The sequence below is a fragment of the Mixophyes fleayi genome, chromosome 4, assembly GCF_038048845.1.
Source record: "Mixophyes fleayi isolate aMixFle1 chromosome 4, aMixFle1.hap1, whole genome shotgun sequence".
Classification (NCBI taxonomy): Eukaryota; Metazoa; Chordata; class Amphibia; order Anura; family Limnodynastidae; genus Mixophyes; species Mixophyes fleayi.
Genome location: NC_134405.1, coordinates 314,275,111 through 314,419,289, shown reverse-complemented (window position 1 = coordinate 314,419,289; position 144,179 = coordinate 314,275,111). Strand labels below are relative to the sequence as shown.

Genomic DNA, 144,179 nt, shown 5'->3' with positions numbered 1-144,179 from the left:
GTGCCGGTTGGTTGCAGGGAATTTCGGGATTTGTCCTGGCTGCTATATAGAGTACAGTGGAAAAGTATTTTATCTTAACTTTACCCCACCACTTACACTACTACATTACACTGATAGACTGAAATCTAAAACCTGTGTATTGCCTTTTAAATGCAAGAAAAAAGATTTTCCATTGTACATATCTATCATCATAAGCTGTACTCATTCATTCATTCAAACACTTCTTACGGTCCGTATAAAGCAAATTCTCACAGGGGAGATTCCACCTGTGCACTTTTCTAAAATATTCATATTCTATGTCCACATGTGGGGTTTCTTATCAGTAAACCAAAAAGTTCTAAAAACCAGAAAGGAAAAAAGGTAAATATTTGCTTCTACTCAGAGAAAATGCCACACAGACAGACATGGCCACCAATAGTCTCCTTTTAGAGTCACTGTGAGGAGCCCTGCTACGTAACTTACTGTGGAAGGGAATCCATGCGGCAATGTGGGAAAAAAATGCGGGTTCATTTTTAAATGACATTTAGTATATTTTAAACAAATTATGGGAAAAAAAGTTGCAAGCATTCTGGACAATAGGAGGAAATTATTTGTATACACTCAGTAGCCACTTTATTAGGTACAACATTCTAGAACTGGGGCAGACCACGCTTTGCCACCAGAATTCTTCCTGTGTGTGTGTGGATTCAACAAGGTGATGGAAAAATTCCTGAAAGATTCTGGGTCCATGTAGACATGATAGCATCACGTAGCTATAGATTTATTGGCTGCACATTCATGCTGCAAATCTCCTGTTCCACCACATCCCTAAAGTGCTCTATTGGATGGAGATCTGGGGGTAAATGTATCATACTCCGATTTGTACAAGTCGCCGGAAATCGGCGAGTTGGCAGCTAAAATTTAAAGCGGCGCTGCCTTGTAAAGGGAAGTTTCCCTTTACAAGGCAGCGCCGCTTTAAATTTTAGCTGTCAACTCGCCGATTTCCGTCCACTTGTACAAATCGGAGTATGATACATTTACCCCCTGGTGACTGAACCATTGGAGGACACTGAACTCATTGTCATGTTTGTGGAACCAGCTTGGGATGACGTGGGCTTTGTGACCTGGCAAGTTATCCTGCTGGAAGTAACCATTAGAAGATGGGTAGACTGTGGTCATAAAGCCCATGGTCAGCGGTAATACTCTTTAAGGGTCCTGATGTGTGCCAAAAAAAACATAATTACCACTAGCCTGTACCATTGGCGCAAGGCAGATTGATCAATGGATTCATGTTGATTACATCAAATTCTGACCCTACCATCTACATGTCACAACAGAAATCGAGATTCGTCAGACCAGGCAAAGTTTTTCCACTCTCAACTGTCCAGTTTTGGTGAGCCTGTGACCGCTTTAGCCTCAGTTCCTCAGTTTAGTGGACTTATATGATACCAGTGAAGTACCCAGGCTTCTTGTATTGATGAGCACGTTTTCAAGTTTATATTTGGTACGCATACGCACACACCTTGGTTTTTGGGATCATACTCCCTAAGATACTACACCATAGGCGACTCTCCCTTCTGTTTTGTTTTGTAGACACATATATATATATATATATATATATATATATATATATATATATATATATAGAAAGATAATAAGCAAAAGGCGCTTAGTGCAATATTAGAAAAACACCAAATTGTGTGACAATGATTTACATATATATGTGTTTACCTCATACACCACATAAATATAAAAAACATACAAATTTACGTAGCAGGCAGCTCCTCAAAAACAAGCACTCATTTGCAAGTGCTCAAATAATTCTAAAAGACAAAAAAAGAGAAGCGCCACGCATAGTGTGTTAAATGACCAACAATTAGTCTTCTCAATGTGGCAAACAAGTGAATTGGCCTCGTACCAAAAAGACAAATAATAAACAGCTTATCTGTAATTAGATTCCCGACATCCTATATAGACTCCTTGATGTCCAGTCCTTATGGTTCCAGAAGTTCAGATCAATCATATAAAACAAATATAGGCTTATCTGCAGTCTTTCCTGATGGTAATCACGGATCTCTCAAAACCACCTGGCCGGGGTAGATGTGGTGATCCACGGAAAACAACACACAGAAAACGCCTTATCCCCCTCAACGCGTTTCGTCACTCGACTTTTTCAAGAGGATTCTGGGTATGTAGTATGGTATGTTAGTCCAAATGTCCAGTTTATATGGTCCCACAAAGCACAAACACGATCAGGATTTCCACAGAGTCATGATCTTTTCAGCCAACGGTTATGACAGTTGAAGAAAAAAGGGAACACCCCTAGACCTGTATCTATAATTCCCCTAGATACAGGTCTAGGGGTGTTCCCTTTTCTCTTCAACTGTCATAACCGTTGGCTGAAAAGATCATGACTTTGTGGAAATCCTGATCGTGTTTGTGCTTTGTGGGACCATATAAACTGGACATTTGGACTAACATACCATACTACATACCCAGAATCCTCTTGAAAAAGTCGAGTGACGAAACGCGTTGAGGGGGATAAGGCGTTTTCTGTGTGTTGTTTTCCGTGGATCACCACATCTACCCCGGCCAGGTGGTTTTGAGAGATCCGTGATTACCATCAGGAAAGACTGCAGATAAGCCTATATTTGTTTTATATGATTGATCTGAACTTCTGGAACCATAAGGACTGGACATCAAGGAGTCTATATAGGATGTCGGGAATCTAATTACAGATAAGCTGTTTATTATTTGTCTTTTTGGTACGAGGCCAATTCACTTGTTTGCCACATTGAGAAGACTAATTGTTGGTCATTTAACACACTATGCGTGGCGCTTCTCTTTTTTTGTTTTTTATATATATATATATGTTATTTATTTATTCTGCCCTACAATTAAAAGGATGTTTCTTCATATTTTCATCATTTGAAGAGTATTTAGGGTCTAGAGCATTGATTCTGGGCATTTGTACATTTATAAGTTTTTGTTTTTCCAGTTGTTAGGGAAATTTACCTTCAATGGAACATAAAACAGAAAAGGGAAAAACAAAAAGGAAAACTAATAGGTTGTCAGTACCATCCATTCCTCAAGGGTGTTTTTAAGTATTACATAGCAATTTCACCCCAGGGCTCCCAGACTACATAGAACTTAGGTAGGGTGTCATCAATCAAGCTTAGGAGATATTCATTGTTTTTAACTACTGTGATCTTAGCTATAGCTTTATTCAAGGATGATGTAGAGGGGGCTACAGTATGATGCTATAGCTGCTAAGAAAATATGCAGAACTAGTTTTGTGTGACAGTAGTCCATATTCACCAACAGGCCAGGGCACAAGAGAATAGCACAGATACTTCTATCAGTTTTGAGTATATATGAAAAAAACAGAAAGACTGTAGCAAAGAAAAACAAAACAATAAAATACAAATGTAATCATTTATCACATATATAATAGAAAAATGGGAGAATGCAGAGTTAAAAAAAAATCTTCATTAAATTGATGACTGGATCATAAATTTTGGTTGTTATAGAAAGGGTATGGGGGTTCAGTGTATTTGTCAGGAAGATATTGCACAAAGCTTACTTGCATGGTAGAAGCCTCAGGGGAAATCTTATTGCAGTGCACATGGGAGAAAACGCTCGATGTCAGTCTGAAAGCAATGTTATTGATATTCTTTGAAAACAACAAAATGAACATTCTGTTCTTTCTGGGGCAGAAGTTATTAAAAAATAGAAAGTTTATGAAAGTGTGAGTCCCAATCAATCAGCTCTTTGAATCTTTCTTCAGTTGTGTACCAATATGCTGAAAAAATACGTTTGTGATATGAAATAACCCATTGTAGCGGTGGTGTAAATATTGCTGTCGCAGAGAGTGTAACCGAAACAGTTTCTCATGTCCGAAGGAGGCATCGTGCCACGTTGATGGCCACACTAACACACGCAGCCCAGTAGCGGAACTAGGGAATAGCCCACCCAGATGCAAAAATATATTGCAAATTGATTCCGCACAGGTTCTTGTCTTGTCTTTAACATTCTAAAATATTTTACAATATTAAAAACTTCTAACTGGTAACCTGTGTAGCTTCCTAAAATCAAGGTAAGAGAGGAGGTGAAGGGAAAATATGTGTGTGTGTTGGAGGGAGGCAGAATCTTCGCTTAAGGGTTTATTTATCAAAGGGAGAAAAGTTCTAGGGCTTCTCATCTATTTAGTAAAGCCCACTTTCCAGTGATAACTATAGGTGAGTATTGATGGCAATGGGTTGCACACTGAGGAGTGAACATGAGTACTGGGACAACACTTACCCCGACATCTTGACAGCAAATCTCGGAACCCCGACATGCTGTTAATATTGATTGTTGAATAAAATGACTTGCGCCTGCATATCATTGAAGTTTTCTTAACAACATTATACAGGCGTTGCCTCCTTCTATTGTACTCATAAGACCAATACTAATACTGCTGGCATTCAAAGTCACGTGATTCTGTGCTGCTGCCTTGTTAAATAGTCGCAATGATTGCAAGTAATTTTTTTTCAACAATCGATATTACCAGCATGTCGGGTGTGAAGATACCGGCATAGGTGCCTTCCTATGCCAGGGAAGTCTACCCAGTACCTTCTAGGATTTGTATAGTCACTCAGGCAAATGCAGTTAGAAAAATACAACAGTATATTTATTGTCATACAAACAACACTAGAATATTATGTACACACAGTAAATAAATGCCAGGCAGGTTTACCACATCATCTGTCCCTTACCGCCAATAGCTTAAGGAGTTATAGTCACCTGGCTGTCCAGACTTCACGACCCATGGATCTCTCTCAGCTGCATATATAGACTCTAGTAGAGAACGACAACTCAAAACCAGATCTTGCACTCTTCATGAATGAAATCCCAGCATGAACACCCCCTCCCCCCTGAAGTGGCTCCTTATATCTCGGGTCTAATTTCCACAGTCTTTCCCCTCCATGGGAAAACCCATGGGTCTATTCTTCTTAACCATTGGTCAGTGCTGGACTAGGGGGGTTTGGAGAGGGGAGTAAGGATGAGCTGTCCTTCCACAGAACCTCCCCTGTTAGATGGCCTGTCTGGACTAGCCTGGTGAGAACAATGGACACTAATTAGTTTTCCCACTCCAGCATCTTGCAACCTGATCCCTACCCATAATCCCCTGGCTTCACTTTAAGGACAATGAATAACCTTACTGCAAGTCATCAATATACAATACACAATATACATATTTACACTGAGCTACAATGTCTTCTTAGCTACATGTAATTAGACAATGCAGTTGTAGTCTGGTGAGCTGGGGAACAAAAGCAAGGGCTATAAAAAGTATTTGCTATAATCCACATTATGTGAGAAACGAGAAACAGAATGGTTAGTGTTATCACACTCGTTTCATCACATCGGGATTCCGAGATTCACTGTCAAGATGTCGGGGTAAGTGTTGTCGCGGTAGTCATATTCAGCAACATGGCTACAACCGCCGGCAATAGCCTTCACCGGGCCCTCCAGCACAGTTGCCTGTTTACCATCTTTCCAGTTCCACTATGCATGTGTGAGCCAGCAATGTCTGGTCACATATGTGCAGAGTGACCCTACAATGGTGGGCAAAGTGGTTCACTTTTTTTCACTTACCCGGTGAGGCAGGGGGGGTGAGCCACGTGCGGGCTTTCGCTTCTGGCTCCAAGCTGGCGGTGCCCTCCCCAGGCGTTTCCAACAGCGACCCGCTCCGAGAACAGTGGTAGGTGGGGAGTTTGTCTGGGGTGGTGCACTGTCACACCGTAACGCAGGTGTCCTAAGGTGAGCACAGGGAGGACAGACACCTCATGTGGAGCAGAAGGGCATCTCTCATATGCCCCATGTCTTTTTATTCTGTATACCTTTTATTTTATATTATTATTATTATTATTATTATTATTATTATTATTATGTATTTTTTTTTTATTGGCCAATAGAAGATTTTACAATCTTGATAAATAGACCCCTTAGTCTCTGTCCAGGGCCCCAGTTATAAGCCACTGTGTATTATGCTTGTATAGTGTTACTCTCCAGCTCACACCATGATCTGTTAGATGTTTAACTACAGAACACATTGGGTGTTGTAGTTCGGTAACAGCTACACAGTGGTTAATCCAGCCCCAGGGCAGTGTCCTGCTGTGATTGCCTCACTGTTGCATGTATGGAAGCAAAGAGCATTTGCAGTCAAATGAAGCCATACTCACAGGCATAGTGTTTGAGAAATCTGTTTTATGCGACATCTGTCTCTTTCCCTTATATGCTGTGATCACACCAGAGAATGAAGATTTTGAAGATGAAAAGATTCTAGATCTCAGGGCCTGCCTGGGGAATCAAGTACTTACTGTTTAATAATGAATAATGATTCCAAAATCCATAAAGACACATTTTTAAAACTAATATTATACATTTAAACCACATTTTGAGTATAAGTTTCGACTATTTTTTTGGAGCTTATTTTTTTTAATCTTGTATGTTGCTTAAAGGCATTGTAGCCTAATAAATGGTTTCCTTAATTGTGTCTAGTGCAGGGGAAAGTACATGATAGACATACACTAGTTTCATCAGTGCAAACTTATAGGTGTGTGATTGTCCCCTCTGTGTCTTCTCCCTATCACTAGGCCACACCCCCAGCTGTTTTGTGAGAGGATTATATTACACATGAATAAGGCTGGGTACACACTACAGGGTTTTTAGCTGATTATAGGGCCAATCACACGATAAACGACCATTCGGTCTGATATCACATTTGTGTGTACGGTCCAACGATGAATAACTATCATTCCCAGGGGCGACACTACCTTTGGTGCACCAGGGCCCATGGAGATAATGGGGCCCACTGCGTAGCAGATGCAGAGGGTCGGGTGCACGGTTCCAGACTCCCCACACCAGGGCCCACAGCTTGCTAGTTCCGCCTCTGATCGTTCCAAAGCACATGGTATAGTTTCATTTGATTTTTAAACTGAACTAAAAATGTCGTTCAACTATAGAACATGTCGTGCCGATTCTGCAGTGTGTATGCACTCAGCACCGGCAGTGTCCATAGATGTCTATGGAGTGAGCAGAGTCATGATCTTTTCAGCAGTTGGTTATGACAGATGAAGAGCACAGATCTGAAGGTAAATCGTGTTTAGTGTGTACACATGAATTAGCATGCTGATCGGGATTTTTTTTTTTTTTCATTGTTGGTAAAATCGTTAAGGATATCGCATTGGAAGAAATTTTGGATAGTGTGTACCCAACCTTATGCTAACAGGAGGGTGTGGAGAGCAGATAAGAGTATTGTGGGACGAAGGCAAGAACAATAGATTTGTAAGCAAGCTTAAGCTGGGTACACACTACACAGTTTTCATCCAATAATCGGCTAAATCAGCCGACATACGACCGCTCGTTCAAAAGTCGGGTCAGTGTGTGCAGTGACACGAGGGTCGAAAGTCTGCCCAAATGGACGATTGTAGCCTCACTTGGTTGGTCGCACCGTTTAATATTTTCGTTCCAGTCTCGTTTCCGTTGTGTAGTGTGTATAAGTTTCCAACCGATCCACAACAGTGAGTACGAAATTACAGTCATTGCTCACGACAACATGGCTGTAAAAAGTCGCTAAAGGGACGTCCGCTCTTTCCTTTATCGTCCTAAACAAGGCCAGTGTGTATGCAGTCCATGGACCGAGTGATCGGACCATCGATCGCATGTAAAATCGCTCGGCATAAAAAGTTTGAAATTTCTATAGTGTGTACCCAGCTTAAGATCTTCAAGTTGTAAGAAGTGGAATATAAGGTAGATGTTTATGCAACATGAATATTATTATACTGTACATCCATCTCAATAATTACAAAAGGGAGAATAAAAAATAAGGGTTGTGTGTCTTTAAAGTGTACCTGTCATGTAGCTTTGAAAATGGTAACATTAATAATTTACTCTGAGTAAAAGTTTTATATACAAACAGAGAGATAGAGATGTGATATAATATGTTATATATAGGTATTTTTTGCCTTTAACGTATATTTGTATGCAAAAAACACAAATTCCATTCTCGTCTCCCGAGTCCTCTTTTAAGATAGAGTTTATTATTGAAAAAAAATCATTCCTTGTCCACATCTTGATCCAGCATACTTGCTCATGCTTCAAAATAAGAATCCCTTGATCTTTAACTTCATGTCTTATTCTGCTATAATCCAATAAACTAAAGTAAAAAAAAAAGTTAAAAAAACTGCTAGTACTAAAATCAAAATCAAATTTAATATAAATGTACAGCATCACACCATGCTAGCATATAAATGGGGAAATGAATGTACCCCTCGCAGTGCCGGAACAAAAGATTAAAGATCTTGTTTACTAAATAATTTTTCTTAATGCAATTTTGTTAAAACAAAAAAAAGGTGGATTAATTGGCTTTATCACTCATAATTATAAGACAGGGTTACTACATAATTAATATTTCATTGTTCGTAGAACTTTGTGATAACAACATGGTATTAAATGTTTTTGTTTGAGAAGTAAAAAGAGTTATTGAAAGTTAAAATACATTATGCTTTCCCTTATTCCTTTAGTATACATTTTAGGAGTTTGTGTTAGGCTGAGTAGTGTGTGCGTATTGTCAGGGCCGCCAAGAGGAATTTGGGGCCCCGGCACAGCAACTTTCTGGGGCCCCCTCCACACACAGTAGGCGAAGGTATGCATGCCGCCACCACCGAAAGGGACATGACCACATAGTGATGGAGACGTAGCCAACATGGGCTGTGGCTGCGTCTCTTTATATATGACATTATTGCGGGAATTCAATTAGCCACGAAGTGTCTCCGGAACGTCTGTGAGACACTTCACGGTGAAGATTTTGACAAAAATTTCTACCGTAGTTGAAGGCAATGGGCCTGAGTCTTTAAGGAGAGTAAAGCATAAAAAAGGAGTAACTTTGCACCTGGGCAAAACCATCTTGCATTGGAGGGGGAGGTAAATTTAAAATGTGGGGACAGATTTATAGTTTGGGTAGGTCATGTCCTAGATTAACTTTAAATTTCAGTGTAAAAATAAAGCTACCCATTATTTCTGTGCTACATGAAAAAGCAGTCAGTATTTAACTTATATGCAAAATAATAAACTCATATGCACCCCTTGAATTGTAACATGGTTTGTCCCAGAGAACGTTTACTCCTTTTTTTTGCCTTACTTTCCTCAATGACTCAGGCCCAATGTGTGCGGTGCGATGTCCACACGCCACATCACCAGCAATTGAATTCTCCCCATTATGTATTAAAAATTGTTCTCACCTACCTGTCATTGCAGCTTTCACAACCTGGTACTAGATTCTTGTCTGGATCCTGGAATGTTGGGACCTGTTTGGAAAATGTACATGAAATATGGAAAATAATTAGTGAACACAGTACACATGATGGGGGCATTCTGTCTACATTGTCAGTATACAAGCAAAAAGTGCAATTTGTTGTAAGCAGTATAATAACTTGTATATTTTAAATTTCAATTTTATTGATCTGATATAAAGCCACAATAAATCTGTAAAGTAATAAATATTCTCTGCAAAGTGCTGCATAATATGGTAGCGCTATATAAGGATAAAAGGTCATAAAATAAATAAATGTGAACTTGTCAGCGTACAAGGTGCATAAAAAAATGACACTTCAAGGCATTAAAATAAAGAGGTGTTAGTGAGTGTTGCAGGAACAGAGTAATTATCTAATAATGCGTTGTGATAATGAATAGCGTCTTTCTAAATTGACCCTGTGGTTTATTTATTTAAACAGTTTTTGTTACAACCAGAAAGGGCATTGAAAACTGTCTCTTGGTGCTGTGTCCTGTTTGGTCTATAACAAGGCCAAGTCCTGTGCTGATTTCAGCTAGTTTTTTTATATTCCATGACTACACTTTAAAAATGAAGGATGACACATGGTATAATGACATATAACCTCTCGCATGGTTCCTCTTTTGTCCTTTAATCAAAGGACACCTTGCGGGCAGACAGCTGTATGCAGACCCATTAAAGCCTCATCTCAGCATCTCCGATAAACGACTTTGGTCATTTTCAGTCATTTTGTGTATGGTGAGGCATAGAGATAGAAATTGTATTTTTAGAAAAAGATCATTTAAATATTAACGTTTCCAGCCGTCCCATAAATCATCCACTGCTTGGAGAGATGGCAAACATGAGAGATTAAACCCTGATATGCCTTAGCTCCTTGTCCACTGATGTCCTTACCAGCTAAAAATAAAGACGAGCAGACAAACTAATGAGACTAGGACACAGGCTGGACATTTCGGGATGTAGGAAAGTGATAATTCAACTGTTCTCTGTCAGTAATGTCTGCAGAAAAGGAACAGTCTGACGGTGATTGCTATCTTTTACTTATATGGCATAAACATAGTGAGCAGCTCTGTACAACTAGAGTTTTATTCGGAGACATCAGTCCTGTCCCTGTGGAGCTTGCAATCTAATTTTCCCTACCAGCTACACATACAACAGGGGGGGTTTAGTCACAAATCAATTAACCCTCTAGTAGACCTGTGAACTGTGGGGGGGTAAACAGAAAAGCTGGTAACACCCCATATGAATTTTATGAACAGGAGCGAGAATATACAAACTCCATGAAAATAGCGACCGTACTGAAATCGAACCAGAGGCCCAAATTACTCCAAGGCAGCAATGCAAACCGTAGGCCACCACAAAACACTGTACAAATATACATTGTTCATCGTGGGCAGCGATCCCGGCCTTTTTCTTGGTGACAGAGTTGATTGAATAATACAAATGTTTGTGTTACATTAAAGGTGGAGATCCCAGGGAGGGACGCCAGTCATAACACTAATCAAGGCATATTAGGACACGTCCAAAATAACCACACTGATCCTAAGCAGTCAAAATTGCAATAGCCCCACTATAAACCAGTGAGTGGTCATACATAACCCATACATTTTATTTGGACACTGGCTTGAAGATCATTTCTGTACTTGTCTGGTGGGATGAATCACTGAATAATACCTGTATGTGGACTCTGAACAATGTTTTCAAGTGCAAATGTTGTAATATTGGTATAGTACGAAGAGTGACAAGTGGGTACCAGACCATCGCTCTCTGGTGGAATAAATCTCCTTTATTATATCTTTACTCTCCAGCACAGTTTTTGGTAACATGAATCACATTTGAGGTATAATTGATCCCCAGAGCTAACACTCTCACCCTTCCTGCCGTAACACCACTCCAGGGTATCTCTCTCCGTTATGTTCCCGAGTTCCCAGTAATTTCGGGTGGACAGATTCAGCTTGGACACCTAACTTCTGGATGTCTCTCCATGCCAACATCCACGCTCATGACACATGACCTCTAGCAAAGTCAGTCCGCCAGCCCCTGGCTCGGCTGCACCTAGCTCGAGCTCTCATCGCAGCTCACAGCAGATTCTCTGATTCCTCTCGCCATGACTGGATTACAGAGCCCTCCCCTCATAACTTGGTTCATGCTCCACCTTTTGTCAGAAGGGAACTGAAAGAGATGGGTGCTGGGGGTTACCCTCCCTGAAGGATGGGTTTTCCTCCTCTCCTAGGAAGATTTTTCCTAGGTCTCACCATTAAGTCACATCTGGAGGTGGAACACTAATTCGTTATTACTCAGGAGCATCACTCATACACGTGCATACAAGGGAACGTAACACAAGTTATAGATCAAGGGGGGCGGGGCCATAGATGTAACTTATCTAGACTTTAGCAAGGTTGTCCCACATCTCATATTGTTAAATTCCAAAGCTTGGGACTGGATTCTAAGATGGTTGAATGGATAAGATCTTGGATGCAGGATAGACAACAGAGAGTTATAATAAATGTAGTGCAGTCACAGGAGGGAAAGGTTACCAGTGAAGTACCCCAAGGATCTGTACTTGGACCAGTGCTTTTTAATATCTTTATTGGTGATATTGCAAATGGTATTGAAAGGACAGTATGTGCAGATGACACAAACATATAGTAGACACAAGAGGAGGGGTAAAACATATGACTGATGATCTAGGTAGACTAGAGGAAACATCAAGAGTGTGGCAGCTACAGTTAATGTAAAATAAATACAAAATTATGCACTGGGGTCTCAAAAACCCAAAGGCTAAATATATTATTAATGGCACTATAATGGAAACTACTGAGGAGGACAGGGATCTATGAGTCACTATTTCAGGTGGCTTAAAGACAGGTAAGCAATGTAACAAAGCAATGAGAAAGGCAAGTCAGATGCTTGGTTGCACAGAGGGAGAAATCAGCAACAGAAAGAAAGAAGTAATAATGCCACTGAATAGGTCATTAGTACGGCCTCATCTAGAATACTGTGTTCAGTTCTGGAGGCCATATTTCCAGAATGATATAAATACATTAGAGACTGTACAAAGAAGGGCAACTAAAATGCACGGCCTACAGCACAAAACTTACCCGGAAAGTATAAAAGATCTTAATATGTATAGTTTGGAGCAGAGAAGGGAAAGGGGGACATGATAGAAACTTTCAAATATATCAAGGGTTATAACAAGGTACAGAAGGGAAACATTCATCAAAGGAAGAGAAGTACTAGAACACGAGGACATGTACTGACACTGGGGGGAAGTAGGTTCAGAGGGAATCTGAGGGAAAATTACTTCACAGAAAGGGTAGTGGATAAGTGGAATAGTCTCCCATCAGAGGTGGTAGAGACTAATACAGTAGAGCAAATCAAAAATGGTAGTGATCAAACAGGGTTAGGTTATATTATGTTATATATGTTATATTTCATTTAGCTACCCCCTTTCCTATATGTAGATTGTTCCCCCCATTATATCAGTGATATTTGACATTTTCCTAGTTGTAGCGCTAGTGGGGGTTTTTTGTTTTGATCAAAATCTGATAGTTGTACAGTATAATTACCGTGCCCCTATAAGGGGGAATGGTGTCTTGATTCTGAGGGAATAATCAGGACCATCGGTGGCTGAACAAAATCTGGAACTTGAGGTAAAATGAACAAGTGGGCCCCTCAAACTATCTTTCTCCAACCCATATAGCTGAACTCCAAACACGTGTTTTATAATGTTAATAAAAGAAGGTTCTATTTATTAACAAATAATGAAAAAAATGTTCTCATCTAAAATTAACAAAAATTGTAAAAATGATCTGATTGCAAATGTATAAAGTACCTGTCACGGGCACTAGTAGTCTTGCCCAGGATTTCACCAGATAACTGGGCTTACCAGAGTAGTGAAGCTCACACAACGGTCCTCTGGTAGCGGGGTGACTAGCGGAACAAATATCACAGCAGATGGAGAGAGAATGCCAATGAATAATAGGAAAGTCAGTGACTTGCAGCAATCTTTGGTCAATGAATCAGCGACTAGCTGATATAGTGGAAAGGCAGATTTGAACACGGAGATCAGGATGGACGTGAGTAGATGCAGGGAGGTAGCAGGGAAGTCAGTGGTCTGCGTATAGCAAGTTGTACCACTGCTTATGGTGAGAAGACTTGTCCAGGTGCAGGTAGGTAGCGGGGAAGTCAGTGGTCTGCGTATAGCAAGTTGTACCACTGCTTATGGTGAGAAGACTTGTCCAGGTGCAGGTAGGTAGCGGGGAAGTCAGTGGTCTGCGTACAGCAAGTTGTACCACTGCTTATGGTGAGAAGACTTGTCCAGGTGCAGGTAGGTAGTGGGGAAGTCAGTGGTCTGCGTATAGCAAGTTGTACCACTGCTTATGGTGAGAAGACTTGTCTAGGTGCAGGTAGGTAGCGGGGAAGTCAGTGGTCTGCGTATAGCAAGTTGTACCACTGCTTATGGTGAGAAGACTTGTCCAGATGCAGGTAGGTAGCGGGGAAGTCAGTGGTCTGCGTATAGCAAGTTGTACCACTGCTTATGGTGAGAAGACTTGTCCAGGTGCAGGTAGGTAGCGGGGAAGTCAGTGGTCTGCGTATAGCAAGTTGTACTACTGCTTAATAGGTGAGGATGTGTACAAGTGTAGATGAGTGGAAGCATACAAAGATAATAGGATGCAGACACTGAGAGCACAGAGGAACTTGATCCCAATAGGTATGCAGCGTATCCAATAAAGTCTATATAACGGTATGTGTGGCGCTGCTTGGTAGAGACTTGCTCAGCACAGATATGCAGGCCAATAATGAATAGTCAATCACAGTTATGCATATAACGACTGAGTAGTACGGTTAATTCCAAACAGGTATGCAGCGTAATAATAACAGTCTATAGCAGGTATGGATACCGCTGCTGAGCGTGGAAACTTGTCCTAGCGGATATGCAGAGTAAACGGAGAAAGTCAATAACAGATAGGCATACCGCTATTCAGTAGAACAGTCTGTCCACAGGGAGATGCAGGAACTGCAGAGACGCTGGACGGCAGAGACGAGTGTAGGAACCACAGGTGAGTAGATCCGGTAATCAGAGTCCAGCTGAGGACACAGGCAGGAAACAGGAGACTGTAGCAGGTATGGAAACCAGCGATGAGAAGCACAGGGAATCCACAGGAACTGAAGACACTAGTAGTACACAGGAGATAGTAGAGGGTATGGAAACCAGCGATGAGAAACACGAGGAATCAGCAGGAAACTGAAGACACTAGTAGAACACAGGGAACACCTTCAGAGACTCACAGGGAATGAGACTCCAAGATCAGGCAATGAGGTAATGCACACAGGTGCCTTAAATAGGGAGTTGCCTGATCAACCAATTTGGATTAAAAGCAACAGTCACAAGAGTTCTTGGGAGCTGCGCATGCGCAGACCATCAGGATGGCGGATGGCCGCGGTTCAGGATAGGTGGCGGCAGGAAGGCTAGGGAGCCACGCACCAGCGCAGAGGCACTCACGGTCCGGTGAGTGACAGTACCCCCCCTTTTAAAGGTGGGCACAGAACACAAGGAGCCGGGTTTGCCCGGATTCTGGGAATAGAATTTTTTCAGGAGAGCTGGGGCGTTGAGATCATCAGCCCGGATCCAGGAACGCTCCTCTGGACCAAAGCCCTTCCAGTGCACAAGGAAACGAAGAACTTCTCGCGAAATTTTTGAGTCTAATATATGAGTGATCTCAAACTCCTCCTCTTGATGAACTTGAACTGGCCGAGGTGCTGAAGGAGGAACAGAGAAACGGTTGATGATAAGAGGCTTGAGTAATGACACATGGAAGGCGTTGGAGATACGAAGGTTCTTGGGTAGTAGAAGTTTGAAACAGACTGGATTTATCACTTGAATGATCCTATATGGACCAATGAAACGAGGAGCAAACTTCATAGATGGAACCTTCAAGCGAATATTTTTAGTAGAAAGCCATACATGATCTCTAATCTTTAGTGGTGGAATAGCCCGCCTCTTTTTATCCGCAAAAGGACTTGTATCTGGCAGATGTCTTTTTTAAACAGGTGAGTGACAGTACCTCTGGGCATGAAGTGGTTAAAGATCCTTTGAGTAGAGCACTGTAAAACTTACAGAACTTTTGTATCAAGAATGCATGGTACTTATTCTAGCTTCCACTTGTTAATAGACTGAGTGGGAACAAGCTGTAAATAATTCAGAAGGTGCTGCTTTCACATTTAGCACATTGGGGCCTAAGGCAATTGCCTCCACTGTCTTGTCCTTGAGTCGACCCTGCTCATAGTTGTCATGTGTAATAGGTATTCCTGTTTAAGCTATCAATAGATCACACAGCAAGACCCCTTCTCCAAGGGCTTGAGTCATTAAGGAGAGCAAAGCAAAAATAAAAAGGAGTAAGTATGTTCCTGGACAAACCATGTTACAATACAAGGGGTGAAAATGTGTTTATTATTTTGCACATAAGTTAAATACTGTCTGTTTTTTCATGTAACACACAAATACTGATAACTTTATTTGTACACTGAAATTTAAAGTTGATCTAGGACATGCCGTACCCCAACTATAAATCTGTCCCCACATTTTAAATTTACCTCCCCCTCTTCAATGCAACATGGTTTTGCCCAGGTGCCACATTGCTCCTTTTTTATGCTTTGCTCTCCTTAATGACTCAGACCCCAAGTGTTTATGAATATCGCTCTATCTGAAAAAGGTTTGGAATTTAGAACTAAATTGTCTTTCACAATAATAAATTTGAAACAATAGTTTTATGTAGAAACATCAAAAATACATTGAATGAAGGTACATTATGAATGACTTTGTACGGTAAAACATATTGATATAAAACTATTTTTGTTAGAACCATTAATTAAAGATTTATGAATCGATGCAATGAAAATAGAACAAATGGGCAAATATTGTGAAGTGTCCTGAAAGCCAAACTGCAGGAGATTTATTTAGTTTTAGTTTTAATATGCACAGCGTCAGTATCATCAAGAACATCTCCACAGAACCTCTGGACTTTAGAGTAAGTTCATCTCACTTATTAAAATCATACATGAACCATTCATTTTGAATTGGGGGGGTCTGCAGCCCGGGCAACCTCCCTAAATGCCCATATTATAATCCATTACTGTGTGACCTTTCCATATGAATTCATCTTGAGCACTGTGAGCGATTTGTCTTTCTACCATGCATGAAAACGGCAGCCTGGAAAACAGCTATCTCTCATAAGGATATCATTTCAAGTGCAAGGCAATTTTAAGGTCTATAACATTCATAACAAACTCTTGTAGTGTCAGCTTTTAATTATATATTTGCATGAGCAAAGATACATAAGTCATAACTAAATGAGACATTGATGGATAGAACCATCTATATTGAAGGAACATTGAAGGTCATATATCAACAGCAATGCAGTTATGTTGTTCCTGCATCAATGTTATATTGTCTATGATCATGAAACTCTTATTTATTCTTTTATCCTATATGCATTTGTCTTTGTAATTAGAGCATGCAGAACACACAGGTGTTACATACCTTAAAAACATTGTACTTCACCTATATGCCATGCTGACAGCCTGCCAGCAGTAAGTGGAAGCTGCTGCCCTGGAGTGGTATTTATTTGGATGGGATGGGACCTGCAGCAGCACAGGGGAAATTAGATCCTGAAGGCAAGGTCAAACAATCCAAAGTCAGGAATCAGATCAGACAGCAAATCCTAAATCAGCAGGTATAGGCAATGTCAGAAGAAGCATGAGATCAGGGTTGGCTGAGATCAATCAAAGGTGAGGGTATACAGAAAAAATATATATATATGAGCACCCAGATAACAGCAACTTACATCTATAATGTGCAAAAAGTAACTGCAAGAGTGCCTATTAGGCGCCATGCGTCTGACAAGAGCACAAACAGGTCAGGTTACCGAATGTTGAGATAGAGGCACCTACCTGGTAGATGCAACGCTCAAGGAGGCACCTAAGTAATTGCAAAACAGGCTTGCTCATGCCTAAATGATCATACAATAGTACCCCCTCCTCCAGATGAGCAGTAACCTTGTTTATGAAAGTGTTTCTTGAGTCTATCTGTATGTACATCAATGGCTGGGACCCAAGATCTTTCTTCAGGACCATGTCCTCCCCAATTTCCTAGGTAATGAAAACTTTCCCTAAAGTGTAGGATTTTATCAGTTTCCTGCTTAGGTTCATCTTCTATAATAATTGGGGGAGGATGAGAAAGAGAAGTTTATGGTCTAAGAGAATGAGTTGATTTCAATAACGAAACATGGAAAACATTACTAATCTTGAACGATGATGATATAAATATTTTAAATGATATTGGGTTTATAAGTTTGGTAATCTCATGGGGTTCAATGTATTTGAAACTCAGCTTACCTGAAGATAGACAGAGTTTGATGTTTGATGTTCATAGTTGATAACCAGACTTTATCACTTACTTTCAAATCGGGAGTTCTGCTGCAATGTTTATCTGCAAAGCATTTATCCTTGGAAATAGCATGTTGTAATGAAGACCACACTTCTTCCCAGATTTGTTTCATATAAGAAACTGTAGACCATGTTTCTAAAACGTCTATGGAATGAAGTAATGTGAATGAAATGTGTAACTTCCATAAACAGAAAATGTTGATAAGTGTGGAGAGTTATGAGCAAACTCTGCCCAAGACAAATAGTTGGACCAATCCAGTTGATGATCAGACACATTCCATCTTAAATATTGTTCCAGGGACTGATTGGTTTGTTCTCTGACCATTACCTTACTGATAGTAATCCTTTGATGAATTGCCAGCAGTAGTTGGCATCTCCTAAGAACCTGTTTATAGATTTTAGATTCACAGTCCAGTCTATAATTGCTTGAGCCTTAACTGGATCCATACGAAACCCAGGATGGGCACTTTAGAGACGTCAAAGACACATTTTTATAACTTGGCAAGTTATATATTTTCTCTCCATTTTTGAAAGACTGATTACAGTGTTCAGAAAAATTAGGTAAAAAAACTCATATTATCATCGAGATGTATTAACATAAATTTACCTAAAGCTTCTCAGACAAAAATGTTTACAACATTCTGGGTAACTGCCACAACATAACAAAAGTATAACCAAACATTTATAGTGCTTCCCTCTGATGCCACCTTCCACCAGTTCATTGTGTTCAAGATTGTAATAACCTCTAAGAGCAAGATGGAGAAGATAGTGGACCCTTTTGTTTAGTCGAATCCCTCTGATATTAAGGAAAGAGGGAACTTATTTTGGACAGTTATATTATAAGAACCCAGATAAACAAAGCAGACTCCCTGAGAAGAACAGCAAGTTAACAATGCAGACTCTCAGAGAAGAAGAGCAAGTTAACAATGCAGACTCTCAGAGAAGAAGAGCGAGTTAACAATGCAGACTCTCAGAGAAGAAGAGCAAGTTAACAATGCAGAATCCCCACCTTTCTTGGTCATAAAAAAGAATAGGCAGGTGGATGATCTGAATAGTCAACTTTCCCTTCAGGGGGGCATGGGATTAGTAAATACATCATTAGGGTAATCATACAATCTCTGAGGTGGCAATATCTCTGCAGATCTTTCTGTAAAACATCAGTGTATTGGTAATCCTTCTACAGATATGGAGGCAATATGTAATATTTATGACAATTGAAACTCCATTTAATAATATTCCAATCTACAACCAGGTTATGATTCAAAGAGCCAGAGAAAACCAATCCTGCACCAAAAAAAGAAATAATGAAATAAAACAATATTTTTTAACATGAATTCCATGAATAATAAGAATCAATATGGGCTTCTAAAACCCACTAGGTAGAGGTACAGGTGAGTTAATGTGCTAGACTATTATAGGAAACTATGTCTGTGCGCTAGAATCATGAGATACTCCACCTAGTGGACTTAACAAAAAAGTGATAATTAGCTGTCTGTAGCCAGGTAGGTGATGGATCTTGATGGCCGGGGTAGAGTTGTACAGGAGCTGATGTCCGTAGAGGAGAAGTGAGTAAGCAGATTAGAGGTATGGTAATAAAAGGTGTAGACTATGTGACTATGGTGGTTTGGTGTATAGGAGTAGTCCTAAACATATATGTGGCTTCCTCACTTAATTCTTTTGCAAGAATTTAAAAAAATGAATCATATATAAGCAATTTCCCAGGGCTATGGATAGCTAGGTAGCCATCACCAGACAAAAGTCTTCCAATTACAGCATATGTTTGGAAAATGGAATCTAGAGGAATCAAATGGTATCTTTAAACTATCAGCAAAAAAAGAAATCAAGAAAATCAGCAAATCTGCTTGCCGAGATGAGCTTCCCTAGACCCATCTAGACACCAAAGTGTCCCTGTTTCTTTGATCAATGAAAATGTGGCCCTTTTCTGGACAATATAGACAAAGTCTGATGGTAGCAGCATTGTGTTTCCTTAGGTTTTAATCTCCGGATCCTGATCTGAATGGGCTCAAGGTTTTGTGCAGATTTGAACCTAGTAGGAGAAAAAGAACTATCACAGAGGAGTATAATAAGCCATGCTCCTGTCTCCTTTCCCTTAATCTTCTGTACATCTTGAAAGATAGTTTCATGGCTGACTCCAAAGATTCAGGAGAAGATAATGATCCAAACAGTCCTTGATAGGTTGGAATCACTTAAGTGATACTGTCTGTCAAGGACCAGATCATCCTGGTTATAAACCGTGACCTAACGACAATATTCCGCACTGTATTCTTTTGCATTCTCACTGGCTTGTTTAAGTGAAATGAAAGGCGTATCACTTCAAAAACGTAATCTATGGATGAGAAGGTTGGACTGCTAGGATCATTGTAGGAGTGATCATACAACTCCCACTCTTCGTTACTCTGTATCAGATAATCTGTACTTTAATTAAAGGAGAGTTTACAACAATCACGGAAAGTCTTGAATGACCATTCAATAATATGGTGACTGCTCCCTCTCGCAATCTAACAAGTTCCGAAGCGGGCGTACATTATCATAAATGAAAAATCTCAGTACTGTCAGCTCTGTTCCGAAGAGCAGAGCTGAACAGCGCATGTGTGGAGAGATCACATGATCCCTCCCTGTCAATCACCGCTCGCTCTCTGCAACTATAGTTGCAGAGACAGAGCGAGATGTTTGTGCGCATGTGCAGTTCTTCGAACTGCACATGCGCAATTGCTGAAAGAAGAGAAGTGAAGAGGACGAGGAGGAGATCCGGAGACAGCGAGTTCCGAAGAGGCGGGGTAAGTATGGGTTTTTTTTTATCACAGAAACAGCAGTTTTTCGGAACTGCTGTTTCTGTGCTGGGTTGTACATAAATTTGAGAAATAGTTCAATCCTTATCATTGCGATAAGGATTGAAAACTATTTTTCACTTTATGTGAAAATTGATAAATGTGCTCCAAGGTAACAGAAAATTAATCCTACAATGGGCAATGAGTTACTGTAAAAAAAACCTATAAAATACAGTCGGTCAGATCATGTTACAGAACGTCAAGACAACTTGTGTGTGCCCATAACGATGAAACTCCCGACAGGGTGCATCAGTTGCGGTCAAATGGACATGCACGCACCTTAAAAATTGTACAGGTAGGAATCTCACATGTATACTTGAAGGAAGTAAAGAGTGAACTGGATAATATGGCTTTAAACAGGGTGGTTTCATTTAATTTTTCTAATGTAAATGGCATGCTAAGTGGGATGGATTTTACAAAAATATGGAACAATGCAATATATTTTCTAACAGAGTTCTGAAATGTAGAGGAAGGTAACATAGTACTTTTACCCTACAGTAGAAAATAGTAAAACATGTTTGATTTTTCTTTGAAGGGGAAATGCGAATTCTTTGTAAACAATCCTATATGCAAATTTGTTTTGTTTCACTCCTCTTGAATATGAGACCAGATAAGTTCAGGTCTGCACATTGGACGCAATTGGACCTACACAGCAGATGTATTGATGTATATAAAGAGCAATGAACAATTAACAAGGCAGAATTCTGTTAAGGTGGAACTCTCCAAGCATTGACAGTCCTAGCGTGAAATGGTTGATGCTTTCCGTTTAAACCTTGTCTACAATGTAGGCTCACAAATAAACACTCTTAGATCACATGTACTGAAAGTAACACTGAAGTAAAAGGTTTTAGGTTAGTTAATTTGATTAACGTTAGTCTCTTCTGCATTGATGGATCGCACCTCTATTTACAGAGTATTGAACCTAATCCTAATGAGAATGAAAAACTGAATAATCAAATTAACCTAATGCACCTTTGTAGCAATAATAGACTGATGTGTCAGCGTTTTTACTCAGCGTTGAAGGAAGGTGACTCCAGGAATTAGTAGGATGTATTCTCATATAGAAAAATCCACATTAAATCTGCCACCTGTCTGAGATATTTCAAAACGTCTGTCTTTCTGCTCTGTAATCATGTTTGTAACTGTAATGCTTAAAGCTGTACTACCACACATTTCAGCTTGCCACGTTAAAATTGCCGTGGAATGGAGTGATTGCTCCGACCTCGCACTTACCCCTTACACAACGTCACACACGCCCACTGCGTTGAATTGTAAATAACGACTTTTAAAGCTATCTCTACTTTCTGTGCTGCTTCTCAAAATTTACTGATATCCCCGTACCCTTAAGTCCTGCCAAATTATCCAAAAATATACATTTTCAAGGCACCACCCCCATCAGCTTTGCACCCTGGGCTTTCACCACGTCTGCACAGGTCTAGTTGTGGCCCTAGTAGGAATTATTTTTTATTTCTTATAATCTCTTGTGATAACAAAGATTGCTGCTTATCATGTTCACTTGTTCACTGAGAGAACCATGCATTGACCTTGAAAATTTGTAAGTAATTAATCACATTGTCCCACAGGCACTGCATCTGCCCTTGTATGGTCATGTTGATGGGTTAATTTTATACAGTTTCAACCGTAAGCAACACATTTCTGACATGAATGAGTCATAGGTGTAATCACAAGCACATTGCTCTAGAAAGCTGTTTAATATTGTATAGTTAACAGTATACTATACAACCTTTAAATCAAAATTGGGGTGTTATAAGGTTGTGATCAAATGTTACAAATAAGAAGAAATTGACCTCTCTATTAAACATTGACAAAATTTTAAAGAACACTAAGGAGCTGATTTATGAAAGCGGACTATCACCAATGGGGATTATTGCCTTTGCATGGCAAAACTTATTTAATAAGAATTGCGGCAGTTTTTGTCCCATATATGATAAGACATGGTAAATCTGCACTACTACGTAGGTAGGGTGCAGATTATTTTAGCTCAAACCCCAGCCGGAAACCCAGGTGGCAGCTCCATGCAGTTGGTTTCCCCGGGCTCCCTGGAGGCTGGTTTGAGCATGAGGACCAATCACTAGCTTCATGTATATTTCTGCTTCTCATTGGTCTTCCTGCTCACACCCCTGTTCTGTATGTATTTTAAAGTATTGAATAAGAATGTTCACCACTTTAGGTGGTCATGCTTCACAGTGATGTTACAGTGTAGTTTGTTGAACATTTTTGTTTTTTATTATAATTTTATTTTAGGATTATAGATTGAACATTTTCCTCCGTCAACAATGGAATGACCCTCGCTTGGCTTACAGCGAATTCCCAGACGACTCCTTGGATTTGGACCCCTCTATGTTGGACTCCATTTGGAAGCCTGATCTGTTCTTTGCCAACGAGAAAGGAGCAAATTTCCATGAAATTACGACGGACAATAAGCTGCTAAGGATCTTTAAAAATGGCAATGTTCTTTATAGCATTCGGTGAGTCAAAAGACTACTCAGAGTGTAACACAGTCAAAAATATTTTTTTTATCCTGTGAAATTCCATAACTCTATTAAAGTGGGTGGAGGCTCATATTTTGTGTACATTGAGACTGACAGACAAATTATTTAAGATAAATAGAGCTCTACTGCTCATCGGGTCTTCATAACAGTAGCCTAACAACATGTAGTCCCTTACATTCCTGCAAAGGCAAAACAGCAGATAAAATCAGTGAATGTTTTTGTTACAGATTGACTCTGACTTTGGCTTGTCCCATGGATCTGAAAAACTTTCCGATGGATGTTCAAACTTGTATCATGCAACTGGAGAGCTGTAAGTTGGAAGGGACTGAAGTATGTGTTGAAACAAAAATCTGGAAATAGCCCACGTAACACGGATGTTAGAAACACTCTAGTTAAGCTGGTCAAACACACTGCAATCTAGTCATTTGGTTCAATTGTTTAATGACTGGATATGTGGCCAATTTGGTCTCGCAAGTAGATAGTCAACTTGGATAGATTTGGTTGTTCAGTGGGCAGGCCAAAAGATTGAATCGTAAGAGGCAAAATGTTGCCTGTTGCCCGATTAAAGCACACAGGATGATGGGCAACAGGATTTCTTGCACAAACTGATCAAATTACCTGTTGATCCAATTTCTAATTGAAAGGTTACTATTTTTGGGCCTACGCACATTGATTGACCTTTGGGCCTAAACACATTAAGGGTTATTTTTTGGGCCTACACATTTAGATTCTTTAAAATTTTGTTTAAAATTACCACATTTGCCAATGTATTACTAAGTATGTGGGCAATGTTATATTCTGGAAGAGGTATCTATGGTCCACAGAACTAAATCTAATTATAAGGAATTACTTTAGAGCTGAGAATAATATATTTCATGCAGTGCACACTTTTTTTTTACCATAACGGGATTATCTGCAAAATATACATATTTGGTTGACGGTTTTATTGGATCATAAGAACATAAAGTCATCTTTTCCCCTTGCCAGACATGCTATATAGGCCAGCTGGTTCGTGACAAACTACTTTGCAAATTGGCCATTTGGCCCAATCAATAATGACTGGACCTGCAACATGTGGAGGATGAAATAGATGTGCCAAGAAAGTTGACCTACACTCCCCACCACTTCTGGACTGGACAATGCCAACTCGGTTGTCCACCAGTCTAGTCTTGAGTTTTGCTAGATCAAATCTGATGTTTAGATTTTGATCAATTAGTATAGAGCTGTATACTGAGCAATGGTCAACTCTACATGCGGACAAATTTGGATACATGAGATCCGCAATAAGATAATAATATTAATTACAGCTATGTAGTATTGTCAGAGATGGCGACACCACTTGGTTTTTTTTCATTATTGCTGAATAGAACAAGTGTAGATCAATGTCTGTTCCAAAGTTATTGCTTTGTGAAACTGAAGAAGTATTGTACTATTTACCAGTATAGTTTAGCCACTAGTGGTAGACTTACTTGAACAATGACAAGACTTAGAGAGACAATACACTGTGGGAGAAATCTGTAAAGGCTGTTCTCAAATAACCAGAAGTCTCTTTGACTTTGAAGAGGATTACTGGCCACTCGGGCCATTAATTTATAACGGTCTATGACCGATACCTACTAGCTCCATGAGGCAAACCATGCTGCATTTCTTAACCATGTTAATGCTCTCTGCATAGAATAGCTAATATTTAATATTTAAGAAAAATATAACTCCTATTGAGCATTTGTGTTACCAAATGTAAATATACAAAAGCAATATACTGTATGATCTGTTCTAAAGGACCTGACAGCTGGTTTCCTCCATACAGTTGGTTACACAATGAATGATCTGATATTCGAGTGGGAGGAGGTGGGTGCCGTGCAGGTGGCAGAAGGTCTCACCTTGCCACAGTTTATCTTGAAGGAAGAGAAGGATTTGAGGTACTGCACCAAGCACTACAACACTGGTAAGTAGTTACTGTAATCACCTTCCTCTGATTGTATTGGCCGGGACTGTTCAGTAGACCCCCATGGGATTGTTTAAATCGATGGGACAAAATACTGTGTACCCCAACTGGTTCACCCTGTTTCCCAAATTACATCTAAGCGGTAGATTTTTTTTTATATTTTCTTAAAAGGGAAAATGGAGGTACTGCCAAGAAGGACCAATCAGATTCTAGCTATCATTTTCTGTTATGTGCTAGATACAGCTGGAATCTGATTGGTTGCCATGACAACATCTCTACATTTCCTTTGTTGATAAATCTACCCCTAAGTCATGTGGTGTACCATTGAAAGGGCTGTAGCTTAGTTAGGCTTTATAGAACCTTAACTGTATCTGCTCATCTCAGATTATTGCTCTCTCTGCAATATTTTATTATGCAGAATAACGACTAACGGTATCAAAGTGAAACAAAAGGCACTCATTACACCGAGCAGAACATGGGTTCAAAATATGATAGAGCATACAATATCCTGTTTGCGTTAACAGACACATAAGTCTTTTTGGGGCCAAAGGCTCTGATGAACAGAAAGTTAATTAACCTTACACCCTTTTCCTAGGAAAATTTACTTGTATTGAAGCTCGTTTCCACTTGGAGAGACAGATGGGTTATTACCTGATTCAGATGTACATTCCCAGCTTACTTATTGTCATCCTTTCCTGGGTGTCTTTCTGGATCAACATGGATGCAGCGCCTGCCAGAGTTGGCCTTGGCATCACTACTGTGCTGACCATGACCACCCAGAGCTCTGGATCTCGAGCGTCTCTACCAAAGGTTTGTTGCATGGAAACTACTTTAAGATTCTAACACTGAATGTGTAGAACACTATTTGGTTTGCATTTTAGGATTTACAGTATTGTCTAATTACCCAATTCATGCTTAATATATAACCAATGAATACAGCCTTATGGCCAGTGAATACAGCTTAATCTAGGGACTATAGCTCCATGTATACTGATTACAGCCCCATGCTTAGTAAATACAGGCACATGTTCAGTGAAATTTAGCTCTAGTGAATTTAGCTCTATGTCTGTCAGAACTCACCTCCCAGTGAATTGGTTCACTTCCTCCTTTATGCTCCTAGATTGAGTCATGTTTTCATCACAGGCTCAGAGCAGTTGTGCTGCCATTGGTTTCCCTCTGGTTGCTTTTTATTGACTCAAATCTAGCAGCCAATCAGATCACTGAAAGAAAAACAACTAGCGCAGCACAAACATTGACAGTGCTGACTGCTTGTAATTAATTGCTAATTCTGTAATTGTACCTAATCAATGGGCTGTCGAGGCTGGCCACATCACAACATCCCCCTTACCGGTTCTGGCATAAGGTAGATGTGGCTAACAGCACAGTATAGGAGCCCATAAAAAGTAGATATTTAAAATAAATAAAAGTACTGCCTATGCAACCCTTCCCTTACCTCCTATAATGGTCCATCCATATCTGGAAGCTATGCACAACAACTGTACAGTTACTTTATGGAGTGACTGGAATCTATGATTTTAGTGCAATATATATATATATAATCTTGTAAATGTAAATATGTGCACATTTTTCTAGACTTATTGTTTTACTTTCATGTGGAGGTTCATGGTGACAATGTCCTCACCTTCCAAAAATGTCTCCTTTCAATCTTTCTAGATAATTATCTCTTTCGCTTTCCGCTATAACAAATTTCAGGGTCATTTCACTCTTCAAAATCATTCTAATTCTTCTTTCTCATGTCATTCTTCTTATTTCAGTCGTCATCATTCATTGCATCCTTTCACATGTTGTGGGCACTGATGGTTTATACCTTCTCTCAGTAAGGAAGCAAAGGTACAGGAGGATCTGTTGTCTTCCAAGCTTTCTCTAAGGCAAGTCTAGTGACAAATAGGATGCTATAGTTTAGGCAGTAATAAGGTTTAGGTATCAAAAAAAAGCCCAGTAGTGTTGAGATTATGATAAAGATTGGGAAATTCTGTAACCAAAAAGTAAGAAATGTTTAGGGCAAAGCCACAAGTGAAAAAATAAATTAGTCTAGTTGTCCACAATCTCCAATGGGGGGTTGATGAAGGATCTTATGCAGCTGTTACAACTCCAAATATTGGTTATAGAGAATATTTTTTTTGGTTTTCAACATGATTAGAGAATGTGGTGAACTCACAAAGTAATGTAACAAACTTCTCTCATTGAGCAAGGTTAAGGGAGGCCTACAGATCACTCGTTCACTTGTGGGTTGGACCAGATTGGCGAATGAAGTATAACACTATGATATATTGTCCTGGGCAGGGGCAGGCTGAACTCAGGGGGGGGCGGGGCATCTGCCCCCTTGGCTGGTCCCATAGTGCGCTACCTTGGGCTGTATCACTGGGCCACCAGCATTTTTTTTCTTTAAAATGTTCCTCATAGGCTGCTGGGTCGATTCCTGCCCCCCGGGCTAAAATTTGCCAGCCATCCCCTGGTCTTGGGAAGTCATATATGACAAGAAATGTAAGTGATGTTCTTGGCTAAGGTTAAGGGTATTGTACTTAATGTATAAACTCCCTACAAAGGAAACCATTATAGAATTTATAAGGTGAAGATAATCTATATGGATATCTGCCGTATCCACTGTATAAAGGTCAGTATAGGAATCAATGATCCTTAATTTAAGCACCATTCTCCCCATGATCATGCAGCACTATAAACACCTATGTATACTTACATTTACTGATCCCTCTGTAATTCATTTATAATGCACTAGATGTGTGGTGTAACATAGAGAAACTCTGCGGATACTATAACAATAGGACCAATAGGAAGACTCTTTAATAGCGGTATCTTTACGACTACACATTTTCATACCATATCCTATTAAAAAGGCAATTTAGGATGTAAAATTGCTGTCTCTTGTATATTTTTATCCCTTAGGCACATAGATACGCTGTTTCAGGAAAAGAGATGATTTATAGTCGTTCTTTGGCCTCTTTAGACAGGACCATTTCCTATTTTTAAATAAAGGACTTAATTACGTACAAGTGACTACATTGCATGTATTCTGTAATAGAGATGGTTTAAAGTGTGTTAAATAAACCACACCCACTTTTTGCTCATTAGCATAAGAAGGCAGAAGTGGCGGAAAATGCGATTTAACATTATACAATATAAACTACAAAGAAGAACAGTCCTCAATACAATATAAAGCAGAATGTCCATTCCTCTTTTATAGAATATGCATTTCTGGAGACTGTGGTTCAAATCTCAATGTTTCGTACCTTGGACAAGTAATTTGTAAGATCAATTGGTCAGGAAAACTGTATCTGAATAATTCTGTGTACACTGCTATGTAAATTTATATACACTATATACACATTTGTCTACGATAACAGTACACCTGCATGAAAGAGCACTTATACTAGATTTCTTGCATGGATCTATCTATATCTCCAGGTATCCTATGTTAAAGCTATTGATATCTGGATGGCAGTCTGCTTGCTTTTCGTCTTCTCCGCTCTGCTGGAATATGCCGCCGTCAACTTTGTATCACGTCAGCACAAGGAACTTTTGCGTTTCAGGAGGAGGAGACGACACCACAAGGTAACCTCCTCTATGCCCCCTTTAGGTTTGGGAGACCTTTCGTATGGAATGACATGATAATATATTATATATTTAGGGGGAGATCCAATTCAGCGGGATGTGTTTCCGGGACTGTCCGTGGAGACAAAGCGACGCAAAGTTGAGGCCGGAAGCTCCGCTCATTTTTCCTCGTGTCCCATAGATGTGCACGGGAAAATAAGCGGAGATTAATTAGCGTAATGGTCGCAGGCAAATATCAGTGGCTGGAAGATAACGCCGGGAATAACAGATCAGCAATTGGTGCACAGACGCAAGTTACCCTAGTCTAAGAAATCTGAGTTTTTAGAGTATTCAGAGCAGTGATAGGCAATCTGATAAATAATCTATCTAGCACGCTGATGCAATTACCTAAGACAGTAAGCTTTAAGAGTCCGTAAAAGTTCAAATAGAAACTCTACAATCCTGTATTAACATGGCCTTTTACTAAAGTATATCTCTTGTCTATGCACGGTTATCCTGGTGAATGAATAGGCTGAAGTCTCATGAGTAGTGGTTAACCCCACAAAGTGGCCTTATTTATGAAGCACTAAATCTTCTTTGGGTTAAGGTGCACCTAGACTTCCGTCAGTGAGCATGAGTTTGTGTTGCAAAATGGCTGCCTTTGCAGTGCAGTGGACTGTGCGCCAGCGGATGGAAGGAGATGAGCGGAATGAGAACATTCCTTGCACAGTAGTAGTGGCATACTTGGCAGCTTGTGAGACCTACCATCCAGGAGATCCCGGAGCAGAGATCCAAGGGGCATGGTGATGTATTGCGCTTCTCTGGTAGCAGGGCCCCACATGGTGCAAAACGTGACATTGCACAGTGGGGGATGAAGCTGTGATGACGCAAGTCATCTACTTCACAAGAGGATCTGCACGCGCAATAGGCGTTCTGGTGTGCCTAATTTTGTGGAGCAGTACAAAAGAAAGATTCACTTTTTCATAACGAGACTGCACAGTGAGGTAGAAAGAAGTATATATATATATATCTTGCTGTGCAGAAGGACGAGAGGCCATTTTCTATCTGCAAAAGTATGTGTTTCCAAAATGTTTGTCATATTTTTAATCCTTCAGACCCTTAAAGGTGAGCTTTTTGTAACACCTGCATGTAAAATATTTAAAGTTCTATAAAAATCATACTATTGTGTATTCATATCTAAACATTTTGTTCAGATAAACACTATGGTTCTGAGTCATTAAGGAAAGTAAGGCAAAAAATGGAGTACATGTTCTTTGGGACAAACCACGTTACAATGCAAGCAGGGCCGGTGCTAGGGTCCATGGCGCCCTAGGCAAAATCGGCGCCCTCTCCCCCCCCCCGCAAAAATCGGCGCCCTCCTCCCTCCTCCCCCCTCACCCCGTCTTTTCTTACCTTGTCTCACCACCGCCGCCTCTCTGCTCCATCTCCTCCCCTCCACTCACTGACACTAGTGAGTGGAGGGGAGGAGACGGAGCAGAGAGGCGGCGGTGGTGAGCAATAGCCTCTTCCCCCCCTCCCCATGCATCTGCATGCTGTGCGGCGGCCGTGACAGGTATGGTCAGCGGTCGCCGCACAGTTTTAAAATTAATTTACAGTTCTGTGGCGCCCTCCAGAGCCTGGCGCCCTAGGCAAGTGCCTAACCTTACCTAATGGGAGCGCCGGGTCTGAATGCAAGGGGGTGCAAATTAGTTTATTATTTTGCAGAAAAGTTAAATACTGGATGTTTTTTCATGTAGCACACAAATACCTTATAGCTTTATTTTTACACTGAAATTTAAAATTAATCTAGGATATGCCCTACCCCAACTATAAATCTGTCCCCGCATTTTAAATTTACCTCCCCCTCCAATGCAACATGGTTTTCCCAGGTGCAAAGTTACTCCTTTTTATGCTGTGCTCTCCTTAATGACTCAGGCCCACTGAGCGCAATATGTGTTTGTTTAAAAATGCAGGTAAATTGACACTCCTGAATTCAGCGAGCAACGGATCTGAATTACGTGAATTCGTGTGTAGCTCTTCTCTGCGCTACTACACAAGACACTGTAGGATACGTTCAATGTCTATGTGGATTATACATTCGCAAAAGGACGCAGAGAAAAAAAATATACTGAATTAATGTTACCTGTTAATAATAGAGGCATAATGACAAACAGTTAAAAACAAAAAAATATTCTTTTAATATATTTTGTTTCCCCTTAAAATAATGATATAGCGTGCATACGAGACTGTCATCACTAGTACTTAGGACTTAGACTACCCCTTTAGCTGTAGCAAGACATATAGCAGAATAAAAAGTAACTTTGAGATGGCCAAAGTTTGCTTTGGACTACGCATGAACTCCCCTTCCCTGCCCCGTTTCCTCCCAGAATTTGCAGCCTGTAGTAAGTGCTGTTTGCGTACATAGATGCAGTGAAGGTTTCTGCGTTTAGTTGCGTACGCCCCGGTTCTGGGCATGCGTAGAGTGATTTTACATGTAATACGCACAAAATTGGCAGATACGGGACGTGATGAATTAGGCCCATTTTGTTTAGCGGACCTTTAAACTGATACAGTTCCACTGAACCTGAACCTGTCCCCTCCCTCTCATTTGCATACAGTACCACTAGCATTAGGTTGGTGTCACATAGAAAAGGGAAAGATTATATCATGGGGAAAAATAAAAATAATTATGTGAGTCCCAGGTAGCTTTTAATACACTAATAATTAATAAAATGGCAACAAGCCCATTTTAATATAGAATGATCATCGACAAGACTAGATGCCTATTCCTGTTCATATCATTTTACAATGAGATAAGAGAGACGTTTCCTGACAGGTATTGTGCTGTTGACTAGACTCTTCTATAATGCTTTAGAAATCTGATCTTCTGTATACAATCAGTGTGTGTAAGCCCTGCGGCCCTCTCCGGTATAAAGTAGCTAATGTTATACTAAATAGATTTCTCTCAGAGAACAGAATAATTGATGTTATTCATTACTGTAGCACTGCAGAGTGCTGATCCCACTAATCACAGACTGAAAGTACTATTGCAGCCTTTGGTTTTACTTCTGGAAAAAAAAACAATTGCTCTGCAGAGGTAATTCTGTACGAAGGGACAACATGATCTATCTGCTCCCATAACTTAGTCGGTAGGTCAGCAATGATTACAATCTCTATGGCAGTGACGCAACTAAAACAAAATAGCTACACAGCAGCGATGTCCAGTCATTTCTTGGCCAACCGCAGTGTGAAATTTGTTTACTTCTCTGCTTATCCAATAGGAAATGGTACATACACGTTTCAAATGGCATAACTGCAACAAATTACAGGATGCCCTACACCCCTAGGGGCCAAAAACAGCTCTGCTGTATAATGCCATGTCTAATATATTTGTTTTGTGACCATCCATCTGATATTCACCCCACGGCTCTAAGGTCCCAAACTCCACCACACTCCATTATTGTAAAAAATGCATATTTTCTACCTGTCATTTAAAGTTAGTGTTTATTGGCAGGCGTACATAAAATGTCTGTGCTACGACGGAATAAGAGGCAGCGTTCTGCAGCTCCAATTTTGCCATCTTAGGACTGTGCCTATTTGCCATTTTTCCAGAGCCAAGCCAGAATTTTGGGATGTTCTACACCCAAGTTGAGAGGAGAAAATGTTGTACAGGGGTCCAAATGTTATAGCTTCATGTTTGCATTTGCAGTTCCCGATATTGGATTAGAAAATTCTTGCAGTAACAATGCCGTAAATTCTGCTTCTTGCTTATTTAGTCTTTGTAGAATGGAGGTCATTTAGAGAGTGCAAAACTGGAAGTCAACAGAGCAAATTCAGGTTTGAACCCACTTTGCACCTACATTTGCGGATTGGCATCTAAATTTCTGGTGCATAATATTTGATGAGCGATATGGTGACGTTTGTGGAGGAGCAGGAGTGTGCACAGGCAGGGGGGAGGCTGGGAGTTGGGCAGAGTAAATCACACCTCCCAACTGATTTGAGCGGACTTCATGCCAATCTGAGGATCAGAACTTTTGTCCCATTTGCAGGACAGTTGAAAAATGTGCTTTGAAGGAGTGTTTATAGAAGAAGGGAAGTGCTGGCCAGTCCCCCATGTTGCATGACCAAGCTCCTTCTCATGCACACAATAATCACTGTCCCGATTATGGGCAACTAACAATTGCTAAGTATTATAAAAGCAGTCCTGGTGCAGTATGGAGCAGACACAGCAGTGTGCCTTCCAGAGAAGTGCAGAAACAACATATCATGTTGCAGGGCAAGAACATTATAATGAGACAAAGGGGTGGAGATTTTCAGGGATGTTCCTTGCCATTCCAAGTCCACAAAATGACTTTCATTCTGCACAAGCTCAGAGCTGGCTGAGATCAGATCTCATCGAAAAATTTTAGTGAGACAAAATAGATCCCATCGCAGTGCCCTACATCTAATAGTACTGATGACTCTATGGTGCTGGCGGTCACATTAAACAGTGTGCATTGCTCCCAGACGCTACCAGCCCTGCTCTTAAAGGTACTAGAGCTTTTCCCAACCCTCCTGGGCTGTGGGAGCTCGGGTAAACAAGATTGAGGGCCCTCTTATGACCACTTTGCCAAGCTGGTGACCCTAGTATAATTGCCATGTGTTGTAGTAATAAATGCATGTATTTTGATACCAGTGGGTATGAAGTCAAGGGGCACCTTTACGTTGCTGAGGCTGCTTCTGAGAGCGGGCAGGAGGGGTGCGCCTCGATGTGTCCATCAAGACACTTCGGTACAAAACAAAGGTATTTTGCATTGAAACTCTTATGCACTTCCTAAATGACCTCCAATGCATTTTCCAAGCTTGCTGTTTTATTGGAACACAACGTTAATGCATCCAGCTAGTTATCACTGTATCATACAAGAGTTTGTCACGTCTGAGCAGTTCCAGCTCCTTTGCTCCTCTTTTCTTGTACAGTTACAAAACAAACCTAAACTACATTGAATAAATCCATATACAACTGAAAACAGCATGAAAATACAATCAAAACTGCACAGAAAACAAAGCCAGCAAAATATCTTGTCATTAACGTTTTGTTCAGGAAAGCAGCCCTGCATTTTAATTGCATGCACTACAGAAATTGTGAAAGGACCATAATTCATTTTAATTGTGGTCAATGACTAAGGAAACAATTTTTATGCAATGGAATAATTAATTCAAAATCTGGAGTAACTTGAAAAAACATACAAAGAACTCTTGCTTTTGACACTTGCTCTGATTACTCAAATTAATTAAAGCAAATATCGGATTGGTTGCTATTGGTTGTTAAACATGCAGCTATTTCTTAATTACTTAAATTATTTTTTTCCCCTTAGGGTGACTTTAATTGAATTGGTTTGTATGTGCACCCCTGCAACTTTGACTACATATATTACTTTATTTTACTTGCTTGCTTTTGTGGGGGGGGTAAGGGGGGGGTTGTCACCAAAGCGTATATGTGATCTAGGCAGTTTAGCTTACTTTTGTTGCCTTTAGATATAAAACAAGACTGTTCGGCTCATAGAATTGTATTCAGTGCACAAAGTAGAGCTGAGTATAACACATATAAACATTTCTGATGATAGATGAGCGTTAGTGAAATACACAGTAGGACTCATATCCAAACACTGCATTTAGGTGCAAGACGTACACTGAATCACAGCAACCAATTACCAATTAGATTTTCTCTGTCTAGTGCAAGTCAGGCGATGAAAGCAAGTGTCTGGTTCATGGTTTGATGCAATTTTACACCTAAAGGTAATAATAATAAATGAGCCCTAATGCATTTAGTAAAAGTTGCAGAAGGGTTCAAATGACCAATGAATTAAAGATATCTGAAGGTGGGAAAACCTTCCACATTGGTATATCACATCTATAGTGAATGGGTCACTATTAGTAACTATATAAGTCTGGAGAATGTAATTTGTATTGTATTAAGCTCCCATAGTACGTTACCGTCAACTCATCATCTTTTAAAGTTCTGACCAGGTGAGACAGTTTGAGGAAGTATTTTTGCAGTGCAAATAATGGATGGGGGTTAAGGGAGGGTGGGAGGCAGAGGCAAACCAGGGGATATATGTATATAAAATACTGATAAATAGAATTTATCAGGACAATCATGCAATAATATTTCATAGGCAGAACGTTTTTGTTTGTACTCAATAAAATATGAAATTCAAAATATCTAGCGTATTCAGTGACAATAGTGGCCTTATGGAACAGCCAAAGGGAATTCCCCATTTTGCTTGTGGGATCAGGAATAAGGATCCCCTGTTTTGCACCTGCATAAGACATAGCACCCCTCAACAAGGCTCCTCTAGAAGTTACATGAAAGTTAGACAAGGAAAGAGCCATTTGTGCATCCACATTAATCAGTTATCTTAGAATCAATGGCCAGCTCTGCTATTTACACATTTGTTTTTAATATGCATAGATTGGTTCTATTGTTTAGTAGGACTGAATTAAGCGTTGGCTACTGCGCCTTGAGGCGGCAGAGATAGTTTAGTTATAGTCATAGTTAGGCATTGATAGTTGTCTACTCTCCCAGAATTTCCCGGAGACTTCAGAATTAGGGGGAGCTCTCCCGGTCTACTGAGAGAATAGGCAATTCTTCTGGAGAGCACTTACCTACCGCAGTAGGACAGGAACATGATGCGAATCGCGCCCACCTCAGCAAATATGTAGAGGCATGGGTGTGATGGCATAAATTGTGTCACCATTCTGCTGATACTTTGTTTACTGAAGTGGGTGGAGCTTAATGACACAGCAAGCCCCACCCATCTAATCTTTTCCTACCTCCCCTTTCCATCTCCTGGGAGCGAGGCAGTGAAAGTAGGCAAATATGTTCCAAAATGATCTTATTTTCAATAGGTGAATACAATAAAACAAATTGAATGTACACAGTCTTTAACTTTCTTTGATTTTGAGAAGAGGAGATTTTCTGGAAGGGTTAAGTAAGTGCATGTGGTTTATAAGGAAAATGCAATTTGGAAACTTATCCCCACTATTAGATTTGCAATCTCTTTTCTGACATATGCTCTTTAATTCCTCCAGCTGCTGCCTTCACTATGGCAACCCAAGACGGCTCTCCAAGTGCCGGCATTAAATCCACTTTAGAGAACTGTGTATCAAAGGTATTAGCAGGTGTATCAACAAAAATATAATTTAAAAGCACCAAGATTTGTTCTGAAGACAACAAGTACAGTTTGTTAGTCAGTTTAGAAAGGAAAGTTTAGAAAAGATAAAAAAAAAGTTTCTGGAAACCAGCTGAGAATCTCCCTTTGCTCCCTCTCGCCTACTACACAGTTAATCCTTTTATTGAATCATGGAATTAATAGATTAACATATGTTACATGCCTGTCTAACACTTATAGGCAAACATAATCGGATAAAACGTGATATTGGATTTATTGCTATGGGTTACAGTATTGGTAATCTTTGCACCATGTTAGTAAACTTTGTCTTTAGAATGCCAATCATGAGCACTGGCATTAACAATTCTCTAGCTATGATGTTGTGTGATTGGCAGATATTTTAGAAAGATATCCGTGATAATATGGAAACTACTAAAGTCTTCTACAGTTCTCACTATTGGGCCTATTTAGGAAGCCCCTAATCCCCAGAAAACTGCCTTTTACGTGGGATCACCATAAATTTAAGTATCCCCTCTATTTATAACTAGGGGATTGCAGCATATATCTCCAATATCTGCCGCGGTCCTACTGTTATTGTAAGCAATAGCAGTCTCCATAGGTTTCTATGGTGACTGCTATTTTTCATGTATTTAACAAGTTGAAAGATTTTCTGAACTTGATGCTCCTACAAGATCAAAGATTTTCAGAATTTGTGCCCAGTGGCATTATCCAGTGAAGCCTATGGGGAGAGCATTGCTGTAGAGGGATCTTCAGATTCCTAACCGCATCCTACTGCTCTCCCATCCAATGAAGGTCACCTTGCGATAGTGACCATAGAAGATAGGTGTTCACCGGGACAGCCGTTTATCGTGACGGCTGTCCCGGTAGAACACTTTTAATAAATGGTCACGATCTTTCATTCTTTATCTTTGTGATCAAAAATGAAAATAACCGTGCCAAAAAAACACTTATTGTTAAATATGTCCATATATGTAAAATATAATATGGAGAATATTAAAAAAAAAACTTGAACCCTCCCTTTTTGTGGAGAACTCATAAGAAGCCGACCACCTCCTTAAACTTCATTTAGCATTAATATTGAGAAAAGCGGGAGCAAAACCATTTCAGGCTTTTATCGTTGTTACACAATGTAGGCAGATGATGTTTGGACCTCATGCAACCGGAGGATCTCATAGATGCCCCAAATCACAACACAGAGATCCCTTATCAAATATTGTTTGGGATTAGTACTGTTTCCAGTCTTATTCACTTTGTGGCCAGTAAGTTCTATAATGACATCATTGGCTTATAGATTCACAAGAGTTGTTGGCACTTTTAGTCAAGCACAAACCTTGCTTTGCCTATTTCAGACTGGGGGAGCATTGGAAGAGACGTCCCCTAACTTCACTTGTGTGGATGCCCAAATGGTAGGAGAACATTGAGAATTAGAGAGTGAAGATGAGAGCCTGTTGGAGAGGGTGCAATGTTCCTGTCTTATTTTGAGTAGAGCCCTATGCTCAATCTTTTGCAGGAGGATGACACTGGTGAAGGGCGTTTCAGCTTTGCCGCCTATGGAATGGGCCCCGCGTGTCTCCAGGCCAAAGATGGGATCTCTGTGAAGGGAAACAACAACAACAACCCAACCAGCTCTGCACCTCCTGCATCAAAATCTTCGGACGAGATGCGCAAGCTATTCATCGCCCGGGCCAAGAAGATCGACAAGGTGTCAAGGATTGGATTCCCTTTGGTCTTTCTTATATTCAACACATTCTATTGGATCATATACAAGATTGTGCGTAGTGAGGATGTTCACAAGCAGTGAGCTGGAAGTAGGTTGGGGGGGGGGGGGAGTGGGAGTATGGACAAAATAAAAAAAATAATAAAAAATGACTTTGAGTTGAAGGTGAAAGGAAGAATGAAGTGGGGTTATCATATTAGGGAATATGGGATGGAGGATAGTGGAACTTGATCATTTGCAATGAAATATGTAAGAGTGGAACTATTACTATGTGTACCATTAGTGTAACCCACGCATTTCGCTGCTTTATATCGGGGACACCAATGTCACTTAGTTGTTTTAAATTAGCATAATTTTAGGAAGAAAAATGAAATATTGTGTGGAGATAGATTGAGGAGTTTATTAGAAAGTAAATATGGGGGGTTATTAATAGGTCAGAAAAAAATTAAATGCATGGGGATAGGATCGGTAAGTTCAAGAGGAAAGTCATAGGAAACTAAACTGAAAGGCATTTTCTTTAAAAAAACAAAAAAACAAAAAAAACAATATTAAGTCTGTGCAATAGCAATGCAGAAATGCATGATTTTAAGAATGTGGCAATATATATATAAAAAAAAATAATCCAAGGATTTGGGGGCTTTTAAATCCATGAAAGTGGGAACAATGGTGTGTATAGGCCTTAAGAGGAGGGACTGGGATTTTGTTGGAGCGGGGATGAATCCAGTGACCTGTTTGTAAAATATAGAAAAGTGCCAGGGTAATATATGTAAAATATGCAACATATAGTCATGCCTACTTGTATTCTAAAATGCACACAAAACAATATTGTTATTTTAAAAACGTTGTTTGCTCTTAGCTTATGAACTGGGCTCTGTGAGCCGTGGTATATGGAGATGTGTAGACTTCTGGGAAAAAGTGGGATTTATTTTTTTCCACCAGAATAGGTGCAATAAAGGAGTGACTTAGTTAAGATGAATATATGTAGATTGGGTTTCTTTATCGGTCTCCTGCCGATAGCTTAGTATAATTAAACATGAGAAACCATTTACCCCCCCAAAACAAAATGGCGGATTCTTTCTTTTTCTGCAATGGAGTGACTTAAGACACTAAGATGAATAAATAAAAACATTTTGAATTAACATGAGATCCACTTGGGTAATGTACAGTGATAGTGTAAGGTACTGTTTTGTATCTTATGTTGATTAAAATATATGAGAAATAGGGCTTATTATTCAGCTTGAGGAATACAGTTTTTCCCCCAGTCTTCCAGGTTTTCATAAACTTGTTATGTCTTTAATGCAGAGGGATGATATAAGATTGTGTTATACTTGAAATTGCAGAGAAAATTGAGTTAATGTGATTTCAATGGTGATATTTTGTTATTTAATGCACCTTACTGTTTTGGTACTTAAAGCAAGTCTTCAGGATCCACCATGTTAACAAGCTCTTGTCATTGGTCTCTGAAGCTGTGTCCATAAGTCTTCTGGCAACAGCCAATCAATACTAATGAATGTAGCCAGCACCACACAAAATGGCTTCCTCTACTGCAAAGAAGTAAAATGGCTGCTGCTCTTCATCACTGGCCATCACATGTTAAAGTAACTGTTTGCTTCACTTTGTTTGGGTCGTGAAACCTGGCTGACACACTTGGAATGACCTGTTAGACAATGGAGGTAGTATTTTTTGGGCTAAACCAATTTTCAAGAGAATGCAGCTTATATGTTCTGTATGAAATAGGAGCATCACTGAGGTATGAGGAGAATACAGTCTTTAGGAGCCAGTAAAATTTGTGTCACTACTTCCTAGGAAATTGACAGGCCAAATTCTCATGAGTATTGATTCAGCACACAAAATGGCCGCCTCCAGTGTTAAATAAGTCCACTTTACGACATGTCCAAAATGCTGGGTATCTACGTCTAGACACTACAATAGTTGCTTTCTAAAGACCTGAAGAGTAACTTGTATAGAGAAGCAAAAAACTTTTCCCTTGTGTGATTTGTGGCCTGCATTTCCTCCTAGTAAAATTGCAATCCACTCCTGAGCATGCTCCCTGGAGTTATCCAGTTAAGTCCTAATCTTTGGAGAAGACTACAGAAGCAATATGAAGCTGTTGAACGGTGGCAGGCACAATAATCTGTCTTCTGGCGAAGTCTGATACACAGGAATTATTGGAGTATTTCTAAGTGTTTGCAGTATAGTTATGCTAACGTGTTTTTCTGTGACAGGGCTGGCCAAAAATATATGGCCTTGTGAGGTGCTATCTCTTCTGCTTTCATAGGCACTGAAATTGTTACATATAGGTTTATAATGACATATCTTTTGTGGAAATAGGAGATTGATGAAGGTTTCATGGATGATATATTACATTTCGCTAGGGTATTTTGGCACTTCTTCAGTTTACGTCTCGTTTATACGCACAATTATGTGTTTTTTTTTCTGTTAATTATATTGTCATAATTAGTCTATTTAAACCTGTTGAGAATCCCAGTTTGAAGTCAATAGATGAAGCTGGATAGCGGAGACAGAGCACATGTTACCATAGTTGCCAATTGTCCCTAATTTCCAGTGACGCTGTCCCACAAAATGTCCCTACTTTTATATTTATCCCCTATTTCATCATGACAATACATTTCTTTTCTTATTCTGCTGTTAGATTATATTCTTACATACAAAACCTAGGGAAAGAAAGAATGTATGTGAATATTTATAGAGGTCCAGTATTCAAAATGCAAAACAAAGTATGATGTAATTACATTCAGTAGACACAATGGGGATTGAGGGGCTCCAAGGTCCGCCAGGAAAGTATTGCACATTACGTGCTTGAAAGCGCCAGCTCAGCAGCTGTGTCCCTAGAAATTATTTTCAAATGTTGGCAGCTATGCGTTATATATGTGAGGTGATTATGCTAATCCTCAAACAGCAACATTACGTGGAATGATAAGTTATGTTGTTGCAGAAAGATGTCTTGTTTTTCAACATTAATAAAAGAGAAAATAAGATATGGCTATAACATGGTATCAGAAGATTTTCACCAAAGGACGAATAAATAATAGTATGTTTTTCACTAGGTTCTCCTTAATTAACCTAGCAAGTAATTAAATCAGATTACCTTTAATAAACATGGAACCAACCCCTTCACAGCCTGGACGTCAGCCATTTTGTGCGCTGTACCAGTACACAGGTAACCTATCACTTCACTAGGGACTAGTGACATCACTGAGCCTTTTGATCCAGTAGGCGATGGTTCCACTTTAAAGAACACAGCACTTACAATTTTTTTGTATTTATGTTTTTAGAATAGTTGTGGTACATGCTCTCAGTCACACCCAGTGCCGAAAAGTGTACTTTCAGGACCTATTCCTAAGAAGAGCCTCTTTATCCAGAATCCATAAGGGTCTACAGCACACGACAACTGGGTGAGAAGGCATGTGACATGGGGCAGGAGGAGGGTGTGGTGCCATTTTCGCGTCACCATAGCCCGCCCCCACCATAAAAAGCCGAAATTCGCGGCATTGGACACGATAGTGAATTGGCTTAATGACACAATTACGCCCCGCCCCCTCCATTCACTGCCGTGAATTTCGGCAAATGCGGGAGCTTTGCCTACTCACGGACTTCCGAAATTCGGGAGCTTCCCAGGAATTCCGGGAGAGTAGGCAAGTATGGTCTACAGCACCCTGCAAATGCATGAGGAAAAAAACAAACTATATAAATAATTGCTGGCGACAAAAACAAATGTGTTGGTTTATGGTCCCAGCCTTCAGCTGGATTATATTATTTTGTCTGCACAGCCAGAACACCCCGGCAAATGAAAGTAGTGCAGTAAAGAAAGTGAGATATGTATTAAAATGCCATAAAAATCAATGTAACCTTCCCATACATGACGTTTAGGCACCCCAGGGCTGGGGGCACATAATATCATAGGCTTTCCGGTTTCCTTGCCTCCTAGTCAGAAGACCAAGGTAGCCTGACCAGGATAAGAGGGGATTCCAAGACCTCCTTGACAGGACTATACTTGAGCTTAGCAACAATGACACTGAATTAAAATATTTATATCCCCTGAGAATATTCACACATTACATATATTTCTCTCTCTGTACAGAATAGGGCTCTCTGTCTCCACTAGGAGACAAACTTTAAAGTAGATAAAAGCATGTTAGTACTATTCAATTGTTTAGATCTAAACCTTCGGGAAATCAGGATTACTGTTATCATTGTTTTAGTATTTGCTAATGTAGGTAATGGTTTTCTTTATATTTATTGCAAAACTCCAGTGATGCTCATAAGAAAGCATTGCAGTGCTGGAATCTGTGTGGTATGTTAAGCAAAAACAAATCGCAAATGGTAATTCTGCCACCTTGTGCCATCGCAGTGTACTGCAGGTCTATGTGATAGTGAAAACCTTTTGAGATTCTTACTTTATTTATCAAACTATTAACATTAACTGCGTGGAAAACTGTGTTTTAGACTTTTACGTTTCTTCCACATATACAACAATGCATAGTTGCCAATGTATAATGAAAACCACAAAATGCAACTTGATACAGCAGAGCACAAACTTAGAATTCTAGCGCCTGGGGCGAGAAAGACAAATGCCGCCCCCTGGCCCTCAATTTTAACCAAATTAACCTAAAATATTCCTAAAATGCGTCCCCCCTTCAGCGCTGCGCCCCGGGCAGTCGCCCCTGTCGCACAGCCCTAGTTATGGCCCTGTGATACAGTATATAAAGGCATATTGTAATTAAAGCAATCCCTTCAAAAACACCGTCCTACACCTCATCCCTTTTATCTTCACTTATCTGGAAGTATCTCCTTTGTTCCTCTCAAAGCCATATTCTTTCTGACTGCTATTTGCACCATCATTTCCCACTGCTCTCATGCCGTTACCTTTCTCTCTGACTGCTCCTTACCTCTGGAACTCTATGGGGGGTAAATTTATCAAGCTGCAGGTTTGAAAAAGTGGAGATGTTGCCTATAGCAACCAATCAGATTCTAGCTGTTATGTTGTAGAATGTACTAAATAAATGAAAGATAGAATCTAATTGGTTGCTATAGGCAACATCTTCACTTTTTCAAACCCGCAGTTTAGTAAATATACCTTTATGCCTCTTAACTTATTTCAAATCCTGCCACTATGTACCTTCAAACCTAACCTGAGATCATCTACCCTGAGATCCTACCATCAAGATTTACAGCACTACACTTAGTGTACCTTCACTTATTAAGTAGATATTTAACATTTTTGAAATTGTAGGTAACTACTTTAACTCTTGCCATAGAAACATTCAAAAATATTACTAGATGCCTTTGTATATATCATTAACTTTTGGGGGTAGCTTTACTAAATCTCCTATAAAGGAAAAGTGGAGGTGTTGCCCATAGCAACAAATAAGATTCTAGCTATCATATCCTAGCACATTCTAGACAATTATAGCTAGAATGTGAATGGTTGCTATTAGCAACATCTCCAGTTTTCCTTATTAGAAGATTTAGTAAATTTAAACCATAGTTTAGGTGACCCTTAGAGCTGGACCTATTCCCTACATACAATAGAGGCAGCCATTGTGTGCGCTCAATCAGTATTCATGGGAATGCAGTTAACGGCTTAATTGAATCCCACAAAACAGCTGATTCTGTGATGTCATTAGTTCTTAGTGAATTGATAAACTGCACCCTCATGTCGATTACTACAGACAACAAAGAGCCACTTCCATTGTTTACACGCAACAGTGCCAGATTAACAATTACCACTAAACGTTGGATATCTTATATGCAAATTTTAATTGATGGCACTTTGATATAGCACCATTTTAATTAATTACATTTTGATTTTGTGGGAAGACTTGAAATGAAAAGAACCTACACGGGAGACCATTTCTATTCTATGTTATACGACTATGAAATGAAGATGAAAATCTAATATGAAGGTTTTCTTTACATTTCCTCTGTATATTTAATAAAACAAATTAAGCCCCCCACCCCCAGAGTATTCCTCTTTAATTTAGTTTTTGGGTTCTATAGTCCTAAAGGACAATAAGGACAGTGGTTCCATTGTTATATGACGCTGCTACTGTGGCCTCAGACCTTATGGTTTCCTAGTAAATATTTTTATATTTTTTCAGGCATATTTACTATACAAATTATTTTTGCAAAACTGCCTGTCCATCAAATTTTTTGTGTCTTTCTTTATCTTCGCTCACATTTCATCCTCTCCGTATACGCTTATCCCTTACATTCAGAACATTTGAAAAGCATAAAAAACTGACACTAAATAAATCACACCACTAATCCGCCTAATGCTGCTACAATTTGCCAAAATGACACTCTATACTGATAGCCACGCCTCTCATTGGGTCTGATACCCAGACTATTTAGAGGTGTGGATTATTTTACGGTACACTCTCCTTATTCTCTTATGACTCCCTCCTAAATCACCTCTCCCCACCATTATATCAGATGCCCTATTCTATTCTTGCTGAAAGTTACGTAGCACTGCACAATCAGACGTTTATTCATTCACATCACACATACAACCAACAAGTATGAATGCATTTTGTCATGAACAAGTTGGTAGTTCAATCCTACTTACAGTATGTTCGTAAATAACCATCAGTGTGATGTGTGGTCAATTGAAGGCCTCTGTCTTGATTATATAGTTAGTATAACACAAAGGTAATTTAATTGTTAATCAGAGGTCATTTTCAGCAGAAACACAACAGTGTAATCACCCTCCAGCAGCAGGTAGGATTAGATCAGGCTTTCATCCTTGGTAAACCAATGCCTAGTACCAACCTGACTTTTTTGGGGGGGGCAGAGGCAGACTGGTTTAGAATGTTGTGATTTTATAACCAAGAGACCTTGGCATTCTAAAACATTCATTTGGTCAGCCAACTAATAGGAAAGTTAGTACATGGCGCTATTCTATGTGACAGTAAAGGAATTCAGCTCTGAAATATCTGCACACAGCATATTGACAGTAGAATCACTTTGGTGTGCATTCCCTTCTCAACCTTCATTTTATGCCAAGCGTATCATCGCTTTCCAAACTGCAGTTTTCTGGTCTAAAAATTGTGGATGCACTAAAAAGCATCTGGTGTGCATTACCCTAGTTTTTTCCATTTTCAGTAACCTGGGCTGCATTAGTCATTTGAGATACCAATTTTATCTTTTACTCTGGTTTATTAAATGGGTTGTTGACAACTATTACTTAATCAATACTACCCCCATCTATAGCAGATAGGGGGGTTCTCACCCTATGACCTGTACTGCTACTTGCTGCTCTTTGCATTCCCTGCAGTACTACAAAGCTCTTCAATATTGCTCTACTGAAGAGCTATGGACGGACGTGAGTCCTTCAGACCAAGAGTTGACTCTTTGTTTCAGGTTACAAAGAGGTTCCAGGGGGGACCCTCCCCAATTTGCTATAAGTAGCAGGCAGTATTAAACAAAGGGTTATTCAATGTAGACAAACCCTTTATTTCATACTTGGGTACTTGTCATACCTCCCTTATGGGATATGCACATAGAAGGTACCAAAAGAAGAGGTGGGTGCAATTTGATGATACCACTTGCGACAAGTTAACAGGGCGAGGCATAGGATAGCGCTAATTGTGTCATCACTCACTGAGGTGTGCGGGCTTAACAACGTAACTTGCATCATCACAGCACATCCCTGCCCACCTTGCAGACAGAATTGCCTGCTCTGTGGGAAGGTCTCCCCTTAATTCTGGAGTCTCTTGGACATGACAGGACAGTAAGCAACTATGTTTAATTTCAGCCTACCAAAGGTAGTTGCAAAATAAGTGGGGAACGCAGAAGCGTACTCTTCTCACACAGTTATGCACCTGACCTTAGCCGGTGGAAATCAGTATAATGATAGTGACAACGACGACTGTGAAGAGGCCGACCCCCACTTTAGCACCAAGTCTCACGTTTTAATGCACAGGATTATCAGTAAAAGACGTAGTAGTGGCGGTTATGAAAGTAGGCGATTTCTATACCACCTATACACCATAGTGTTGTGATCCCATTATGATATAGCAAACACTTTATTTACAGGTGGGCTATGAGAACAGCCATATAAATTGATGTATTTAAACACTGCATCATTTATATAATTCTTTATTAATGGCAATCTTATCGGGATGTAAACTATTACTTTACTAAGGGCAAAGCAGGATGTGCATATGAAACAAAGTGGAGCCTGTTTTGTCCTAAAAGTAAATTATCCCTACATTATGAAATGACGGATGCTGGTTTGAGCCTCCATCGCTTCAATATATATGCTTTTTACATCCTTTTTTTAACCAGCAGTTTTCTGCCACACTACTTAAAATAATTTCTGTGTATATATATATATTTATTCATATACACTACTAATTTTGTTTTACTAATGACACTTCTTTTTTTTTTTTGAAGGTTGGATAGGTTGTCAATATACCAAACTACACTGTTTTGTAAACTTGACAGCAGAAGGGATGCAGGAGTACCAATCAGGGGCTAGCTGGGCAGCATATATATTTTTTTTTTTCCATTTAAAATGTTTTTAATAGGCTGCTGAGCCAAGTCTCGCCCCGCCAGGCTAAAATTTGCCAGCCAGCCCCTGGTATCATACAATACGTACGTTATTATACTGACTAATGTTGTTGCATTTTTTTAATGATGATGATGCCAGTATTTGTCTCATTGAATATGTATTCACCAGAAATGTTGAAGGAGATAGTAAAAGAAGATATATAAATCTGTACTACGGTTCTCTGTTCAATATTGGACTATACCCCAGGTTGGGATCCTTATGAAAGTGTAAAGGTTCCATCCCATCCTTCAGTGTTCTAGGTACTTTCAAAAGCCAAGAAACAGAACAGAAGAGCACATCTGTTGTAAAGTAACTGTACATCAGAGAGCAATTAAAGGGACCTCTTGGTTCAAGATGTCTGTAATATCTCTGTATCAATGGCGCCAAGTGCTTCCATATTCTGCAGCTCGACGAAAGACGAATAACGCAAACCGCTTTCTTTATGCAATTATTTTATAAAATGGCAGAGTAACGATAGAAAATGAATCTGTTAATAAATACTTATAATCTTTTGCATGGAAAAGAGCAAAAGTTACGCAGATATTTTTTTCGGCTTGTAAAATAAGAAAACTAAAAAAAAAAATTACAAATATTTTGAGTTTGAACATGGAATGTAACATTTGTTGTAATTGTACATATAAATACAAATATATTTATAATCCCATGTACCATTCATCGCAATTCAGATTGAAAATAAAGTTTTCTGAAATTTTTCTGTGTTTTGGATGGAATATTCATTTGAAGTATACACAAAATGAAGGAGTTGGTAAGTATATAATACACACCCGCTAAAAGTCTTGCAACCACTACCGTTTCATTTGGGCAAAGAGATTGGGGTTGTATCATTAAGACCTGCTGCGACAGTGGTACTACATATTTAAGATGCCCATACACAGAGAGAGATCCGGACATTGGTTCAATTTATCCATACCGTGCCCTTAGGTGCATGGATGGACACAATTAAAGGAGGTTGGTTGCTGACCTCACTCCCCAATCAGCCTTTTTATGTCCACAGATGCTGCAATTTGCAAACAATTGGGTCTAATCACAGCATGGTTTTTCTATGCCATTTTTAAATTATATCCGATTCTAAAATAGCAAATAAAACAAACATTTTTTTCCTCAGGTTCCACTGAATGCGAAGGAAATCATTACCTAAATAATCAGTTAAAAAAAGTGCTCGTAGCCACAGGTGTGGCCCATGGTATATTTCATAAGAGGGTACACAAACGTGTGAGGAGCATGAACAGCCAGACAGATGGATGCAGCATGTCCTAATATATAGCATCCATGTTCTGCCTAGTGGTTACTCATGCCTATGATTGGCACCCTCCTAGGGTTCAATGATTTCTATTCTATAGCGCTATCTATTATCAGCCAGTTATTATAGGCCAGAGCAGAGAGGAAAAGAGTGAAGAGTGAAAGGATAAATGAGGAGGGGGGGGGAGGGAGGGGCGTATTAAAAGTCAGTGGTTCTAGGGCATGTATGGTATAAGCTTCAGTGACCAACACAGCTCAACTTGTTAGTGTTATGTTGGCATAGGATTCTGAGGGAAAACCCATCAACAGTGAAAAGTTACGCATGTTCCAGGATTGTGATATTTATACATTAAAGTGCAAGGCAAAACAGGACTGACTGCAAACTGTGACACAGTCAGTTTGTTTATTTACTAAAAAGAAAAACACAACAAAAACTGATGAGATCAAAGCATCACAAAACAAGATATGGACAGACATTGGGCTACAGTGCATGCAAAACTCATCATACTCAACAATATTCATTTGAGGGTTAAGTGGTGCTAAAAGCACAGACAATGGAGTGGGGGGAAGTGATATAGTCCAATATATCATCCTACACCAAGTTCTCAACAAACAGAGGAATGACTCATTAACCTAAAAACCTGGGCACGCTTGCACACTTCTTCAATAGTAAGATTCTGATGGTTTAATTAATGTTGTGTGGTGTATTTCTCAGGCATGGATTGGTTGCATTCATTACCTTAGAAGGCAATGCTAGTATTTGTCCATTGGTGCTATAAGCACTTATATATGTCATGTCCTGCTACAAGAGAGGATGCAACTCTAATAGAGCACTTATGGGATATTCTGGAACCATAGCCCAGACAGCATTTCCCATCACCGTTAACTAGGCATTGTTCGAGTGATGTTCTTGCGTGTTGCATTCCTCCAGTAGAATTCCAAACATTAGTAGATTCAATGCCAAAACACATATAGGCCACCCATACGTGTCAAATGCCCTACTAAATTATTGTAGATGGCAAAACAAAATAGAAACACCAATACACACACTTATTTTGTTAGAGGTAGTCACAAAATACAAGAGCTGGAAAGTGAAGAAATAAAGCCTTCAGGTAGCAGAAATGCAAGAATACAAGAAAAAAATAAAAATAAAGTATAATACGTAAGATTGAATAAGCAAAGTATAGAAAGAAGAAAAAAAAGAAGTGCAGTACAACATATTCAAGAGGTACAATACAAGGAGGCACAAGTAGACAGAATGGGAGCGCAGACAAGACAACAGGAGAGAGCCCTGCTCATGCTTACATGCAGTGGTGGGATTCAGCCGGCTCTCACTGGTTCACCAGAAAGGATACCTCATTTTAGGCTTGGTTCAGCAAACCGGTGACTACAGGCCGAGTCCACCATCTTTGTTGGTGGGGTGAGCAGGGTCCTTTAAAAAAAAATACCTCTCCGCGTCGGCACTCCTCTCTGCTCCGTCCGCACTGAATGTCGGGTGTGAGGTCATCACGTCCAATGTTGAGTGAGGAGCGGCACAGAGAGGAGTCTGCAATCAAGAAGAGAAGAAAAGAGAAGAAAGAAGCAGATAGAAAAGGTAAGTGATGGAACAGAAGCAAGGGAGCGCAAAGGTAGCATGGCAGAGTGTGAAGGGAGAGCAAAGGCAACATGGCAGAGTGTGAAAGGTGGCGCAAAGGTTGCATGGCAGAGTGTAGGGGGGGGGGGGTCCAAAGGCAGCCGGCAGAGTGTAAGGGGAGCAAAGGCAGCCTGGCAGAGTGTGAATACGGTCGACTTAAAACGGTCATTAGGGCAGAGAACCGGTTGTTAATTTATTTGAATCCCACCACTGCTTACATGTATTTAGTATTTCAATATCAAGAACTAGCCGATTAACTTTTATAATAAATATGATGTTACACTAAGTGCAGGTAAGTGAATTATGATAAAGTTTTTATGCTTATGGCACCAAAAGAATTGCAACACGCTAAACGTGAAGAAAGGTTTAAGTTTTCTCCTACAAGTAAAGTATGCAGTGTCTATGGGAGAATATCCTTCCAGTTACAGAATGTAAGACTTAGGGGTATATTTACTAAACTGCAGATTTGAAAAAGTGAAGATGTTGCCTATAGCAGCCAATCAGATTCTAGCTGTCATTTTGTAGAATGTACTAAAGGCAACCTCTCCACTTTTTCATAACTGCAGTTTAGTAAATATACCCCTATATCTCATTCCGTTTACCCATACTCCCAGGAACTGCAGCTGTGGAGAAGGTTGCAAGGGACACTTTGCTGCCCTGATGATCCAACCTTAATTTTGTAGGAACATCAGGTGGGCTGATTTCTTCTGCACAACATACCTTGATTTCCCTGTTACCAAGTCAACTTCTATGTTTAGGCAGACCACAATAAATGTATTTTCCTAAGGGCGACCGCAAGAACCACCAGCACCTTGGTGAACGTACTCCGAGCAATCGACAAACTGAATGGGAGACAGGTGAATTGGAAATAACCCATTCCTCAGATTCTGCACACTGGGTCCCGTTGAGTTGGGATAGGATCATGGAGATATGCATCCTGTAAATATATGGCGGTGAGGAAGTCTCCTTTCTCCATCAAGGAGTGTAAGCTGTTCCATAAAGCCTCCCTCTCTACTGGGGATAACGGGACCCGGTACTTCACAATGATATTCCCTCTGGGTACCAAATGATATTCAACTTTATACCCTTTGCCGACAACCACATGAACCCATAGATCTTGGATATTAGTTTTCCAAACCTCTGTATTTCTTAAAATCCTGCTACCCACAGGACTCTGGAGGTTAAACCTGAAAAGAAGTCATTGAGCAGTCTCTTGTCCCAGTTTACCTTCCTTATTCCGGAAGGTATGAAAAGGATGCATAGCCGCCATATCACCGAAAGTGTTGTTTCACCAGCCAACTGCTCTATGCTTCCATGAAGTGCTAGCGAGAGGGGAAAAAAAAAAAGGCACTTTGATCTTCAACTTTGTGGCAGATGATGACATTTATCCTTATAAATAATAGAATCTAATTTATCACCAAACAGAAAATTGCCACATATTTGCTTAAAAGCACTGAAATTATCATTCCATACTCAAGTGCCTTGGAGATTGAAGCTATCGCCACATCAGAAATACATTTTTAAAGCAGATTTCCATTTTCTCTGTCTATAGAATCTTTAAATGGCCCTTCTACTAGAGGAATAATGGTCCTTGTTGAAAGGCTGGCTACTGCTGCATCCACTTTAGGCAATAGACACCACTTAGTCATCTATGCACCTGTTCCCACTATTTATGAGCAAAATCCTTAATAACCTTGTGTAACAAAAATTTTGCTCTTCCAGCAATTGTCTTCAAGAAGGGAATAATGTAGAGTGGCAATGACTGGGGTATCACCTATCCACATAGCTATTAGTGTATATAAAAAAGGAGATTATCCACAACACCTGGATTTAATGACCTTGGGTATTCCATTAATCTCTCCCTCTTAGATGGCAAATCACGAAAAATTAAAATAAGGATCCACGGGTAGAAGGACCAGGCTGAGCTTCATCCAGATCCACACTTACCTGTGATCGAGACGTCTTCAACCCCTGTATGGTATAAAAATAAGTCTCTTAATGAAAAAGGCCTCCTGCATCAAGTTCCACAACCCAGGAAACAATCTGCTTAATCTGATCAGGGGGTTAGATCTTGGCTTCCTTGGGCTGGGGAATACAATCCACACACAAAGCCCCTACATAACCCTCTGACAAGGGCTAGACAACCTAAAACCAGTACACCTCAGTAGTAGCTTACCTACAACAGGTTCTTTTCAGCTTTTTGGGGGTGGGTTCAGGTGCCATGCAGACAGGCTATGTCCCACAAAACCCTCCTTGGTGCTCCAAACTGTAGTCTGTACAGGAGTATGCCTTCAAAGTTGTCACTCTGCAGAAAGAGTCTACAGTCCATCTATACAACAAGAACTAGAGGTTACAGTCTCCAACACCATATTTGCTATTGACAATCACAATCATCTTCTCTTGGGGGCCACCTCTTGTCCCTGCTTGCAGTCCCTGAGGTGAGTTGCAGTGACCCTTCAAAGCACTGGGTAGCAGGTAAGGCTCCTGTACAAAGAACACAAACAAAATTTTCTACACTGACCTACTCCGTCTAAGAGACAGGAAAAAAACCCTGATAGTGGTGGTTCTTTTCCCGTCTCTACTTGGCTGACTAGGGAGTTAATACTCGTGAAGGCTGCCATAAAGTTGAAGAACGTCCCCTTTTCTTGAAAGTGCCCTAAAGTGTCAAACATGGCAAAAAATAAATGACTAAAAAACAAGAACTGTTAAGAACTGCTAAGAACTGCACGACAGGCAAAAGTCACAGATTGAGGGCAGCGCCACATGGGCACTATAAAACTTTTGGAACACAATTGTTGAAGACTTCAAATTGAACAATGTCCAAAAATCAGAAACCGCACCTCAAATAGACCTGAACAGAAAGTGACGGAACACCCAAAATGGCTGTATGCCAAATTGAAAATAAGCACTAGCCAATCAAAGGGTGCTATTAATGAAAGAAAATATATCAGCAGAAATTGCTACCAAATCATTAACGATGCAACTTGTGGGTCTCCAATTCAGGCACAATACAATGGTAACATGCAATTCTTTACACCCCTAGTTCTCACTTTGGTAGCGTTTAGTCGCTCACTAGTTCCTGGAAATAAGACGGCTGCGATATCTGAAATTTGAATTTCTGTGAATTGCGTGAATCTGGACACTTCTTGTAGCGCCTTGACTTGGTTAATAGTAGCCACTGCAGTCATGTTAACAATACAAACCTGACAGTGAACTAGGGCCATAAACACTGTTCTCAGCTCCAGGATATTTATTGGAAAATGAGACTTCTGCCAAGACCAATAATGGACAGGTTAGTGGAAGCATTACTGCTTCTCAACTGTGGAGGCTTGCATCCATTGTTAATGACAGTACGGGTCTGTGAAATTCAGGATGGACCCATTTCGTGCGATTATTAAGTATGCCAGAGTATCATCATCATCATTTATTTATATAGCGCCACTGATTCCGCAGCACTGTACAGAGAACTCATTCACATCAGTCCCTGCCACATTGGAGCTTACAATCTAAATTCCCTAACATACACACACACAGACTAGGGTCAATTTTGAGAGGAGCCAATTAACCTACTAGTATGTTTTTGGAGTGTGGGAGGAAACCAGAGCACCCGGAGGAAACCCACGCAAACACGGGGAGAACATACAAGCTCTACACAGATTAGGCCATGGTGGGGAATTGAACTCATGACCACAGCGCTGTGAGGCAGAAGTGCTAACCACTTAGCCACCGTGCTGCCCTCTGGAGTAATCCAGAGTGTTACAAAATAGAGGATGATCTGAGACAGGGCACTGTACATTTTTGTTCCAGCACTAAGGTAAAATGATTAAAAACTGTTCACGTGAGATTGAAAGGAGATGGTCTTGGAAGATTTGGATACTTTAGATAGGGCCGAGAAAGTGTTTCAATTCACAAACCTGAAAAGTTATCTTTTTTTAAAAAAAAAGGTATGAGCAAACGCTTTGAAACTCAATATCCAGGAAAAAAACTCCTCCCCCATAAGAGGTGGAACTCCCTCCCGACTGCTAGGAGGTTAACCCTTTCCTCACATCTGGCAGTTCATCTTCCTGCCACATACCTCCCCCTTTAAAAAGTAGTCCCAGACTAACGTGCAGTTTAGAGAAATGCCGTGTTTTATGGATCTGGACACTGGCCGAAAAAGGAGCCCTGATGTGCAGGTAAATGGGTAGTGTCTGGGAATGGCTGTTCTCTGTACAGCAGATAGACATTCTGCCCGCATTATCGGCTTCCACTGGTAGGGAAGGTGAGGACGCCAAGTCGGTCAGCAGTGACAAGGGTCCACCTGTCCATCCAACAAGGCATTTTCAACTAACCAAACAGCAGCTGTAAGGATAGCTGACCTATGAATGTACACCCACCGAGCCCTGCTTTTGGGAAGAAGACTGGTGAACTGCTCCAACCAAGGTCTCCACCAGCTTGCTGACCACGAAGACAGACAATTTCTCCGCCAAGGCCTTTGGCCTAATTTGCAGAACATAGCGCTCTGGCTGTAGGCCTCTGGATTAAGGATAAACCGGTCACAGATGATCGCTTTCACCAGCACCACCAAAGGAGAGTGCTACACAGAACTCCCCGAGCCTTCCCCATTAGCAGAGGAGCAACTCGAATGGCCCAACACAGTCTATGGGACAAGCTTGAGCGGTTGCCACTCACACAAAAGATAATGCTTTCCTGACTAACAGCGTAGCCAGCTCAGACTTGAAGAATAACTGGAGACTTTGAAGGGTGAGCAGAGGCATCTTGTACTCCCCCTCTCTCAGCCTCCTGACCATCTCCTGAAGAGCAGTCCTCTCCTACCAGAAGAGCATGAGTAAATTTTCTGTTTGTTTTGTCATCTGTTCTATTTGGGCCTGCTGCTATATGCCTTGTTCTTGCAGTTCTTTAAGATGCGTCAAGAACTTCCATGTCACTGACTCCACGCTAGTTCCCAAGCCAAGGCAGGACCCAAGTTGATCCTGCTTCTGAAACTAACTTGTAGTGGGTTAACCTCAAGTCACCAGTCAAGCTCTTGAGTTTGGGTCAAACTGAATCTTTATTGAAAGGATCCACAATACATGGGAACATCAATACTAGAGCTATGACAAAAGGTCAGGGTATATTGTCTACTTCAGTGGAGAGGGACGAGACTTCCACCCGTCTCAGATACAAGCCAAAAAAAAACCCTGAATTTGAGCCCTTAAATAAGCCCAATCTGTTCCCCTATGAGGAATGGATAGGACTTCCTCCAAACTCCAAGGAGGTTAAACCCTTTCCTCATATGTAGCAGTTTCTCACCTTGTCACTCAGGTACTTGTGCATCTTGCCTGGCTAGTCAAGGTCATAAGATTCACAAGACGATCATTTATTTAGCACCAAGCATATTACCCAGCTCTGTACAGATTTGTTATTCACATCACTAGTGTTTGGTACTGTAAGATGCTTTATGGTAACAGTTGCTGGTCCCTTGAGAACATTAGGCTTCCTTGGTATTATGAGAAGGGGAGACTGGGTAAAGAGAGCAGGGGAAGAACATTGTACATAACAAATATTACATTTATTGCATATAGCACTCTCCTTTACTCAACCTATAAAGTAGACAGTAATAAATGGGTAACCAAGACAGTTTTTCTGGACTAGCAAACGAAGCACTTTGAGCTACCATGTGAAAGCTTAAACAGAAAAAGAAACCTCTCTGGAATAGCAAAAAAAGAAAGCAATGTTAGGGGGGGGGGGGGGGGGGGAAACAGCATTACTGCTCTGCATCCATGGTGCCTGAGCCGAGGACATTGATGGTGGAACTCTCATATCAGGTGGTTGGAGAGATGGTGTTTGGAGAAAGGTGGAACATTAGCAGCCAAAAGATAGAAAGGAAAAAGAAAAAAAAAAAAGTTTTACCTGTTAATTTAATTTCCTTAAAGGACACCATGACTGCCATAACGAGAAGTTCAACTCCCTATTCAGCTGTGCAGGGACAGGGAAAGTACACACCTCAGAATATTATTATTATCATCATCATTTATTTGTTGGGCACCACAAGGTAGCTGCAGCGCCGCACACAGTGATAACAGTAGTCTATACAGGGTGAAACCATACAGAACAATGAACAAAAAGTACCAATACTTCAGAAACTCCGGCCATTCATGTGCAGTAAAGACGGAGCGGAAGAACAGGTATGGAGACAGGAGGGGAGGGGGCCCTGCTCATACGAGCTTATATCCCAAGGGAGGGTAAACAGACCAGGCACAAGAGGAGCCAGTTGAGGCAAGAGGAGAGAAGGGAGATTAAACATATAGCTCCTGCTTTACATACAGTCAAATACATAAATATTGGGACATCAACACAATTCTCATATTTTGGGCTCTATACACCACCACAATGGATTTGAAATGAAACAAACAAGATGTGCTTTAACTGCAGACTTTCAGCTTTAATTTGAGAGAATTTACATCATAATCAGGTGAACAGTGTAGGAATTACAATGGTTTCTATATGTGCCTCCCACTTTTTAAGGGACCAAAAGTAATGTGACAAACTAAACAATCCTAGATCAAACTTCAACGTCAATTACAGCCTTAAGTCTGGAACGCATAGACAACACCAGACGCTGGGTTTCATCCCTGGTGATGCTCTGTCAAGCCTCTACTGCAAATGTCTTCAGTTCCTGCTTGTTCTTGGGGCAGTTTCCCTTCAGTTTTGTCTTCAAGTGAAATGCATGCTCAAATCGGATTCAGGTCAGGTGATTGACCCGAAGCAACCAAAGAGTTTAAGGCTAACAAGTGGAATGTTATGCAATGGCCAAGTCATTGTCCATCTGCACTGTGAAGCGCCGTCCAATGAGTTCTAAAGCATTTGACTGAATAGGAGCAGATAATATTGCCCAAAACACTTCAGAATTCATTCTGCTGCTTTTGTCAGCAGTCACATCAGAAAAAATAAAAGGGAAACCGTTCCATTGGCAGCCATACATGCCCATCACTCTGGACAGATGAGACAAAGATCAACTTGTACCAAGGGATGTTGTTTCAGAACTGTAATGGCTTTTTTTTAGATGTTGTTTGCCAAACTCTAATCTGGTCTTCCAGTTTTTGTGGCTCACAAATGGTTTATATCTTATGGTGAACCCTCTCTATTTACTCTTGTGAAGTCTTCTCTTGATTGTTCACTTTGACACATATACACCTACTTCCTGGAGAGTGTTCTTGATTTGGCCAACTGCTGTGAAGGGGTTTTTATTCACCAGGGAAAAAAATTATTCTGTCATCCACCACAGTTGTTTTCCGTGGTCTTTTGGTGTTGCTGAGCTCTCCGGTGCGCTCTCTTTTTAAGAATGTTCCAAACAGTTGATGTGGCCACACCTAATGTTTTTGCTATATCTCTGATGGGTTTGTTTTGATTTTTCAGCCTAATGATGGCTTGCTTCACTGATAGTGACAGCTCTTTGGATCTCATATTGAGAGTCGACAGCAACAGATTGCAAATGTCACACCTAGAATCAACTCCAGACCTTTTATCTGCTTAATTGATGATTAAATAACAAGGGAATAGCCCACACATGTCCATGAAATAGCTTTTGAGTCCATTGTCCCATTACTTTTGGTCCCTTACAACGGTTTCTATATGTGCCTCCCACTTTTTAATTCCTACATCTTTCACCTGATTTGCATGTAAAGCTGAAAGTCTGCAGTTAAAGCGCATCTTGTTTGTTTCATTTCAAATTCATTGTGGTGGTGTATAGAGCCCAAAATATAAGAATTGTGTCGATGTCCCAATATTTATGGACTTGACTATAGGATGTTTGACTTTGAGCCACTTCTGAAAAAAGCCAATAAAAAGGTAGGAATTTTGGGACTGCCCTGGAGAAGACCTCAGATGAAACGACATTAACAAGTAAACACATTTTTTTCTTCAGACTTCCTGACCACCCTAACGAACGGGATGTACCCAAACAATAATATAGGGTGGATTAAACAAGCAACATCATAATGAAGGCAAAAAAAAAAATCTTTATTGATCTATAGTAGAGTGTCTTCACTGCAGTCCTCACCCCCACAGCTCATGTTTTCATGAGTTCTTTAATCAAGCACAGGTGACAGTCTCCTTGGCTGGGTCAGTAATTATCCTATCTGTTCCACAGACAGAAATCCTTAAAAAAACATGAGCTGTTAGGGGTGCGCAAGAAATACTGAGCTATAGTCTTTCCTTCCAAACTGATCATTCTCTGCTGTCACGTGCAGCAGATGTTTTGTAAAACGAGTGGAGTGAGTTCCACCTTCCCGTTTTGCAAATTTCATTTGTTAATACATAGTCCCTTCTTGCCCAAGAGATTGCCATCGCTCTAGTTTAATTCAGCTTCAGAATTTTCAGTACTTACAAGACCTTTCTCCTATGTGTACGAAGTGACTTCACAGATCAGTCTTGCAAGAAAATCAATGATGGAGCAGGTCCCACAGATAGGCAAAACACTGATGACAATATCTGGAGGATGCTAGATGTTGCGCTCACCACATCCAACATTTGTCAAATGTCATTTATCTTCATTATTCGGTTGTGAGCAAAATGTTGGTAATGTCATCTCCTGATTTATATGGAAAGTAGACACTACTACTTTAGGTAGAAAAGTTGGCTGTGTCTTGAGCAGTAGGTTATCTGGAAAGATATTCAAGAATGGTTTTCTGCCCCATAACGTATGTAGCTCACCAAGAACACTACTTTGAGTTTAAGCCATTTAGGTTGAACATCCGGCAGAGGCACAAAAGGACTTTGTACGAGATACTAGTATCAAGATCTCATATGCCTAAAAAAGGTCTAATGTGAGGCTGCATCCTTTTTTGTCACTTGAATGAAACATGCAATTAAACTATTTAATGTCAGTCTTGTGTACAAAATGACGCTTAATGCGGATACTTGTGCTTTCAGGGTTTGGAGAGCCATACCCCTTTAATCTTTCCTGTTCTTGTCAAGTGTTCGCTGCCATTAGTTTAATCTCTTCTGGCACAAGCTAATAAAGGGTTTTCAAATAATGTAATAAATCACAGGCGAATTGTTTTCTAACTTAAGTTGTTACTTTGGTAGAAAATCCTGTGTTCCTGGGCAATGCCTGCTCAATTTCCACCCCATTCCACCTGATGCAAGAGGTCCAGTTGAAATGGTATAGGCCACTGTTGCTCTAGCAGCATTGCCCTGGTCCAGAGACTGTAGACCCATTGTCGGAGTCAGTCTGACTAAAATCCTGTCATCTTGTCCACAGTAGGATCTCCACTGTTGAAGAGACCATACCCAAAAGACAGTCGTTAGCTGAAATATCAATTGTATTATTTTGCCCAGTCTTCCGATACCTTGTCCTCTAAAATATTATATATACACACACACCCAGGAATTGGACATGATGTGATTGTACCAGTTACCTTTCTTTCAAAGTTATGGTTGTATCATAAATGGAGAAAAGGTATCAACTTGTTTGAGTTCTCTCCATGGACTTTCCTACCAAGATATCATTCTGGCAGGGACAAACCATTGCAACCTACTAAGTGCCGATATTAGTACTACACGTACCTTGGTAAGCTGTCAAAGGGACATTTAAAGGCCAAAAGGGTAGGCTAGAACACAAAACCCACGAAAATTATATTGCATTGCTACTAGGATATAGGCCTCTTGCAAATCTATTGACGGCAGAAAATTCTCTACTACTATTTGCTCTGTACAAAATTGAAAATCCCTCCCCCCTACCCCCAGCAACAATAGACTCCGGATGCTGTGTCTGCCCATAAATCATTGGGGATTGCATACAGGGGTCTATTCTGATCTTCTCTTCGTAAATAGTGCAATATTCCAACAGTAATTATTTTGGACCTTGCAATCCAGTTTGCTAGCGAAGACCAAAGAACCCTTGAAAGGAAACTTGACTAAACGGATTTTGTGCCCAAAGCCGCAAACAAATGTTTTTCTGGCCGTGCTCTTCCTGAGAACACAGCCCTATCCAAGGATTCTTCAGAGAAATTTTCCAAACCTTTCAGTAAAAACTTTATATGATCCATCCAATTGCCAAGAGCCCTGGAGACCAGAACTACAGCTACCCCTGATTTGACCATGCTTCCTGCTGAAATATGAAAAAATTCTTCTGTGCCAACTCATCTTCCTTTTCGCTCTCAACTCTCAAGATCTTTAATAACCACGTAGAACACACTGCATTTCCACTAGTTAACATCCTGTAATGTTGCCATAATAGGTGAAGCCCCATAGCTTTATTAATCCTCTTCAGTTATATTTTCATTATCCAAATTAATTGACCTAGATTCTTTCCCCTCTTAAATATGAGGACTCATCTTGCTCTAAGAGATTCCAATGATTCATAGGTAAAAAGCATATCATTCGTGTCTAACCCTATCTAACTGTGACCTGGCAAAAACTTTTAGTACCTTTCTGTGTATATACACCTTCAGTTGTTTTTTAATCATCTAGTTATTCTTTAAATTGCTCCAGTGGCCGAAGCGATTCTTTCCTAGTTTGGGGCAACACTTCATAATCTGCTGGCAACTCTCTATCACATGCTCCAGACACAGATTTTCAGACTTTCCTGATACAGGCTTTACAAGGGTACAAATAGGAAAGAAACTATTCTATAAATCTGAAAAAGTGCACAAATACCCAAAGGCTTACCCCAACTTCTGTGCTCTTCAGCATCTTTAGGGCAGGTTTACGGTCCATCTTTCAATACAATTCTCCATGAAGTGTCCAAAGATTACAAAAAAACTGTACTATTCACCAGCACGAACCCTGAAGGGACATGTAAAGCTGGCCATACATTGGCTTACAACGTGGAAGTAACGGCTTCCATCTGCAGTGTCCAGACAGAATGTCTGCCCCTGCCCAGTACAACAGTTGGCATTATATTGTCGGTCCCTGAGAGCTAACCCCTGTTCTGTAAAATGGGACTTGCCTTATACTTCCAGAACATAAACAGGTCTATTCTACTCTGCTGGAAAAAGACAGGAACCACCTAGTAAGAGAAGGAACAACACTATGGGGCATATTCAATTGTTGGCGAAAAAGCCAAAAATCTCGCGGTGCGCACACTATAAGTTATTAAGGTAATAGTGCACGTAAATACCGTTATTACGGTAGTTTTCTCGCTGGATTTCAGCTCGTAGCTCCCTGAGCTGCGAGCTGAAATCCAGCTTACTATTACCGTAATAACGGTAATAGTTTTAACGTTGTCGGGAAATGAAACAACTGAATACCCCCCCTATAAATCTTAGCTGAATAAGGAATTAACCAACACTGCACCCATTTAGCCTCCGCATAAGCCAATAGTACATTACGCCTGAGTTTCAGTATACCAAGGAGGCATTCCCCTGTGGTATAGGGAGGGTGTGTACAGATACTATTGCTGCAGATTCAAGTGGCACGGCAGGGAAATCATTGTCAATACGTAGTGTGGGCAAAGCTGGCATCAAGCCAACTCCGTCTAGAAGAGGCCAGTAGTCAAAATAACTGCTCTTTCCTGACCCCCTGCAGTATTACAACCACCTGGGCCTAATCACATGGAAGCAGAATTATTTTAACATGTTCCCCCCACTTCCAGATTGCAAAGCAATCTGTAAAGAAGGGACTGAACACCTCCTACTCAAAGGAAATAAAAATCCTTCCTTAACAAAACCTATACTACGTATATGGGACAATCCTAAGGTTCCCAACTTCTGACCAGTACAAACTAAATTAAGGGCTGCTCCCTATAGCAGGAGTGTCTGGAGCTTGCAGGAGCCAGGTAAAGCTTGTTTTATGGACAGGCATGCCTTGCAGACGTGGAACATGTAGCCCAGACACACAGGGCTGTTCAAAGAAACACTAATGCCATGGTGTTTTTTTTGTTTTTTTAAGAGAGGCAACAAGTTAATAAGGTATCCTGCATTTCACATCACAGTGGCCACTAAGGAGCTAATGCTTTACCTACTAATCCATACACGCCACCAATCAAACCGGACTGCTAAGTGCAACTAGTGAAATAAAAGCATTGCTTGTTATAAGTTAAGCTGTACTAACCTACCAAATTTCATTAACCACAAGTCAATCTAATTTAAAATGTGCACTCTACGACAAGGCCCAAAGCGCCTCGGTTTTGGCACAGATGTGATTCAATCCTAGACATTCAATCCTATAGACATCAAGGTGAACGTAAACTCTACTAGACAACACTACGAACTAGAGGTGCGTAATGAGGAAACAGACGTACTGCACAAAAGTGTAATCAACAATTCCAACCTCCTTTCATGTTAGAATCACCACTTTCATTAAAGACTCCAGGTTTAACTTCTAAAACACTATCCAGTTAGCTTCATTTACCATGAGTGACTTCTGAAGATACAGTAGTTGTGTGTATGAAGCTTTGCTTTACGTTGATAACAGTGAGCCTATCAATGTCTCATTAAAAGCATCTCAGAGGTGGTGCATAAACTGAAGCTCATTTGTGGAATGAAAAACCTCTGCAAAGCAAACATGCACTCTCTACCACTTTCTCCAATACTAATGCCACCACAAAATGAAGTTTTCAATTTGCTCATTGTTGCAATAATGCTAAACTTTGCAGGACTGATGCACCCTCGGCTCCTCCACAAATGCAATCCTGCTCTGTAAATCTATGCACTCCAAATGAAATCTAAAACACTTATGCAAATCAAGGTGCTTAGCTACAATAGAGATCATTTTCTTCCCCCAAGATTGCCCCAGTCTCAAACTAAATAGACAAAATGTACACAGAAACATCACTATATACTCTAATAAGGTTAAACAATCCCTACAGTTATACTGTAGATGCATGTCTTATGTGTTAAGTAGCTATTCATTATGATTTGAAATGTTTAACTGCCCTTTAATGCCATTAAACCAAAAAAAATTGTAGGTGCAGACTTTTTAACTCCGAAATCCTAACATTTCGCATGTATATTAATGTGTAAATGACACAGACTTCAGCCAACACTGCACACAAGCCACTAAAAGCAGTTTCCCATTCACTGCTGTCACCTAAGGAATTTCGTGAGGTCACAGCAATTTAGGTCTGTGCATTACTAGCCTGAGGGCCAATATATAGGTTTTCGTGTTAATTTGTAATAGTATTTTTTTTATGTGTTCTATAAAGTGTACTTCACGCTAATGCATAGAGGAAGCAGACCTGAAGCTACAATATAGATTTAACCATGTAGTCTTTATTCATAACAATGCAGCCCATCAAATTTTATAGTAATCAGTGACTCAAATGGTTGTCTATGAGCATGAAGTACATCACAGCTAAGTTGCTGGTTCTGTGTGAAGACACTCATGCATATTCAGATCTCAAAATGCTTGTATTGTGTGTGTATGTAGTTAACAGTTTGAGGGCATGATGGATGTTTTAGCATATTACTTACTATTCATTAGCCTTGCTGATTTTTTTCAGCTTTCTAATTTAAGGGTTCACAAGATTGAATTCATGGTGTTTTCGTATATCCAAAAGGGCAGCAACACTTATGGTTTAAAAAAATAAAAATAATTTGTTTTTTTTGTTTTTTACAGGCAAGGCCTGTACCAAAACACTGGTACAGGCCTAGCAAACCTCCATGTGTTGTGAAACTATAGCCAACCAATAACTGGTAGGGCATGCTGCGATATCTAGTGGTAAAGCATGCTGGGGCTTGTAGTTCCATAACACCTGAAGAGCCACGGTTTGGCCAGCCCTGCGCTGGGACATCATGTGTTTAAATGTAACTAGACTTTTCTGCCCCATCCAGCATTACTTGTAGAAACCGCTAAACATGTGAAGTCAGAAAACCAGTTATTTTCATAAAGACAATCAAGAATATGACAATAGGTGCAGAAATATAAGGTCACACAGAAAAACATGAATGTGATTGGTTGCTATGGCAGCACCATCTTTGTGTACTCGCTTTCATAGAGGCCCTCCCACTCAACCATCTCTTTGAAGAAAACCTATTCAGTAAACACTGCAGCAATTTTTGGCGCATTTAAGGCAGTGCACGGATGAGCATGTAGACAGCATCTGTATATATGAACCTTTACTTGCACTTCCTTAAAGGGACAATAGGGAGCCGTTCAAGAGTCTACAACAGCCATGGTGCTTGCACAGACAAATAATGTCAACTTACCAATACATGTAAAGATACCATAACAGTTTATAAAAGTGTTTTGGGGTCAGCTTGCAGATTAGATTTTGGGGTACTTCGGACACCCACCCAAATATAGTTTGGATGTTAAATCCCTCTCACCAAATATCAGAACAATGGTTATCTGATGCCCCAGAGCCCTACCCTAAAGGTTGTGAGACTCCAGTGTTTCCAGCACACAGAGCCTTCACAGGTATGAGAGGACAGACCAATCAGCTGTGATGGGTGGAGCACCAGACCACTGCCATTCCTAAACTTGGGAGTGGAGTTTGGTATTAAGTGCATTTGAATAGAAGTCTCCTTTAAAATCTCAGTCAACTCTACAGCCAAATAACTGGGACTGAATATTTACAAGATAGTTTCATATACACAATACACCAAGAACATCAGCATATTCAAAACTCACCCGCACAACAGAGACCCACAAAACAAAGTAAGCAGCTATAAAGTTAGGATTCTGAAGACAGACCTCAATTTTTTATGCATTTTATTTTTAATAACTTGCCGAGACTGGAATGAGAGATAAATAGAAGGCACAACAATTTTGCTCTCTTTTTTTTAAATTGTTTTTTTTTTACAAATACAAACTAAAAACCACAAGGAAAAAAATCCCTATCAAAAAAAATGTTTTTTTTCCACAAACTCGTATGTTTTAAAGTCAAGTAGTTAGACATTTAAAACCTATCCCAAAATCCAAAATTTGAGTGGTAAAAGTTTCCATAATTTTCTCAATTCCTTGATGGTGCTGTATAAAAAGTGTTAGTATAGAAATTCCAATGAACACCTTTTATTATTTTGCAGTAAAACAGCATTGGATGGAGATTGCAAGCAGCTGCACTAAGCCGCTTCCTTCTTCATCGCTACTCACAGCTTCAATGGATATATACTATCAAGACCCGAATACTGTGCCAACGACTAGCCTTTTCCTACAGAGAGGCTTTGAGTAAAGTGTCGGGATAATAGTCCGTCAGTCAAAAACCAAGAGCCTACACCAGCATTCCCAAACACACTGGTGGACTTCCTTAAATTCAGGAAATGTTCCATTGCAACTGACTCCTGAAAGCAGGGTTTGTTTGTTTTTGTTAATATTTGAGCCACATCCACCCCTAAAAGACATTGTCCAACAAATGCTGGATTCTGGGAAGAGGATTGAGAAGGGGGAAAAAAAATTAAAAAAAAATCTGTAGAATTGCAACACAAAACAAAAAGGTTGGGATGGGACAAGTGAAGTGTAGCAGTCCGTCACGTTGGGACAATGTGGCAAGACATCCAAGACCCAGGTTTCAGAAGGCTGCAGAGCAAAAGAGGGCTATAAACCCCACTTGATGTTAGAAGCCACTCCAAAATGAAAAAACAAAGATAAAAAAAATAAAACCAAGGAGGAAGACAAAAATCACTGGCGTGGACCTTGAATACCCCTTCCAGCCCCAAAACCAGGCTTCTGTGACATTGCACCACGTGGTGGTCCTCTCAGACCACCTCCAAGACCTCCACGTGGTCCTCCTGGGCCACGGGGCCTTTCACCACGACGGTCGCCCTCTCTGGCAGCACGAGTTTTCTTTTCCTCCACATTTAGACGTACGTCTCCACGGAACATGATAGGCTGTGAAGGAAAATGGGACAAGTCTTTTTTTTAGCAGAATGTAAAAATTCCAAAATTGAAAATCAGGTCTAAGTTGGGTTTCCCACCTCTTTTTTTTTTGACCTTCAAATACTCCAATATATTACATCTGGGAAGTTGGTAAAGTTTACGGGATAGGGAAACAAAATTAAAGGGCAAAGAAAACACTGAAGACAAATCTGAATATGATCAATTAACAAAATAATCAGCACAGCACATTACACTAGAAGTGTATGCAAACAAGTTTTAGATGGGATAGAAGCTAAACATGCACCGGGAGAATTTTTTTTCTCTTCTTTGGTGCTACTGTTTTCTGACCCTTATTAAAATAAGGGTGTACATAGCAAGCAAAAAACACAAAGTAGACCTACCCGGCTACTCAGGATTTTCTGAACTGGCTCGGCGTCATCAAAAACCACAAAGCCAAAGTTGGGAAGCTTTCCGCCGCTGTTTATACGAAGCTCAACAACAGTGCCGTAAGCTGGGGAGAAAAAAGCCGGTTTGTAAACCTATGAGCATGCAATATTTCAGATACTAGTAAATATATCCTAATGGGTAATGTGTTTAAAGCACACTTACTCTGGAAGAACTCCTTGAGCTCACTCTTGTCAACATCGTGTGGCAGATTACCAACAAATAGTTGATGGCTGTCTGGATACCTGTTGATTCGTCTGGTTTCCAACTCTCCTGGTTCTCCCTCTCTCACTAAAGACACAAAAGATATTACTAAAAAAGAAAAAACCCTTGCCACATGCATCCAATTACTCTTTAATTAGCACAAGAAATAAAATGCACAAAAAAAACCAAACCACACAATTTAAAGAATTATGCATGTTTTCTAACGTGCAGAAAAGTCACCAAAGGATTTTGATATCACAAGTTGGCACAAGTTGTTATATGGGACAGCACAGTGGCTGCACCACAGTGGGTCCCGAGTTCAATTTCCAACCATGGCCTTATCTGTGAGGAGTTTGTATGTTCTCAAGTTTGCGTGGGTTTCCTCTGGGTGCTCCGGTTTTCTACCATACCGGTATGTTAATTGTCTGCTGAGAATACTAATCTTGGTCTGTGTGTGTTAGGGAATTTAGGCTGTAAACTCCAAAGGGGACAGGGACTGATGTGAATGACAAATATTCTCTGTACAGTACTGAGGAATTAGTGGAGCTATATAAATAAATGATAAGCATGAAACTGAAGGAGGAACACTCAGCAATAAGCCCCATATGAACTCAGGGATAATATGAAAATGATGTGCACCAGCTTTGGACACAAGCTGCTCCCAAGCACTACAAACAGAACTATTGTAAAGGGTAGTCCAAAACGTGCAATTGGAGGGGGAGAGGACTATTCCACATCTATCAGTAATGCATGCAGTCCATATATTTTATATCCTCACCAGGTCTGGGACCTCCTCGTGGTGGGATTACTGTAGTCCTCTGTTCTCTGACTCGTTGATCTCTCTGTGGTGGTCTCTGTGCTGATGTTTGGTTTTCAGATTTAGTGTCTGGCCGGGGCTAAAACAAACATTGAATAAATATTAGCAACTTACTAATATGACATTTTAATACGAAACGTATGTCATGCTACAATATTTTGCCCATTTAACAGCTATTATGGGGCGCACAACCACCAACTACAGTAATGTCTCACTGTAAAAATACCAGCCACAAAATAAAGTCGTCCAATCTTAAAAAGACTTGTAACATCTAAAACATACATAGTTTACATGCCACTAGAAAGCAGTTACAACAGCTCACTTGTTATCCATAAGTAGAGGGGAGAAACAAAAACCCAACTTGGTTAAGTAATAACACATGTATGAAGATGCTGGATTGGCCCGGATCCCTATTATGGTTGCAAGAGGAGATGTCAGTGAAAAGGGTGATTTCGGGGGTATGTTTGGCAGGAGCTTCAGTGACAGACAGTTCCAACTCAGTAGTGTTTGAAGAGTAAAGGTGTAGACAGCGAGGTCAGCATGGAACTCTGGGATTGGAGTGTGAAAAAACAGCAGCAAAAGGGCAACAGTCAGTGGGAAACACCAATGGCCTAGCCTACTGCCAAATCTATACCATTATACTCACACTTCCTTCCCTTGACTTTGTTCTTTTCCAACTAAATAGTAAGCGCCCTCGAGCAGGTCCCTCACATATCCCTCCCATCCTGTGGTGCCAAGCTAAAGAACTCTACAACCAAGTGCCCATTTCCAACAGTCATGAGTTTTACTGGTCCGCTAGGTTGTGGAACATTTTTTTCTGCCATGATTTAGGTTCAGTCAATCCCTTAAGGCTAATCTCTACTTAGTGGTACAGAGCAAACACCTTCACAATAATCCCCCCCCCCACCCCCAACTTGAGGGGAGAGAAAACAAAAAAAAAAAGTTTCTTACTTGTGATGGTTGAACTTTGACAACATGAGGTGGGATTCCAGACACCGGGACAGCTCCGCTGGGTGGAAGGTTTTTGCTAGTTACAGATGCCCAAGAGAACGCCTAAGAGAAGCAAAAATAAAAAGATTGTTTTAAAATTGGATTTGCTTCACCCTGTGTCATAACACAGCTCTAAAACAAACAATTTACCCTTGAGTCCTCTTGTACTATTGGTGCTGGGTCTGCAGGAAGAGGGGATGGGCTCTTTTCCACCACCTCTTCTTCTTCTTCTGGGGCCAGTTCCTCAGACACCAGTTCACATTTTTCTTCAACCATCTCCGGCTCTGGATCCTGCTCTGGTTCTGGCTCTGGCTCGGGTTCAGGTTCTACAATCTGCTCCTCCAGTGCCTCATCTAAGTCATTATTACTGAAAACGAATGTCAGATTGTGAGATCATTCCATTCAAGACACAGGGGAAACTCCGCACCTGACTCAAGTAGCCCATTAGATGGTGGCCAACAGGAATGTAAGAGAACCAAAAAGCTCACAAATAAAAGTTTGGGCTTTTCTAAAGAAGAAATAGCCATCAATATAATTTTAAGACAATGTCAACAAAATAGTTGACTAATATACAGTACTAAAGATAAAATACATTGAAATAAGAATAATCCATACCTGCCAGATTGATCATAGTATGTGCCGTCATCTGTGGCAACTACTTCTGGAGTTTGCTGTCTCTCCTCAGGCTCATCTACTTCCTCATCAGATTCTAAAACAAAGGGCGCATGGCATGTACGAGTTAGCTTTGTAGTCTGTACCTTGCCACTCATCCTTTAGAGGAATCATTTTTTAATACTCAGTAGAGAAAACAAAGCTATGTCTATATATAGCAATGTGAACACTTCATATTTATAACAAATGACAAAAAAAAACAAAACCATAGAAACAAAATGTCTTTCCTAGACAATGACAGCGAACAGAACTCCTCCTCGGCTCAGTTTACAAAGTATTACAAAGGAACAAAAAAAAAAAAAAACGAAAAACTCCGCACACTACAGTGAATCAGTAAAAGAGCTGCTACTTATACATAAAATGCAAAAAGTAGATTACCAGCTCTTTTACTGGTTCACAGCAGTGTGCTGGGGGATTTCTCTCTGTATTCGTTCCTTTATGGATAACCACAGCCTTTCAAGCATCTGCTGTGAACCTATAAATTGCTTAAGCAACTTCCATGTCTGTAAAGTATTAAAAAGGCCAGATTTTGAAACAAAGGAACAGATACAAAAAAAATTACTGTGCCTGAACCAACTGCCATCTACGAGTGTGAGAGAGTCACTATACACCACACTCAAAATCCAGCTAAAAGGACTCCCAAAGGATTTTCAATATTGTTATGGGTGCAAGTGATCAACTAGAAAATTGTATACAAACCTTCTGGAGGCTCCGTGTCAGAGTCACCAAAAACTTCATCTTGATAACGGAATATGTCGTTATGGACATAGAACTTGTTCGCCACAGATCCCTAAACAAATATTAAATAAAATAAAAGGTTAAGACTTTGCAAACACCCAAGTTCTACTACTGATGCTGTAATATTGTAACCATTTAACCAGAAGCAAAAAAAAGGACCATTTTATGTCAATCATTTTGCAGACTGTCTCGACTTCCACCCACATTAAACATCTCAAGCAGCAAACATTCACATTAAACGTATTGTGTAGTTAATCTGTACATTAACATGTGCTCTTTACCTCTGGTGCCAACACAAAGGTCTGCATAAAGCGACGCATGGGCTGTCTGTTGTTGGACAGCTCCCCCATAACTTGTACCACAACCCCATCATTTAGAGTGGCATGGGCATCAACGTGGCGGATCTTCGTACGGCAATCCTTGAAATTCAAGGACATTACTTTCTTATGGATGTCCTGTAGAAACACAAACACACATTACTTCTCAGGATTTTGGGGTGGTTGTTCAATTTTCTATACTAATAGTTAGTAACTTACAGTTTGTCCATACACAGCATCCGCCGGTTTTCCATTGCTGTCCAAACCACCATGAACATAGGATGAACTCTTGCCATAGAACCTAAATAAATATATTTGTCAATATTAACAAAAGACCTTATAAAGAGCAGATATTACATTGTCTGCTATTTAGCAGTTTTCACACAATTCTGATTCTATTTACAAACTCATGTCAAATTTCAAGAGCTTCTATCTAAAGATATTTGGGATAAGCCTGTGATAATACAGAATATTTCACTATAGACACAAGATAGCCTATGAAGAGGCACTGCAAGTCTTACAAAAGTCGTATACTCTGCTAAATAAGAGTTTTGTATATACAGCAATGATTTGTTAAAGTATTTTGGAATATTACATTTAAATTTAGAAATAATAGGACTTATTATTGGGACACTGAAACATGCCAGGTTACCCTAGGAGTGAAAAGCAAAATACCAACCCCACACAAAGATATGCAGTAAAAGCTTAAAAGGACATTACTAAACATGTACAAAAAGTCTTCCAAATGTAATTTCTCATCTTACTTCACAGGAAGAACCAGAATATACAAATTACAATGATATGCAACTTAATAAAAAAGTAACTTAAAGAACACAAAAAGGCCACCTATCGTGACCATAGAATAAGGGGTGAACCAGGGAGTCAAAAATAAAATCTAGGAGCCAGCAGATTCTTTTGAGGAGACATGAAAGATGTGCCTAGATTACAAACAATTTAAATGACTGCCAAGTTTGAATTTGAGTGGAAGAATTGAGTGGTTGAAATTAGGACCTCCAAGTTAAACTAGCACATAAGCTTCACAGTCTAGGCACCACTATATAACCTCATACCTATGCAGAAAATCTGGTGCTTGGTTAAGGAGTGTGTAATACTGCCTCACGAACTCCCGCCCGACAAGCAGGGGACTTGGCTTCTCCATCACCATTTCTTTGGTCAACTGAAATCTAGAAAAGAAAAGTAAACAACCATCCACAAATATTAAAATATAGGCAAATTAAAGGAACAAAGTGCAGGAAAGACAGTTAGTGAGGTTAATTGTTGCAACATTTTGACAGAAATGTAAAAGTGGCTTAACAAAAAACTCCCCCCAAAAAATACCTATGAAGCCCATCAAGACTTAATAAGCTGGCTGACACTGCCATTTAATGTATCCAGCCAAACAGTCCTAGCATATGATAGCTTCCAGCCCACTATTGATTAAAATATCTAAATGCTCCCCCATCCCAATTAACATTGTGGTGACTAACAATACACTGCCAAACAGGAGTGAGAAGGGTATTGCTAGATCATTAGGGAACCTGGTGGATTTGGTTAGATGCTGGACTCCAAAAAGTAATATACTGTGATAACATATGGGGAAATATTCAATTAGTTGCAGAGTGCCTCCAGAACGGTCACAAAGGAACTCCGCGGTGATGTCACATCACAAATTCCCCCTCAATAGCGGTGCAAGGAAAAACCTGCTATGTTGAGGTACCAGAGTACCTGAATACGTGTTCTGCCGCAATGTCCGGAGGAACACAACGGCTAATTGAACATGCCCCATAGAATTTCAGTTTTGGATGTAAATAGACGAACATAAGAGGAGATTCAGGACCCAAAAATGACAGGTAACTGTAGTCTTTACCCAGTTTTTCAGAATTACACAAACACTTTAATTTTACAAGATGCCTCTTCTTAAAGAATCAATTTGCATTTGATTAAACCTCAAGGGCAACACAACCGGTGTCAATTTATTTAGATTGAACAAAGAAAGTCAGTGCCGTCCTCTCCAACGGAATATGAAAGCAAGGTACACACCGCTATGACACCCTGGCTCTTGGGTTAAACATATCCCCAAGGGAGAGTTTCGACTCACAAAGCAGCGCTGCTGTTTTCCATGTGATACAGAGAGCTATGAAGACGTGCCCTCCTACCATGCATACCAATTAGAATATGAATTCTAATTTTACAGATGGTTGTCACATAGCGCAATCTAATGGTCAGAGTTTTTATTTTGCTTTCTTAAACCCAAGACTGGTTCGGTTGCACTCTGCAGACGGAACTAGATGATGGCTTTTCCATAAAAAACAATCTCACTGATCTGCAGATAACCAGTCCTTGATCACTGCTGTTACCTGGAAAATGCCAATAAATCCTAACTGCTTCAGCAGTCAACCATGACCGTAACAATCTTGTGGAGCAATTTCAGCAGTGATTTAGTAAAAAATTAGTCTAGCCAACAAATGTCACTTGAAAACGGCTTTCACCTTGGGCCATTCACAGTAAAATCTACAGCAGATGAAGCCAGCCATACCCCAAAAATCATAAATCGCATAGCCAAAGTATACCTTGCAGTACTAAATGTCTGGGTTTTGGAAGACAGGACATGGATTACAATCTGTTATAAGGATGCACCTGCTGCTACTCTAGCACTTGCCATATGTCCCTACTCTGGAGAGTTGGCACATCTCAATCTGATATAGACAAAGTTCACAGTAAAATAAGCAGTTTCCCCGATACTGTCATTTTGAAAACTAACTCTACAAAGGCTATTAACAAAAAGATGCATGTGGATACACACCTTGTACACTCACAGTTGCCATAAACATGAGTTTCTAAGCAACAGCTAACATTTCAGAACCAGGGCTTGAGTGGATGGGTATGCTACAAACTTAAAGCAAAACCTCTTTTACAAGGCTAATATGTAAGTAGACAATGACAGTTGATCTTAAGGTTTTGTCTTTTTAAATGGATCCAACTGAACACCACAAGTACATATGTGGCCAATCAGTGAAGTAAATTTTACATGTTACCAGCTTTGCAAACAGAAGAACAAAATTCCACATTTGCATCATAGTGTAACAGAGTGCTTACCTTTTTGGCTAACACTGATGCAAATGTGTATTTTGTATAGAATTCCCTCATCTGCATGCCATACACAAGACATTCTATGTAAACATAATACTGTTTGTAACCAGTTTTGCCTGTAGTGTGTAACTAGTGCATTTCAATGGCCAAATCATCAAAATTAAGTCATCGAGAATTATGCCTTGAATGTTCTTGGATGTGAAGCTAATATTCTAGCAAGTATACTACAAATCTGTCAGCTAATTGTTGTAGAGTCTGTGTGCAAACAGTCCCCCTAAGATTCCATTTTACAAATGTAACCACTCGATCTTTGTTTTCTCTATAGACTCTACTAGTGTACACAGTGCTTCCCTGTTTTGAAGTTCCAACAATGCTTGGTGTGGCCAGCCATAGCGAGACCCCCATCTACAACTGCACACCTCGCCTCATCAGAGGTGAACAAAGCAGCATTAAAATCTATTTGCATCATTTGTTCAACCCCGGATGATGTCTGGTGTATGACACAGTGGAGGGCATTGGCCTTAGATTACATGTCTTACTCTGGTCAGTCTCCAGAAGATGGCAGGAACTTCAGGTCAGGTAGAGTGAGATAGAGATTCTGACCAGGAAACCCAGATTTTGAAAGTGGAAACACTGCTTATAACACACATATACATACATATATATACATACACATACATATATATATATATATATATATATATATATATATATATATATGTATATGTAATAAGCAGTGTGTCCACTTTCAAAATCTGGGTTTCCTGATCAAAATTTGTACTTAACACACCATAGTACATACATAAAATGTTACATAGAAGGCCCTATTTATGAAGCCCTAAATGCAGACACTGTTTTCCCACATGGTTTTGGCATTTTAAGTAAAATATACTAAAATGCCCAATGCAGATGTCGGAGATCTCTCTCCTACGTAAGCCAAATTACTGAATTAACCACAATCACCACAATAGTGAATGGGGACCGTGGTCAGGGCAATTTTTGTCAAGTTCTGAAAAGCTCTTGACCCCCACGGCCAACGCCACTGAACCCTATGGGGAGAGCATTGTGGTAGAGGGATCTTCAAATCCCTTATCTACTCTCCCCTCCTGTTACTTTCGCAAAGTTGCGATTGTAACCGAAGTTGAAATGAAAGCAAGGACATCACAGGGGCAGCCTCCTATCAGGCGCTCCGTCGCGGGATGATTTTCTAATAAATTCATTCGAAAAATCATCTTTCACCCTCCATCTTTGGGTCAAAATCCGGTTAATAAATAGGCCCCTCAAGACTACACTACTAAGTTCCCTGTGTTATTGCCTACGTAATGTCGGTCTACAATTAAGTAGTGAACCGTTTTAGCGTAAGCTGGGATAAATTTATCATCCGTTTTTCCCAGAATAGCCCTAATCAGGGTCAAATTTCATGGGAAACCAGGGGGCAAAAAATAAATAACCTAGGTGGAAACACTTGCTTATAAGGGCAAAATAGTCCTTTTGTTAATTTTTCAACTATAACCTCTAAAAAATTTTAACCAAAGTGCTGTTAACCCTTTCTTCTTGTATTTCCTATTCCTTAAGGTGATTGCTATTCAGTGTGAAGCAAGCTAAGACTGAAAGGCTATCTACAGCAGGACCTGCTATTTATGGCAACATGAAATAACTTGCACTCACATTTCCTAAAGCTGCTACATCATACAAGGCGAGCAATGAGAAACAAAGTGCAGAGATCGGAAAGAAATTAAAAGCTGAAAGAATTTCAATAGCCAATTTAGACACAAGGATTAACAAATCCAATTGATCAATCAAAAACCTCTTGAGTGAAAAGGTTTATTGCAGCATAAACTTGTGGGCACAGTATCCATGTCACACAAATCTGTTCCACTAACTTAGTCATTAAGCTCTCTTAACAGCATGTATTATTTGTAACATGTTCCTTACATGGAATGTCCAAACGAAAACATTTTGTATATAAATTCTAGAAGAATAGAGAAGCAGGTGACCAACATCTCCGATCTAAACAGCAACAACTATATCCAGCAGCTAAGGATTGTAACCACAACTGGAAGACAATCCAGAGGTAGACAATCGTTGGCTACCCAACTGTTGTGGAACTATATGTTCCAAACATTCCCTGTGCTTGACAAACCACTGCAAACAACTGTTCCATGCTCCCCATTTATCAAAACACATCACTTGTTCTAAGAATGTTATCAGTTTTTACTCCAGTACTGTCCATAGTTGGAGACATAAATAATCTAACTAGATTGTTACTGGACAAATTTAAAACAAATAAAACGAGTTCATAGAGAGACCATGAACTTTGCCAGAGAGGACAACATCCAGTCCCCCAGATGAGCAGCCTTTCTCTAATACTCTAGCCAATAAGCCAAAATAATCACAAGGGGCCCGATTCATTAAGGATCTTAAATGAAGAGGATCCTTATTTCAGTCTCCCGGGCAAAACCATGTTACAATGCAAGGGGTGCAAATGAGTGTTCTGTATTGCACATAAGATAAATACTGACTGTTTTTTCATGTAGCACACAAATACTTGATAGCTTATTTGTACACTGCAATTTAAAGTTGATATGTGTGTTACATGAAAAAAAAGTCAGTATTTAACTTATGTGCAAAACAGAAAACTAGTTTGCACCCCTTGCATTGTGACATGGTTTTGTCCAAGAGACTGAAATAAGGATCCTCTTCATTTAAGATCCTTAATGAATCAGGCCCAAGGTTTCTCATACAACTCATGTTTCAGTAGCCAAAATGTTACAAAATGAAGATCACTGGGATAAAAGCCCACAATGAGAAACCAATGGGGGTAATAGGAGTAAAACACCACAATGGGGGGGAAACACATTACTGTTCTGTCCCTGCTTATCCCTGTGTGGGTACAATGAATGAATCACTGCATATTTATATTAACACGCTGTAGTGTCCCTGTCAGAGCAGGAGAGGAGACAATGATGGCTGCTGAGCACGTTAGAGGGGCCGGGGCGGCCTCAGAGTGCAGGTCTAGGAGCCCAACAGAGCCAGTGGTAGCCGGGGCCACAGCATGGAGACTGCAGGGGCCCGGTCACTGGGACAGAGCATCCCTATAGGAGTCTATACCCCATATAATGCCGCCTGAGCACGTTGCCCGGCGGCTGCTCGCACATCGGGCGTCAGAAGACATTACCCCAAGACGGTCAACACTACACGTTAACGGGAGCCTTGTACTGGGAGGATCACGTAGGCCGCAGGGCGCACCGAACGGCCGCTCAAGGTGACGGTGGCCCCGATCTATGGCGCCGGGGGGGTAGAGGACGCCCATACCACTAAATACCCGTCAGACTAACCGTCCCATGAGGAATCCGAGGCCGCCGCTTACCTGCTGTGGGTTCCGGCTTGGGGCGGGCTTTTCGCTCCGGAGCAGCCTTGGTTTACCTCACACAGCGTCGGCACAAGCAACGGCGTGCTCAGCTGCCGGCTACATATAGTAAGCGCGCAACCTAACCCGCTGAGTCCTTTGAACCAATGGCAAAGCGCGACTCAAGATCTTCGGAAGCCGATTCGTTCCTGCGTGTCAAATGGGCGAGACAATTGTGTGACCGACGTCCCTACAAACCAATGAGAGCCGTTAGAGATTTCTGTGGGTGAACGCCAACGGCCGCACACTGCGGCAGGCAGCGAATCGAAATCTAGTACACATCGCGGTGGGCGGGGTTAACAGCCACTGCTACGGCACTGGTGAAAGCTTGGCTGTGGTTGGCGAGGCGTTTTCTACTCCAAGCTAGTGTGGTTGTGGGGAAACGCAGGCCCCTGTGATATTGGACGAGAAACCCCGGACGACCATAAAGAGAGGCGGAAAGCAGACGCCCTGGCCAATCAGAGAGCAGGGATAGGGTTGATTGACGTGAGGGAAAAGTGTTTCTTAAAGATAAACTGTCCCATTCAATAAGCTCATACATGGTCATAAAGCAGTTGGGCCCCTCAGTATTACCATCTACTGGAGAAATAAAGAGGATAAAATGCAAATATCTTACCCTAACAACCTAAAGAGTGATAGACTTAGGTCATGAACTGATCCCTGCTGATTCTTGCATAATTATCCCATTAATAATGCCATGCCTGACCTCCTTGCAGTGTTAAAGGAAAGAAAGTGAGAACATGCAACAAAGAAAGACCACCTCTGGCCACCTCGCAGCCTTTATAAAGGCCGCCAACAAGTGCCAGAGTCATGCAGATGGAAATCATTGGTTATTTTATTCTTTGCAAAGAGTTCTTCGAATCATGAACAACATCTTAGGTGTCTTTGGCCATGTGGGTGCATTGACCGAGCCCAAAAGAGAAGAAGACCACTTGGGTCATATGCTCGGAAAACAAAGCAGCGTGCTCGTTCATGTTGCTGTCCGAACCAATTTTTTTAAACAATTGCAGTGGAACTATATTTGTAAGAAGTGGAACTAGACAGAACTAGTGCAGACACAATTGCACAGTAAAAAATGACCTGTCTTTCAGGTGCTATATTTATAAAGTTATTGCTTCCCTATTATATGTAGTGTAGTGATGGGGGAAAACTACTACATCTTATGCTATTTTAAAAAAGTGTCATTGGCCAAACCCAGTGCTATGCTGCCTCATTGCACTAGTGGGACCATCATAAAGTAAAAAGGAAAAGTTTATTCGCAAGCATTGGGACCAACTCCATGAATCCACCACAAAAAAAACAGCTGGGTGTATCTTTCTGATATAGTAATATTAGCCCAGGGCAAAGGAATGATGTGCAGCATCCCCCCTATCATATGGGGTCAAGGAATCCTTATTCCAAGGAGAAGACTATACATGTTGCCCTTGGGGGTCCTACCCCACCCTCCATGACATTGGGAGATGAGAGGAATTCTAACTAGTATACTATGTTTAAAAAGATGTTAAGCAAAAACTATTAAACTAATGCTATTTTTACCAAACACTAATCCTGTCCATAGTTAATGTTCTCATTCCTTATCAAGATCCAAAGTAATCCATAGTCCATGATCATCAAAGCACTACCAGATTATTTTTCCTTAGATCACCAGAAACTGGACTGGTCCCACCTAGACTTATAGCCCAATCCTTGTGCAATTTCATTACTTTAAAATAAAAGAAAATATTGGCTGCCTCGGGAAATGTTTGTGTAATTACATTTTAGGGAGCCCATCTTCCGCTGTATAAAGATATAGCACCCATCACACTAATCACTGCAAAATTGTGCACATACACTATAATTGAGCTTTCGATTTCCAACTGATTTTGACACATGAAGGTAGACTATACACTGTCAAAAACCTTTAACAAGGACCCGACCTACTCTGTAAATTAGGAAGGCTCTATCTACAGAGTAGTCCCAAACATGAAGCTATGTGTTCACTGATCATCAACCCAAGCTGTTACATTCCTCAAAATCTCCTGGGCGTGATGATATACCTTCTAACAACTTCTACCTTCTTGTCACTATAAATACAGTCACAATGCTGTCCCGCTCCTCGAGATTTTGAACAGAGTACAGTTCAATTATTGCATTACTGTGATTGACCAAAAGGACCCATGACACTGTGGTCCAAACATAACAGCAGCCAGACTATCTTTTGAACATTATTCTAAAGAGTTCTTATTGTTTTTTGCCTACTGTTCAGATTTCACATTGCTTAGTTTATAATTCTGTCAGGATTCAACTAATGCAGTTGATCATTCCACTGTTCACCTGGCGGTGTCGCACACAAACAGTTTGACTTGACAGTATGGCTGTTGTGCTTGGGTTGCTCACCCACATTCACACTTCAACTATGAACACATTTTTTACTTCTAAGCCTTGCAGGTCCCACCCCTGCCTAAGGTACCTCAGATTCCTTTGTACCAAGCATGTTTCTCTGGAAGAGAACCCTGCTTGTCGGGACCTGTCGTTCTTCAACACTACATGGACATCCCTCCTGCCTCACTAACTTACACCTTTTCTATGCCCTCTAATCCAATCCACAAATTTTTGCCATTGTAATCACTATTAACAAAATACCTGTCATGTCCCTGGACACTAAAAATGCCAGCTTCTCAAATTTGGACCTTCTAGAGCAGGCCTGTCCAAGCTGCGGCCCTCCAGGTGTTGTGAAACTACAAGCCCCAGCATGCTTTGCTGGTAGACAACCAGTTGATAGCTGAAAGGGCATGCTGGGACTTGTAGTTTCACAACATCTGGAGGGCCGCAGGTTGGACAAGCCTGTTCTAGAGATTCAGTAAATGCAAAGCATTTCTGAAATATCACAATCTACACGACACATGGAGTGTTTTGCACCCGCCATTCAGAGAGTTATTCCCCACACAACCTATACTTGGGTATAGATTTCTTATTAATTAATAACATTTCCACCCAAAAGCTCATGAACATCAGGATCTCCCCTGTGTATTGTTATGACCACGCTACGGTAGAGATAAAGTTTGCTGCTACACATTTGCACTGGTGCCCTTCGATGCATCATTCTTCCCCAAACGGGAACACATTAATGATATTGCACAAGTGAGTGTTGAATTCCATGTACAAAATAGCTCCCTCAAAACCTCATAAGCAATTTTATGGAAAGCTCATAAGGCAACCATAAAAAATACATTCATGAGTCTGGCCGAGGCCCAGGAAAAAAAACAAAAGAACATTTCCAACCTAGAGCTACAAATGGATGTACTGACTGTTAAACACCATCACTACCCCAGGGGTAGCATATACCTTCCTTGCTGTCAAGCTCAGCTCAACCAATTGGTATCCAGTAAAGAGATAACTGCAGTGGATACAGCAAAAGAACTACAAAAAAAGGGATAGAGCGGACACAAATACACACTGGATTACACTCCAAGTTTAGCCTGAGAATAAGTTGATCTTGCAACCTTACCTACAGTGACCAAATATTGCTAACATAATGCTTATACTACCTAATACTTGTTCTAAGGACAAATTGAACATCTGAGCTCCTAGAAATCTACCTATAGACACATAGGGAATTTGATCTACCCACTACGCCTAATGATCATTTTATGTTCAATGTCTTTGTTTAAGTATTCATGTTTCCTATATGAATGTTTTTCACATCATTCAGTTGCATTAGGTATATAATTGTACTAAATACCTCATCCACAAATAGGAACTTTAGATCTGGGGATATTATTTTCAGAACAAAAACTTTAATTCATGCACTCATCGCCCGCACCGACTATTGCAATGCCATTCTTACTAGTCTTCCCTAAATAAGACACTCACCCCTACAGTCTATTTTGCAAGCAGCAGCTAGATTTTCCTTGCAAATCACTGTTCCACAGCTGATCCACTCAGTCAGTCTCTACATTGGTGAATTGCCCTCCAGCGCCATCTCCACACAGGCCACAACTGGCATTACATATATCATTTCATCAGTTGTATTAGATATTACAGCTTTAGATTACATTGCCATGCTGTTATACTGGCAATAGTTGGTATTACACCATATTGCATCTCGGCGTATATGCTATACCTGGTCCAGTTGCATCTTGCATCTCTGTTGTCATAATGATCTCTGCTTTGTATCTCACTACCTAGTCCTCTGTGGTGTCCACCTAGCTCTGCTAAGTTACCACTACTCGAGATTAAGTCCTGGGGACTCAAGGATAAATCTAGTATCTCAAACACGAACTGGTCCTCAAGACCAAAAAAAATAAAACTAGACCTTTAAGCGGATGAAATACTATTAATGATCTTGAAGCCCCACACTTCATTCCCCAATCTAGTTATATAGTGAAATATCAAGTTTCCAAATAAACAGTGACAGGTCTGAAATAGACTTTAACATTCTGCTAAACACTCAGAAACTACTAACAGACACAGAAAAAAAACATAGTTAAATTTACTAGGAAACCTACTACGGCAGGGTGTCTCCAACCCCTTCACCTCCCCCTCATATCTAATCCTTCACCGTACTTCCGCCTACCAACACACCACCTGCAGCGAAAAAAAGCTATTCGCACACAGGATTTCCAAAATACTGACGATCAGTAGATGATACAGTGGTGTCATAATGCATATTTTATGCATTTACTGAAAATAACAGCCCTGCAATTTATTAGATCATTAAGTATTTGTAAATGATCACTTAGACCTATACATCCTTCACTAATTTGAGTATACAATTGCTTTCTAAGACATGTGGCAGCATATAAGAAGCAACTAGTCATTTACTCAACCAGTACAGCGGTTTCAACAACTTTGGTACAGAGAGACAGTAACGCATACTTGCCCAGTTTATTACTCTCCCTTCTGGGAGTTTCCAGAGGGACGGTCAAGTGCAATGATCGTGATGCCGCAAATCTAGTCATTTTGGCCACACACCCAGCGGTGCATGGAGGAAGGGGGTGGGGGTGACACGATTTGCAGAAAATTGCATCAATAAGACCCCCATCCCGCTCAGGTCACTAGAAAATGCGCAGGATGCATGCGGGCCACCTGCACTCCAGAGAGTCGACAAAGCAACCCAGAATTCGGAAGTCTTACCCAGGGATATTAGGCAAGTATGCAGTAATGTAGGCCTTGTTCTACAAAATGTCAAATGCAATATTTATAAATTTATTCCACATTTATTGCAATGACATTTAAAAATTTTAGATGTAAGAAATATCAGCATATAATTTTAAAGCAGGCTGTAGCGGATTAAATTTGTTTTTTTTAGCAAGTGTGTTTCTTTCAGTGTCCACTACTCTCTAATGCTTGGGTTGACTACACTCCTACTTTAACGATTTCCCACCTCCCTTTCTTGAGGCCTCATCTCTCCAAGATTCCCTTGAATCAGTCATCCAGGTAAGCTGCAAGCTTTGTATTTATAGACATCCTTATTTTTCTATTTATAGGAGGGCTTCAGCCAAGCTGCCAGGCCGTAAATCAGTATGAAGCTGTCCAGGAGAAGTGTAGGAGGTGACAGAAAAATTTCCCCTTCCATAACTTAAAAATAGTAACTATGAAAGTATTTAGCACTCGCCAAGATATTATTAATCCAACTGCCCCTTCATTCAGTCTTGTCTGTTTCAAAAAATAGCTAATCGCTGCCAAATGACAGATGAAGTGGACTTCTGTTTACAAAAATCTCAACAGACACTTGCTAGAGAGTTTTAGCCAACTCCTGATATGTATTCTACTCATAAAGCAGATCAGAGCGATTTTAAATAAGACCTATTGAATGCTGAGACAGTCCACATGGGCTACATAGTAAAGAACACGTGAACACAAACTGCACCATCTTCAAAGTGGACAGAACAAATCTAGCCTGAAATACTGAGTATGTAGGCCTTTAAAAAGGATGCAGGTTTTAGAACTCTTAAACATTTTACAGTTACATATCATATAGCACACTGCTGATCCCTTCCACTTCCCTGTGGCTCACCGTCTGCTAAATATCTGGGTATCACTGATCTCTGCTCACCTGCCCTATTCGTTACTGGTAACCACTGCGATCAACGCCCGCTACCTACTGCCGATTCATTCCACATCCTTGTGGTAAGCTGTGGCTCATCGTCTGCTGCATACTTGGATATTGTTGACCATTACTCATCTTGTCCACTCGTTAGTGGTAATCGTTGTGACCAACACCCGCTACTTACTCTGCATGCACCGCTGACCTCCGCTGATTGTTTCCACATCTCCGTGGTATAGCTTTGGTTCATTGTCTGTTGTATGTATCATGCTTCATTGAACTCAGCATAGACGTTCCATGAAATTAGTGGTATTTGCTGTGATTCATGCTCACTATATATTCTGCCTGCATCACTGAACTCTGCTGAATGTTTCCACTCTCCAGTAATCACAGTCGTGGTCATCTCTGTAGTATGCTCTGTTCTCCATTGAACTTTGCATTATGTTCCACTCATTAGTGGTAATTGCTATGATCATTATCTGCTATTAGAACTATATCTCTCTGCATGCTGTTTGAACTATTTATCTAAATCTGTCTCACTGGGAACTTCTCTGGAGGGCCGCGACCTGCAGGGTGGAAGCCGCTGAAGCCCAAATTCCCTTGCGGGAATCGCTAGTGAATACCTTCATTCTGTTAGACTCCGCGCCTCTAGGGAAGTCCAGCCAATACCAGTTGTGACAGCAGGATCTCACTCATTCTTTGAGTACAAACCTGACAATCTCCATTCAGCAAGGGTGAGTTTAATATCCTTATCCCCCATTTCGTTCGACTGGAAGGACTTTCGAGAAAGAAAAAAAAAAAAAACATCCAAAGGGTGCAACTTCCCCATGAAAGATCTCTGAGAAAGAACAGCTCCTACACGTACTGAAGAGGCATCAACTTGCAAGAAGCATATAAGTGTCTGGTTGTATGAGGACAGGAGCTAAAGGGAATGCCACTTTCAGTGAAAGAAAAGCTTCAGACGTGGCTATGGTCCAATTCTTAACATCTGCACCATTACGAATGAGGGAAATGATGGGAACGGCTAGGATGAGTATCCCCAAATAAACAGTCTGTAAGACTTGGCAAAGCCTAGAAATCATTGGAGAGCTTTGAGGCCCAGGGGTTCTGGCCATTCCAGAACAGCACTTTGTAGACCAGAGAAAAGGCATGTGTGATAAGCTCGAAGTAGCACTTTACTAGTTTACAGTACAGTTGATGTTTGCCTAGTTGAGACAGAAGTTCAGAATTGAAGGCAGTAAGATCTTTAGAACAACATCAAAATGTTTAGTAAAGAGTTTGGTTCCTTTGATGTGATCAAATAACTCGGTAATGAGAGGAATAGGGTAGCAGTGTTTGATGGCAATAGCATTGAGGCCAAGGAGAGTGTAGTTGGAGCCAGGGGAGTTCCAGAAGAACAGGAATGGTGGTACAAGGTAAACAAGAAAGGATATGTGTTCCAGGTGTAAGGTTCCAACTTGAAGAGGTAAAGGAGAATTACAACAACAAATAGTCCCACTAGATATTCGACTGCCATCAATGGCGGTATTAACCCCAGGGACCTCCAGAAATAAGATTAGAAGAGACTAATGGATTACAACAGTGGAGGGGATAAAATTCCCTGCTGCTCCAGAATCAAATAAAACTGAAGTGATCTGCAATCCAGAGGGACAAATGGAGGATAACTGCTATGGAACAGATGTTTGGATTGAGAGAAGTAGGAGAGTGCTTGAGGAACCTAACCTGACCTCTCCTGAACAAGTCAGGTCCTGGTGCTTCCCAATGCTGCAAGGCAATGACCACACTCCGCACATTAAAGACATAGATTGTTCTCAATTCCCTCTCCTGTTCCTCAGCAGAGAGTTGGGATCAACTAACGAGCATATGTTCTCTAGTAGTAACAGGTGTTTGGAACCGTGGTTCCAATCTAATAACTGGTTGGCGAGTTGTTTTTTATCAATAGGAATGTTTTCAAAAATGGATGTCCACCCTATTACACAGAGAAATCAAATCATCAAAGGAGAAAGAAAGCTTTCGAGAGGCTAATTTATCCTTAATGCGATCAGACAACCCCCGCAAAGAGCCTCATTATTCCACCGCAGTTCTGAAGAGCGGAATTCGATCATGTATTGATCCACGGATCGTGAACCCTGACAAAGTCATAGGATGCTGGAGGCGGCAGAGGAGGTGTGAACGGATTTGTCAAAAGTGTTGGAAAAAGATGCTATGAAGAATGCAGTCTTGGAGTAATGGGTTGTTTTGCTCCCATAGAGGTGATGCCCAGGCTAGAACTTTGCCCAAGAGCAGAGAGATAATAAAAGCAACCTTCTCCTTCTCTGTAGGGAAATTATGAAGAAGCAATTACATTTGGACGGAACATTGATTCAGAAAGCCTTGGCAGATTTTAGGATCCCCGTCGTATTTGGCAGGAGCAGGAAGTTGAAGACTGAAGGCAGGTTAGGGAACTGTTACTGCAGCAGGAGGTTCGGCTACAGGCGGATAAAGAAGAGAATTATTCAAGATACTTTGGAGAGCGTCCAACCGGGATGACAGGCCTTGGAGGCATTGCACCAACTGGACTTGGGTAACATCTTGTATGTCCACTGTGCTCAAAAGATGTTGGAGCATCTCCTTGGGAGATGGAGCTCCTGCAGAATCCATTATGGCCAGATCTTACTATTATGGAGCACAGAGGAATGGCAAGATTCTTACAACTTGCTGGTTTAGCTCCACCCACCATGGAGGCGCAGAGTGTAACACGGCAAAGGTTTTCGTCAGGGACCCCTGGAAGGAGGTTTGGTCTTCACTGCTAACATCATGCAGGTTGTGGTTCCCTAGATGGGTACCAGACAAGAATGGTAGGAGAAGACGATGTTAACCATTAAGGGGAGATCAGAATAGGAAAGCTAGGATGCAAGGATTACTCAAAGAGCAATGGATGCAGGATACCAGGATTAGCTGAGAAGCATATAGCGCTGGATACCAGGATTTGCTAAATAGAAATAGATACAGGATTAGTTCGGAAACATATAGAGCTGGATACCAGGTTCTGTCGAATGAAAACCAGAAAAAATACAAGGAACTGAACACCAGGATCCACAAGGAATACACAGAAATACAGGAGCCCAAAAAATTCAGCAGCTTAGCAGGCTACAGAACATGAAGATCCAGTGCCATATAGCCAGAAGAGGTGCCTTAAATAGAAGGAAGATGAGAAGCGAGAAGTAATCAGCTAATAGCTGCTCCCAAAATCCAAGATGCTAGCCACCATCGGAAGAACATGGTGCGAAGGAGCCCAACGAAGGAAGCAATGTCTGCGCATAGCACCCAGGTAAGTCACCCGGAGGGTTTGGAACGGGACATTACTTTTATTGTTGGTCTGTCATGGTGTAATGTTAGATGTCCACTGCTGTGTGAAAAACACTCTGGAGACATACAATATTATACCTACCTAATATGACCACTGGACATGTTGATAAATACAATTGAAATGTATTACATAATATACAGACATAGGACTATATGTCTACCTAATTTAACTTAGCCATTTAGCATGGCCTCGTGAAAATTCTATTACACCCTATACAGACATAGCTCAATACACTTACCCAACATGACCTGACCTCAGGGTCATAATACAATTCTATTATACTCTATAATCATATTCAACACTACATCTACCCACCAGGACATAACCACTGGACAGGATCAAAACATATTTATATTATAGTCTATATAGACATGCAACACTACACACACCCACAATGACATGATCATGTCATTCTACTACACTCCATATAAACACTGGACAGTCCACCTACATCACGACCTGTTCACTAAGCAAAATACAATCTTAACATACTCTATATATAGACAACAATTACATTTCTATGGTGAACAGTCTAAAAGGTGGCCACATCCCCTGCACATTTCTTGCCCACCCTGCTTATTTTAGACCAAACCTGTCACAAATCAGTGTGTATAAGCAAAAAAAAAAAAAAAAGGCATTAGATCCCAGTCAGCATCTAATCAGTTGTTGATTGGAGCGGACGGTACATTCGGTCGGAAGACGACATGTGACTATGTATGTGGTCATATAGTCAGACAGCACTAATGGTAGCCTGTCTGATCCAGCTGTCTTCCAAAACACCATGAACTTAGCCAAAATATATATTGCTACATCTGACTGATACAGCCATTCAGTGATCAGGCCAATCATCCAATCGGCCCTATTTTGGGCATCTTAATTCATATAGATTAGGATAGACATCTTTTCACTATATTTTTGAGGTGTTTGAATAGCATCTGAGCAACTTTTTGCTATCATTCTACATCTCTTGTTCATCTGTGTCTATCTCATTTAAACTGAGTAGGGATTAAACAACCTGTAGCCAATCACATCGTCAGAATGTTCAGGGCAGCAGGAGATGAATCTGAGTTGATCTTCTGTAAGCCAGTTAGATGTCCACTCGTGATCATGTTATTAAGGAGAGGTCTGCATGTGACAGTATCATGATTGAGGAGGGGAATGGAGTTAAGCAGGAACTCACTGAGAGTTAGATAGTGGAAGGAGCAATAGTATAAATAATAATTTGAGGGTCATGTCAAACTGGTTCAGGAAGATTGTGGTGTCAAAGAAAGGAGCTCCTATATCCAGCTTGTTCTTTTGCTGTATGCTAATCCAGTCCACAGATCTACTGATGTAATTATCGTTTCATTTTTTTGTTACCAGGGTCTCATTTCAATTTGGGTTGACATTATAGTGGAATTTGTCACAGGTGATTTATGATAATATAAGTGTTCAGCAAACAAAATGAGAGAAGTAGGACTGGGCAATTGGTCAACAGCAAAAACTAGTAACCAAGTCAGGGACGACATACATAGCTAGGTACCAAAACTGGCAAATATTCTGCCTGCCGAAAAACAAAAAGGTACCATCAGTTCCTAGCAATCATAATCACAAAAATGTATAGAATAGGCAAAGGTGTTTCTACTATGACTAATGAATTCAATGCACAATATATTTCCTCATACTGATATCAAAATTGATAAATCCATATACCAGATTGTTTTACAATTCTTGGTGAACTGAATGGTGAATCAGTTGTTCTCTCCTCATCAACCAAGGAAACAAATCCAAAGCAATGTATATATTAGTAAATTCCCTTATTAAATTGAAATAATAATTTTCCTGACCACACCAGTGTGGTAGGTGAAGTGCTGAAATGGTGCAGGCCTCCGATTATCAGATACAACATTCCGAGCTGTGCGTAAACCTCCTAATTATAATATATTCAGATTTATACGAGTGCCAATGGAGGATGAGTGGCTAATGGAAGGCTGGAACTCCTCCCCAGTGACCAGCCGATGCAATATGTTGATCAGTTGCTGCAGGTCCCCCACATATCCAGATACAGGGAGATGTAATAGGCAGAATAAGCACTGCCTAGCTACCCCCAACCCCCCCGGGTCTCAACCTGACCCAGAACTTCTCCATGTGCTTTCTTATTGCCCCTAATCAACTCCCAGGATTGGAATTTTGGGTATCTATGAGACCCCCCCTCCACCCCAATCCGCCCAGATGTAACCCTTATCTTCAACAAGCTACTGATAAACTTAATCTTGCTCATGGGCTGTGGACATAAGGGAGGCAAAACATGCCCCAATGTTACCACAAGGAGTACTGCAGCGGGGTCCATAAGAGGTGCAAAATATGGTCACGTTGCTGCTCCCTTTCAAGCCTCTGCTCTGGGTTCAACAAATTTTTCCAACCAAAAAGGGGCACGCCAAAAATAATATTCTCATCCATATCTGGTGCCAAAAAGAATAATCTCATCCATATCTGGTGCCAAAAATAATATTCTGAGTCATATGTAGTGGCCCACACCCCCCCCTGGCTGAACAAAGGGGGTTAGACACTGGATGCTTTCAGCAAATAGGCTCATAGAATTCAGCATCTTTCCTGTTCTGAGCACCAATTGGTGAGGAGCTGAAAGGAAATGAGGCTAGTAATCAACGAAAAATAAATTGCTGCAAGTTGGAGTAGGAGTATTGTTGCTTACTATTCAACAGTGCTGTCTACCCTGCATTCCCTCGTTGGCAACACTGAAATGAGTTTTAATCAGACATCGGTCATGTTACCTGTGTCTAACAGCCAAGTCATATGTATTCCTGGTTTAGTCCGGTGCACCCATGAACTACATTCTAATGAGTATTGGAGCAGAACACAAAATGGCTGTCTCCACTTTGTTAAGGCAATGGGTACAAATTGTTAATTAACGGACAAAAATGATTAGCCTTTCTTTTTCCAAAAAGTTCAGCTTGAAGGGAGTTAAGTGTCATCTGTCCATCAGCATTTCATGAAAATTCAGGAGGTCTGTGTTTTTTCTCCTAATCGCCTACTTTAAAAGTTCCAAAAAACTATTCAAATCTCTCTGCCTTTTTTTTTTTTTTCATCCCCGCAAGATGAAGAGGACGAAAAGCTACATTGTCTAGATGTTCTGAGGTATCTAATTACTATAAAAAGGAGTACCAAAAAAGATTGATAAAGAAGGGGTGGACAGAGCGTAGAGAGGACCCTACCTGTGAGAGCAAACAAAGTAGAGGGGAGAGAGCAATTCTGAGACAATATAAGCTTGTAGGAGTGAAGATTGGGACACCCAAGCTTGTAGCACCCAGAAGAAGTAATACTAGGTGGGATAGGATAAGCTATAATTAAGATATGGGTTTTGGAAGAGTGCTTAAAACACGGGATAGTAGGAAGCCTACTCCACCGCTTTGTTGCCCAATAGATCAAAGAGTGTGGTTAAGGAAGAAACCTCAGTAGTTCAATGCTTTCAGGAGAAGCATTGTCAGATGCAGAGAGAGAAGTTTCAGTAATGGCAAATAGGCTGAGGAAATTGAGTGGAATAGGTCAAAATAAATGTGAATTTGTTAAAGAAAGATCCAGCGTGCACAGCAAAATAGGTAGCGAAATGTGAATGAGGGTGGAGGGATAAAGTTTGGTTGGGGTGAAGGAAGTAAGGAGCATGAGCAGATTATGGGGACTGTGTGGGCCCTGGAGTTGAGGGAGTGTGTAAGGGAGTTGTGGGAGAAGTAATGAAGGAAGGGGTAGAGAGGACATGTTGGAGGCTGAAGGGGAAGGTCAGATGGGTGGATGAGTGTATCAAGGGGCGGTGAGATGGGAGAAGATATATAATGATTTATACCACTTTCATACTGCCGCCCCTGCAATATCCCGGGTTTTTCAAGCCGGGTTTTTGCCGGGGCTCTGAGCGTCCCAGCTCAGAAACACCATTCATACTGCACCTCGGACCCGGGAATTTCCCGGGTTGACCCCATTCATACTGCACAAGTCTGTGCCCTGGCAATTTGTGGGAGTCATCACCAGAGCAGTTTTCATTGGCTGAAAAATGAAGACTGGATGCTGCTCCAGTGTTTAAATCCTGGCAGAAAAACCTGAACTTTGCTTCCTTTCACACAACTAGTATTTCCCAGACTTTGTAGCTCTGTAATGTGGGATATCAGCTACATCAGACACCCAAATAAATACACAGCACTGCACTTTAATCAGGACAAGTAACCTTTAAAGGGAAATATACTCTATCTATTAGTACATTAAAAAAGTATCTATTAAAAAAGTACAATAGTGATGGTGCCTTCTCTATATATCTCCAATCATGTATACCCAATGGTATATTTATGTATGTAATAGCCATTAATAAAATTTCTGTAAACTGCCCTTCTTTTCATATACATTCTTTGTATTCTCCTGCTTTAAATCCTCCAGAGACAGGCAGACAGCCAATCATCTTGTTTTCTGTGCAACCCGGCTTGAAAAACCCGGGTTGCACCATTCATAGTGCAGGCAACCCGGGTCCGACCCGGGAATTACCCCTCGATAAATCCCGGGTTGAAGACCCGGGTTTTTAGACCCGGGATTTTTGACTTGTACCATTCATACTGCACCAAGACCCGGGTCGTTTGAGCTCGCCCCGGGAAAAACCTGGGATTTTGGTGCAGTATGAATGGGGTATAAATCATACTTGCCAACATTTCTTTTTCTTTTTCCGGGAGATGCCAGCTGTGACGTGGGCGTGCAGGGGGCGTGGCGGCGAAATCGCGTCATTTTGGCCCCGCCCCCGTGACGGAATGACGCAAATCGCGTCATTTTACAGCGGGGGCGGGGCTAAACGCCGCGATTCCGGGTGAATCGTGGCGTTTAAACTGAATTTTTCCCACTTCCTATCAGGGAGATTGCCACACTCGTCCGGGAGACTCTCGCAAAATGCGGGAGTCTCCCGGACATTCCGGGAGAGTTGGCAAGTATGGTATAAATTGCTGAAACAGCCAGGACAGTACAGTGGGACAGTTGTAAATAAGGAGACTGCAAAGTAGTTACAGTGGGAGAAAAAAAATACACAATGTTTGCTAGAAAGTGAAACATTTTTAATAAACAATGGTGAATAAGAAAAAAGTATGTGCAAGGGTGTGAGGTAAGGAGTTATAATACATAGAAAGTCATCACAAATAACAAAATATAAAAGGTAAGAATACTGTCAAAAAGCAGAAGTAGGATGCAGGGGTTGTAAACAGGTCATTAAGGAGTGTTGATTTCAGGTGAATGAGGTAACAGGAACTCACAGAGGGTGTTGTATTTTGTCCTCTTATAGCAGTATTTTCTATAGTATAATTATTAAAGCTGGGTACACACCTATGCGATCTTACTTCAGATGCAATTTCTGTAACGATTTCAGCAACTATTGAAAGTCCCGATGAGTGTGCCCATTCATGTGTACACACCTACACAATCTACCTTCAGAACTGTGCTCTTCATAACTTATAACCATCTGCTGAAAAGATGGTGACTCTGCACCCTATAGGGATCTGCCTACACTGCTGCTGCGTACACTCTTTCACATTTGCTCAACATCTTTCCATCGTTGATTGTGATTTTCAGGACGTTTGAAAAGACAATTCAACAGATACGATATGCTTTGGTGCAATAAAACGGGATTGTGGGAGCGTACACACTCTTGCAGTATGTGACCAAATGGTCGTGAACCATGTGATCTGCCCGATGATTGCATACATGTATACCCAGCTTATCTCACACTCACAGAAACACACACTTGGAAGAAACACACTCAACAAATACATCTGCAGCCTACACGGACTGAACTTTGACTGGTTTTATAAGTGTTCGAGACATATGAGCAATGACTGGAGAACCCCCTCCCCCCCTAAAATTACCTCAAAGTACACAGACCTGCAATAAAATAAACAATGCATATAGATCAGCATACCACAGAATAAATATAAATAACATATCTGTTCGCTTTGGTCAAGGGTCCAAGCAAAGGTTCAGCAGCTTCCAATATAACTATCACAAAGTGTATGTATTTAGCATACCAAAAAGAAGGTATTTCACCATTGTTGAGTGTTCTGGCTCACAAAACAAGAGCAGCATCCCTGGCCGAAAGAGCATAAACATCACCAAAGCAAATTTGCAGGCCCTGCAATCTATACAGTCAGGGAATACCTAAACAGGCCACAGACTTTCATCTCATCAATGAAGAAGTCAAGGCTTCCCTTTCAGCTGTACATAGTGCTCACTTTGAGCCATGTGTAGAGCAATCACACGACCAGGTAACGTTTCCCAGCTATATATTAAAAAATCAAAGCTGTAATTGAGAGCCGAGTTCCAGGTATGGGTGCAGCTGGAGTGACTTGCTGCCATACTGAGTGCATGTGATCCCATTAGAAGGGGTTAGTGTGTCTTTCAGTTTATTTCCATAAGGTCAATCCCAGTTTTTGTCAATTATATCTATATCTGTACTTACCCTCCCCAGCTAGCTGCACAGTTGGAGATCTTGATGTGCAGCATTTTAGTTTTTAGTTATCTTTACAATTGTTATAAAAGGGCCTAGGCTTTACTGATTCACAGTAATCAGCTTCCTCTTGCTTACTGATGACAGTCATAAGATAAACTAAAGAACAGAGTGGACTTATTCTATTTGTTTTACATTGTGCCCTGTATTGAAATTTGCTCCATGCAATTAGAGATTGCTATCGGAGGGAGAGCTATAAAGGGCCACAGATAGCCATTAACTGTAAAGATGCACATCAGTAACATCAATAATCACAGTTTTACTAAAATAAACATACATACAAACAACAACTGTGCTGTGTTAAATACAGAGTCAAAATAAAAATAATGCTTACATCAGTTTTTGTTCCTTTAAATTTACACTGTGTCATTTTAGTATTCTGATCCAACCCTCCAGTTATATGAACACTTGTAGCCTAGCAACTGATTGTTAAACATAATGAAAATCCAGATAGCCAGCATTTCATTGGATGTGACAAAAATGTCTCAAATGAGGGAGGAGGGAAGGAGAAAAGACACTGCCTAGGACAGCGTTGGCTAACCTGTGACACTCCAGGTGTTGTGAAACTACAAGTCCCAGCATACCCTTCCAGAAATAAGCTGCAATATATAGGCAAAGCATGCTGGGACTTGGTAGTTTCACAAACACCTGGAGTGTCACAGGTTAGCCAACACTGGCCTAGGAGCTGGGGACATGCACCATAGTGGAGCACAAGTTTGTACTACAGTGAATTCTAAAATGTATCATTAATTAACATTAGCCAAACTTTTTGTTAACTGTAATATGTAATCACTAGCAAAAAAACACCTTATGCAGCAACATTCAGTGACAGTGGCAATTACCATCACCTGTCTTTTCTACATAGATTGCTGTGGTGTCAAATCACAAGTGTTTTTTTTTTTTAAACCTTCCCTTCATAGTTGGCAACAATTTCCAGCTGCCACTTTTCTGCTGAGTGGGTGCATCTAAGTTCATTATGTATATCAGTCTCAATTACACCTTTGAGGATTACAACCCCTATCATGTCATGCATTTGATTACAGTATTTGTCATTTTAAACAATCTCTCTAAATAAATATTATTGTATACAGCCCTGAGGATACAATTAAATGCTAAGAAATGCATCCAACATGAACAGAAAAAAGCTATGTTTTCATCACAAAACAACACATTACAGTCACCCTTTGCAATATTTTCCCCAATACTATCTAAATAATCCTAAATGATTACTCTGTTTTGCACACAGAACTTATGTAAACATGTTAAGACAACTCATTTACTGTCAGTGTAGACTTCTCTGTGTACGGCCTGAGTTACTGGTGTTTAGGGCCAAGTGGTTAATGAGTACTAGAATAAGTTGTCAACAGAAGTTTGCCAGCAGTAAACAATATCACTTTCAGCACTTCTAAACGCAGATCTCCCACCAGGCACATTATACAGCCACCATGCCAAGCGTTTAGTGTTTCATTCTTGCAAGTCCCAACAAGTTAGAAAACAGGAAGAAGACAGCAGGGCTGCACTTATCAGTGTGTTACAGAGCCTGACGTTGTACAGTATCCAGGGCCCCATAACATACAGATCTACTACCTACACCCAGTTACCCACCAGGGCTTTATTCCGATTAGGAAGTAATTTAGAGCAGACAGGAGGAGCAGTGTGTACATACTTTGTGTTGGGGTCTCCCATGATGATAACTGTGTTTTCCTCACTTTGACCATGCAAACCAGAAGATGGCAGCAGCATCATGTCCTATGTGTTTTCCAGGGGAAAAAGAGTGAGCAGTTCCCCCCCCCAGCAGAGGACTAGAGCTCAGCTCCTCCTCTGTATCATAAGACAGGAAGCAGGGCCGGGCTTGTACTGTGTTTCCCTTCCAGCAGAAAGCTGAGCTGTCATACATCCTGTGATCACCACTGCAGCTGAACATGCCGGTGAGTGAGCCTCTTTCCACAATGGTCTCCTCTAAGCACACACTCACCCAGATCAGGTGCATTGCTGCTCTTGTGAGTGCAGATGACAGAGGGACAAGCAGAAGAGAACTTGCAGAGATCCAGCAGAACTGAAGGCTGCATCTCTGCAGGCTCTCTGGGGATGTTAAACAGTCTGTTTAAATGGCACACTTTTTATTTTTGTATTATAGTATAATTTTTTTTTTTTTGTATATTAGCCTCATCATCATCTATTTATTTATATAGCGGCACTAATTCCGCAGCGCTGTACAGAGAACACACTCACATCAGTCCCTGCTCTATTGGAGCTTACAATCTAAATCCCCTACACACACACACACACACACACACACACACACACACACACACACACACACACACACACACACACACACACACACACACACACACACACACACACACACACACACACACACACACACACACACACACACACACACACACACACACAGAGACTAAGGACAATTTAATAGCAGCCAATTAACCTACCAGTATATTTTTTGGAGTATCAGGACTGGTGCTGCACAACTTAATTATTTTAGATTATTATATTAACACTTCTCAATTCCTGTTTGTTTTATTTTTTTTTACGACATTCTATACATCTGTTGGTATATTTAAGTCCTGCATTATTATTCTACCACTATGACGTGTGGACACAAGGTAATATAAATCTGTTTGTGGTGGTGAAATTATTTATAAGTGTAAAAAATGCCAGCAGACGTACGGCATGGAGTACAATAAAAAAATTAAGATTGAGTGCAGTGCACAATCTTACACCTATTTTAATCAATAAGAGGAATAAAATTTTCTGGGGAAAAAGGAGAATTTTAAATAAATTATGTACAAAATACTGGACAAAAACAACTAAAAATGAGTGGGCTAAAAACTGTACTGACCGTTTTTCTAAATTCACGAAATTTTCTTCTATTCACAAAAAACCTTGGACGTCTTTAATTAATTTAGCTCAGGTTATTGCAACAGGAAAGTAAGTGGGGGAAAAGGGACTGAGTATTATGACCATGATAGAGAGTTGGGCTACCCACTCACTGTTTCAGGACAAGTTTATTCTGCCATATGTCTAAAACATATGTCAGAATAAACCTGTCCGGAGAAGGTGTGTATTTACAGATTACATTTCCCCTGTATCAGATAGTAAAACTACAGGATATTTGCTTTAATCTAAAGCTGGGCACACACTACAGAAATTTCGACCAACTTTTTATGCCAAGCGATTTTACATGCGATCGATGGAAGAGCGGACGTCCCTTTAGCGACTTTTGACAGCCATGTTGTCGTGAGCAATGACTGTAATTTCGTACTCACTGTTGTGGATCGGTCGGAAGTTTCTACACAGCGGAAACGAGATTGGAACGAAATTATTAAACGGTACGACCAACCAAATGAGGCGACAATCGTCCATTTGGGCAGACTTTCGACCATCGTGTCACTGCACACACTGACCCGACTTTTGAACGAGCGGTCGTATGTCGGCTGATTTAGCCATTTATTGGATGAAAACTGTGTAGTGTGTACCCAGCTTTAGTCTAAATTATTTGCCAGTACGTCATGGTACCTGTGAGTATTAGTTTAGAAGATGCAGCACTGCCTGGCTGTAATCCTGTTTAGTCTGATTGCTTTAGGTAACAGGTAACACTAGAATTATCTGACCCTGATCTAGACTTATTTTGGTGAGGTGTGAATTAGCTGAGCCCTGCCCCCTCCTTCAGTCTGATTGGTAGCCCAGCCCCATACTTCTCTTAGGTTGGTGGATATGCTGGAGAAGGCAGAGGATGCTGCCCGGCCGCTCTGATTGTGTTTGAAACACAATTGGAGCAGTGGGCAAAATCTCCATGCCTGCTTCTCGCCTCCGGGCAGGTGTGAGAAGCAGGCAGAGGATGCAGCATGCCCCCCACCCTTCTGGTTTGCGATCACCTCCCCCTCTTTATCCACCATTGGTCTCACCTGCCCTGAGCTTCTACAGACTTCATTTGTTATTACTATCTCCGCACCTGCCAGTACTATACAAGCACTAAATGGTCCAACCCAACTACAGACAGCTGGGTGATGATTTCACAGGAGAGAAATATTCTGCAATGCTGTTATAAAGCATGCAATGCATGGTGGTAGATGTAGTTTTCTGCTCCAAAGTACGGAGCTTTGATGTCACTCCGTGCTGCACTCTACGTACCAAGCAACTGGGATTCACACAAACTCCTAAAAATGTATTTCTAAATTAATAATGAAAATATCACACATTTCCTGCACAGATATTAACTTTACTGCATATATCATTTAAAGATGGAATTAGCCTTTCTTTACACATATACAGTAACGTTTCTTTGTATTGTCCAGTTGGCCCTATTTCTGAATAATGAGATTATGCTGTTTTCCTATAGACCTAAATAATATCCCTAGCACCTCTATAAAATAATTAAAATGAGTGGAATATGATTTTTTGGGTGAAATAAGAGAATGCGCACTCAGTTTTGCACCTCCGCTCTTTTCTACACATCTTGTATTCTTAAGCGAAGCCTCATAAACACAAGTTTATTTTACAAGTTTACAAGTAAGAAAAACAGTAATAAAAGGTGTATGTCATGTCTCTAACTGCTGTGCCCAGAAGCTGTTGTATCCATCCCAACCAGTTTACATGGGAAACACGCAGGATATCAGAAGCTTGTGGAAAGTATACAGCGGAGGAAATGTGTGCTCAGTGTTCCGTGCCTTTGTCATAGACCAGCAGTGTGCATCCTGTGTGTCAGAACATGTGATCCACCACTGGCAGTCATGGTAAATGTCAGTCAGACATGGCAAAAATATACAAAGTTGAAGGTTAATTGAGTAGTTCATCATCTATTTATATAGCGCCACTAATTCCACAGCGCTGTACAAAGAACTCTCACATCAGTCCCTGTCCCATTGTAGCTTACAGTCTAAATTCCCTAACATACATACACAGACACACACACACATACACAGACCGACAGACTAGGGTCAATTTGATAGCAGCCAATTCACCTACCACTATATTTTTGGAGTGTGGGAGGAAACCGGAGCACCCGGAGGAAATCCATGCAAACACGGGGAGAACATACAAACTCCACACAGATAAGGCCATTGTCAGGAATCTAACTTGTGACCCCAGTGCTGTGAGGCAGAAGTGCTAACCACTGAGCCACCATGCTGCCCCAGGTGAAAGTAATTTGAGAGAAGGCAACAAATATAAAGACTAGACTTAAGCTAGTTGCACACAAACTGATCCTATCTCTCACACCGAGCAACTTTACAACATGTAGGCAGCCATATTGGACAGATATGGACATTCTGTGGCCAGGGCCAGCAGAAGATGGCAGCCAATATTGATCATCTGTTGACCGCATTTAAATACACTCCCAATAATTGCCTGCTCGTATCTTTCATGATGCTCTTTTTTTAGGGGGGGGGGGGGGGGCTTACACACAGAGATATTGGGCCAATTTCACAATACCGATGAATGCATAGCCAGCATTAGACTGTATTATTTTTCTCTTAAATCTTCAGCTATCTGTTAAACTTTTAACTCTAGGACAGTGCATTCGCTATGATTGGGGTTTTCAGTCTCATCCTAGTAATTTTTTGTTGCCCATAGATAAAATGTATGTAAAATTAAATATATGTAAATATTATGAGCCCAGTAATATTTTTAGAAGCAGGAGACAAGATTAAACTAGGCGGATATTCAATTTTTCTGTGTACGGTGTGTAGTGATTGGACAGCAGGACAGTCATCATACTTTGCTGCTTTCCCTTCTATAGAAAAAAATATCTGGGATGGGTCCAGTTCTCCAACTCAAATTTATACTGCTTTGATTTATTTTTCTCTATTGAAAGTGAGTGAAGTCTACTACATTTGTTCTCGTAGTATGTAGCATGCAATGTCGACAGTGATTTTGGTTTTCTCTCTATTTTGCATTATGGGCCTGATAGAGTTAAACGCAACTTGGGCTAATTTACGGCCCAAAAATGCACCTGCAAAAATAGTGTATTCCAGCCCATATGGTAGATTCGTCCAGCGCTGCAGCTGTAGAACATGCACTTGATTCACTTACACATACACAGAACCAGCTTGTAAGCACGCAAGAAAGTGACAAAATATGACACACACAAAATGCTATAATAATTGCACGAACAATGAAGAAAGCAGCCATCAGCTTCAGAGGTGAAATCACATTCGGCCAATCAGAAGAGGTTTAGCTAGTGCTGGTTATCGGCGTGTATTTGCAACAGACCCTAGGCTGCTGTTAAAGGCGTATCTGCGTCTGTGTTGGTGTGCATCTCTGCAAGTGCGCCCTTACTGTACTCAGCCTATGTTAGAACGCCCCTTGTCTACCCCGTCTTCAGGTGCAAATGTGGATGCGTGCAACACTGCATAAGGTGTAGGGACTTGTCTTGTTTTTTTCACTCATGCGTAGAAAAAACAATTCACTACGTAAGTGGACATATGTTAATCTCTGCATCAGGATCTATGTGTACATTACATTACTCTAAGGGGTATATTTACTAAACTGCAGGTTTGAAAATGTGGTGATGTTGCCTATAACAACCAATCAGATTCTAGCTGTCATTTTGTAGACTGTACTAAATAATTGATAGCTAGAATCTGATTGGTTGCTATAGGCATCATCTACACTTTTTCAAACCCACAGTTTAGTAAATATACCCCCTAAGCGTGTTTTCTTAATAATAAGAGGAGAATAACGCCTTCAGCTCTCTTTATATCTTGTTTTCCTCTACAGAGAATAAAGGTCCTTTGCTCAGTTTAGATCTATGATGTGCAACAGACAGCCCTTCCCAGCTGTATGCCCTCTCGACCCATTTCTCAGCTTTAAGCTCTGCCCTTACATTGAATAATCAGATTGTTATAGTCTGTAAAACCTGTTTTGTCTTACATTACGATGCCTGCTGATATGTTACTACAGGGTGGTGTATTGTTTGATTAAATGTATAGTTTTAACGTATTGCTGAGATTAAGGGTAACGTGGGGCCCTCTTAAAGGTTGGAGGGCTGCACCTGTGGTCCTTGAAGTATATCAGGTTGCCTATCCATGATTTAGGTAATTATTCACTGTATTCTCTATGTTTCAAGATATTTAATGCTATAGTTTACTTCTATAAAATACAGTAGGTGTTATATGGTAAGGCTGGGTATCTATTTTGTTGCCTTTGGGTATGACACAAAGCTGTGTTCTGCATAGAAGTGTATCCAATACAGAGAGCAGAGTTACACAGTAAACTGTCTGATATATGAACTGCTTTGCTAGGCAGTGCAGAAAGAAGCCCAAAAGCGGAAGTAATCTGTTGCGTACAAGCGGTGGATGGTGTACAAGCCACTAGACTGTGTGACAGTGATTTAACAGTGGACGTTCCCTTTAACTATAATGAAGGTTGGAGAAGAATTACATAGAGTGGAACAGTAGGGGTCAGAAGCTGGAGGAAACATAACATTTCATCTGGGCCACGCTGCTACCAGCACCTCTCCCCGGCTGCATCATCATCATCATCATCAACATTTATTTATATAGCGCCAGCAAATTCCGTAGCGCTTTACATTTGCTAGTGACTATAATAACATGCACTGTTCCTTGTTTAATTATAACACTCAGAAGTGGAAGTTGCTCAATCAATTTATAAGTTAATTTTAACACTACAGGACTTTTGCACGTTATTTTATAAACTGCTGAGCACCCAAATTGATTGGATAGATACTGGTGACGTTGTCATAGTGATTTGTGTGAATGGGGTATGAGTGGCTGCTGGCACAGTCTGAGTGGTGGTTGCAGTGGCTGCTGGCACAGTGTGGGTGGTGGTAGTTACAGTGTTCTCTCCAGAAAATTTTACCAGAGGGGTGGCAGTTGTAATAATATTGAAAAATGTTTTTGGTTATTGCCCACACCTGCCAGGACTGGTCAGACTGGTGGTCAGTGGTCTAACACACACTGCTGGCTGTAGTGCTCACATAGCGCCTGTTCTAATAGGAAAAAACAATGGTTTATTCTATTATACTAGGACTCTGTTGGGCTCCAAGAGCCGGGTTGTAAGTAAAAACAGCCGGGGGGAGCACCCGGGAAATAGATGCTGGGGAGAACGCTGAGATGTGGCTACAATACAACACAGTCTGGATGGTGCTGGTAGCTGTGGCTGCTGGCACAGTCTGCATGGTGCTGGTAGCTGTGGCTGCTGGCACAGTCTGGATGGTGGTGGCTGCTGGCACAGTCTGGATGGTGCTAGTAGCTGTGGCTGCAGGCACAGTCTGGATGGTGGTGGCTGCTGGCACAGTCTGGATGGTGGTGGCTCCTGGCACAGTTTGGATGGTGTTGGTAGCTGTGGCTGCTGGCACAGTCTGGATGGTGGTGGCTGCTGGCACAGTCTGGATGGTGGTGGCTGCTGGCACAGTCTGAATGGTGCTGGTAGCTGTGGCTGCTGGCACAGTCTGGATGGTGCTGGTAGCTGTGTCTGCTGGCACAGTCTGGATGGTGGTGGTAGCTGTGGCTGCTGGCACAGTCTGGATGGTGGTGGCTGCTGGCACAGTCTGGATGGTGTTGGTAGCTGTGGCTGCTGGCACAGTCTGGATAGTGGTGGCTGCTGGCACAGTCTGGATAGTGGTGGCTGCTGGCACAGTCTGGATGGTGTTGGTAGCTGTGGCTGCTGGCACAGTCTGGATAGTGGTGTCTGCTGGCACAGTCTGGATGGTGCTGGTAGCTGTGGCTGCGGGCACAGTCTGGATGGTGGTGGCTCCTGGCACAGTCTGGATGGTGGTAGTAGCTGTGGCTGCTGGCACAGTCTGGATGGTGGTGGCTCCTGGCACAGTCTGGATGGTGGTAGTAGCTGTGGCTGCTGGCACAGTCTGGATGGTGGTAGTAGCTGTGGCTGCTGGCACAGTCTGGATGGTGGTGGCTGCTGGCACAGTCTGGATGGTGGTGGCTGCTGGCACAGTCTGGATGGTGCTGGTAGCTGTGGCTGCGGGCACAGTCTGGATGGTGGTGGCTGCGGGCACAGTCTGGATGGTGGTGGCTGCGGGCACAGTCTGGATGGTGCTGGTAGCTGTGGCTGCTGGCACAGTCTGGATGGTGGTGGCTGCGGGCACAGTCTGGATGGTGGTGGCTGCGGGCACAGTCTGGATGGTGGTGGCTGCGGGCACAGTCTGGATGGTGGTGGCTGCTGGCACAGTCTGGATGGTGGTGGCAGCCACTGTTACAATGTTAAGTACAGCCGCTGACACTGCATTTCAAACAACATATTTATGTTTCCTGCAAGAAAATCATTGAAATTAGTGTAAGATGGACTTTAGACTCCTAAATAACACACACAGTGCACATGCACATACATCAGTGTCATTCTGCAAGATAATAGAGCACAGAGCTTACTCAGCATTCTGTGATTACACCATTCTCATAGAATGCTCTAATTATCCTGATTAGTCTGCGCTTGGAAAAAAATAATTACTTGTAAATCGTGTTCTTGTTTAAAAGTTCTCTGTGAAATAAAAATGTAAAATCACTATGGTAGTGGACATGGCCGTACAAATTTGTAATAGTTTCACATTAGTCCCTGCCACAGTGGAAGATACCAGAGCAGAGATAGTGTCCTGCTGGGAACAGAACCCATGGCCCCAGCGCTGCGATGCAGCAATGCTAACCACTGTGCCACACATAGTCTACTGTAGTGTAACTGCCTCCTATATATGGCTGAGCCAATGTTTATGGAGACTGTTCCCTAGGAATTAATGGCGTCGCTGATGTGTGAGGTACAAAGTGTGAAGTCATTAGTCCTTATTAAATTGAAAGGTTCAATATAGGTTGATCCCACAAAATGGCTGTCACCAATGTCTGTAGGTGACGGATACACATTCATTTTTATCAGTCTTTTAGGAATGAATGGTTTGGGCTATAAACTAAAGATGTCAGACAGTGTAATAGAGGGCATAACTTGCCCACAGTGACGGAAGTTGCATATTGATGGCACAATTGACCAACATTGGTGGCAGAATAAAAGACAATGGGATGAAAGATTTGTGCTAGAACGACAAGACTAATAAAGTTTTCATGTTGTCCATATAGCAAGAGGGGGAGACTGTTCAGTGCAGACTTGTGGCTACACCCATCCATACATACTGTCATTGTAATGGCCAGTGGGATAGTTTTCAAATGATGAATAAGTTGTGGACGTTGGCAGTGGTCTGTATGTTTTTCGTTTATTTCCCATGTAAGTGTTTTGGAATGATCTTGTAACAACTGAAGGACTCTCGGGCTGGTTTTGAAACTCTGCCAAGATGTTTTATAGAATACATATATGTTTCGGCAAGTATTGATTTTTAACTAAAGTGATTTGTAGCAGAAATGTATGACTTCAGGCTCAAGATAAAAGGGGGGTTTCAATCCGTGCCCCACCACCTTTACCCGTCCCAAGGACTTCCGTCATTTGGTCAATGCAATAGGGGTCCTGTACCCATTCTAAGAAGCCTTCTCTCAATTGAAAACCAGCAAATACAGCTGGGGGTCCACTAACTGAAAATGATGCCTTATTTGGCTAACTGAAGTTAATTTTGACAACTTAGCACAGATAAGAAGACCCGTGTTTTATTTGTGAAGTTGAGATGGCCACACGTATCAATCCGATCATTCATTCTGACCATTTCTTATTGAATTGTTAAAGAACTGATGTGGGCAAGTGACAATCTGTTTGATATGATCAAATGTACAACAACAATCAAAAATCAAATCAGATGAGATGGAAAATTGTCATCTAAACAAATCGGAATGAAGCGGATTATAGTGTGTGTTTTGTTATCATACAGTTATGATCAATCAGACATCTGATTAAAATAATTGTACTGTATTGTGTGTATATTGATTCTGTAAAGATGTGATGTAGACATATAACCCCTACTTACAAAAAAGATGTGAGAGGCCAGCTTTAGTCTGGTCTTGGAGGAGTGCATATAGTAAAGTTTATGCATATTCTGAGATTATATTGGTTATCTATCATTATGTACGGGATGTTTAACAGAAGCTGTTCTACAATTATAATAATGTGTACATTTGTCTTGTTTGCAGTATCTGATTGTTTCTGATATTTGTTTCAGAAAGAAGAATTTTTCGTGGACATGACCTGTGAAGGCTGCTCGAATGCTGTGAAACGCGTCCTCTCTCGACTCGACAGTAAGTATTCTTTACAGCCATGTGTGTGTAGTTACTGTTAGTAGGTAGAACACTGTATTCCACAGATTACTAGTTGATCCTGGATACACATTGTCCTGACAACTCTCTGTGCAAGGAAGTGGAATTCAGGAAACTCCCATGAAAATACAAAGTGTGTATCTAGAAATCTTTTCATTTCCCCAATATATTTTGTTTTTTTTAACCTTTACTAAAATTACAATAGGTGGTGCATCTGCATAACCTGTTGACGTTTATATGGAGGCTGCGTGGTGGGCTGCCCAGTGTACGGGGGGGCTGTGCGGTGGGCTGCCCAGGGTACGGGGGGAGGCTGCGTGGTGGGCTGCCCAGTGTACAGGAGGGGGCTGCCCAGTGTATGGGGGGGGGGCTGTGCGGTGGGCTGCCCAGTGTATGGAGGGTGGGCTAGGCGGTGGGCTGCCCAGTGTACGGGGGGGGGGGGCTGTGTGGTGCGCTGCCCAGTGTACGGGGGAGGGCTGCGCGGTGGGCTGCCCAGTGTACGGGGGGGCTGTGCGGTGGGCTGCCCAGTGTATGCAGGGGGCTGGGTGGTGGTGGGCTGCCCAGTGCATGGGGGGCTGCCCAGTGTACGGAGGAGACTGCGTGGTGCGCTGCCCAGTGTACGGTGGGGCTACCCAGTGTACGGGGGGCTGCCCAGTGTACGGAGGAGACTGCGTGGTGCGCTACCCAGTGTACGGGGGGCTGCGCAGTAGGCTGCCCAGGGTACGAGGGGGCTGCGCTGTGGGCTGCCCAGTGTACGGAGGGGACTTCATGGTGCGTTGCCCAGTGTACGGGGGGGCTGCCCAGTGTACGGAGGGGGCTAGGCGGTGCGCTGCCCAGTGTACGGGAGGCTGCGTGGTGCGCTGCCCAGTGTGGGTTTGAGGTGTTGCGGCGTGCTACACTGGGATGAGTGAATTAGGGGTGCTACACTGGGATGAGTGGGTTAGAGGTGCTACACTGGGATGAGTGGGTTAGCGGTGTTACACTGGGATGAGTGGGTTAGCGGTGCTACACTGGGATGAGTGGGTTAGAGGTGCTACACTGAGATGAGTGGGTTAGGGGTGCTGCGGCGTGCTACACCGGGATGAGTGGGTTAGGGGTGCTGCGTCGTGCTACACCGGAATGAGTGGGTTAGGGGTGCTGCGGCGAGCTACACCGGAATGAGTGGGTTAGGGGTGCTGCGTCGTGCTACACCGGGATGAGTGGGTTTGGGGTGCTGCATTCTTCAGCTTATGTATTCTTGTGGGACAGGTATTTTGGTTTTTGCCACTGACTATATCATTGGCTGGGAAAACGCTTCCTTAAATGCTAGTGTGACATGATTGGTAGCAAAAACAAGCTAATTTTAACAAGCGCTGGTAGATATTAACAGAGCATCATCATTTATTTATATAGCGCCAGCAGATTCCATAGCACGTTGCTGTTGGGAACAAACAGTAATAAAACAATATTGGGTAATACATACAGAGAGGTAAGAGGGCCTAGATTTATTTATCAATTATGCCCAAGAATGACAATTTACTGATATCCCCGATTGAAACAACTAATTCCTTTATTCTTTCTAGATGTTTGGTAAAAAACAACTACCAATTGGATCCAGATCTACATCTATTACATAGTTTTAGGTTGATAAAAACAAACGCCCGGTTGCTGTCGGTTACCTCACATTGTCTTATTTACACCGTTACTAACAATCAGCAAACATCCGATCACCGGACATTGTACCTTATAAACAGCTCTATGGCTGTAACTGTGTATATTGTACCCTGGCTGTATGTGCAGTGTTGTAATATATTGGTGTGTGTATTATAATTATGGTTTGCCTTTAAACGGGGTGACCATATTTTGGACAGCTCTGACTACATAGCGACCGATATGGTGGAAGCAGCTTGAATCTCCGGCACTGTTAATGATCTCCTCTTTTGACTGTAGCAGTGGGCAGCTGCCATCTGATAATGGTGGGGGAACCTAAGGAGGGGTTGGAGGGGGGGTCCCTAAAAAGTGCACTGTCCAAAGTTGGACTGGCATTACCGAATCTGTGTGGTAATTTTGCTTTGACTAGCGAGGTATTGAGGCGCAGGTCCCCCCAATGAACATCGTCTTAAGAATGTTCTAAACTCAGCTTTTGTCTCTGTTCCTTTTCTTGCTCTGAATAACCTTGGCGTTGTAAGGATGTTCCTGAGCCATGAAAGTGTTCTGTTCTCAGTAACTAATCGGCACAAACAACCTTTGAGGCATAAATAAATAACTGAACTAGATTCCCTGCAGAGCTCATTATAACGTTGTATTTTGCCGACAGGAAAGTGAATTGGGCAGATGCTGGCTAGCACGTTTTAAATTGCCTCTCCTGTGACACATTGTGTTTGTTGTGACATTTTACCAATATGTCTGGTAATTGTCTACATATTGTTTCACTTGTATTCTTTCCTTTCTTGCGTTATACAGTGACACTTTTCATTAATACATACGGGGCTGTCACAATATTTTTATTCAAAACAGTAGTGGCAGAGATGACTTCAGAAGCCGTCTGTGAAGATATTATATATATATATATATTTGTGGGGAGAACCGCTTTATTAAATATTGGGGTATATTTAATTTGATTGGCGGTCCACGATTTTGCGGCGGATGGGCCGTGCGACAGTAATACGCAGTACCGCAATAAGGGAAATCCGCGGTATTGTGGTAGTGTATTACTTTGAGTAAAGCGCAGCGGCCGCGTAATGGCGGGCCGCCAAGCTAATTGAATATGACCCATAGGCTGCAAGTTAGACAAACCTCATATTTTCACACCCAATATATTTGGGATATTTTGGCTTTTTAGTTATCTGCTGTAAGTTGTGTCCAGATAGAAGGGAACATAAGCATAACTTGGTTTTATTTTCACTTTACTTCTATTTATAAGTGATTAGCAAAACGCAACAACATAATTCATCCTGTGCAGACAGTATTATTCCTTAGTATATTTTCCAACGATAGGGAGAGCTGCTACACCGATTGCTTACAATACATTATTCATATTACATGCTTTATGGATTAAATATTTTCCCAATACAACCCTCATCTATCTTGTTTAGTTTCCATGTTGCTGCTACTGAGATGTATATGTAACTGTTCCAGCTCTCTGAAATGGATTACTCATGGGTCAGCAACACCCTAATGTATACGGGACTTTGTGATCGGTGATGTAGGGTGGGTACTACATCCACAGCTGCCTTGTGGAAGAAATCCATCACTTTTGTCATCAAGGGGCCTGATTCATTAAGAATCTTAACTTAAGAAACTTGTTACAATGCAGGGGGTGCAAATTAGTTTTCTGTTTTGCACATAAGTTAAATACTGACTGTTTTTTCACGTAGCACACAAATACTTGATAGCTTATTTGTACACTGAAATGTAAAGTTGATATTTGTGTGCTACATGAAAAAACAGTCAGTATTTAACTTATGTGCAAGAATACTAATTTGCACCCCTTGCATTGTAACATGGTTTTGTCCAGGAGACTGAAATAAGAAGTTTCTTAAGTTCAGATCCTTAATGAATCAGGCCTCAGGAGAGATTTATTTTGGAACCCTGAGGTAGCTACCTCTACAGGGATTGTATTGATAGAATTAACATTTTAAACAATCTTCTATTAAAAATAATCAAACATAGGTATTCTTTAAACTTCAGTCTGAACCGACAATCAAACAGTGCCCCTAGTGGCAAAACTATTAGGAAAATGGAAAAATGCTTTTTGTTTGTTTGTTTTTAATATGAAAACCGGAAATAAAAATATACAGTTGCTGCTATTTCAGGTTTGCAGCGGGGGAAAGACAGATGGGATTTTCAATGTAATTTAGTATATTTACCGCATGAACTTCCCTTTATCTGTAAAACCTTTGAATAATAGATCCCGTATGTGTATATAATACTTATTTATCGTACTGCGGATAAAACTGATCCATTTCAAAAAGAAGGGGGAAAAAAAGTCATCAGTAAAAATAAGGGATACACGTGTTTCATTGATCCGTATCTTTACTCTTTCAGATCTTCAGTATGAAATCGATTTGCCAAACAAGAAGGTGGTCATACAATCCGATAATCATTCCGTGGATCAGTTGCTGGAGACCCTGAAGAAGACCGGGAAAGAAACCAAACACTTGTGTACTAAATGATGGAGCAGGAGGAACAATTGAATGGTAAATATTTTTTCCAGTGAATCTTTTATACGGTTCAACTTAAGCTGGGTAAACACTACAGCTTCCGCGATCATGTTTTATCACACCACAGCGCGTCCTATCATTTGGTTTTATTTTAGAAACTGAATAAATATCACCATCGATGATGGAACGATGTTGGGCAGATGTGGAAGTGTTTACGTAGTCACAACCAGCAGTGTAGGCAGATCTCTATGGAGTGTGCAGAGTCACAATCTATTCAGCAGATGGTTATGACAGATGAGAGCACAGATCTGAAGGTAAATCGTGTATAGTGTGTACACATCAATCTTCATGCTCCTCGGGACTAGACGTCATTGGTATAATTGTTACAGAAGTTGCATCTGCAGTAATTACCTGTAGGGTGTACCCAGCTTGAAAGAGGACGTAACAGAGACATTAATATCCCCACACACTAAGTTATTAATAAGACTTATCATTCAGTGTTGGGGACCATTAGTCGCCTCTAGTCAAAGTGCCACGTTCTCATTAAAGTGAAAGGGGACATAGTATCTGTCCTCAGATTAAAGCCCCCACTCATACTTGCTTGAACATGTCCTTTTTTCGGTGAGTAGCCCTGCTGGGGTACCCTTGTTATCTACCTACAGCTGTGTGAGTGCATGCTTGGCGTCCACGTTGGGATGCTCGGCCCCACTTGCAGAAGCCGGAGGTGGGAACCACAACGATTAATTACAGGACTCTTCTAACTGATCTGTAGGGCTGCAGCTGGTATAAAACAGCATAATAAATGGTGGTCCATTGGTTGCAGTACTTAGTTATCTTACAGTCTTGATGGATGCCAGATGCTTGGCTTTAACAAGATTAAGAGCGATTTACATAAACCTGACCCCATTATCGCCTTATCTGCCGACATAATGGTCAAATAACCAGGTGGCTGACTGTACGGGTCATGCTGAGGTCCCGGGACATATATTCAGATTATATTGCTTTTCATTGCAGCCTGCAGTTCTAGGTGGTGTGATGGCAGATCTGTGAGAACGGGTCATTGACTCCAATATCAGCCATATCCAATCCTAGTAGGTCTTAATAGTGTTTTGTAGTCTCCTTAGAACCCACATACAATATGTTCATCCATTTAGTCAAATGCTCCAACCTAAACTGCACGGTGCATGAGCAGCTTATGAACCAAATGCAGGATATAGGACAGACTTGTATAGATCTGTATAAATTCTCCACAATCGGTAAGTGCCATGTCTATGTGGCCTTTTGAGATTTGTCTATCGATAGTGGAAGAGATGTTCAAGGCGTAGCTCTATGAATAGTCCCATACTACAGCAATCTGTATGTAACTTATATGTACATACTGTGTTAACTTACTTTTATTTATTTTTTCTTTAATTGCTTATTTTCATTCTAGAGGGTGCAGCTACATTATGTAACTGAAGTTCTCATTACTTGTTATTTGTAAAGGGCTGATTAAAATAAAGATATAGTAGACCTTAGATTTAAATGTCGCTGTTCCCTTTCTGTTTAGTAAGCACTATGCCATTTTTATCTAGCAAACCTTCCATTAATTTAAAAAATGCACTTGTCACGTACACAGAGTGATGGCAGCACATTTGTTGGCTATTGAAAATGTGGTCATTGAGGCACCAAATAATTGATAGGCTGTGTTCTCATGGTTATTGGCTGTGTGTATCCATCACAATTTATTGCACAGGAGGAATCAATTACTTCTTTTGAATTTTTTTTTAATATTGTGATGTCTACAAGTAACCACCAGATGGCACTCCAATTGGGTTTCTTCACAGATCTATAAGAGGTTACCTGCTCTAAAAAGTGATCTGCAATATTTTCACTTCAGCCTCTGGTGTAAACTGTAAATATTTTTCCCATTTGTTTTCTATAATATTATTATATAGCGTATTTACTACTCATCATACATACTGGATAAACATTTTCACAGTACTTTGAAAAATCTGATTTATTTTTATTTATTTTCTTTTTTAAACATTAAACATAAAAACAAATGAGGCTCGCCTTTATCCAGATATGTAGAGCACTGAAAGGTCCGCACATTGCTGAGAGCCACGAATGGCATCCTCAATGTAGAAGTGTGGTCCATCTGCTAAAGCTAGGTACATCGTTCTGTATGTATAACAAAGCACTGACCGCTATATAAAGTGTATAACGTCACCGGATACGCTCTCGATGGTGTACATTTTCCCAGCGCTTCATCAGGATACGTTGACCTGACTTTTTCACTCTTGCTAACCATGCATGTTTAATAATGGTGCTAAGCTTCTGCACAGATGGACCCAGAGATCGCTCTTTGTGTAGCTCTGTTTATACACTGTAGGGGCGCCTTAGAGGTTGGTCACAAGTTCATCTGTTCTATGTAATTCTGCTTCTCACATGCTGCACTGTACATGTACACAATGTGCCCTAGTGCTTTGAGTTGCTAGTATCTAACCCCTCTATCTGGGTATGCAGAACCAAGGTGAGCACGCCCCTTTGAGATGCATCCTATTTGCATATAAATGTATCTTTACCAAGTATAAATGTTATACCTACACAAGGTGGGTGCAGTTTTGGAGGTCGTGATGTTGATTGATGCATATTTGCTCTGGATACATTGATATTCTAGATTTAACCTTGTATCTTAAGATGCATTTAACTGAAAACACAGGCTTGGAAACGTAAGTGTGCGGGCACACACATGCAAGCACGCAAGCGAGTATCTTCTGCACACAACTCAAACTCACCCCTGTGTGTACAAACAGGAACAACGACACATTTATATGTCCTGCGTCTCGCTTTAGTTTTGTTAATGACTTCTGATAATCCTGTAATACCTTATTCTATTTCTTTCAGATTGGTGATGGATCAGTTTACTGGGGGAACCTACGGAGCTTCTCTGTAGTGAAGAGACGACAGGACATGATCCGGAGAACTTGCTATATGTTAATTAGTCTCATAACACAAATCTATATAATCTGATTATGTTAATGGAATAGGTTCAAGGACTAGGACTAGGATTTGCTATATGTAAGTGCCTTGGTTTCTTTTTTTTTTATATTAGTCAAATGTAAAATAATGACTACAAAACATCTAAGGTGATTTGTGTGTAATTGAGATGTCTCCGGAGGTCACAGCTAGGGTAGATGTATGTAGATGGAAGTTATATGTACTTATGTACTAATAAAGGCAAATAGAATACCTTGTAGGTCTGCCTCGGTGTGTGCGCTGTCATTTACATATTGCACCTTCGTAGTGGAAGTTCTAGGAAGGTTACACCTACCTGTGACCTATAAAGTTCTACCATCGGACGTGTAAATCATGTGTACTCCGTGGGCCAACGTTTATGGGATGGAAAATGAAGATAATAAACAGGTTTCTGCCACTAAGCAACCTAGTTTAATCTCAGTCTCCTCCTTTAAGGAGCAGCACTGTATCCCTCCTGTTAATTACTGCTACTTTCATGTCTTCATGCAACAAATCCACATATGTTATCAGGGCAGACAATTGGGAACAGTGATTGAAAAGCTTTTTTTAAATCAATATATGCTACATAGAGTGGTTAAAGCTGTTCCCGACATTTCTCTGAAGCTGCCCTACAGTCAGCATCATGTCTGTCATTTCTCATGATAGATGATTGTGATTCAGGAAGTATTGTTATAAGGACAGCATGGTGGCTTAGTGGTTAGCACTTCTGCCTCACAGCACTGGGGTCATGAGTTCAATTCCCGACCATGGCCTTAATTGTGTGGAGTTTGTATGTTCTCCCCGTGTTTGCGTGGGTTTCCTCCGGGCGTTCCGGATTCCTCCCACACTCCGAAAACATACTAGTAGGTTAATTGGCAGCTATCAAAATTGATCCTAGCCTATCTCTGTGTGTGTGTGTGTGTGTGTGTGTGTGTGTTAGGGAATTTAGACTGTAAGCTCCAATGGGTCAGGGACTGATGAGTGAATTCTCTGTACAGCGCTCCAGAATTAGTGGCGCTATATAAATAAATGGTAAGGAATAAACCGATTCTTGACAATAGGAAGAGAACTCTGTAAATCCCACAATCTGCTTTATCTTTCTTTGTAACAATCTCTATGGAAGAACATAGCTCAGCAGACATCTTCCTGTGACAGATCTTCCAGTTAAGTTTGTCCCTGAACAATTAGACCACAACCAAACCAGTTGCTTTGTTCAGTTTTTGAAAGTCATCCTACACCTCTTTGAAGCAAGAAGAATCACCTGTGTCTTCCTTTATGTATCACTGAAGTAATTTGATAGCTATGTGATATGTTTTATACTAATGCTGGACACACACGGTTGGCCTGTTTGGTTGTTCAGATCGTGTTTGGTTAGAATAGCAAATCTGATCAACCCAGTCTGTGTGTGACGGATCGGTTATTGCCATAAGACATGGTGGCCTAGGGGAGGTGCTCATCCCCAGTCACCAGGGGCTGGCTGGCAAGTTTTAGCCCAGGGATAGCGAGACTGGGCTCAACAGCCTATTAGGAACATTTTAAAGGGGGAAAAATGCAGGTGGCCCAGTGACCAACCCAAGGTTGGGTCACTATGGTACCCAACCCACTATGGGACCAGCCTGGGGGACAGATGCTCCCCCTGCCCATCCAGCCCCTGACATTCACAGACCAGTCACCTGCACTCCTTGCTGCCATCACCCGGCCTCATCTAATGAGCTGGATGCTGGTGGGGGTAGATTTCTTCCAAGGGACTTAGATTTGCACAGATGGCGGTGTGTGAGGAGGGACAGACGTTTGCACCAGACTATGGGAGGAGTTGGGTAGCGGGAGGGCTTTCCTGGCTTATAACGGAGTATCGTGCATCTAGCAGCGCAAAAAATTAGATTTTCTTTTCTGGAGAGAGGTCATATAAATGAGGGGCATGGAGAAGCCTTTTTTTAGGGCTTTGCGGAAGGTACACTTTCATATTCACTCCACAGAAACACCCTTTTTTTGCATCTGTTGTGAGTTGCCGACGATCTAGGACTATACTTTCCATGAGACGCACAGTCCAGTTACATTGCGGCACAGAGGGGCGCTTCTAGCAGCTCTTTGCCCAATGTAAAACTAAGACGCACCATAGTCACATGTAATAAAGTCAGTCCAGATGCTATAAATGAAGAGTACTCGGAGAGGCAAGTTATATTTACAGGTTTTGTCTCTGGGCTATTGTTTGGTTTGACCACCTGTCCTTTTATTTATATTGCACATTATTTGTATTTTCTTTATCATTTCTCTATATACAAAGCTCTAAACAATCTCCAAACAGACCCCTTCACTCGTCCGTCAATCACAGACTGTCCCCCTGGCCAGATATCTAGTCATTACTAGAAGAGTGTTTCAGAGTAGCACCTCACCTATGGAATTCGCTACCTCACAGTACCAGACCTTTCCACCTCCCAAATCTTCCAGCACTCTCAGAATATATACTTAAAGTAGTTGTACAGTACCACACCCTAGATTAAAGCCAGCGTCCTAACAATTCATATGTCTCCTTCTTTGGCTCCAAAGGCGTCACTTCTTTCAATTCTCAGTCAATTACTATTAAATTATGGTGATTGGCTTTGTATAAGATGAGACCCCTTTATTACTGAGGGTAACATAATCAATAGTTAATTGGCAACTAGTCCTTATCCCTCTCAAGCTTGCCACAGTCAGTGCAGTATCGCAGTCAATTTCGGGCTCTTGGTCACCTATCGCCCTCCCCAACAGTAGAAAAACCAGAAGTAATACAGTAGCTTGTGCTAAGAGCCGAGCAGTTGGATCTACCCCTCGTGTATGGCCAAATTAAAGAATGATTTTGTCTCTGCCTGGGTCCAGCGGTGGGATAAGCCCTTACAAATTCCTCAACACATAGAATGTCTGAATATTTATGTCTATCTCATGCTTTAGTTGTGTCAATTTATCACAGGGTATTCTGGAATCTGTATACCAGGAATACTGGTAAGACCATTGTGGTCAAATTGCTAGCAATGGAAAACTATTTGGTTCCTCTTTTAAGGCAATGGGCTAGATTTACTAAGCTGCGGGTTTGAAAAAGTGGGGATGTTGCCTATAGCAACCAATCCGATTCTAGCTTTCATTTATTTAGTGCTATCTACAAAATGACAGCTAGAATCTGAGTGGGTGCTATAGGCAACATCCCCACTTTTTCAAACCTGCAGCTTAGTAAATCTAGCCAGATGTGTTTTGTGCACTTTTTAAGGTTGATTGATACACATTGTACCCTATATATACACTGTATGCAGAATTTGTAGACTATGTATACATATTGAATATTATTAATACTTGCTGAACGGCCAAAGTTATCTCTGCCCTGTAAAAATCCAGTAGCTAACTACATGCAGCACAGTGGTATTCACTACCTTTATGTATCTATTTCCACTTCTACCTCTTAGTTGGTTTAAATACCACTGGGGTATAAATGATAGTGCACCTGATTCGTTAAAGAAAGTTAAGCAAAAGTCAGCAAGTAAGGCAAAACCCTGTTGCATAGGAGGGCGAGGTAAATTTAAAATGTGATTTATAGTTGGGATAGGGCATGTCCTAGACCTACATTAAATGTCAGTGTACAAATAAGCTATCAATTATTTATTTGTGTGCTAGATGAAAAAACAGCCAGTATTTTCCTTATGTGCAAAATAATAAACTCATTTGCACCCCTTGCATTGTAACATGGTTTTGTCCAGAAAACTTGAGTAAGAAAACTTGGTTAATTTTTCGCTTAACTTTCCTTAAGTAATTAGACCCAGTATTTATACATAAAGTAAAAATGTTGCTTCCGCATACAATAAATAATTTAACCAGTGAATGGTGGACTCCCAATATTTCAAATAGTCATTGTCGGCAAAACCGTCCCAAAAGTAAAATGGTAAGAACCAATGTGGTCCACTAAACAATATCCTTTTATCCACTGTTATTTTAATATTTTTTTTAATCATAGACCTGATATGCATCAGTAATATGCATAAATTACCAGCAGGTGGCGCTCATATATTACTAGTGTAGATGTACATAAGTCAAGGAACTAAAATGTATTAAAGGCAAAGGTATTTCCTGAGCAGTACAGACTGGCTCTGCAGCTGTTACAACACAGCTTGCTGAAACCTGTAGTTCCACAGCAGTAAGAGAACCAGAGGCTTGTCCACGTCTATTTTATTGGTGGTTTGAACATCTCTACTTCTAGAAATATACTGTTCCTTGGAAAAATAGCAGCAGTCCTCTAGGGATTCCTGTAATAAAAAGACATTCAATGTCTGAACTGTTCACCGTGTAAGGCCCATATTACCTAATATGTAGGAGAATGTTTTACAAGCAGGGTTATTACAGACAGCTTATACAGAGAAATGGGAAAAGATAGTTACTGTGGAGCAGTTATAATGTCCTTTTATGGCTAAATCTCCACTACTAATTGACATGTTTGTTGAAAACTCTCAAGTTGATCAACATGTGCGTTCATAATCTCTTTATTATACTACATAACAAATTGTAGTTTGTACAGTTCATATATTTCCTGCTGTGATTAGTATGTTCTTTATGTAGGAAGGAATTGTCCACTCTGAATGCAGGGAACCCACATTGTGATTAATGGCTCAGTATTGTAATTCATCCAGTCCTCTTCTGTAGAGCTCTGTACGAGAGCACTGGGTGTAAAGAGTCCTCAAACTACGTGATCCAAACATAATCCTGCTCCCAGGTTTCAGGTAAGGGAGTGAGGGTGCCCGTGGGGGGAGAAAACCTTAATGTAAATTGACCCTAGTCTCTCTCTCTCCTCTGTACAGCGCTGCGGAATCAGTGGCGCTATATAAATAAATGATGATGAATGTACTGCACTGTGGTGGGCAGGATATATTAAGGAGCGTTCGAAGAGTCAACAGCCCCTTTAAAGTGTGCCCATCTTGGTTTATATTTTATATAGCTAGTCACAGCAGCCTAACACCTTTTTAATACATTCAATGTAATGGGATAAGGACCAAATCTTCCTGTCTCTAACGCCATTGTAATAACACCACAAAACACAGAAATATACTGTATATGTTTATACATCATAAATATGAACACTAGGGTCTCTCAAAAGTATTAATTATAACCATTTGCTGTTCCCTGTGGCTAACCCCAACCTGGTGCATAAAGGGTTTCTAGCCTCAACCTGGTCATAATTGAGAATGGTTCCGATTGGAATGAATTAAGCCACACGTTGATCCTCCCATTCCTTGCCCATTCCACACCTATTTCTGTTAAGGTTACACACCTTATGGATGCCACAAACTTGGGACTATTATCCCCTTATACTTTTTAACGTTACCTTCGGTCAAACAATGAGGTGTTGTCTAACAGCGTAGTGATACGTCATGCAGAAGAAAGTGGAGCAAGAGTTTTGTGTCTTTGTAGAGTAACAGCAGAACACTTTAGTGAGGTTAGATGAGGAATAAGAGAAGAACAATGTTAGTTTTAATCTTAGGAAGGAAAATAATTAGGCCAAACCATGGGCCTTTCCTTCCAGTGCCCCCAACCCATTTATGGGTAATACAGGGATGCTCTTGTTTTTATCAATGAGATCTGGTACTGAGAGAATGGTGGCTCTTTCAGCCCTCCAGATAGGGTCACACCTCCCAACATTCCTGATTTGACAATTGGGACAGTTTTAGATACACTCCTAAAATTGTTTTGGCAGCACAAATTATTTAGCAGTTCTAGGAGGCTTTCTAGCTCAGTACAATGTGTGACGTGTCACTGCACAACACTCCCCCAATATTTAGAAAGCCTACTATATATTTTAAAAAGGTTTTGTCAGTGCCTTCAAATGTCCTGGGAGTTCAGGTCAGAGGTTCCAGGACTTTAACAATGCATCTCCCCAAACCAATATTGTTGGTAAGATTATCTTGTAACGGAAGTACAAAAACAGTGAGCAAAATGATCTTCAATCCCAAACGTACACTACTGCAGATATTTCCACCCATTAAGGCATCCGTCATACCGTGTTTGAACAGCTGGTAAACAAAACCATTGAAACAGCTGGGCAAATAAGGGGCATCTTCAGAGACAAATGAAGGTATTTTTAGGCAACAACACTATTGGTGGTGATACATGAGATATGTCGGTCATATTGTTCTCCAGTATCTACCCTTGCTTCATAGCATCTGTTACTGCTTATTTTGTTCATAATTAGCTTATGGATGGGTTTAACTGGTTAAATGACTATGTATACACAAACTTCTAGGACACAAAACACTTTTCTGTTGAGATGCCTCTGACATATATCAGAGTTTGCTGTTTTACAAATTGAGTTATAAAAAGCAAAATAAGTAAAAAATAAATGGCCAACTTGTGGTATCATTGGTGGTTGGTTGGTAACTCAAGAAGGGGGAATATTGTGAGTTGCACTTTGGACATGTTGAGCTTTAGGTGGCTCTGAGACATCCATGGAAAGATGGCAGAGAGGCAGCTGTAAACGTGGCATAGTAGAGAAGGGGAGAGGTCAGGGGAGGAGAGGTGGATTTAGGTGTCGACAAAAAGGTTTCCTCTCTACCCTGTCTCATGTCTGCACCTTCTTCGTCAACTTCATATGTACTTGTTTTGTTTTTAAATATGATTTGTTATATCCACTTGTCAAAATACCAGGTTTTTTACCAGTACCAGCTGCTTGGGAATGCACCCAGACTTAAGTGGCAGCGACGTCAGCACCAGATCAGCAACGCCAGGCTTATTCTGCAGACTTTTTCCTTTACCAGGTTACGTGGATACAAACTGAAAATATCTACCTATATAAATATCTAAATGTCTACCTATATCTAATATATACCACTAAATATCTGTATACAAAGAATATATGTATTTAACAATGCTCACTAGCAGATCTACACTATAGCACTTTTATGAACAATAGGAACAAGCTATTACACCATAAAACAGTTGGTGAATATTACACCTCTGTATACCATTTTTGCTAAATTTATTCTCTTCTTAGATCTACTCATTTCTTTTGATGATCTAGACATGACTTCTTTTAGACCTCCATTGCAAGGAAACTACCAGCAATGGTTTCCTATATGCTTTCAGTGCATGTCCCAAAATTCTAACAGGGAATTCCTATTGAGCAGTTCCTATGGGTACTTAGGAATTTTTCCAGTGATGAGACATTCGTAGAGCCTAGAATACAGACCAAAAATTGTTACTCATACAAAGGGGATATAAAAAAATACAACCAATATGTTTTAATTCACAATTATCTCCGCTACACACCATTCTTAAAGCAGCAACTCCACATACAAGTTTGTTAAGTACCTTTTAAGCATGGATTTTATCATTTTTCTCAGCTGTTCTTCTGCAAATCATTATCTCCTTTTCAAAATGCCTCTGGAGAGGAAAGTATGGCTGCCAGACACAGACACACTGAGTCTGATATACAGACACAGGCTCAGTCTCTCTAAATCTAAGCATATAATGTGATGGCAGAGGGGAGAGAATGAGAGGGGGGGGGGACAGATGGACGTTCCAAAGCCTCTCTGTTTACTACATCATATGCCATGGGACTCATATTCACATTACACAGGCAATTCTGCAGAATTATAAATCTTCAAAACAGTCTCAAGAAACCAAAATGAAAAGCTGCTTCTTGCAGCCTCCCACAGTCATTTATGTTAACAAAAAACACCTCTTCCAGGGGTGGGTAGGCTTAATCAATGAAACTGTTGGTCACAACACAGTGTACAGTCATATATACTAACAGAAATTCTGTTTCTAAATTTAAAGTGTCTGGTACAAAGGGATTGAGACCCAATAAGGGCTAGATTGGAAAAATAAAAATCTGTATGATCCTACCCAGTTCCTCTTATATCAATGTCATTGCTTTGTGCTTATTTCATTAAATATATCAGTAGGATAATTACACAGCTACTTATATTATACCTGTCTGCATAATCCAGTTCCTTGTTTAGCCAGTGTGGATCTTGTGTATTGATTGGCACTGAGGATGGTGTGAAGCATGCACACATCTGCCTACAACTAAATCATTTAAAGATTATTTGCACAAAAGCTCTTTCCACATTAAGGACTGCTTCAAGGAAGCCTTATACCAGTGTTGGCTAACCTGTGACACTCCAGGTGTTGTGAAACTACAAGTCCCAGCATGCTTTGCCAATATATAGCAGCTTATTGCTGGAAGGGTATGCTGGGACTTGTAGTTTCACAACACCTGGAGTGTCACAGGTTAGCCAACACTGGCTTATACTCTCTGAGCAGCTCATGTTCCTTTCTGTACATACATACAGCTAGAAAATGATGAAGAACAATCTTGGCACATGGTAACAGTATAAGCAATGCTGCCGAAGGCTTATCAAAATGCCCAAAATAAATAATAGCATTTGCTCCCATTTGGGGATTTGGAAACCTATCTCCTTTAATATGAAAGTTCTTGGATATAATCGTTGGATGAATACTTTGCAGAACTGTATTTCCCAAAAGGCTAAATGAAGAATTTATTCTTTTTTTATGTTAAGAACATCTATAATTGTATCCCTCGCAGATGGCTTTAATTATCTACAAATACGAGTTTGCTTCAATTCTGTTATAGCATAGTAATATTGAGGTAGATTTAGAATGCTACAGTCAACAGACATATAGAATGGAATTGTCATCCTTGATTTCTGTATACTCTAAGATTGTTCTTTTAATCTGTTCTCTAAGTATTCATTGTTCATTATCTTCCATTAAGTGTTAGGAACCCCTCCAGCTGGCACAACACAACCCGGAGTCTACTCTGCCAGTCAGGTGTTCACTGGAGCCCCTGATGGTGGGGACAGACTGGGCTGCAGACTGACAGAGGGTCGTGAAGTGTGTACCGGCTGGGGAGAACCCAGGCAAGAAGAGTCAGGTCCACGCAGAGGTCAAAGGCCGGCAGCAGGTAACAGTAATGATGAACAAGCTGAGGTCAGAGGTCACAGGCAAAGTAGCAGAACGGGTAAACAAGCCAAGGATCAGGGTCACAGGAAACACAAGCGAAGTCCAATACGAAGCCAAGGGTCATACACGGGAAGTCAAACGTAGATACAGGATACAGGAACTGGAACAAGCAGGTCAGCAGACTGGAGCACAGAAGCTATAACCGGCCATGAGGCAGCAGACCTCATTGCCTTAAATACCCAGCTGAACCAATCACAGGTTGAACACACTCCTGCAGGTTAATAGAGCAGTCACTAATAGAGCCAATCAGGGCTTGTCCCTGGCCTGCACAGTTGCAGGCTAATGCCTGTAATTGCCTCCTATGATCTGCCCCTATTTAATTAGCCCACAGGCTGTAGAATCGCTGCGCCCGGCTTCCTCCTATTGCCGGGACGCAGCTCTGAAGCGTCTGCTGGTTGCCCCGGCAACGGCCGGGTTATGGCCGGAAATGACGTCCCGGTCGCCATGGCGACGGCCGGGACGCGGGTGAGTGAGTCGCGGCGGCTGGGCACTGCCGCGGCTCGTAACAGTACCCCCCCCTTGAGGAGGGGTCGAGGGACCCCGACATCCTGGTTTCCTAGGGAATTTTTTGAAGAACTCCTTCAGTTTCTTTGGGGCATGGAGTTGTCTCCGCGGAACCCAAGATCGCTCTTCTAATCCGCGATTCCTCCATTGTATAAGGAAATGCACCTGTCCTTGAACATTTTTAGAATCAAGGACCTTTTGAATCACGAATTTTTGTGGCCCACTGGGACCTCTCCCAGGCACACTTGAAGACTGGGCTTGACCAGGATAAAGCACTGGCTTCAATAGAGAACAATGAAAGGTGTTTGGAATTCTTAACGAGCCTGGAATTTTTAACCTAAATGCGACGGAGTTCACCTGCTTGATGATAAGGAACGGCCCGATGAACTTAGGGCCCAATTTCTTGCAAGGTTGTCTGAGCCTGATATTTTTTGTAGACAGCCAGACTTTCTGGCCAACCTTAAGGGAGCAGGGGGTACGGTGTCGGTCCGAATTTTTTTTTGCAATAAGTGAGGCATGTTTTAAAGATGAATGTACTTTCTTCCAGACAACTCTGAGATCCCTGGCAGTGGAACGGATCTCCTGGATACCAACGGACTGGAGTGAATACAAAGAGTTAGATCTGGGGTGGAAACCATAATTGCAAAAGAACGGAGAGGTTTTCGTGGATGAGTGACAGGAGTTGTTACAGGCAAATTCTGCCCAGGGCAACAAGGAGGACCAGTTGTCATGGAACTCTGATATGTAGCATCGCAAGAACTTCTCCAAGGACTGGTTAACCCTTTCAGTCTGCCCATTTGACTGAGGGTGGTATGCAGATGATAAACTGACCTTGATTCCCAGGAGGGTACAGAATGATCTCCAGAACTGCGCTATGAACTGGGAACCCCGATCGGAGACGATGTCTGTAGGGAGTCCATGGAGGCGGAAAATGTGTTGAATGAACAAAACTGCCAAATCTCGAGCAGTAGGCAGCCTAGTGAGTGGAATGAAATGTGCCATCTTGCTGAACCGGTCTACCACGACCCAAATGGTATTGTGTCCCGCAGAGGGTGGCAGATCGACTATAAAGTCCATGGACAGATGGGTCCAGGGTTTACCAGGGGCGGCCAACGGAACTAACTGACCTACCGGGCGAGTCCTGGGAACTTTGTTCCTGGCACAAACTTCACAGGACCGGACGTGACTCTTGACGTCAGCAGACAGAGACGGCCACCATACAGTACGGGAAAGGATTTCCAGTGTTTTGTAGACTCCAGGATGCCCAGCAGTCCGACTGTTGTGTGCCTCAGCAAGGACTGTCTTCCTTAGATGAACTGGGACAAACAAACATCCTGCCGGAGTGTTATCAGGAGCCAACCTCTGGAACCTTTGTAAGGTACAGCTCAAATCTTGAGTTAATGCGGCATGAATCATAGACACAGGAACAATAGGCTCTGAGCAGGTGACCGGAGCATGATGTGCCAGGAAACTTCTAGACAGGGCGTCCGCTTGAATATTTTTGGAACCAGGACGATAGGTGATAATAAAGTTGAACCGAGTGAAGAACAGCGACCACCGAGCCTGTCGGGGGTTCAGACGTTTGGCTGACTGTATATACTGTAAGTTCTTATGATCCGTTATAACGGAGATCTGGTGTGCAGCGCCTTCCAACCAGTGTCGCCATTCCTCAAAGGCCCATTTAATTGCCAGCAATTCTCGGTTTCCCACGTCATAGTTGGTTTCCGCTGATGAGAACTGACGGGAAAAAAAGGCACATGGATGCAAGCGGTGGGTCTGGGGGTCTTTTTGTGACAAGACAGCCCCAGCACCGACGTCAGAAGCGTCTACCTCAAGAACAAACGGTACCCTAGGATCCGGATGTCTGAGAACCTGAGCAGACACAAAAGCTTTCTTCAGGGTTTTGAATGCATTTATTGCCTGTTGTGACCAAACAGTTGGATCACCTCCTTTGCGGGTCAAGGTGACAATAGGAGCCACGATATCAGCAAAGCCGCCAATAAACCTCCTGTAGTAATTGGCGAATCCCAGGAATCTCTGGACCGCCTTGAGGTTATTCGGTTGAATCCAATCCAGAATTGCTTGGACCTTGGTTGGGTCCATGGAGAAACCTTCTGAGGAGATTAGATAACCGAGGAAGGATACCTTCTGGACCTCGAACTCGCATTTCTCGAGTTTCGCGTAGAGGTGATGTTCCCGTAATTTCTGTAGGATTTGTCTGACATGACCCTGGTGCGCAGACAACGATTTTGAATATATGAGGATGTCATCAAGGTAAACAACAACAAAGTGTCCCAGGAACTCACGTAACACCTCATTAATCAAATCCTGAAATACGGCAGGAGCATTACTCAGGCCAAACGGCATGACCAGGTATTCGTAATGGCCCGAGAGCGTGTTGAACGCCGTCTTCCACTCATCACCTGCTCTAATACGTATGAGATTATAGGCTCCACGAAGATCAATTTTTGTGAAGATAGTGGCTCCTCTTAATTGATCAAAAAGAACGGAGATGAGGGGAAGGGGGTAGGTGTTCTTAACCGTAATAAGGTTCAGCCCTCGATAGTCGATACAGGGTCTGAGTCCACCGTCCTTCTTGGGTACAAAGAAACACCCTGCTCCTACTGGGGACTTGGATGGCCTGATGAAGCCCTTCTCCAAGTTTTCGTCAATATACTCCTGCATGGATTTGGTCTCTGGACCGGAGAGAGGATACAAGCGTCCCTTGGGTAATTTAGAGCCCGGAATGAGCTCAATGGCACAGTCGAAATTGCGGTGCGGTGGTAGTGTGTCAGCAGCCTTTTTGGAGAAAACATCCCAGTAGTCATGATACTGAGAAGGGAGCTGCTCCGGAATAGACTGAATAATACGTAGAGGTAGTGTCAAGCAAGACTGTGTACAATGGGGGCTCCACTGGACAATTTCTCCTTTTGCCCAATCCATGACGGGGTTATGGCAGGATAGCCAAGGGTGGCCCAGAATTAAAGGAACCGATGGACATTCGATAAGACGTAAGACTATGGATTCCGAATGGAGAGCGCCAATGTTCAACTGTAGTGGTGGGGTCTCCCAAGTAATCTTGCCTCCTGGCAACGGACTACCATCTAAGCCACATACCGTAATGGCAGATTGGAGTTTAATCCGCGGAATCCCAGCAGAGCGGGCAAACTCGATGTCAAGGAAGTTGCCAGCAGCTCCACTGTCAATGAAGGCTGATAGTTTCGTAGAACGAGCACTGAACGTGAGCTGTGCAGGGACCAATAGTGCATTTTTCTGGGAGACAATTTGTAGACCTAAGTGAACTCTCCCCTCGTTCCTTAGGCATGCTCGTTTCCCGACTTGTTTGGGCAAGAACGGGAGAAGTGGCCTCTTGCGCCACAATATAAACATAAGCCTTGTGACCGTCTCCTGTCTCTCTCCTCAGAGGAAAGACGGTATGCTCCCAATTGCATTGGTTCCTCACCATCCTGGGAGATAGGAACGAAGGCGGATGGAGGTGATGACGTTTCCTTTTCAGTTTTCCGTTCTTTATATCTCCTGTCAATTTTAATGGAGAGGTGCATCAGATCCTCCAGAGAGCTAGGAGACGGGTATTGCACTAGCGAATCTTTAATCTGTTCAGATAAGCCGACACGGAACTGACTACGTAAGGCAGGGTCGTTCCATCCACTGTCAGGTGACCATCTACGGAATTCCACGCAGTATTCTTCTGCCGACCGTCTGCCTTGTTTCAAGGACCGTAGGTGAGCTTCCGCGGAGGCCACTCGATCCGGGTCATCGTACAGTAAACCCAATGCCTCAAAGAAGGAGTCTACGGACTGCATGGCCGGACTGGTCTGTGGCAAAGAAAACGCCCAAGACTGGGGGTCACCCTGTAGAAGGGAAATAATAATCCCAACTCGTTGCTGCTCTGAACCGGAGGAGCGGGGTCTCATCCGAAAATAGAGCTTGCAGCTCTCCCTGAAGTTCCGAAACAAGGTTCTATTTCCGGAGAACCGATCCGGTAAATTCATTTTGGGCTCACAGATGGGATCTGGAGGAGACTGTGAAGCTTTTGTGGCTTCTTCTTGAACAGACATACGCTCAGCCAATCCCTGCATCATCTGATACAAAGACTCAACATGGCCTGCTAGGGTTTGTGCCGGAGACGGTGTGGATCCACTTGCATCCATCCTAATCTTGTCTCCGTGAGTGGGCCGGTTATAATGTTAGGAACCCCTCCAGCTGGCACAACACAACCCGGAGTCTACTCTGCCAGTCAGGTGTTCACTGGAGCCCCTGATGGTGGGGACAGACTGGGCTGCAGACTGACAGAGGGTCGTGAAGTGTGTACCGGCTGGGGAGAACCCAGGCAAGAAGAGTCAGGTCCACGCAGAGGTCAAAGGCCGGCAGCAGGTAACAGTAATGATGAACAAGCTGAGGTCAGAGGTCACAGGCAAAGTAGCAGAACGGGTAAACAAGCCAAGGATCAGGGTCACAGGAAACACAAGCGAAGTCCAATACGAAGCCAAGGGTCATACACGGGAAGTCAAACGTAGATACAGGATACAGGAACTGGAACAAGCAGGTCAGCAGACTGGAGCACAGAAGCTATAACCGGCCATGAGGCAGCAGACCTCATTGCCTTAAATACCCAGCTGAACCAATCACAGGTTGAACACACTCCTGCAGGTTAATAGAGCAGTCACTAATAGAGCCAATCAGGGCTTGTCCCTGGCCTGCACAGTTGCAGGCTAATGCCTGTAATTGCCTCCTATGATCTGCCCCTATTTAATTAGCCCACAGGCTGTAGAATCGCTGCGCCCGGCTTCCTCCTATTGCCGGGACGCAGCTCTGAAGCGTCTGCTGGTTGCCCCGGCAACGGCCGGGTTATGGCCGGAAATGACGTCCCGGTCGCCATGGCGACGGCCGGGACGCGGGTGAGTGAGTCGCGGCGGCTGGGCACTGCCGCGGCTCGTAACAGTACCCCCCCCTTGAGGAGGGGTCGAGGGACCCCGACATCCTGGTTTCCTAGGGAATTTTTTGAAGAACTCCTTCAGTTTCTTTGGGGCATGGAGTTGTCTCCGCGGAACCCAAGATCGCTCTTCTAATCCGCGATTCCTCCATTGTATAAGGAAATGCACCTGTCCTTGAACATTTTTAGAATCAAGGACCTTTTGAATCACGAATTTTTGTGGCCCACTGGGACCTCTCCCAGGCACACTTGAAGACTGGGCTTGACCAGGATAAAGCACTGGCTTCAATAGAGAACAATGAAAGGTGTTTGGAATTCTTAACGAGCCTGGAATTTTTAACCTAAATGCGACGGAGTTCACCTGCTTGATGATAAGGAACGGCCCGATGAACTTAGGGCCCAATTTCTTGCAAGGTTGTCTGAGCCTGATATTTTTTGTAGACAGCCAGACTTTCTGGCCAACCTTAAGGGAGCAGGGGGTACGGTGTCGGTCCGAATTTTTTTTTGCAATAAGTGAGGCATGTTTTAAAGATGAATGTACTTTCTTCCAGACAACTCTGAGATCCCTGGCAGTGGAACGGATCTCCTCGTAACATTAAGATTCATAGTTGTGGCATAGTGATGGTTTTCTGCACATCATTTTATTCATGATCGGTCTTGTATAGGGCTGACACGCAATAACTACATTTTTTCCTTTCTTTTGCTAGAATCATTGTATTTTACTGATATTTTCGGCAGAGATAGCGCTTCCCCCTCTCTATCAAGGGACACTGCCATGCTATCGCTGGCGGCAGCCCCCACTGGCGAAGAGGTTCTTTTATAAATTGTGAATTTATTCCTCCCCCGACCTCTCCCCTTTTGTACTATGCCATATGTCCAACTGTCTGTATGCCATCTCATCATAGATGCCCCAATGCTACCTAAAGTTCAACATGTACACAGCTGTGATCTTCCTTCCCTTCCTTCCTCACTTTTTTCCTTTCTTCCTTCCTTTCTTCCTTCCTTCCTTTCCTTTCCTTCCTCCCTCACTTTTTTCCTTGCTTCCTTTCTTCTGTCCTTCCTTCCTCTTTCGTAACATTAACATACTCTCCTCTGTGTCTCATGCCCGCTGTCTCTGTGTCACTGTTGATTCCTCTCTCTCCTTCAATTACCACATCCAGTCCCTCTGTCAGACCAGCCACCTCTAGCTCTGTAATATTACCAGAATATGTCCCTTTTTCACCCTCATCTACTCTCTCATCATCTCCTGCCTTGACTACTGCAACCTCCTCCAATTTGGCATTCCTCTCAGCCATCTATCCATGCTCAATCTGTCCTCATCGCCACCCTGAGACTGATTTTCCTCTCTTGCCAGTTACTATATGCCCTAGCGTGCCGGTATAGTAACTTTACCCAGGTTACAAAATTCCAAATAAATTCAAATTTCTCCATTGCCACCCACAAATATTCCCATTCAAGAGGATCAAAGTATTTTCATTATCTAATGATATAAGAACACTCTCCCGCACACAGCCAATCACTGTGCTGCTCATACTGACTGCAGGAAGGAAGAGCATGATGATTGGTCTTTGCTTCAATCAACCATTGTCTGCTTTCTTCTGTAGCCAGTATGGAGAGCAGAAAGACAGTGGGAGAAGAGGAAGTCCTGGGGAATGGAGAATAAATGCTGTGAGTCCCTCTGTACCTGTAGTAGAAACAGAAACGTATACTTGATGCTACAATGGATAGAAAATGAATCCCAATTACTGAAGAACAGAATCTGTAGCTGATAAGAGGCGTAAGCAATGTACAATGATAGAAAGCAATATATATCTAAGTTCTAGTCCTGGAATCGGTTCTCATTTGACAAGACTAAAAAACAAAATGGAAAGCTGACCACCCTACTGGACAATACCGACTGAAAGACATGTCTCATAATCAGCCACTAGAAGGAAGCCGGAGACCGCTGAGGACTATTTATAAACTGGTACAATGAAAACACCCAGCAATTCAGCAGCTGTTGTGCCCTATGCCAACAAAAAAGAGGAAAGATGCTTAAAAGATATAACCTCCTGTTTAGGCTGTAGAGTAAAACATATAGGCACAAGCTGCTCTATAGAGAGTTTCTTTTTCATCAAATTGAAGAAATACAAAAGTGCAGTTTGTATGATAGCAATAAACAGATATTGTTGTTTTTGGGTCATTAACCAACAAGAAACAAATAACATTGGAGCACAGACCAGTTCCTCATTCTGATGTCTGTGCAGGTGCTTTGGGGCTGATTCAAACCTGTGTGAGAAGTGAAAACTCCTTGCACAAGAAGCTTTGCACAGTATACTTTGGGCAGCCTTTGTGACCGCTAATTCTAAGAAAGTGCCTGTACCTCATGAGGAACATGCAGGGTTTGGCAAGCAGTAATGTTGGACGCAAAACTAGGAAATGTTGCACAACCAGCATTGAGGAGAGGGAAGAGCCACGGTCTCTCATCCTAGTTATGACTGGTGGCAGCGGGTTGCCTACAGGGGTAGCGCCATCCTGCCAGGCACTTAATATTCATTGGTGCCAGTGGTTTTATGCCAATTCCCTGCTTTGGCAGTGTTCCCTTTCAAGCGGGTATTAGATCAGTGCTCCAGAAACCAGCTCAGGTTATGCCTCTCCCGCCACAGAATTTAAATAGAGCTGTTTTCATACATATAGATACATGTATATGCACCTATATGTATGTTCGTGTCGAATTCAAGCACATTTGTATTTCTGAATTTTCTCACCACCCTCTGTGTAGATCGCAGATTCAGGTGAAAATGTTTCACTGCCGTGGGTAGATTCTTTCCACACAAAAAGTCTATCTTTCTTCCATGAAAAAGGGAAAAGTCCCCCAACTGAATAAGGAGAAGTAGAAATGTATCACAGTAGAACCATTTTCCGCCATGATAAAAAGGCATTGAATGGCCCCTTTTGTGTTAGGAATGCATATTGCACTCAGTTATGTCCTAAACATCTCACAAGAAGACGTCAGGGCTCCCTTAATTTCAGATGTCACAACTTGCTGAGATGAACCTCAGGTCCGCTCCTCCCACAGTCACAAAAACAACTACACTGAGCCTTCCAGCTTTCCTTTGGGGGGATCAGCCATCATAAGTTCATCAGGAAGGACAAAACAAAAGTTTTACTCCTGCCAAGAGCAACTCTGCTACTTTCCTGTCCTGCTTTTCGGAGCTCCAAGCTTTGAGGTTGCTGTTCCTGTTTTCTTGGCTGTTCAAGCCCCAAGCCTTAGTCAGCAAAGTGTTGGGAACTTGTACCTGGGTCCTGGTGGATGAATAGTTAGAATAGGTTAATGATGAATGACAAACCTGTTTTCTTTATAGCCCCATTTTGGGCTCTGCTTTGTAACCCCTGTTTGCATGGACATGTTGTGGTAGTGTGTTCTCCATCACAATGTCTAGGGTCGACCACCTACTGTACCTCTGTCTCTCCAATCGCAGTATAAGGCAGGTTAACATGGACAAAGAGGAGCCCCAAACATGCGGATGCAGACTGAGAGGTGAACAATAGCAGTGAAAATAATGGGCACCAGGTGACCTTCTGAGGTAAATAAATTAAGATACATTTATTTAACCCTATGTATAGTATCTATAGCTCATATAAATGGGGTTTGTATGTTCTCATCGTGCTAAAGTTTCCCCCGTTTACCTCCCACGCGATCTAAAAAATATATTTGTAAGTTAATTGGCTTCTCCCTAAAATGTACGTGTATGTGTGTGTGGTAGGGAACTTAGACTGTAAGCTCCAATGTGAATGATTCCATGGAATAGCAGCTGAACACACCCAAGATGGCTGCCTCACCCTCTGCACCCAAGATGGCTACCTCACCCTCTGCACCCAAGATGGCTGCCTCACCCTCTGCACCCAAGATGGCTGCCTCACACTCTGCACCCAAGATGGCTGCCTCACCCTCTGCACCCAAGATGGCTGCCTTATACTCTGCACCCAAGATGGCTGCCTCCCACTCTGCACCCAAGATGGCTGCCTCACCCTCTGCAACCGTGTAAAGTGCTTTGAGTTCAAATGGAAGAAAGGTGCTAGATAGATAAATAATGATTATTATAATTCTCTCAAAGCATCTGGAACGTTTGAGATCCAACTCTCACATAGGTCGGGCCCAGCTACAGCTTGAGATCTCGTTCTCTGGGAGTCAGTTCCATGTTCCACCATCACGATTTCCTTTCTTTCTCCCTCTATCTTTCTCACTCTTCTAAAGGGTGTCCCCCACACTCCTCTAGGGGGGTTTTTCACTTGTACATGGAGCTCCATAAGTGGTGCATTTACTATTTTATTTTGTAGAAGAGAGTACAGTATACACTGCAGTGTGACTGTCCCTTTAATAATCAAACTTGGCTCCAGTGTGTGGGGGAGATGTGGGATAGTACATTATTCATATGAAATATATGATCTCATCAGGAATGACTCACAACTTTCCATCGTGTTTAGTGCATACTTACCAACTTTCTGTTGGTGAAATCCGGGAGCCTGCAGAGGAGGAGGGCGTAACGGGGGGGCGGGGCTCCAAGTGTCGTCATTTTGGACCTGCCCCCATGACGTGATGACGCAAAATGCGTCATTTGACAGCGGAGGGCGGGGCCAAACGCCGCGATTCACCGGGAATTGCGGCGTTTGGGACTTAATTCTGCCCACTTCACTAGGAAGTGGGCAGAATTATCCAGATGTGGGGGATTGCCACACTCGCCCGGGAGCCCGGGAGACTCTCGCAAAATGCGGGAGTCTCCCGGATATTTCGGGAGAGTTGGCAAGTCTGGTTTAGTGTACCCTGCTGGATTAGTATATATTTCTCACTGTAGATACACGATATCTGTTTGTGAGATTACAAGAATCACTATCAGGGATGGAAATATATTTTTGTCTTTGGTAGAGCAGAGGCATGTTGGTGCTTTCTGCACTGGCATATATCAGTACCAGGAACCTGCAGGCAGCATCCATAGAGGGTACCAAGACTAATAAGGCAGGAATCCGCTGTTGCCTCTGCCAGCGATGTGCAAGCATGAGAAGCACGGTGGCTTGGTGGTTAGCACTTCTGCCTCACAGCCCTGGAGTCATGAGTTCAATTCCCGACCATGGCCTTATCTGTGTGGAGTTTGTATGTTCTCCCTGTGTTTGCGTGGGTTTCCTCCGGGTGCTCCGGTTTCCTCCCACACTCCAAAAACTTACTGGTAGGTTAATTGGCTGCTGACAAATTGACCCTAGTCTGTGTGTCTGTGTGTGTTAAGGAATTTAGACTGTAAGCTCCAATGGGGCAGGGACTGATGTGAGTGAGTTCTCTGTATAGCGCTGCGGAATCAGTGGTGCTATATAAATAACTGGTGATGATGATGAGAAGCCAATTCCTGGAACTGATACGCAGACAGCGCCAGTGTGCTTCTACCCTTAGCGGTAGATTTGTATCAAACTGAACCTCATAGTTACTCCTTTCTCTTTATATGTTAAATGAATAACTTATGAATTTCCTCGGCCTTTACATATCTGAAGAACATTTTCCAATCACAGCTTTCTTTTGACAGACATGTTTTGGTATTTAAAATGCAGCCCTGTAATTAGAGGCACAAATAACCTGGTACTAATGTAGGACTGGGCCACTTGGCACCAAACTCATCACCAATCATACTTGTGCCAAACCCCAGTGCTCCCAGCAGTTTGATTTCCTTTTATTTTCCAATTCTAATTTAATTTTTTATCAACCAAAGAAGATCTGAACAAATGACCGAGAGTTCCAATGTTCAACCCAACTGCCAAACATCTGGGGGTAAATTTATTAAAGCCCGGATCTTTTAGAATCAGCCATATCATCATCACCATTTATTTATATAGCGCCACAAATTCCGTAGCGCTGTACAGAGAACTCATTCACATCAGTCCCTGCCCCATTGGAGCTTATAGTCTAAATTCCCTAACACACACACACAGACACAGAAAGAGAGAGAGAGAGACAGACTAGGGTCAATTTGATAGCAGCCAATTAACCTACTAGTATGTTTTTGTAGTGTGGGAGGAAACCGGAGCACCCGGAGGAAACCCACACAAACACCATGACCCCAGTGCTGTGAGGCAGAAGTGCTAACCACTGAGCCACCGTGCTGCCTATATATTTCTATGTACATAGTTTATTGCTGCCCTGTAGCACTGGATGGAATTTGTGTAAGTTATCCTTTGGGGTTGGATGTCTTGACTCCACCAGCTGCAAAGATGTGGTTGGTTCTGATCCTCTTGTCTGGGCCCAGTGAGTAGTCCAGAACACAGTACTGAATCCTGGGTTCCAGGTAGTGATTCCAGCTATGGTTGTTGAATAAACAGTAGGTTTTTATTCTATAGTGCCAGACAACCGTACAGATACATATAGGACATAACTAATGCAGTGAGCAAACTCACAAATACACGGGGCAGTTACGTGTAAATAGCACAGATGAGTGTGAGTAAAACTGTGGGAAATCACATAGAATGTAGCAGAAGACAGGACAGACGAGGCAGACGGACAGTAGACACACATGACACAATAGGTAGAGAGGTTAATGACAGATGTCAGTGAAGCTGCAGTGTGATTGCTATAAACCCTATCACGTGCAGGATAAAGAGAGAGATCGTGTAAAGTGCTAAGAAAGAAGCAATGAACAAGAATACGGCTAAAAGGAAATATCTCTGATATTTCTTCTCAAAACTCTAAGTCGAATGTTATTTTTGATCTTGTGCATCTCTATAGAAAACTTGGTATACTGGTTTTTTTTTTCAGAAAGAGTTTCCCCATTATGATATGGGATCCCCCTAGTGTGATCATTGCCCTGGACTTAGGTCTTGGTTTGTGCCTCTTAATACAGATGGTGATCGACCAGCGAGGTTACCACCATATAACAAAGGCTACCATGCTCATGACAGTAGACGCCGGTCATTTTCAATCCCAGTTACCACCTCAGGCAGCAGTATGGCTATGCACACCCTTGTACACCGGCCCTAACATATCCCTCAACCTCAAGCATTACATAATTACCAAACTACCAAAACCTGACCCTAACCACAAATCCTATGGACTTTATTTAAAGCACTGGTTTAATTGACAGTCAGATACGCTCAGGAGCACAGCTGTGTATCTCCTGAGTGGTGGTGCCTCTCGGAGTGGAGGCTACGCAGGAAACAGAGGGGTGCGCTATATGCCCTCTTCTATGGAACATCGGCAAACTGGAGGAAATCGCTAATTTATTGCACACTTCAATTCCTGCTGCACCTGGTTCAGAAGATGATTGAGAACAATGGAATAAGTATTCCAAACCTTCCAGATAACAGCCATGATATTCCGAATTCTTAACTTTTTAACAAAAATATGTTTATTTGTGAATCTTGCGCCTATGTCATATCGGCATAACTTATATTGTAGACAGCTTTCAGTTTCTATACTTTATGGTTCTCTCAGTAACCATGAGTACCTGAGATGTGTTCTAAAATGTAAGACATTATTTATCTCCAGCTCTGTTTACTTGTTCTCAAAGCCCCCAAGTTGTCTGTTAACAAGCTGTATTTTTTCTTCTTTTCAGAGAAGAGGACGGTTATTGTTTCAGGCTGCAATGGGAATTAAGAATGTGTGTTATTTAAACAGCTGCTGAGAGTGTAGGAGGATGTGCTGTAAGGCATGTGAGATAAAAGTACTACCTCGAAGACATAGTAAAGTCACTGAACTGTTTTATATCTCCCCAAAATATTTACTGTGAAAAGTTGAAAGTTGGTCTTCCCCAGCTTAGACCAATGACTTCACACAAAATATAATAATCTGTACCTAACATTTCTGTTTTAAGAACAAATGAAAAGTCTTCCCTGTAGAGGATAATATGTCGACTAGCACTATATGTAAAGGTAGTTTACTGACTTCAAAGCCGAATCATGCTCTGCACCGGGCAGCATTTGTAATTATTCATATCAGTCCCTGCCCGGTGGAGCTTACAATCTAAATACTCTACCGCAGAACCACACCAACACTTACACCATCCTACCTGTATGTTTTTTAGACTGTGGGTGAACACACGAACTCCACACAGACTGTGCTCTGGTCAGACTAGCAGCCATCGCTGTGAGGCAGTAATGGTAACCGATGTGCCATCTTGTCACCTCATTCTGTCTACTGAGCGGAGGAACTTCAGGGAACTTCGATTTGTTAACATATACAAATAAAATATCTTTCATAAAACAGTTACACAATTGTACACCATATTCATTCAAAAGGGGTGTAAAAATGTCATGTTAGTAAAAAACAAAAAAGGCTAATTATGTCGCAATTACATGAACACACACTTACTGTACTCAGACTACACTTACCCGCTCCAGTTGCGCCTCAGCAGGAAGCAGATATCAACAATACACAAAAAACTATGGTCGCACCTGAATGCATACTTGGTGCGCTTGAGCGAATGCGCATGTTACGCAGAAAAATTGACGTCCATGCAGCTCTAAGTGGTGAATCAGGGGTGTAAAATAATGATTTAATCGGGATTGTTAGGAAGTAAGAATAGATAATAGCGATCACTGTATGGACATTTTGTTAAATGGACATTTTGTTATTAAGCACCATATCGCCTTCAACGTTTGTGCTCCTGTCCACCTCTATCCACTAGCAACATGACCAAACGTTGGGTGACAATACACTGCTTACCATGGAGGAGAATAGGGGTGACATCTGTGAAATTTGTGCATCAACGCATGAAAGGATTGTGACAATTGTGCAGGGGACATGTCATGACAAGCATAACTCAAACCTTCCAACTGTCCTGATTTTACCGGGACAGTCCAGATTTTAGGGCTCAGTCACGCTGTCCCTTCCGGGGAAAGTGTTTGGCCCACGTGTGGGAATGTTGGGGGAAGGGAGGTATGTAATGGGCAGCCTAGCACTAGGCATGGTCAGGTCACAAAGGGAGTGTGACCACGGCAAGACAAGGACAGACATGTTGGGAGGTATGATAACATACTGATATTATGAAGGACACATGCAGCCTTCTCCTTCCCACTTTGTATCCCACGGCCACTACTATGACTTTCATCTAAATGCAGGTCCCATTCTAAATACTTCTCTATTGTCTGTTATAGGAGACTCTTATATTATATAGCAAGTGAGCTAGCAATATTGTTGTTTACTGATGGTTTTATTTATAATCGTGTTTGAAAATGTAACCCTAATTTTAATGCAGTGATTAAAAACGGCAATGGAAGTCTATGAGATCACCAAGAAAAGCTAAAAAGGGGTTGACAACTAATTGAATAATCTAATATTTATTACAATGTGTATGTGGTCACAATTATAATTACTGCAAAGTAAATGTTACAAGCTCAATTAGTCCTGCAGTGTGGAATGAGCTTGACATGTCTTTACTATGGAGATAGTTGTTTGTGCAGCCAACAGAGGTGTTTGGAGCTAATGAGAGGGGTTTTGTGTGTATAGGGGGTGTAGTGTAGTGTTTAAACATTGTGACATAGCTTTTTTTAGAGGAAAACTTTAATAAGGGTGTGAATTATGTGCAAGTCAATTCATTACTCTAACCCTAACCCTTTGTTTATGCCTGAGATGCATATTTAACATGTCTCCTGCAAGATTTTAATGTATATGTCAAATGTGTTCCATTTTGTCTATGTTAATGTAGAAGGTGGAATATTGTAATTTGGTAGATATTACCAACCAATAAGTAGATTTATATGGAATGCCCTTTTGATTAATATTTAATTCACAATAATTCAGCTTATTATAGTCCATAGGATCACTATCTGTCCCTACGTTTCAGTCCACCCTGATTTCAATATGGCGGCTTGAGTTCAGGCCGTGACTGGATTGTTCCGGAGCTGTATGAACTTGTTACGGAGCTAAATCAGTTGTCTAACATCCTGGAACTGCCGCTGCTAGGAAAGTCTGCATGGACCGGTTTCTGTGGCTGCAGGGTGGGTGTTCTTTCAGCTTGTGACTGGGAAAATAATGTCTGTTCAGCAACGTGTCACATCTCTGAAGAAGCCCAGAAGCCATGCTGTAAAACGATGATATCGTACAGGTGGCAGCCAGCTCATAGCCTGCAGTAAACGCATGTACATATGCTCTCAGTACAGTTTTATCAGCACTAATTACCTTGTGTGGAGCCGGTCAACTGGTATTACTAAGATAACAACCAGCGGTGGAAGTGCGGGTGTATACGGGTATATGCAGGTGTATACGGGTATATGCAGGTGTATACGGGTATATGCCATACCACCATTTCTCCTGCTGTCTTCACTGTAACACTATCAATTCCATTCACTTACATTAGCATTATATTTTCATACCGCCACTTCCAAATTGCCAGTTTGACCACTGATTACAACTAATAGTCCTATAGCTGCTACCATCATTATAAAAGTAAAGGTCTAAAGTTAAAGGCGCAGGTTCAAAAGCAAATTGATTTCTGTACCCTTCAAACTTTGAAAAAATAATAAAAATACTATTGAAGAAAAGAAAAGAAAAAAAAAGAAGCAAATTGATTAGCAATGAGACCCCTGTCGTGTCTGTGTGTGGAGGAGGGGGCTAAAAATAGTGGCAGTAGGTATGGGGTCATTGGAACCAATGGGTAGGTATGGGGTCATTGGAACCAATGAGTAGGTATGGGGTCATTGGATCCAATGGGTAGGTATGGGGTCATTGGAACCAATGAGTAGGTATGGGGTCATTGGAACTAATGGGTTCCATTCTTAAACCCGCTTACATGCTTTTGCTGGCATAAAAATCGCTAGTAAGAACGTGTATTTTGACACCAATGAGTAAGGAGCCTTAGTGACTGGCAGATACGTACACACATAAAAAAACGTTTCCCCAATATATAAAATATTTATAGTTCTGTCTATGGCTCATATATCAACTATAAGTTTGTTATTTCTTTGTGTGTTCCTGATGCCTGTTATCTTGTGTGTTTTAGAATTGTAAAAGTCTTTAAAATATATATATATATATATATATATATATATATATATATATATATATAGATAGATATTTCTATCAAGTTCCTGTAAATTTTTATAATAGTTTAAGATCAGCTAGGTTATGTCCCTGGAGGTAACCTTGTTGTAAGGGTCGATATGTTTTGTTAGAAAAGGGAAGAAGGGAAATTAGTTTTTAATCTATAAATTATATTGTTCTACAATCTGTTACAGAGGAGAAACCACCTGCAGGCAATGTTAATTTATCTGTGCCTTACTGCCACTTTTTATTATTTGGATTGCTTTATCTCTGGCTTCAGTTTTTATTTTACAAGTTATTTATATCTACCATAAAGAGATGCTTATTTATATTGTCCCTGAATAAGATACAACTCAGTTTTGCTTTGTGCACTGGATGCAATCCATAAAATAAATTACTACATCTGGTGGATAAAGAGCCTTGGTGAAAAGCACAGAATGAAGGAAGAAACATAATGCAATATATGTAGCAACAGTATCAGAAAGGCAGACAATAACAATAGAGACATCTGGGGGTATATTTACTAAACTGCAGACTTAAAAACGTGGAGATGTTGCCTATAGTGACCATCAGATTATAGCTGTCATTTTGTAGAATGTACTAAATAAATGACAGCTAGAATCTGATTGGTTGCTATAGGCAACATCTCCACTTTTTCAAACCCACAATTTAATAAATATACCCTATGGATTTAGAAAATCTCCTTTAAGAATGCCCGGGTCACTGCAAGCAAGGGGCTGAACTCCTTTTAGTTTTGTGTAATGCATAATCACGGGCTAAAAACCCTTTTATTTCCCAAGACCTGTACCCGAACTTCTGAGTTTACATTTTCATGTACGGAGCAAGATAACTTAACTTAATCCCATCCTTTAGAATAGACACCAAACTCACACCCCACGATTATGTTGAAGACATACTTTCCTACTTTTGGGACCCGGAGGGGTGGTGCGAGGGTAAAGAGTGGGGGCGTGGCCATAGAATTCACTGCCCCACTCCATACTTTGCATCATCATGCAGCAGGGACGGGGCCATGTTGATGGAATTCACAGCAAATTGTTTCATGACGGCCCTGCCCACTTTACAAGAAGATTGGTCATGATCAGTGTGGGTGGCCTACTCTCCCAGGAGTCTGGGAGAATTACCCATAATTCAAGAGTCTCGGGAACACTCTGGAAGAGTAGGCAAGTATGTTTCAAGCCCTTCTAAACACATTTCTCTTTATGGATTCATTCCGTGTTCTTCACCAATGCCTGTATGTCATCCAGGTAGAGTTGTTTGTTTTTGCTGTTATTGGATTGGACAAAGATCCTCTGAGCATTGGATGTGTATCCACAGATGGTCCTGTTTCGTATCCATGTGCAAGAAAAATAAACAATGCTGCCTGGATTATATAAATGCATTGCTGCAGAACAGATAATAAATGCAAGAAAGTGAAAGCAATGCATTGTGTGACGTTCCAGAAAATTAAAATCATCTGGAAGAGGAAAACCCTTTACAATGAATGCCTATAGACAATGGTAAAATATAACCAAAAAAAGCTCTTAATTCCGCGTGTAATCACTGTTGTGTTTGCAGTGATCTTACTGAAGTGCTCTAATGCCAAAATGAACTTTTCTGATAATTGTGGAGTGTTAAAAAAAAACACTGAAAACCAAAACTTATTCATTCAACACATTCCTAGGAAGTGACTCACTTACAGTAGACTCAGAAACTTTTTCGACTGAAATTGTCCATGAGCTCCAACCTCCAGCCACGTATTCAGCAAGTTTATAATTACACATAGATCTGATAGATATATATATGAGATCAAACACAATGTAGACCAAACATCTAGCCTGCTCTTGGATTGTTATAGTGTTGACACGCTATATTTACATAGTACCCACCTCATAATGTAACATGTATCTCATACGTATGGAAACATGACAAAAAATAATACTGGTGAAGATGATTTGTAATTAACAAATAATGTAACATAAACTATGTTTTTCAAGATATAAAGTTGCTAATTATCATTATTAGGTTTTACAATTATTTATTAATACATGTGATTTAAAAGCAATTTATTTCTTCATTTCTTGATGTTGTAATTTTTCACTTTTCTTATTGGCATATTCCGGTCCTACCGGTGTAGGATAAAAGGCTGAACCTACAGGACATATAGTCAATGTCCTCAAATTAGGTGGGGCTGTTCATCCTGCACTGTCTGCCTCAATACCATAGTCAGAGTTGCAGACAATAGCTGTCAGATTGGCAGGTCTCCAGCCTGACAACAGTGATGATTTGGCTGCAAATATATTTCCTCTATCTAACCCACAAGCAATTATCTGTTTTACTCATGTGTAGCTAGCAGGCATGCATCCCAACAGTCTATGTTTAGGGGTCGAGCAGGCAGTGGGTCCCTGACTATTGGGTTATGTCACAGAGGGTGCGTGCCATGTGCCTAAGGGGTGACTAGCTCTTCTAACACATTAGAACGCACACCCCCTCCCAAAAGAAATCCTGGTTATTGGGACGGCCACAGAGGCCCCTAGAATCGGGACTGTCAACCTTAAATCTATATAGATGGGAGGTATGTAGTATGTGTTGGTTTTATTTGTTGTGAACAGGGGCATCAATATACCTCTGTGGGCCGTAGATAGCATTTTATAAGGGCCCCCATGTACCACCCAAGGGGAAATAAAATACATATAGCACTGCAAAAATGCTTTTACAACAAATACATATGATTCTGCTTGCAAATAGTTGCAAATTATTTGCAAACTACATTTATGGATCTCATGCTATGAAAGGAAATTATTCAGGCAATCTGGCTCCAGGCACCAAAGTCTGATGAGTATGTCTAGAGGAGATCCAGCTTCCCCATGTTTTCGGGGGGGAGGGGGGATAGTAAAATATCGACGTGTGCTTAGTGGTATCATCATTTCAGCATTCATTATGTGCAAATATATTATAATGGGTAACATATTGCTATATTATACTATATTATTAGATCTACAGTATGTACATAATAATATAAAGCAAAGTGTAATATGATTGGTGCTATATGAATAAACAGGAATAATTAATAAATAAATAAAATGTAAATGTCATTATAGAGCAACTCTAAGCAAAGGAAGAGACAGATGAAAAGGACTGTCTAATAACTTTTAGTGGTTTAATGGTCAGGGCCACTTTAATATATGAGAGGTAAATTAAAACTCTATCCTAAACAGTGGCGGATCCATGGGGGGAATCAAAATGGGAGGGGGCGGGGCTAATAGTGAGCAGAAGGCAGGGTTTAACACGGGTCAGCCAATCAGAGTAAAGGGGGGGGGGGGGGGTGGTTATGCAAAATCGCCCCCCCTAAACATAAAGTCTAGGTCCGCCCCTGATCCTAAAGACCCCATTTAGAGTTAAAGTTGCATAGATGTAGCAATAGATCATAACACACACACATGAATGAGAGTATAGCTGTGTCCGGAGATATACCAGCCGTCATTGTCAGCTTATGTCTGGTGTATAGATGCATCCGAAGCAAAGATACGGAAATCATCATCATCAACGTCTTAAACTTGGGGGCTCAGCGATGTGAATCTGCTTATCACTCTGGGGGTCTCCGCTTTATGAAAATGATCCGGGACATGCATAATGGAGCCTCATATGGGCTTTCAGCTTACATTATAGGTGGTCTACAGAGTGGATGAACACTCATCACTGAGTCCTCTTTCACTACCAGTCCCCATAGCAGCTGCGTGGTCTTCCATAGCATTTATGCCCTGATGGATCCCACACAATGGGTATCCATGTTACAGTCTGACCAGCCCAGCCTGCCTATCCTAGTGCCACGGGCTACTTTATCAGAGGGCAGGGGGACCCACACTCGCGTTTGCTCACACTAGTACATCCGCCTTTACTGGGGACTGCCCTTTGGTTCCTACAGGGGAAGATACTAAAAGAGCTCTCTGCCACTGTCACTGTCTTTGAGTCTTGACTTGCTGCTTCCGGATGTCCCGTGACGTCCGTTCTCTCTCTCCGCCGCTGGACTTCTGAAAAATGGCGTCAACCAGCAGCTTATACAGCCACGTGAGCGCTGACATCACACGTTGTCATTGCGACGCTGCGTGGTGACACCGCAAGACATTGATTGGCTCGCCGCGGCGCCAACAGTGTAAGTAGCCGGAGAGGAGCCGTGATTGCCTCCCCTTCCTGGGCCGCTGATTGGCCAACAGGGGAAGCTGAGCATGGCTTGGTTCAGCTGCACACTGTCACCGGCGCCGGGACGTGTGGGAAAAGAAGATGGAAAGTCACTGCCGCTGGATCCTAGGAATGAGTCTTCTTCTTGTTCGACTTTCTTCTTATCTTCTCTTCTATCTTCCATTTCGCTCTCTTCACGGGCACCTCGACGGGGCACACCCTCACAGTGCGATTTGTTTATTGTTTTGTACTGTTCTACCATGTACTGTCTTATTGTTTGCCCTCTGTACGGCACTGCGGGCCTTATGTGGTGCCCTATAAATAGAGATTAAAAATAATAATAATAAATAATAATAATAGAGCAAACTCGCAGTCCCTATAGACACCTAAGGGGACTGGATTTGTGATTGAAGAGGCTGGGACTGCAGCACATATCGGAGATATTAATAAATAGCCTTGTTTTCATTTCTATAGGGCTTATAGGTTGATAAATAGGCCCCATGGTGTGATGTGGTAAAAGTTGCAGTGATTGGGGACAGGACAGTAAAAGTGGACTTGGGTAGAAAATTTCAATTCAGGACCAGGCTAAAGTCCAGGGGCCTGATTCATTAAGGATCTTAAATGAAGAGGTATCTTATTTCAGTCTCCTGGACAAAACCATGTTACAATGCAAGGGGTGAAAACTAGTTTTCTGTTTTGCACATAAGTTAAATACTGACTGTTTTTTCATGTAGCACACAAATATCAACTTTAAATTTCAGTGTACAAATAAGCTATCAAGTATTTGTGTGCTACATGAAAAAACAGTCAGTATTTAACTTATGGGCAAAACAGAAAACTAGTTTTCGGCCCTTGCATTGTAACATGGTTTTGTCCAGGAGACTGAAATAAGATACTTCTTCATTTAAGATCCTTAATGAATCAGGCCCCAGATTAAGATAATGTTAAGGGTGATGGTTAGAATTACTTTCTAATCTGGAAACACTTTAAAACAAGAGATCTTTTATCTCTGTAGGACACCAGAAACCTAACACAGAGGCTCCTCTGGGGCTCCTCTATCTGCACCACATTACCAGAAAGTCCAGTGCTGGTACTGATGGCCCTGGGAAAATGCCCATATTGTCCCTTTATTGAATATGTGCCACTTCTGGACCACAGTTCTTTTTTCCTCCATAGTTTTGCAAATGTTATTCTTGCTTAACAAAATGTTTATTTTTTTGTTAATCACAAGCTGGTAAAACACCAAAATACACTTGGCACACTCCCGGTTCTGCCTTAAGGCGGGCTAGCTGACTATTTTAATATTCTATTTCGGGCCTGCGTTGCTGGATAACTAAACAGCAAATCTTTCTTTAACACCTTCATCAGCTAGTGGATCATATAAAGTATAATTGTGGTGTCAGCCTTAGCTGTAATGAGTTAAAATGAAATACAGTTGGAGATGAGTGTTCACTATTTTATCACTTATTTTAGAGTTAAATAAACAGCAATTTTGTGGCATAAGATGCCACGTAGACCAGCAAACATCCCATCATCCTCCCTGCCATTTGGTTCTGTTTAATGGAAGGAGGGGTGAGCATTGGGCCAAGAATGGGAGGTTTTCCCATCTGCCACGTCCTCAGTCCAATCAGCTCTGTACTGTCTGTTATTTAAGTGTGCTTCAGCCCAGATGTTTTTTGTCTTGTAGTGACATGTACTGTACAAGCAGCTGCTGCTTTGATTGCTGTAATCAGCTTTGCACATGAAGTAGACTGTAATAATCGATCTCAGATAAAGCTCCCATCAATCCAAGGCAGACGTAAATTCTAATTTTGCAATTGTTTAAAGCTTTCAATTGTATATTATTGTTACTGGCATATGAATATTCTGCTGGCTTATGCATCATATGTAAAAACATGTTCTATCTTATAAGACTCCACAAGCAAGATCCTTTGCAGTATCATTGTATTTCTACGTGTGATTATCATTACAGTACCCAGGGTTTGCAGGTCGATATTGTTTAAAACAAGAATTAAACATATTACTGTGCACTAGCCAGCAGCACTCAAACAGTGCTAAACCATAACAGCTGAGGGCAGAAATGAAAAATGGGCCACAATACTAGTATAGTCAGTAATAAGTCTGTCAATAGTGATATGTCAATAATAAGAGCAAGAAGTAATCCTTACCCATATCTCCAACAGTAGCAATATGCTAATACTGTCATGGGCAAAATATTTGAGAATGACACAAATATTATTTTTCACAAAGTCTGCTGCCTCAGTTTTTATGATGGCAATTTGCATATACCCCAGAATGTCATGAAGAGTGATCAGATGAATTGCAATTAATTTCAAAGTCCCTCTTTGCCATGATAATGAACTTTATCCCAAAAACAACATTTCCACTGCATTTCAGCCCGGCCACAAAAGGACCAGCTGACATCAGGTCAGTAATTCGCTTGTTAACACAGGTGAGAGTGTTGATGAGGACAAGGCTGGAGATCACTCTGTCATGCTGATTGAGTTAGAATAACAGACTAGAAGCTCTCAGGTGAGAGTGTTGACCAGGAAGGTCTGTGTGTGTGTGTGTGTATGTTAGGGAATTTAGATTGTAAGCTCCAATGGGGCAGGGACTGATGTGAGTTCTCTGTACAGCGCTGTGGAATTAATGGCGCTATATAAATAAATAGATGTTGATGATGATGATAATGACAAGGCTGGAGATCACTCTGTCATGCTGATTGAGTTAGAATAACAGACTAGAAGCTTTAAAAGGAGGGTGGTGCTTGAAATCATTGTTCTTCCTCTGTTAACCATGGTTATCTGCAAGGAAACACAGTCATCATTGCTCTGCACAAAAAAGGGCTTCACAGACAATATTGCTGCTATTAAGATTGCACCTAAATCAACCATTTATCAGATCATCAAGGAGAGAGGTTCAATAGTTGTGAAGAAGGCTGCAGGGCACCTAAGAACATCCAGCAAGCGCCAGGACTGTCTCCTAAAGTTGATTCAGCTGCGGGATAGATACACCACCAGTGCAGAACTTGCTCAAGAATAGCATAAGGAAGGTGTGAGTGCATCTGCATGCACAGTGAGGCGAAGACTTTTGGAGGATGGTCTGGTGTCAAAAAAGCCAGCAAAGAAGCCACTTCTCTCCAGAAAAAAATATCAGGGACAGACTGATATTCTGCTAAAGGTACAGGAATTGGACTGCTGAGGACTGGGGTAAAGTCATTTTCTCTGATGAATCCCCTTTCATATTGCTTAAGGCATCTGGAGAAGGAAAGGTGGTGAGCACTACCATCAGTCCTGTGTCATGCCAACAGTAAAGCATCCTTAGACCATTAATGTGTGTGGTTGCTTCTCAGACAAGGTAGTGGGCTCACTCACAATTTTTCCTAAGAACACAGCTATGAATAAAGAATGGTACCGAAACATCCTCCAAGAGTAACTTCTCCCAACCATCCAAGAACAGTTTGGTGACAAGCAATGCCTTTTCCAGCATGATGGAGCACCTTGCCATAAGGCAAAAGTGATAACTTAGTGGCTCGGGGATCAAAACATCGAAATTTTGGGTCCATTGCCAAGAAAGTTCCCCAGACCTTAATCCCATTGAGAACTTCTGTTCAAACAAAAACCCACAAATTCTGAAAATCTCCAAGCATTGATTAGGCAAGAATGTGCGGCCATCAGTCAGTATGTGGCCCAGAAGTTGATTGACAGCATGCCAGGGCGAATTGCAGAGGTCTTCAAAAAGAAGGGTCAACACTGCAAATATTGACTCTTTGCATAAACTTAATGTAATTGTCAGTAAAAGCCTTTGACACTTATGAAATGCTTGTAATATTACTTCAGTATACCATAGCAACATCTGCCAAAAAGGTCTAAAAACACTGACGCAGCAAACTTTGTGAAAACCAATACTTGTGTTTCATTCTCAAAACTTTTGGCCATGACTGTAGTATGCACACTGCTTAGTATAAGGCCCATCAGTAGTAATATGGCAGTAATATGAACAGCACTGGTAGTAATGTACCACAATATACTAATCAGTAGTAATATGGTAATAAGACGAACAGCACTAGTAGTAATGTACCCAGGGCCGGTGCTAGCCTCCATGGCGCCCTGGGCATTTTTACAAAATCGGCGCCCCAGCCCCCCCCGCCCGCAACAATCGGCTCCCTCCCCCCTCACCCCGTCTTTCCTTACCTCACCACCGCCGCCTCTCTGCTCCGTCTCTTCCCCTCCACTCACTGACTCTAGTGAGTGGAGGGGAGGAGACGTAGCAGAGAGGCGGCGGTGGTGAGCAATAGCCTCTCCCCCCTCCCCCGTGCATCTGAATGCTATGCGGCGGCCGTGACAGGTATGGTCAGCAGTCGCCGCACAGTTTTAAAGTAATTTTCATTCTGGAGGGCGCCCTCCAGAGCCCGGCGCCCTAGGCAAGTGCCTAACCTTGCCTAATGGGAGCGCCGGGCCTGAATGTACCATTATATACTCATCAGTAGTAATATGGTAATAATATGGTATGGTATGGTAATAATATGCAAAGCACTAGTAGTATTGTGCCATAATCATACTTGCCAACATTGGCAGGGATTGCTCTGGTAGATCAAGGAGAGGTGGGTGTGTTGGGGCGGGGCCCAGCAGATCATATAATTTGAACCCGCCCCTAAACAGCAATCACATTTTCCCACCAATTACAGCAGGGGGCGGGGCTTTGGACGGAAATCTTGCGTCATCGTTATCACAACTGGACGAACTCCACCCAAAACTACATTGTGAGTTGTCTAAGTCTTTGGAAGGACCCAGAATATTCATATTAAAATATTTACTGTGATGCCTGAAATGAGATCATTAATATTTAAGTTATAGCAAATGATAAGTTGTCACGGGCAGGGACTTTGCTATTATTATGTAAGCCAGTATTTA

The 144,179-nt window shown here is 41.4% G+C and overlaps 3 protein-coding genes across 6 annotated transcripts in view; 2 read left to right on the top strand and 1 right to left on the bottom strand.

Moving 5' to 3' along the window:
• GLRA1 (glycine receptor alpha 1) overlaps positions 1–39,128 on the top strand; it is a 104,694-nt gene extending 65,566 nt beyond the window's left edge. For 2 of the 3 annotated variants that reach the window (XM_075210100.1, XM_075210102.1), the window contains exons 4-10: positions 22,879–23,102; positions 23,354–23,436; positions 24,934–25,071; positions 25,667–25,881; positions 28,516–28,662; positions 37,163–37,219; positions 37,300–39,128. In XM_075210100.1, coding sequence (XP_075066201.1) covers positions 22,879–23,102; positions 23,354–23,436; positions 24,934–25,071; positions 25,667–25,881; positions 28,516–28,662; positions 37,163–37,219; positions 37,300–37,614 — 1,179 coding nt within the window. In that variant the 3' untranslated portion in view covers positions 37,615–39,128. The remainder of the gene's footprint in view (positions 1–22,878; positions 23,103–23,353; positions 23,437–24,933; positions 25,072–25,666; positions 25,882–28,515; positions 28,663–37,162; positions 37,220–37,299) is intronic. The other variant, XM_075210101.1, reaches the window with a different exon arrangement.
• Positions 39,129–63,618: 24,490 nt separating this feature from the next.
• G3BP1 (G3BP stress granule assembly factor 1) lies at positions 63,619–93,118 on the bottom strand. Of its 2 annotated transcripts, none has more exons than XM_075210097.1 (12): positions 92,984–93,118; positions 69,992–70,105; positions 69,141–69,222; positions 68,886–69,059; positions 68,566–68,656; positions 67,810–67,903; positions 67,345–67,561; positions 67,156–67,257; positions 66,166–66,283; positions 65,349–65,474; positions 65,141–65,250; positions 63,619–64,751 (listed from the first exon to the last, which is right to left on the bottom strand). In XM_075210097.1, exons 1-12 carry the CDS (start codon positions 93,061–93,063, stop codon positions 64,542–64,544), a joined length of 1,518 nt encoding a protein of 505 aa, XP_075066198.1. In that variant the 5' UTR covers positions 93,064–93,118; the 3' UTR covers positions 63,619–64,541. The 2 variants fall into 2 exon arrangements, with proteins under 2 accessions (XP_075066198.1, XP_075066199.1); XM_075210098.1 differs by lacking the exon at positions 92,984–93,118 and adding an exon at positions 75,382–75,491.
• A 20-nt stretch (positions 93,119–93,138) lies between these two features.
• Positions 93,139–109,880, top strand: ATOX1 (antioxidant 1 copper chaperone). The gene is made up of 4 exons (XM_075210099.1): positions 93,139–93,245; positions 102,407–102,482; positions 106,524–106,675; positions 109,529–109,880. Exons 1-3 carry the CDS (start codon positions 93,240–93,242, stop codon positions 106,649–106,651), a joined length of 210 nt encoding a protein of 69 aa, XP_075066200.1. The 5' UTR covers positions 93,139–93,239; the 3' UTR covers positions 106,652–106,675; positions 109,529–109,880.
• Positions 109,881–144,179: the final 34,299 nt, after the last annotated feature.

Bases quoted from the DNA above. Each gene is read 5' to 3' on its own strand.
- ATOX1 (XM_075210099.1), top strand. The intron at 102,483-106,523 runs GTAAGTATTCTT...TTACTCTTTCAG, and splicing joins CGTCCTCTCTCGACTCGACA to ATCTTCAGTATGAAATCGAT.
- G3BP1 (XM_075210097.1), bottom strand. From the start codon at position 93,063: ATGATGCTGCTGCCATCTTCTGGTTTGCATGGTCAAAGTGAGGAAAAC. The intron at 70,106-92,983 runs GTATGTACACAC...TTTCTTTTCTAG, and splicing joins ATGGGAGACCCCAACACAAA to ATTTCAGTTGACCAAAGAAA. The intron at 67,904-68,565 runs GTTTGTATACAA...CCTTTGTTTTAG, and splicing joins TGACACGGAGCCTCCAGAAG to AATCTGATGAGGAAGTAGAT.